This window comes from Eurytemora carolleeae, unplaced genomic scaffold (genome assembly GCF_000591075.1).
Source record: "Eurytemora carolleeae unplaced genomic scaffold, Eaff_2.0 scaffold410, whole genome shotgun sequence".
Taxonomy (NCBI): Eukaryota; Metazoa; Arthropoda; class Copepoda; order Calanoida; family Temoridae; genus Eurytemora; species Eurytemora carolleeae.
The window spans coordinates 108961-253139 of record NW_019396348.1 but is presented as its reverse complement, the minus strand read 5'-3'; the positions used below and the strand labels follow the sequence as shown (position 1 = coordinate 253139).

Below are 144179 nucleotides of genomic sequence, written 5' to 3'. Positions count from 1 at the left end.
ATCCCAGAGTTTTTTTGGGCTTACTTTGTTCTCTAGTCCATTTGTTCTTGTTTAAAAAGTGCATTTTTATTCAATTTTATGATAAAATATGTTTATTCTATTTTATGATAAAATATGTTTATCAAAATTGAATTTTCCTCGTCTTTCTAGGTTCACAGTACATATCTTTCTGAGGTGAAAAAAATGTTATTTGCAATTTTAAAAAAAACATAGAATTGGTATTTAAAGGGATTGCATTCTTAATACAAATGACCCTCCATGTCCGATTTACAACGATACCCTTTAAACCTATATTTAATCATTTTAGTTTCTAGCTTGAAAAGTGTTTAATTCTTAAAATTCCTCCCATTGTTTCTGTAAGATATATGTGCAAGTCACTTTTGTAGAGAAACCTCAATCGACAAAAATAACTTTTAAAGAGTTAAACATGGATATCTAATTTTTTCTAGACCGGACAAAAATTGAAAAGTTATCACTGTGAATCGGGTGTGCCACTTTATAATTGGAGAGCCACTTCAAACTATGACTACAGTCCCTAGCTGTAAGCTCCCTGTATTGTAGTTTAAACTATTCACCGTGAAACCAAAACCTTTAGAACTTTCTGATGAAACCGATGAAATTTGTGGACATTGTTAACCATCAAAGATTATATATCCAAGATAATGCAATCTCATAAAACGGGGGAATTTCTGTCTTTTCAACAATGGAGACAAAAATTAAGGTTTATAGAAGTACATTCATAAAGTGAGTTTAGTACAAACTTAAAGGGAGTGTTCGCAAAAAAATGAAAGGGGGTATAGAGACTTCCGGCGAAAAATTATCTCTTTTGACTAATCAATAACTTCTATTTGTTGCGTTTTAAAGGGAGAACATTTTTTTAAAACGACTTATACTGGAGAACGTAGCGTCCATACAAATTCAGAAAGTTGCAATATACGACTCATATCGTAAAATAATTAATTTAATTTCAAACAAATCATTAAGATATTACAACCTAAGGTAATCGATTATTTTTCGATGCATTCCTATGAAGTTAATTTTTCATAATATTGTTGTTTGTTTTATGTACATTGCACTTAAAACGACTTTTATATCCGCTAGGTGTCTCTGCCACGTGTAATCATTCAAAGCATCGAGAGCTGAGACATCTGGCGGCCAACTATTTCAGCGTTTTAAGTGCATTGTATACTAAGAAATATCAAATATTAACTATTTACGAATGCGTCGAAAAATGATCTATGACTGTATGGGTTGTAATATCTGAATGAATTGTTTGAAATTAAATTGATTTTTTACGATACAAGTCGTATATTGCAACTTTCTGGATTTATATGGACGCTAAGTTCTTCAGTGTAAGTTGTTTTTAACAATTTTCTAATTATAGACGCAACAGATAGAACTTAGAAGTAAAATTAGTAATGATCAAAACCGTTTTTTTTCGCCGTAAGCCTATATACCCCCTTTCATTTTTCGCGAACACTAACCATTATTGTACATTTTGTCTTTATAAAAAAACTATTTATTTCATTTTAATAATTATATGAAGACATGCCTACAACAAATATTGTGGTTTTAATCTAAACTGAAATGAAAAATTAAATAGCTCTAGAACTAATGTTCTCCGGTTTTACCTGAAATGTTTACTGATCTTATTGTTTTATTATTTAATTAAGTTTGCATTTGTGGATTAAAAAATCCAATTAGCCCTTTTTTCTAAAACTTTTGGGGTTGGAGAATCGATGCAGTAAGATCGATAATTAATAATGATCCTAAATTCACAAAGATTAAAGGCCTAAGGTGGAAAATTTTGTATCTTAAAGGGACTGTTTAGGAAAAATTAAAGTGGGTATAGGCTAAAACCTTAGCACTTCAGAAGATGATAGCGACCTATATGAGTTCTATCTGGGGCTGGGTGTTAACGATTGTTCTTTTAGGAGAACCAACTGAACTATCAAGAGCGATTCCATTGTTCAGAAAAAAGAACAAACGCAAAATCAGGAATGCATTCTTATTGTCAAGAACGTGTTATAAGTCGGGAACGCATTTTAAATCAGAAATTTGTTCTAAATTATCTAGAAATTTTTAAAAGTTCTTTTAAATTCGATCACCTGACCCCCCCCCCTCACTCTAAATCTCCCCCTTCCCCCGCCTTCCTCTCCCGTGAGGGAGGGCAGTGTTAGGTTGAAGAAATTGTTTTCTATAATTCATTCATATATCTTTTTATTATTATTGAAATATTAATCTACGAATTGTACACCTCCTTTTCAAGGATTGGGGGATGGAAACGTTCTTGACTAAGAACATCAAGAGCGGATTGGAACGGAAAGAAACGAGAACGGAAGGATTGGAAAAAAAGGAACTAGAACGGAACGAGTCTAGCTGAAGGCCCACGTTCTAGAACAGAACAGAACGATTTTTAAAAAGTCGTAACATGCCCAGCCTTAGTTCTATCTGATGTCCCTGTCTCGACTAATTGATAAAGAAAGCTGTGTCAACGTTATACCAAAAGATATATATATATATAATACCAAACTATTCCAGATTCCCCCGATTTAAAGAGTTAACCCCTTACTTCAAAAGTTTTTGCAGAGAATATTGAGTCCAGCTAAGCGCAATAAAGTACAAACGCCAGCCCTAAAAAAATGTTGCAAACTTTTATGTCTGTTCATTTTTAGTCCTGTGATACTGATTTGGCTGTGATATTTTAAGTTTAATATTTGATTTGAAAATTTATCAGTATCTATCAAATTTACAATATTTTATTTTATAAATCATTACTTTGATCAATTATTTTACGTGGTTCACAGGGGACTAAAGAGGCTTAATCATCTTAGAACGGTACTTTTGGCCTATAAAAAGTGCAGTTAAAAGATTTAATGCATTTTAGTTCAAGATTCATAACCCTTTAATATTATAAAAGGATAAACTTGTAAATACTATTTTACTTATCTCTAAGCTATCTGATCCGAATATTTTAATTTCAACTATAGGTCTATATAGACTAAAATTCAATTAAAACTAAAATATTTTTTTTCGAATTCAGAAAGATGTGTTAAACTTATGTCAAAATATTCCCCGTAAATCCCTATTTTATCAGCTAAAGTATCAATACAGGTTTATATGTATGGCTAAATAGTGCAGGGACTTTCTATCTATTTAATTTTTTATCTTTAAGGTCTGAATAGAGAGAAATTTTAAAATGTTCAATTTTCTTTGAATATAGTTGGTTTAAAATTTAAATAATATATTCATAACAAACATGAAGATTCAAAAAGTGTAGTAATTGTTGCTTGATTCAGAACCTCTTGTTTAATGATGTGAACAACAGTTTATGAAAAATTGTTCAGCTAAGCAGCGTAATAAGTTACAATTTACAAACAACGTATGTAATTTGTGCTTTACGTAATTTACGAACATATATTAATATTTAATTTACGAACAGTGTACACGTATGATCATTTTACGTAATTTACTATCAGTGTACGTAAGAATAGTGTACGAAATTCAAGAACAGTGTATGAAATTCACGAGCGGTCTACGTAATTTACAAACAGTGTACGTAATTTACGAACAATATACATGCTTCACGCAAAGTACAGTATTTTACTAACATAGTAATTATTTGCAAAGGGTGACAAAATGGATTGTAATTTTAAATTACAAATCGTTTTATTAGTGTATTTTAAGTATTCTAAGCTCTGGTTTCTATTTCTAATTTCTTATTCTAATTTTTACTTTGTTATTTAGCAGAAGTCAAAGTTTAAAATATTCAAATGTGTCCGACATCAGGTTGCACAGATTAGTGATTAGAATGTTTGAGTTTTAGGCCAGGGGTTCCATGAAAATCTTCTCTTTCCTTAAAAAGGAGTGACCAGCAATGTGTGGTACAGTTGAACTGAGCATCTAGTATATTGTGGAGAAATTTTTTATGAATCATTAGAGACCTATGAGACGTTTTAACGGTGCATATTTGTTCTGCAAGAGCGCAAATTCAATCTTTAAAATCATCATAGATTGTTCATTTTTAAGGAATGATTTCGAGAATCGGTTAAAAAAAATTATTTAATGACGCCGACGAAAAATGTAATAAAAATTCTACAGTAAACTAAATAGATGTTCAGAAACAGGTTAAGAGAATAAAAATAAGTAATCTTATTCAGTTATTGGTTTCTGTAATGTCTCATTGTTCAAAAACATTTTCTGTAGATTTCCTGGATTTTTTTTTAAAAGAAGTTTGTTTGTCTCCAGGACATGATCGGGTTGTTACGATCAAATCTCGGAATTTTTCTATTGCGAAAGTTTGGTTTTGAGTTTATTTTGATCTACCAGGGGTTGTAATCTGGCAGCACATTCATCCCACTCTAGTATGCCGAGTCCATTAGCATCTGATCCAATCAGGGTTCAGCCATGTGTTTGGTGTCTATTTTGAACCAATAGAAATTGCAATGCGGTAACATTTATCCAATTAGAGATAAATCCTTATATCGGCGCTATAACAGTAAATGGAAATATTTACTTATACTGAAACTATAGTGATCCATCCACGCTTCATTCATCCTGAGAAAAGGGTTGACAAGATTCCAGTTGCCTATGAATAGAAGAGTGCAGAAATTTTTATTGAAAACACGGCATTTGAATAATGTGAAGAAATCTGCGAACAAATTCATAAAAAATACGAAATTTAATATAATGACAAAAGAAAAATCATTGATTTATTGAGAAAATTTCAATTGAGAAATATGTTCCTAAACATCTAATTTGTTTTAACATTTTTTACAATTTTTGTCGTCGTTGTTAAATAATTTTTAAAAATTCGATTTTCAAATATGACCACCCAAATGAATGATTTTGGCCAGTATTTTTATATCATTAAAACATTTTACATGTCTAAAATGAATACTGAACAGTTTTAGACAATACTACTACATTCTCAGTTAAATTTCCATACATTGCCGGTCACTCCCTTTAGAAGACCAATCAAAATCTCTGTTTTAAGAGCCTTTGACAGTTTATATGTTATTCTTTTCGTCCCAAATGTTAAAAACTTTGAAAAAACTAAATAGAAAAAATTATGTATATTCAACTATTTGTATTTTTCCTGTAGCAAAGCTCTTTTAAGAATTGCTAAAACTTGATAGTAATATGTCATTTTTCATTTTTAAAATGGCTGAAGCTCAAAACAGTTTTCTCTTGATGAAGTAAAAATAAAATTGTCTTTTCCATTTTTCCATCTTAATAGAGTTTATTTTACTTGATAAGAAAAAAATCCCTCCTATCATGGGAAATGGGCTTTATATATATATATATATATATATGTTATTGAAATTTTTGTAATCTTATTGAAATAGTATCTCACAGAAATAGTATCTTATGAACGTTATGCTTTAAAGAATTCATATTTTGTTTTAATAAACTATTTAATGAGTGCCAGTAACTATTCACAATTGTTATCCCATCAGTCGAGGAAATATTTTCTTTTTTTATTAATAATATTGTTTTTTAACTGACTGTGAATCTGGCACTGTTAGAATCTTGTTAACAATTCCTTTTCGAACCTAACTGTACAGCTCTTATCCTGTTATATATTCGATATTAGAAAAATAAATTAATTTTTAAGAAACAATTTAATAGTTCATGGTTTCTAAAGCATTGATTGATGTAAAAATGTATAACCTTAATGTTCTTAAGTTTTTTCCTTCAGAATAAATCAAGAAAATGTCAAAATTTTCATTTTTAAACTTTGTTTTTGGAATTTCGTTTTCATGCATAATTGGCTTGTTGTTTGTTAGTTGGCATCCTTTAAAAGTCAAAACAGCTGAACCGATCCGGCCCGAATTTTGTTTGGCAACAAATTCTTTAGGCAACATGACCCCAGAGAGGTTAATGATAGTGAGTACTAAAAGTTAAAATTAAACAAAATGGCGAATTTCATAGGCAGTTAAACAATTTAAAGCTAAAATTGTTTCTAGAAAATGAATGAGCCTCACAAAAATATTATATTTTTTAAAGGTCTTTCACCTAATTAAAAATACTATATTTTTGACAAATAATTTCACAATTAAACTTATCTATCCGCAAAAGATGTCTTATTTCTTATTTTATCGTTTCGTGCATGCTATGTGGTTTTAACCCTATCCGTGCTGGGGTACTTGAAAACCAGGATATGCTGGGGGGGTCAATTTGACCCCCCCCCCTCTAAATCCCATGTTTTATGTCTAAATATGACAAATGATACATCATTAGAAAGCTCTTGTGCTCTACTTTTAGAATCTGCAAAAAATTTGCAAATTTGCAAAAATTAAATTTTTTATCGCAAAATCCAGTTATATAGTAAAAATGTTTGCAAAAAATGAAAAATTATACATTTTTGAAAATTTTTGCAAAATTTTAAATAACCTGATTTTTAATCAAGAAAAACTAAAAATGTGCAAATTTCCTTTGACAGGTTGTTTGCAAAAAATTTGCAATTTTTTTCGCAAAACTTGTGCAATCCGTTTCCTTATGTCATAGGCTTTCCAAAAAGCTAAATTTTATCAAAATCTGACAAGTGAAAGTGGGTCAAAACAAAGATTTAGTTTGTTACAGGCAAAAGCAGTCATTCAGGCAGTTTGCCTGAGGACTCAGGAGTTAGTATTAAAGCCCGGTTTTAGATCTAAAGGGGAGGGCTTTGGGTATGTAAGAAAAGTCAGAAAATTTCAACAGCCTCAGACCAATACTTTTTGAGTTATGTAAAAAAAACTACAGGGGGGGGGGCAAATTGACCCCCCCCCCCCCAGCAGGAATAGGGTTAAAAGAGTTTCAAAGTAGAAAATATCTAAGAAACAATTGGATCACACAATAACTATAAAGGGAATTAAATGAAGTAGAATATACAGGAAATTGCAGTTGTTTATATGGGAGATGTGGACATTTGTGAAAGTACGATACTGGATATATGATAAAAATATGATTGAAGTATAAGAAGAAGGATCAAATTTATATTAATATTTTTTATATTTTTTGTATATTTGATATTTCTTATAATACACTATTTCACTGAAAGATACATGGACAAAAAAATAATTATCTAAGTCTTGCCAAAAATGTCCAAAACTTAAAAATTGATTTACAATTTTTTTGGACACTCTCTGTATATGATAAATATATGTATTATATCTCTGAGCTGCTTGGGGATCAGCTAAGGAGACAAGGCTCTAATTGGAATTTAAGACTTAAATGCTCCATATCTGCATAGTGCATATATGCACTCTGAAACAGGAAAACTAAACAAACTGCATTTTAGACATTGCATCTATCTAAAGTTACAAAAAACACCAAAAATTGTCCAGTTAATTGAAAAAATTATGATCACAATCTTAAGATAAAAATGGAGGAACATTAACAATTGTAAATACCAACAGTTCTTTTTTTTTAAACGAAAATCTTGTTTTGTGTTTTATAGTTTGCAAAAATAAGAGAATTAATAATATTATTATCGCTGGAGGGAAAAGCTTAAAGTTTGGTTTTGAAAAATATTTTCTATATATAATGAACAAAACTTTCCAGTCTGAATTCAGGATTGGAAATTAACTATTTATTGATCTATCATGTCTGATAAATAATGCGTATTCATTATATATATATAATATATACATATATATCTTAAAAGTATGTCTAAAAAATGCTCTTTTAGATACTGTAGCACTCATCCATGGTTCAAATTAAAAAATATTTGGATCTTTTATAAATCCATGCAATATTTACGATTGGTTAATATCAAATAGAGAACAAAAGAATTGTTTGAAATTTGACATTAATGCAGAAACCAGAAATCTATTCGGACCAGAAATCTATTCGAAACATAAATCTATTCGAACCAGAAATATATTCGAAACAGAAATCTATTCGAACCAGAAATCTATTCGAACCAGAAATCTATTCGAACCAGAAATCTATTCGAACCAGAAATCTATTCGAACCAGAAATCTATTCGAACCAGAAATGTTTTAGATTTTTATTCCAGAAAACAAGACGAAAAAAAGCTATGAGGTTACAAAGTCGTACCGGTAGCTATGAGGTTACAAAGTCGTACCGAATTTGACCTTCGAGAAAATGAAGGGCCGCAATCAGATTCGCAGAATGTCCTCCGAGCCTCCAAAACGGGCTCAGAACCTCTTCAGAAAAGTCTCCGAGCCCTGCATGCTGGCCCCGCCTCCGCCGTGGCTTAAACAAACCCACCGTCAATTAAACAAAAACTATCAAATAACTTTTTACTTTACACAAACAAATAATAAATAATAAACAAATAACAATAATATAGAAGTTTACTATAAAATATAATATATAATATATAATATATTAAATATAGAAGTTTACTATCAGGTTTAAGTTTGCGGCAATAACTCAATTTCTTCAGGTTCTTCACAGTAACTATAGTCAGACAGGGGGGGGGGGTTGAGATGAAAATGTCCTGAGCAGGCTGTTATTTACGGAAACCCATGTTTACAGCAACAACAAAAAAATTACAACCAGAGCTGAAAACTTTAGATCAATGTTTGATTTTATATTTTTGGTAATCTTTAGTTTGTATCCTTCGAAAGTTTCTAAAATTCAACTAATCAGACTCTCCTCTTTCAGAACTCAGAAAAAATTGTGTATTAGGCGGAAATCAAAAGTGTCCACAATGGATATTCATATTTGGCGATTGGAATTAAGGGTATCGAAATCTAAAGTTTTCAGCTCAGCAAAAACTAGATCATATTTGTTTTACTCAAGGCCTCTAAGAATAAAAATTAAGTAAGAAAATGTCAAGTTAGAAAATGAATAATAAAGATTATGATGATAAAACCTTAAAATATTGAAATTCAATACTCTACAACCTCAACCTTAGTTTAAAACTTATCTAGAACGAAACTATGGGAAAATAATTCATGAAATAATTTTTGAATTTTAGCAATTTATTTTCTAATGAAGATTACCAGATTATTTTTGTCTGTCTACAGCCGTCGTCTTTTCACTAATATTAAGTTTTGTTTAATTATTTTTGTTTATGTCTTCAATTCTAACACATATTCAATAAAATGGTATTTATAATTGATTGGATTCCTATTTGATTTCCCATGATGATCATTCCTTGTGGAGACAACAGCTTTAAGGGATCACGTATTGATCCTGTAGAGACAACAACTTTACGGGATCAAGTATTGATCCTGTAGAGACAACAACTTTACGGGATCAAGTATTGATCCTGTAGAGACAACAACTTTAAGGGATCACTTATTGATCCTGTAGAGACAACAACTTTAAGGGATCACGTATTGATCCTGTAGAGACAACAACTTTAAGGGATCAAGTATTGATCCTGTAGAGACAAAAACTTTACGGGATCAAGTATTGATCCTGTAGAGACAACAACTTTAAGGGATCAAGTATTGATCCTGTAGAGACAACAACTTTAAGGGATCAAGTATTGATCCTGTAGAGACAACAACTTTAAGGGATCAAGTATTGATCCTGTAGAGACAACAACTTTAAGGGATCACTTATTGATCCTGTAGAGACAACAACTTTAAGGGATCAAGTACTGATCCTGTAGTGACAACAACTTTAAGGGATCAAGTATTGATCCTGTAGTGACAACAACTTTAAGGGATCAAGTACTGATCCTGTAGAGACAACAACTTTAAGGGATCAAGTATTGATCCTGTAGTGACAACAACTTTAAGGGATCAAGTACTGATCCTGTAGTGACAACAACTTTAAGGGATTCTCAAAGAAATTGAGCTTGGCCACAAACTAAAATTTTCTAATCCCTATATCCTGTCAACTTGACAGTGTAAACCTTTGATATTTTTTTAACTTGGATCATTGGATCTAACAGAATTCAAGCATTCATAGTTTGAAATATCAAAGGTCTACTACAAAGTGAAGGAGAAGAGAAAATTTTAGTTTGTGGCAAAGATTCAATTTCTTTAAAAGTGGATAAAATGGATATCGAGATCAGGCGTTCAAGATTAGTAACTTTCAAACAAAAGTTTCGAACTCTGAATATTTTTATGAGAAGAAATCCACCGAAGTATAACTAAAAATGGGAATCCAGAGCTTAAATATTATAGATAACAAGATAAATGCCTGATCTTTTCATTTTGTTAATCTTTAGATTATCTTAGTCTTTAGTTTGTATCCAAGAATTTATCAATCAAAATTAATCATTAATCAATTAATCAAAATTTAACCGATCAGAATTACGAGCGGCCCTTCAGAAAACAGGAAATTCGAAATTTTGCGCGCCATTTAATGAGAGAACTCTCATTGGTCGAATCCAGTAGGGATATTCAAAATATGTGAAAAGAGCAGATCAGGTAGTAATCAAAAGTGTTCACAGTGGATATTTAGATGAAGGAATCGTTTGGCATCAAATTCTAAAGATTTTAGGTCTGAGACCTTGTAAAATAAAGAGAGAAGATTAATTTAAAGATTTCATAATTCTATTTCATCATCGTAAAAACACTCTTTCTTCCTTCCTCTTAGAAATTAATGAAAAGAACAGAAGAAGGGACTGTACAGTGTACGGTGTACAGTTTACAGTGTACAGTGTACAGTGTACACGTAATTTCAGTGGCCCTCCATAAAGAGTGGCCTGTTCAATTCACAACGGTATCCTTTCAATCTTATGAGTGAAAATGAAATATCCTTATTTTTCTCGCTAAAAATTTATCATTTTACGATGTGGCTCTTCTGTAAAAGTGATTTGTGGATTTTCAAAACAGAAAAACTTAAGGAAATGGTCATATTTCGAAACTTGTAAACATAAAGTATCAACGATATCTTCTCCATTGTCACTCGGACAATTTTTAGAAGGATGTCATTGTAAATCGTACACCACTACTCTACTTTTTGGAGGCTCACTTGAAATTATGTCCACAGTCCCTTTAATAATAAAACATTTCTTTCTTGAAGGAAGAGAAAACAATGATTGAGCTAATGATGGTTCTGTAAAAACTATTTATAAACACATGCTTCCAAGATTAAGAAAATCAGCATGGTTTTAAACTTAAACTTTTTACATTAAAGCTTATAGAAAATGCAGATTAAACTATAAGATTATCCTTCGTTGCATAGCAACCCTCCTTGTTGTAAAGATGTGCGGTTCATAGCAGGGAAGCTATTGCCCCCTCGCTGCAAATAGAAATTGAAATTGAATTTCTGGAGTTGTACCATGGTTACCTAGCGAGGGGAGGAAGACCAACCACATCAATCTCTAGTCCGAACCACATTCTCCACATTTTCTAGTCCGAGTCACCTCGAAATCCTCGTCCTTTCAATATTATTTTTTCTAAGTGTCCGATCCTTAAAAATACATACATTTTTTAAAAATATGGCGACGTTAGGGCTTAAAACATGACTAGAATAAAGTTTTTCAAGGATTTTGAGATGTTGGAATCTTCAAATCCACGAGAATGATGTCAAACATTATTTAGGTTAAAAATTGAATTTCTTCTGCCTCCAAAATGGATAACTTTCAAAAATAAAAAAAATTTATACCAAAGAGTTCGCGTGAACATGGTCTTAAATCTGTCCATTTCAACCCATACAAAATAATCATTGATTTCTGATTTATTTACAAATAAGGTAGATTTGTTGTCCCCACTAAGAGATCACTACAGCCTGCCGCATGCTTAAAATTATAGAAAAAATAATGTTCAATTTATATTATTCAAATCATTTGCTACAATTAATTGGTTATAACCCTATGAATTCAAACAGTATTTAATCATATAAAAATTGTAAGTCATATCTCTAACCCAAATTCAGCGGAAATATTACAAAAAGTTGTTTACATCGAGTTTGAGAATGTTTTGCGGCATTTTCCGCGAAAGAAAGGGCTCTTGATACAGACGCTTTTTTGTAGAACATCGTTTATGGAGCATTTTCATTTTTACACAAATCTAAAATTTAATTGGGAAAATTTTATATTTCATGTATGCCCTAACGTCGCCATATTTTTAAAAAATGTATTTATTTTCAAAAAATAATATTGAAAGGACGAGGATTTCGAGGTGGTTCGGACGAGAAAATGAGGAGAATGTGGTTCGGACTAGAGATTGATGTGGTTGGCCTTCCTCCCCTCACCTAGCACATGCAAGTAGACAGAATGTTTAGCGCTGAGGATGCCATTACAATTAAGCACAACAACAAAAAAGCGGCGAGGGGGACGTCTATACAATGAAAGAATCGTGCACTGTCTTATTATGGCAGCAACTCGTAAACATTATTTCAAAAGCAGCGCCATTAATGGACGGGCAAAGAGAGGCAAGAACAAACTCTGATTTTCTTATCCCTATATCTGTGCAATTCAATGTCAGAGACCATAGATATTTCAAACTATGATTTATTTTTGTTCAAATAATAATAGTTTGAAATATCAAAGGTTAACACTTTCAGGTTGCAAAGATATAGCGATTTATAAATCAAAATTTGTTGCTAAAACGCAGTTCCTTTACATAACGCTACGGAAAAGATATTTAAAAGTTGTTCAAAGTCCTTAAAGGACTTCCTAAGGTTAATTGGAACTTTTTTGTCAATCCATTTAGAATGTACTAATTCGTAAATTTTGGGTCCGACGAAGTAAAGTCTTTTGAATATCTATGAAGGTTAACAAATGAGAGCTTCGTCTGCTAAAAAATAGCCGACCAATAAGAAGCAATAAAACTGTTCTCGGCCAATGAGAGATCACAGAAATCCGAGCCTCATCTCCTTTTAACAGATAAATGCCTAAATACGTACATTGCAGCGAGCTATCAAGAATATTCAAGTATGGCAAATTTTGTTAGAACTAAAACTTTTAATGTTAAAGAAATGTAAATTTAGATCTCTTGAAATCCTTCCTTTTTAATACCTACCACACATTTACTATAGTTTCAGGAGAAGTAAATATTTCCATTTGCTGTTTTGCGCCGATTTAATGATTCATCTCTTATTGGATGATGAGATAGATAGATAGATGTTACCGCCATACAATTTCTATTGGTTCAGAATAGGCAACAAACACATGACTGAACCCTGATTGGATCAGGCACTAATGGACCGGCATACAGTTGTGCAATGCTCGAATGATTTTAAAAAATGGAAACATTTATAATATATTTTAAAACTTTCTAAGTAAAAAAAAATCTCTAGGATTACTTAAAAATGTGGGAATTCTTTTTTCCCCAGAAATTCTTTAAAACACAGTTATAGTTATGTATCTGCTGTTTTAAATTCTAAATCATATAAAATGTAAAAATGTGTACGTACGTATCCCGTGTTTAACTTGTATATGTAACAACTCCCCCCTCCAGTTAATAAAAAGGAAAAATTACAAACTGTGTACCTAAATTAATATTGAAATTTTAAAACATTTCTTTTTAGTTTGCAACCAAATAAAGGAATTGAGTTTTTTTCTAGAAAACTCAAATTTTAAACCTCTATATCTTTTCAACCTAATAGCGTAATCCTTTGATACTTAAAACTTAGACTATTTGATCCAAATAGATTGTCAACCTATTTGATCTAACAGAATGCATAGTTTGAAGTATCCAAGGTATACGACATTTGGTTGAGAAGATATAAAAATTAGTAAATAAGATTTTGTTGCAAAAACTCATTTCCCTTGTATCTTTTATACTTTGGCGTAAAACCAAGACTAGGGGAGGTATAAGGTCACAAAGTTTTACCAATAACGTTGCTAGAATTTAAGTTTATGTCTATGTGTACTGGATTGATTTTCTCCTGCAGCCCAGTAAAAGTTTTAAAGCCCTGTAGTTGTAGATGTCAAGAATTTATTTTCTTGATGTTGTAAACTATTTTAATCTTTTTCAACACTTTCCAAACAAATTCTTAAACAGGTAGATGGGAAAAAAATGGAAAAAGTCGGAAATGGTTAAAACAACTAAATTTATAAACCCCCGCTGTTTACCGCTCGCTTTGTCGTAAATTTAAAGAGACTGTAAAGGAAACTGAAAGGGGGTATAGGCTGAAAGCTAATCACTTTAGCTCTTGATCGCGACCCATGAAAGTTTTATCTGATGTTCCTGTCTCGAGAAATTGATATAAAACTGTGTTAAAATTATACAAAAGTTCATATATGCAAAATTTGGAAAATCTTAAACTTAAATCACATGACCAGAACTATCACCAATGGCAGAGCAGTATACTGGTCACATGTATCCGCCAGTATCACGTGACCACTTTACTGCACTGCCATTGGTGGAATTTCTGGTCAAGCAATACGGCATATAAATAATATTATGAATTAAATCTATAAAAAATGGAATTAACAAATATAAAATTAGAATTGGAGTAAACCTAAGTTACAGTTAGCTTTTTCTGGGATATCATCGCTTTCAGATTGATTGCATATTTGCTGAATTTGATCTTTTTAAACCCACTACTATTATACAAAATTGTATATATATTAATGTTCGTATAAATTTGACAAAGTTGTAAATCAATTTCTTGAGATAGGAACATCAGATATAACTTTCATGGGTCGCGATCGAGAGCTAAAGTGATTAGCTTTCAGCCTATACCCCCCTTTCATTTTTCCTTTACAGTCCCTTTAAGGGAAATTAGTTGCAAAACTAACATTTGGCCCATTTCTAACACTGAGTGTTAGAAATTGGCCAAATCTGCAAATTTTTCTTTTTCAAGGATATATATAGTGAATCAAATATGTTATATTGTAAATGAAAGGTTACTTGAACTAATGTCTACAGTCTCTTTCTAGACTCCTAAATATATTAATGATTTTTTTCTTCATTTTTTCCGATATCGAGAAGTAAATAATAGTGGCTGATGACAATTTGTTCAAATATAAGAGAAATCCCTCTTGAGAATATAACACTCAGGAGATTAGAAATAATAAGACTCTTAGATTCATCATGCATTGTCTATAGATATATATACTTTGCTTGTCTTTTTGTTCCTTTGTTTGTTTGTTTGTTACTGATTAACGATTTTTTAAATTTAGAATAAAAAGATTGCATTAGAAAATTAAAATTTAAAAAAAAATATTTATATTTCTTGATATATTTATATTTCAGTTAATAATGTTCTGAGCTTATTTCAAGAACCTGCAAATGTTTTCAAATAATGTTATTTCAAAATTTAACTTTTTGGTTTTCTGTTCAATTGATGGTTATTGCAGTTCTCCAAAAAAAAGATGTTTTAAATTTTTCTTAATAAATAAGTGGGGGTTTATTTCATGTAGCAAATTAAAACAAAAACACATTTAATTTTGAACTTTTACAGATTTTTTTTCCAAATGGGAATCAGTCAGCAAAACATGTATCTAATCATATGATGAAACGGAACGGGTTAATTCATGCTCCATGTTACTCCATACTCCTTGATATCTACTCACCATTTCGGTAGAGAACCACAATTCCTGGTCCATGTTACTCCATGCTCCTTGATTTCTACTCACCCTTTCGGTAGAGAACCCCAAATCCTGCTCCATGTTACTCCATACTCCCTGATTTATACTCACCTTTTCGGTAGAGAACCACAATTCCTGGTCCAAGTTACTCCATACTCCTTGATTTCTACTCACCCTTTCGGTAGAGAACCCAAATCCTGCTCCATGTTACTCCATACTCCTTGATTTATATTCACCTTTTCGGTAGAGAACCACAATTCCTGGTCCAAGTTACTCCATACTCCTTAATTTCTACTCACCCTTTCGGTAGAAAACCACAATTTCTGCTCCATGTTACTCCATACTCCTTGATTTATACTCACCTTTTCGGTAGAGAACCACAATTTCTGGTCCATGTTACTCCATACTCCTTGATTTCTACTCACCTTTTCGGTAGAGAACCACAATTCCTGGTCCAAGTTACTCCATACTCCTTGATTTCTGCTCACCCTTTCGGTAGAGAACCACAATTTATGCTCCATGTTACTCCATACTCCATGATTTATACTCACCTTTTCGGTAGAGAACCACAATTCCTGGTCCATGTTACTCCATACTCCTTGATTTATACTCACCTTTTCGGTAGAGAACCACAATTTCTGCTCCATGTTACTCCATACTCCATGATTTATACTCACCTTTTCGGTAGAGAACCAGAATTCCTGCTCCATGTTACTCCATACTCCTTGATTTCTACTCACCTATTCGGTAGAGAACCCCAATTCCTGCTCCATGTTACTCCATACTCCTTGATTTCTACTCACCTTTTCGGTAGAACCCCAATTCCTTCTCCATGTTACTCCATACTCCTTGATTTCTACTCACCTTTTCTGTAGAGAACGCCAAATCACTCCAGAAACTCCATGCAAAAATTTGTTAATATTTCAACTTCAAATGGTTTCTTGGATAAGACCTTACCGTTATTAATAGTTTACAGCACTCTTATGTTAAGCTCATAAAACGTTGCCATGTCCAGTCTAATTTTGATAAATATTTGCTGCAAGACAAATATTTAGGTTATAATGTATATATATCCCTTTACATTTTATTCGAAATTAAATTTATTGTCTCACGTTTAAATTTATTTCTGTTCCCTGTACAACATTTCTCAGAATAACTGGATAAAAGGGACCGTTAAGAACTTAAAAAGAGAAATTTTTGTGTGAAGTCAAAGGAATTGAGTCTTTGTCAGAAAGTCAAACTTGCTAATCCCTATATCTATGAAACTTGATGTTGTAGACTTTTGATATTTCAAACTAAGATAATTTGATGCAACAGAATTCATAGTTTGAAATATCTAAGGTCTACGACATTGGGTTGCAGAATTATATGAATTAGAAAATCAGCGTTTGTGTCAAAAACTCAATTCCTTTGTTTTATGAAACTATTTCATTATTACTCACTTTATCGTGAATTTCATAATGAACGTGCTATAAAGTAAATATCGAGCTATAATGGTTAATTAGCTGTATATTATAACATGTGAAAGTTTTGATTGGTTCCCGGATTTCTCCAAAATATTTAGGATATTTCCTAAATATTTTTTAAAATGAAATGAAAATAAAATTGAAATCAACTTTATATTTTGACTTCTGCTTTGTTTCAAAGCTTATTTGATCTAGAAACAACCATTGAAATAAGACAAGTACAGAAACGTTTCATAACACTATTTTGGCACGACGTGCTATAAAGCTTTTGGGCTAAAGCTCGGGACAAAATTAAATCTATAAAAGCTTGAACCATCTCGATAAAGATAAAAAATCTGTCCAAATATTTATAACACTGCGAACTAAAATAACAGTTATATAAATAGTTAATTGAGATGGTTTAGATCTGCAAAATAAGTTCAATTAGTTTAAATAAAGGAATTGAGTCTTTACCACAAGCTCAAAAAGATTCCTATATCTGTGTAATCTTGTGGTGTACAGCTTTAACGTTGTAAACTTAGACAATTTAATTTTAGTTTGAAATATCTAAGGTCAACAGCATCGAGTTTCTAAGATATGGTTAGTATTAAAGTTTGTGGCAGAGTCTCCAAATTGAGATATCACACGGTTTTGAATTCAATTTTAAAATGTCTAACTGTTTTGTTTCAAAAAAATAAAAGTGAAATATATTACAAAAATGCTGTTTTAGATTCACCATGATTAAAGATACCCAATGTAGGCAAACCACTACAAAAATAAAATATATTAGAAAATATGAAAAAAAGGCTGTTTTAAATTCACCATGATTAAAGACACCCAATGTAGGCAAACCACTACAAAAAAGTATGAATAATCTCTTATGTTGGGAAAACGGGCTTAATTATATTATTACTTCTGTTGTAACTTGTAATTTGTACTTTACGGACACATTTTTGAAGCGCAAATATTTAACATTTTTAATTCAATTAAGTACTTTTTAGTTTTATTTTCAAAATATTTTTGTTTAGAATAAGAAAACTAAAAATAAATATAATTCTCTTTTTACCCTTGTTTATTGTAAACAATGAATTTTTATATTTAAATAATTAATGCTAAGTTTTACAAAGAAAATCTAATTAAATTCAAGTAAAAACCTTGAATTTAAACTGGAGTTAAAGAGAAGTCATTATTCTTTAAATCTGTCTTTAACTTCACTAATTTAACTTTTAAAGATCAGAGGGGGGGGGGGGTCTAAAGAAAAAAAGAAATTCTGAAAATAAAAATTATCATAAAACTATAGGTTAAACAACTCACACCATTTACCAAAAGTTGCATTCTCTCACGAAAAAATCGATGAAAATTTTGCAAATTATATCTTTTATGCCCTGGGTGGCCTTTTTTTAATCTATGGTGAACATATCCTGAAACCCAAATATTCCCAGCTAAGCTGGGGTAAAATTTTCAATATTTTCTTATGGGTTTAAAAGTAAAATATCACCCCAGCTGAGTACACCTTGAATATTTTCGCATTTTTTGCTATGAAGTTCCCGCATTCTTTTGAATGATCATTTTCCAGCATTAATATTTGGGGTTTTCTTTAATATGTACTTTTTAAAAGTTTAAACTTTATATTAGATGTAATATAATTGACGTGCCATTTTTGTGTATTCATTTATTTTGATAGTGTTAACATTTAAATTCATATTTCTTTATATTTTTTTATATTTTCCAGGGCTACGCTCTGGTTAAAAATCTCATCAAAAAGTCTCGAACCCTCTCGGAAAAGAAAGGTTTTTGGCTCAAATACTTTATACCTCGCCTCCCTTCAACCAGTAGGGTTATAAATAGTTACATAAACCTTACTTATTTATCTAACCTTACTTTAACTGGCAATTTCTGATCATTTCAGAATTTTATTTAACCTCTAATTCAAATTTTTATATAAACTAAACACAACAGAAACTGTATAAACTAGACATTTTCCCTAGATAACAGAAACTATATAAACTAGAGACTTCTTCTAGACAACAGAAACTATATAAACTAAACACTTCTCCTAGACAACAGAAACTATATAAACTAGACACTTCTCCTTGACAACAGAAACTATATAAACTAGACACTTTTCCTAGACAACAGAAACTAAATAAACTAGACACTTCTCCTAGACAACGGAAACTATATAAAATAGAGACTTCTTCTAGACAACATAAACTATATAAACTAGACACTTTTCCTAGACAACAGAAACTTTATAAACTAGAGACTTCTCCTAGACAACAGAAACTATATAAATTAGACACTTCTCCTAGACAACATAAACTATATAAACTAGACACTTTTCTTAGACAACAGAAACTATATAAACTAGACACTTTTCCTAGACAACATAAACTATATAAACTAGACACTTTTCTTAGACAACAGAAACTATATAAACTAGACACTTTTCCTAGACAACAGAAACTGTTAAAACTAGACATTTTTCCTAGACAACAGAAACTATATTGAAAAATCAGTCTTTTGACAGATACTAAAAACTTAAAAAACATTTCTTTAGGGAAGTTTGAAGTTTTTCATAAAAAGAAATTTAAAAAAGATCAGCTCTGGATGCAAAAAAAAACTCTAAAGCTGCAAAGGTTTTTTCTTTATAATTAAAGTAGTAATTGATGAAAACCTGATCTATTTTTACGTTAGAATGTCAAAGATTTAGTTTACAGTGATAAAATTTAAAGTATAAACTCTAATAGCTTTGTTAATATAGCAATATCAAATTAAATTATGCATTCAACAGAATTCAAATACTTTCATCAAAATTAAAATTTCTCATTGTTCGCACTTTCCTAAATTCATATTTGCTGACTTGGCCGGATTTAAACGGATTAAAGTTTGGAACAAAATTTCACTTTTAACAAAGTTTTTAATATATAAATGTACAGTGTGTACTATTCACTATCTTCCTAATTTCCACAAAGCACTGAGTTTGAGCCACACACGTCTTTCGTCTGCTATACCTTGTGTTTTAAAAATTACCGAATTTCTATTTGCCAAAAAATGGCAAAAACTAAACAAAACTGTTACTTTTGAAAGCACAAAAAAGTCAGTCAACATTTGAAAATGGATGTTTTGTGATTTTTGTCATTAAGAATGTTTCTTGTAAAATTGGGTTGATTGAATAATGTCACAAAATAGTTAAAAAATTAAACACGATTTAATAAACATTAAATGATTATTTGTCAGGGTTTATGGGACAAAGTATCATCGAACTGTAATCAGTAATTCTGATCACGTCAAAAAGAATTTTTAATAATTAACCTTATACTCAGAATAATTCTGAGTTTAAAAATAATAAAAAGAAGAATGCTGTTCTGAGTGAAAAATTATTGAAACTTATTTTTTAAGTTAAAATATTCCGATCACTCGAAGTATAGTTCAGTTTAAAGCTTGGTTAACATTTTAAGCGGTTTTCTAAAAAAAAGCTAATTTTTATCAAGCACTAGAACTTTTCCTTTCTAAAATATCTTCTAAATATTTTTAATAAACATAAAGTAAATCATATCAGTATGTTTGATAAGGTGAAAGTAAATCATATCAGTATGTTTGATAAATTGAAAGTAAATCATATCAGTATGTTTGATAAGGTGAAAGTAAATCATATCAGTATGTTTGATAAATTGAAAGTAAATATATCAGTATGTTTGATAAGGTGAAAGTAAATCATATCAGTATGTTTGATAAAGTGAAAGTAAATCATATCAGTATGTTTGATAAAGTGAAAGTAAATCATATCAGTATGTTGAATAAAGTGAAAGTAAATCATATCAGTATGTTAAATAAAGTGAAAGTAAATCATATCAGTATGTTTGATAAAGTGAACGTAAATCATATCAGTATGTTTAATAAAGTGAAAGTAAATCATATCAGTATGTTTGATAAAGTGAAAGTAAATCATATCAGTATGTTGAATAAAGTGAAAGTAAATATATCAGTATCTTTAAAAAAGAGGAAGTAAAAATATCAATACTCTACCTTTTAACCATTAATCCATATTTTACCCTTTAATCCATGCTCTACTCTTTAATCCATACTCTACCCTTTAATTCATGCTCTACTCTTTAATCCATAGTCTACCCTTTAACCATTAATCCATATTCTACCCTTTAATCCATACTCTACCCTTTAATCCATACTCTACCCTTTAATCCATATTCTACCCTTTTATCCATACTCTACTCTTTAATCCATACTCCTTTATTCCATACTCTACTCTTTAATTCATACTCTACTCTTTAATCCATACTCTACCCTTTAATCCATACTCCTTTAATCCATATTTTACTCTTTAATTCATACTCTACTCTTTAATCCATACTCTACCCTTTAATCCATACTCTACCCATTAATCAATATTCTACCCTTTAATCCATATTCTATCCTTTAATCCATACTCTACCCATATTTTACTCTTTAATTCATACTCTACTCTTTAATCCATACTCTACCCTTTAATCCATACTCTACCCATTAATCAATATTCTACCCTTTAATCCATATTCTATCCTTTAATCCATACTCTACCCTTTAATCCATACTCTACCCTTTAGTCCATTTATGCTCTACTCTTTAATCCATATTCTATCCTTTAATCCATATTTTATCCTTTAATCCATACTCTACCCTTCAGTCCATTTATTCTCTAGTCTTTAATCCATATTCTATCCTTTAATCCATATTCTATCCTTTAATCCATATTCTATTTTTTAATCCATACTCTACCCTTTAGTCCATTCATGCTCTACTCTTTAATTCATATACTATCCTTTAATCCATACTAAATCCTTAAATCCATACTCTCCTCTTTGACCCTTGCTCAACACTTTAATCCATACTCCTTTCTCCAGCATCAATCCTTCCCTAGCTCCGCCCTTTAATAGAACCGACTTGATATCTACCAGATAATACCTTGCAGGTCTAGCCTGCTGTATACTCAGGCTACAAACATACTAAGAGTTCAATATCCTCTTGGGCTTGGGTTTTAGATTGTTAGGCTTTATTCTTGGGTTAGATAGTGAGGCTTTATTTTTCTGCTTAGGAGAAATGAACTGTACGGTACTATATACAAGTTGAGAACCCTTGGGTTGGGTTCACACTACCCTTTAATTGATATTTTACCCTTTAATCTATACTCTACCCTTTAAACCATTCATGCCCTACCCTGTAATCGATACTCTACCCTTTAAACCATTCATGCCCTACCCTTTAATCCATGCCCTACCCTTTAATCGATATTCTACCATACTATACCTTGAATTGTAATTAATACTTATAAAACAAAATATATTTCTCTCCAATTCTACACAATTGGACAATTTCCAATCCCAGGAGACATTTATTTTTGTATTTATTGGTATTTTAGAAATAATACTATTTTTGCATTTATCTTTTTATTCATTGGTATTTTAGAATTATTACTATTTTGGCATTTATTTTTTTATTCATTGGTATTTTAGAAATAATACTAGTTTTGCATTTATCTTTTTACTTAATGGTATTTTAGAAATAATACTATTTTGGCATTTATTTTTATTCATTAGTATTTCAGAAATCATTTTGGAAATGTTCTTTATTTTGGGCTTTCTTCACATTTTTTTTGGAAAAAATTGCAAGACTTGCTCTTCTATGTTTATTTTACACGCAGTTGGTTTCCAACGACTATGGATTTACTTGCATGCAGTTGCGAGCCCTGTAAACTGACAGACTCAGTCTTTTTTCCCTTCAACCATAGCTTTCTCTTATTCCTCTTCTTCCAGATATACTCGATATTTTTCTCTGTCATCTGTTATGACTTCTTCTTTTTGTTGTTGTAGCCCTTCAAATACTGAATCATCTTCTTGAGCAGTCTTGAGTCCGAGGGGGATAGCCACGTCAGTGGGTTGTACCAGATGGAGCTGGGAGTCGTGGTAGTCAGCTTTGCTGGGCAGTTAATGCTGCTGTGATCTTTACTGTTATGATTAGAAGGTTGGTGTCTTTTGTTTGCTAATTTTTTAGGATTTTCAATAATTATGTTGTTGAAGGAGATACCATGGTTGTTGGGTTAGTTGTTGTTTGAGCCACTGTTCAAAGTTTTAATGATGTCCCAAAGTTTCTAGGTCCCTTGTTGGCAATTTTCTAGATGGTAAGACCATTTTTTCTTTCAATGTTCATAAAGCTTTTGTTCAATTTCCTTGTCCATTTCAGTGACACGGGGGTTTCCAGGATCAGTTTACCTTAAATCATCGCTTTCATCCACAAGTGCAGCAACATCAGTGGGAATGGCAATGTGGATTTTAGGTATTCTTCCAACAGGAATGTATCTTTTAAGCTGACTTATTAATGATGTGTCATAAAACTTGTTTATCCTTAATTGCATCATTTGATTGATGTGCTGAGCTAAATAAGTCTTCTGTGTGCTGAGTAAGCTTAACCCAGTCGGCTTTATTAAAGTTGTTGTGAAGTTTTTTTCATTTCAGTGGTCAGAGAGATTTTAATTGGTTTAGTTTTAGGGTTAGCAATATGGTCCAGTCCATGTTTGGAATTTCCTTCGATCCGCGAGACCTGAGCATTTGACATTGAGCCAATTATTGCAAGATGAGCATTGGATTAATATGGTTTTTGCAGTGAGGTTTTTGGGACAGAATGTAGGGAGGGCCGACCAGTCGGTCAACAGGGACCCAGACTCAAGTATAGACCTGGCGCCAGACATAAATATGGAGAGAAATTTTGATGCAGTAAGACAGAAACAACACTTGGATCAAAAACGTAGGGAGCCAGGATGTAGACATAGAGAAAAGGTACAGAGAGAAAATGTATGTGGAGAAAATGTACAGAAAGAAAATGTACGGCGAAAACAGAAGTGTCATAAGCAGTATAAGCAAGAGTGCAACACTGTTCAAGTGCCTAAAACCTCCATCATTCCAGAAGGAAAGGGACAAAATGTTCCCAAGCAAAAGTGCCAAACTGAGTATGGAATTTAGTGCCAGACTCGATATGGACAGCAGTGTAACACAAACTATAGCGAAATGTGTACCACCAAAGATGAGAGAGTATAAGACTGGAGACAAGAATAAGAGCTCTAATACCCAAGAACAGGACTGTGGCACAACACAAGAGAACCAGTTGGAGACCGTGATCGGCAACCTGTGTCAGATTCTGTTGAGGAAAAAGTGCTATGATAAATCCAAGAAGGAGTGCAATAGCGTGGAGAAGTCCTTGAAGAAGATCACCCATGAGAAGGAGTTGTGGCATCAGGACTGATCACCAGTGCAAGGTTGAGAATGTCTGGCAATGTAGACAGGTCCTGAACAAGTGTGTAATACTGTCTCTAAAAGAGTGGGCTCCACTGAGAGTGTTAAAGAATGTCAAACTGTCCAAGAGTGCTACACAGAGACGGTTAGAGAATGCATTCTTGTAAACAATCCTGTCTGCAATGGCATCCATTGTGATGAAGTGCCCACTATGCAGTGCAATGATTTACACAAAGGATGAACCTAGACAGCCCTGTAAACAGGTTCTCAAGGAAAAGGTTGGGATAAACCTCGTCAAGTATGCCAGAATATTACCCAAGATGGTGTGCCAAAATGTTCCAAAGGAAAAATATTTGGATGAGCCTAGACAAGAATGCTATGATGTGCCAAGAGAAGAGTGACATGAGGTTCACAGAAGATATACTGGCTATTTCTCCGTACAAGAATGCAACTATTTCTCCGCACAAGAATGCAACCCTGTACCCTGTGATATTCCAGAACAGATTTCTAAACTGATTTCCAGACAGAAATCAAGAAAGGTCTGTCATCAGGTTCCCATCAAGTTACAAAAGAAACCAAGAATGGAACCGGCCAATGAAGATGGAGAGTTGCTGGGAATAAAGAAGTTTGGTGAAAATACGGATAGATAGTCCTACTGTTCACCACTTCGCTTCCTCCCCCCCCCCCCCCCCCCCCCCCCCCCAGTTGTAGCAAATATTTTAGCAATCCCTTTATTTGTAAACCTGAATAGACATATTATGTTGTACATTGTATGTAAATCTAAATGTGCTAAACAGCTACACAAAACTTGTATTGAGATTAACCTAACCTAGCTATGTCTGTGAATAACTATATCAAACCTGTATTGTTCTTAGCTATACAACATCGTAAAACTTGTAATTACTTTGATTAAATTAACTTGTCAGATAGAACACAAAATACATTTAGTCGGAATTAGACTTTGCTTGATTACAGTGTGAGATAATTGTTTCTTTGCAAACAAGAAACATTCTGAATCACTCTTGTGAAGGATAGAACTAGATTGGGAATTCATCCAGATAAAGTCATGTCCGGATTGACATTGATAGTAAAGTATTGTGGAACTGACTAGTTCTTATGCTTCGTCGATCATAGAGACAAGGATTGAGTATTGAAACAGATAAAGTCGTGTCCGGATTGTCATTGAGTTGTACCAGGATTGATACTGGTATAAAAGGATTTATTGGAGTAGGGCATTTACTACATAATATTGGTATGATTACTTTTCAAATAATTTTTCCCGAAAATATCATCTTATTCTTTGAAAAATTCTTTGAAAAAATTCTTTGAAAAAACAATCGTATTTAAGAATCCCCCCCCCCCCCCCTCGCCCATACTCAAATCCCTACCCCCCTAATTGTATCTAGGAAACCACTCCCCTCCATAAGATATATAATATCTGGTGTAAGTGCAGTAGGTGTATATTGTATACTGTAGAAGATAAAAAGATATTAAGATTATTTTCTGTATTTTCTGTGAATCTCAATGTACAATCCTGCAAGGACAAACAAATTTTCACATTTTATAATTTATTGAGATAAGAATATAAAAGGTATTTTAACAAGTACTAGCTGAAGTGCCCAGCGTTGCCCGCGGAACAAAAATCGAATTTTGAAGAAATAAAAATGTACTCATGTGATTCCTAAAAAAGTCCAACCTCTATATTGTTGATTACATGTATATACGATAAATTTTTCATTCATGACCACGCCACAAATTATGAATAAAAATGCTTTACTCATACTGCCTGGTTTCCGCCGGAATTTTTTTCATTTATTGCAGAATAGGGCAGGCAGGAACCAAAGAGTGTCAAATTAAAGAATAAAAGGGGGTAATGGACAACCCCCCCCCCATGTAACTATAAAAGAAATGTATTCTATCTGTTCCATCGATTTCCCCTGAATTTCCCATGGCTGGCTATTGTTCAGTTTCTCAGGCTGGAGAATAGATCAGATATCTTTTATTCAGCATCAACTCCTTTCAGGCGTATGAGAGTAGAGATGGGTGCGTTTATTTCATTTCGTTTGTTTATTGTTCGTGAATTAACCGGCCATTTTTTTAATCGTTAATAAAATTGATAGCGTTTGTTCTAAAAATTATCGTTCATTTTCCATCTATTTCGTTCGTTTTCTTACCGAACGATCGTTTAGTTATATCGTTCCTTCAGTAAACTTGTTTGATCGGTAAAAACATTCGTTAAATAAAAAAGATTCAAAATTGTTCAAACGAACTCAAAAAACTATTATTTTTGTAGAATTGTGTTAAAAAAATTGCTCGTTCAGTAAATGAACGTTAGTTTTTTCAGGTTGAAAAATTTTAAATCGAGTTTTCATTTCTCTGAACGTTCAAAGTAGTCCGTTGTTAGTTTTTTTCCTGAACGACACCTTCGTTCACAAAAAATGTCATTCTTTCTAATATAACAAAAATCTCTGCAGTTTCAGCACACACCTTTTAGCACGGAATATCAAGCTTAGATGTTAGTTCCTAACTTTCTCTCCCATACTTTTTAATATTTCATTCAAAGCACTTTTTGCACATTTTAAGTTCAGGTCTTGAGTTTAAAAATTAATATTGTCAATTTTATTTTTTCGTTAATCAATCGTTCAATATTTAATTTTAATATTATCAAAGTGGCACTCATGACATTAACTTTATATTGTCAGAATAACTATTTATAACACTGTTATTTTGGTTCGCAGTGTTATAAAGTTTTTGGACAGAAATTTTCTCTTTCTCGAGAAGGTTCAAGTCTTTTTAGATTTAATTTTGTCCCGAGCTTTAGCGAGGGACAAATTATAATCTATAAAGGCGTCGTGTCAAAATAATAGTGTTAACGGTAATTTTGATAAACGTTTTTGTACTGTCTTATTTCAATGGTTATGTCTAGATTAAAAAAGCTTTAAAACAAAGCAGAAGTCAAAATATAAAGTTGAATTCAATTTTATTTTCATTTCAATCGAAAAAAATATTTTGGAAATATCCTAATTTTTTTGGAGAAAATCCGAGAACCAATCAAAACTTTATAGCACACGTGCTATAATGTACAGTTAAATTAACATTATAGCACGATGATTACTTTATAGCACGTTCATTATGAAATTCACGACGAAGTAAGTAATAATGATAAATAACACTATAGTTTCATCAAATCTTTAATTATATCTTTTCTGTTGGAATATACATTTATTATTGAAGACGCTAAAAACAGTCCGCTTCTATTAAGCTATTTTGACGTTTTAAGACACCAAACACCAAATTGATCTGAAATGGCTCTATTTTTGTGTCTTCCATTTGTTTGTTTTGTAATTTTTTATATATATCTGTGTTTATCTACATTTTCTTCTAAAAAGAAATGATTTTGCTAAAAGTAGAAGAAAGATAGAATAAGTAATTAGTATAAAATTAACATTATTCCCCAGGGAAAACTGTATTTTCTTTTGTAAATAAAGATTTAATATTTTTAGCTAAATATATACACACGTACTGTACATTGTATTTTTCACATTTACACTTTTAGAATAATGATATTTTGTGTTTCTAGAATCCAGAGTTTAAATTTAATGTTTGCTTACAAGCATTATCTCAGGTTAAAGCAATATAAAAGATTGAATAAGTTTATTAATTTTTTAGTCTTTATAAAGTTTAAAACTTTACTGCTAAACTCAGCGGAATAATTCAAGGTAAATAAAATGATAAAAGTATACATATATTGTGGTTGGATACTTCTTTATCCTTCCTGATCCTTTCTGATCCTTTCTGACTCTTCCTGATCCTTCCTGATCCTTCCTGATCCTTCCTGATCCTTCCTGACCCTTCCTGATCCTTCCTGATCCTTCCTGATTCTTCCTGATCCTTCCTCATTGTGAAAATAAAGCACCGGAGGCTTAGTTGGGGTGTGGCTTGTTAGAGTTGAGGACCTACCCCCCCCATCCCCCCCACAACCACTCCCCGCCCTTTCAAACATTTTCTAGATAGAGATTAACGATCTTCTTTTTTAAACCCTTATTTTTTTTAACTTAACAAAAGACTCCATTAATTAAAAAACAGGATTAAAATCTTGAAAGGTAACTTAATATTACACAGGTTGGAGATGTTCAGATATTAATCCTACCTGAGCTGGAAACTTCAGAATTGTGGATTTCGAGATCAATGCTTGATCTCCTCTTTCTCTGTATGTCAAGTTCAATTTAATCATTAGTTTGTATCCAGGAATGTGTATCAAATTCAAAATGTTAATTGGAGAATTTCAACATCCAATCAGAAGCCGAGAAATAAATGTAACTACTCTCATTGGTTGCAATCCAGCAGATAAATCCAAAAGCATAAAATCAAAAGTGTCGACAGTGGATACAGAGATTTAGAAATCAGAGCTGGAAACTTTAGAATAGGATATCCTTAATCTCTATCGGAAAATTAATCTGGAGATTAATAAGAAGAGAAGAACAAGCAATATTTAATCTCAAAATCAAGAAAAAGATTGGATCAAGCATTAATCCCGATATTCACCGTTCAAAAGTTCCCAGCTCAGGATTAAGGGTATCCAATACAAAAGTTTTCTTCATTAGGTGAATTATCTTAAAGTAGATCAGATGATTAATATTGTTTACAAATCAGATTGAAAATATCAATACTTAATGATTGTTTATTGTGTATCTATAGTAGTATCAAAGAAAAGAATGAAGAAAGAGTTGAGTAGTATATAATATTGTTTCTTCCCTAGATTTATCCTTCCATTAAACATATTACAAATATATGAAGGAGCTTTCACCCAAATTAAAAATTTGTAAGTAAAGGAATTGAGTCTTGGCAACAAACTCTAATTTTCTAATCCCTAAGTCTTTGCACCTTAGGATATTTCAAACTTTGAATTCTGTTGGATCAAATAATCTAAGTTTAAAATATCAAAGCTTTAAATCATCAGGTTCCAAAAGATATAGGAATTACAAAATTGTAGTTTGTGGCAAAGACTCAATTTCTTTCATGTCCGATTCACAATGGTTCCCTTTCTACCTGAAAATACACCAAAAATATCAATGGTGCATGGTATTTGTTTTATCTATATAATTGATGATTATCAATTTCGGGTATTTTAGAAAAGTGACAATTGTGGATTAATGTAACAGAAGAAAATAAACGGAAATTTTAAAAAATCTGAATCTTTTAAATTTTAAAAAACGTCGACAGTCCCTTGAAAAATAGACTAATTTTTACACCATTTGGTTGCAAATAAGGGTTTCGAAATTTTCGCGAAACGATTTTCCCTCTTCGCCTAAACCCTAAATGCAAAGATATAGGGATTTGTAAATTTGAGTTTGTGGAAAAACCCAGTTTTCATATTATAATCTGTCAGTAGATGTATAGCTGAGACCAGATTCAATAGCGAGAAGTAGTTGAACTAAGTAGACGAAGTTGAATCACTTCTGTTTTTACGGTTTTAAACAGTTGATATTTTTTATATTAAATTATAAGGCAAGTACGTGTTCTTCAAAGTTTAAATAACTATTAAAAAATAATTCTACATGATGCTGATTACTTCTTAGGACCGAAAGCTCAAAGCAACTTAGCAAGTGCGTTAAAGCTATAAGTTCTAAAATTTACTAAATTATAACTATTGTAAAACAAAATAGGTATTTATTTTGTATCTTTCTAACGACCTTAAAAGCTTTATTAAAAATTTCCCAGCGCCTGACCTATTGAAGTAAAGAGCCAAAATGTTCAAAAATTAATAGGACGTAAAAGTTGGACACACTTTTAAATTTTCTTTTGCAATGACACTTTCATTTTTCTTATATTTTTGCACAAAACATACAGTATGGGCAAATTGCATTCAGGATCTAGGAATTTTTTTTAAATGAAAAAAAACTTTTAATCCCAATAATTGGACATTTTTGAGTTTCTTAAAAAGATTGAGGAAATATTAAACTGATTGTCAAAAATAAAAGCGCTATCAGTAAAACACTAAANTATCATTAATATTTGTATAATAAGAAGAGTCTGTATGGGTTTTGTTAATATTCTATTTCTAGATAAAATATCTGAATATTTTCAATACATCATCAATACGGAAACCAGCTCTTTCATTACATTCCACAGAAGAGAGAGACAGGGATCTACTTTCTTTACATCTCATAGTTTGTCCACGATATATCTAGTTTCTACAGGGTTTTATAGTTTGCCCCGATATATCTAGTTTTACAGGGTTTCATAGTTTTCCCCCAATAAATATCTAGTTTCTACAGGCGTTCATAGTTTGTCTACGATATATCTATTTTCTACAGGGTTTAATAGTTTGCCCCGATATATCTATAGTTTCTACAGGGTTTAATAGCTTGCCCCGATATATCTAGTTTCTACAGGGTTTCATAGTTTGTCCACGATATATCTAGTTTCTACAGGGTTTCATAGTTTGCCCCGATATATCTAGTTTCTACAGGGTTTCATAGTTTTCCCCGATATATCTAGTTTCTACAGGGTTTAATAGTTTGCCCCGATATATCTAGTTTCTACATGGTTTTATAATTTGTCCACGATCCATCTAGTTTCTACAGGGTTTCATAGTTTGTCCACGATATATCTAGTTTCTACAGGGTTTTATAGCTTGCCCCGATATATCTAGTTTCTACAGGGTTTCATAGTTTGCCACGATATATCTAGTTTCTACAGGGTTTCATAGTTTGCCCCGATATATCTAGTTTCTACAGGGTTTCACAGTTTACCCCAATATATCTAGTTTCTACAGGGTTTCACAGTTTACCCCAATATATCTAGTTTCTACAGGGTTTCATAGTTTACCCCGATATAATTTTCAAAGTAGTTTTTAATATCAAGTAAAAAAGTTATTTAAGAATAGAGGGATACACAGACACATGGATATAGGGAGGGATACATGGATACAAGGAGACAGGGGTATATAATGCAGGGATATTGGCATTAAATTACAGGATCACAGGAATACAGCTAGATGCAGGAATACAGGAATACAGGAATTCAGGAAAACAGGAATATAAGAATACAGGAATACAGGAATACAGAAATACAGAAATACAGGAATACAGGAATACAGAAATATAGGAATACAGAAATACAGGATTTTAAGGAATGCAGGAATACAAAAATACAAAAGTAAAAGAATTCAAGAATACAATAATAGACTAGATACCGGATTTTTACGTTCCATAGTTTACAGACAAGTGTAATCCAGAATTGTTTGTCTTGTTAAAAAGTTAAATGAATTTTAAAGTACACGAAGAACCGAAGTTTTAATATCAAAATCTCTAAGAAAATTTGCTTTAGAAAAGTTGCGGTACCATGCAACGAAATAATGTATATGGGTTTTATGCAAAATCAAAATTTGTTTGTTCTTCTAACAAATTAAGTTCTCTTCTATAAACTTGTTTTTAAAGTTTCTAAACAATAAGAGTTTTAGAAACAAACAATCCAAGAGCATTTTATTATTTAGTTTTTTTAACTCTCTTCGCCTCCTACGAGCAATGGTTCAGAAAAAAAACACCATTTTTTAAATCATTTTACATTGTATGGAAAGTTAAGGAAAATTCAAAGTAAGAAGTAAAAAGTAAGACCTTTTCATTACGATAAAAATATTTCAATTTTACAAAATTCATAATTTCATGTTATATTATATTTTAAAGTGCTATTTTACCATGAATATTAAAATTTTGACTTTAGGAGATAAGAACAATTCAAGGAGAAAGGGATTTAATAAACTATTTTATCTAGTGATCATGTTGTCTAGGAGAAGTCTCTAATTTATATAGTTTCTGTTGTCTAGGAAAAGTGTCTAGTTATTATAGTTTCTGTTGTCTAGGAATGTAGAAAATGCCCTACTCCATAAGGATTTCTCTATCCAGGTACAAATCAGTTTCACTTTACTATCAATGTCATAACCCAGACATTAGCTCGTGAACAATCAATGCCAAACCAATGGGCACGATCTCGTCAGCTATCGATGTCAACACGGACACTAGCTTGTAAACTATCAGTGCCAATGTAATAGTCACGATCTTGTCAGCTATCGATGTCAACACGGAAAAGTGTCTAGTTTTTATAATTTCTTTTGACTAGGTAAAGAGTCTAAATTTTATAGTTTCTTTTGACTACAAAAAATGTTTAGTTTATATAGTTTCTGTTGTCTAAGGAAAGTGAGTTTATATAGTTTCTGTTGTCTAAGGAAAGTGAGTTTATATAGTTTCTGTTATCTAAGGAAAGTGAGTTTGTTTAGTTACTGTTGTCTAAGGAAAGTGAGTTTATATAGTTTCTGTTGTCTAAGGAAAGTGAGTTTATATAGTTTCTGTTGTCTATTTTATTTACAGTGAAATTCTAAATACCCTAGCATTATGTTAATTGATTGAAGACTTCAAAGTCGTCTTTAACCTTAGAAATAGTTTGTGGCATTCAACGTTGGTAACCTGATTTTAACAATATTTTTGTATGAAACAAAAATCTCAGGATAGCCCAAGCACTATGTGCTGCTATCATAATTACCAGAATAGGAATGATTTGGTTCAGAATGTTACACTTTCATGTTTTTTTTCCAAATTGAAATTTAAACACAAATCTTGATTATTATTTATAAAAAAATATTGTTAAAATCAGGTAAACAATAGTAAACGCCGCAAGCGAATTGTAAAGTCAAAGACGACTTTGCAGTCATCAATCAATTAATATTGTTTAGAATATCACTGTAGTTTTCTGTTGTCTGCGACAAATGTCTAGTTCAAGTAGTTTTCTATAAAGTTAGAGTTTATTCCAAGTTTTGTATCCAATACTAAACTTGAGAATAAACATTCAATGATTCTTTCTTTTCTAGAGAAAACCAGAGATGCAGGGGATACAGACAGGGGGATACAGGGGGATACAGGGGATACAGGGCCGGGAAAGATATTTAAAAATATGAATTATGTTAGGTTTAATAATCTAAATTTAAAATATAAAAGGTTTACAATAGATATGTTTTAATATGCTTTGATATTTGTTGTGTACATGTCAGAAAATTACTTTAAACTCTAGTTCTCGAATTGATGTATAAACTATTTTGCATAAGATAAAATCGCACCCTGATCACTAACAGTTCGTATTAAATCTATTTAATTTAAATGTGTTGTTATCATTATTGAAATTAGGTGGAAAAAATAATCAAAACAGCCAAGAGCTATTTTCCATCTAATTGCTTTATACTCGTACTGTTAATATAATCATCAATTTGTAATTGTAAACTCGTTCTGTACACAGATACATGTATTTTAGCAATAAACCTTATCTTATCTTATCTTATCTGTTTGTAAAGATAAAGGGATTACAAAATTTGAGTTTTTGACAGCTTCTTTAGGTTCATCATGAGGTTTGTTTAATTGCTGAGTGTTGATTGATTCATTGTACTATACTGTCATGATCAAAAAGAAGAGGTATAACACTAGAAAATGGAAACAGCTAGTAAACATCCTGAGCAGGGAATTCTTTAATTGTGGATGTCTCGAGATCCGAGATTAAGCATTACTACATGTCAATTTAATATGTATGTAGCATTTTCTGTTGTAATGATTAGTACATCTTTATTATCCATGTTGACCCTGACCGGCCAATCCGGTCATTTTGATTTACCTGTATATAAATAAATTAGTACTACATGAAACGTTGTGTTATACGGACGTATACATAGCCTTGAGTTTTGGCTAGAGATAGAGTCAGTGAGACTATAACTAGACTTTGAGTAGAGAAATCTCGGAACCTAGATTTATTACATATTTTCAATATCCCGTGAAGAGTTTCGTTTGTGGAAAACGAGTTCAGCCAGTCAGGAGCCAGATTTTGCGTTCAACCATGTTGGAAAACAGACAAAATCAAGAGATTAAGCAGGTTCTTCGTATAATTCAAAGTGCCCATAGTGGATATAGAGATCAAGCTAACGGTAATATGGGTATCTAACATTTCACAGCTTTAAACCATAGTAAACTAGATAAGCAGACAAATACTTTGAAATAACTAAATTTTCTGCGACATTTTTAATTTAATCAAATTGAAAAAGTAGCATTTAGTTATAATGTTTTTATGTTTATGAAAGTTTAAACTTTTGTTTGAATAAAAGATTTTTTGTTGGATTTGTTTACTGCAAACTGAAGCTGACATACTTACTTAAAAATTTATCTTAAGAAATTGAGTCTGTGTGACAAACTCAATTTTACTTGTCCCAATATCTTTGCAACTTGATGTTATCAACTTTTGATATTTCAACCTTAAATTTCTATTGGCAAAGAATCAATTCCTTTCCTGTCAAAGTTAAATTAGGAGAATACTGAATACAAGAATCTAAGGCAAGGAAAGTTTATTGCGGTCGTGTATACTCTGCGTACACATATTGAAACCAGTTCTCTTTAGGCGGAATTTGTAAACAAGAATAAATGCATCAGTGTTCGTTTAGTATCCGAGGAGGTTAAAAGCATTAAATTTTGAAAATTTTGATAATTCACACAATTGTTTCCTATGACCAGAATATTTCATCGATTTTTTATGTGAAAGATGGATCCCATTTCAGGCTTCGACATCTGTCTTGTGTTTACATTACCGCCCAGAGACAGTACACTGCAGTACAAAAGATGTGTACACTTCTTAAATAACTTTCCTTGCCTTACAATCCTTGACTGAATATAAGTTAGCTTGTGCTGCAGTAAGTTTAAATATTTCAAGTTTTAAATCTAAAAGATAAGAAATAAAATTAAACTTTATCTTTATTTAACTTTGCTTAATGTACATTTTACAATCATCATATGGTTTAAAACATAGATTAATTAACAATAACAGATAGAACACTAGATGTCGTCTTTTCAAGATTTGAGGTTTTTTCTTTCACAATAACCCCAAGGCAGAAGCCAAAAGAGTTATGTGCATGCTACATTGAATGACAAGACAGAGAGAGAGCATACGCGTAATTCCTTTGGGCTTTTGCCTCAGGTTTATTGTGAATGAAAAACCCTGAAATCTTGAAAAGACGACATTTAGTGTTCTATCTGTATTGGTAAATTAATTAATCTATTAGAGATGGAAAAATAATTCTTAGTTTAACAAAGATCCTCTAATTAAATTCTTGTAAAAACTTTAAACTTAAACAGAAATTTAAACTCTAGAATAATTTTTCTTGAAATCTGTCTTTAACTTCGCTAATTTAACTTGAGAAAGGAAATAATTGGGAGAAATCTCTGTTTACACCACCAAGATTTAAAGTGTTACTTGTACACCTTCTGTTTTACTCACAAAGGAATTGAGTCTTTGCCACAAATTCAGTTTTTGTAAAACCTATATCTTTGCAACCTTATGATGTAAACATTCGATATTTCAAACTCACATTATTTGATCTAATAGCATTCATAGTTTGAAATATTAAAGGTCTACGAAAATCCGAGTTTGTGGCAAAAACTCAATTCCTTTGAAAATAGAAAATTCCTTCGGTTCCATACTTATAACTCACAACATTTGTTTTTCTTTTCAGTATGTTTTCATATCAATGACGACATAGAACTCTTAAAATCTACGATCCTATTTGAAATAAGTTTTAAAGTTATACCAAGACGTTTATATATTTGTGAAAAGAAATATAAATCAAGGTTTTAAACAGGTCATATTACGGAACAAATATGAAAACTAGGATTCTTAATAGATATAATTGATAATATAATTGTTACGTCTGTATCACGTGACCAGAATTTCCACCTATGGCAGTCCATTATCTGGTCACGTGGCGCCGTATGTATAACGTGACCAGAATTTCAACCTATGGCAGTCCATTATCTGGTCACGTGGCGCCGTATGTATAACGTGACAAGAATTTCCACCTATGGCAGTCCATTATCTGGTCACGTGGCGCCGTATGTATCACGTGACCAGAATTCCCCCTTTAATTTTACCTTAACTTTCCCTTTAATTTTACCTTAACTTTCCCTTTAAATTCAGTTTGGACTAGTGTGATGTCCTATTCAGTTTGGACTAGTGTGATGTCCTATTTTTAAAATATTTTTGGTTTATATTTTTCTTCAGCCTATTCTTATGATGAGGAGAAAATTTTTTTTTTAATTCTTTTTCTTTCAAAGAAATATGAAAAATCTACTGAATCATGTTGTTTTGAAGAGAATAATATTCATAGCTTGTTTTAACTTTAATTTAAATTTTCTGGAATAAAAAATGTCATGAATTAAAACATGTCTCAAAACAGAATATTAATTTAACTCACAATAATTTGAGTTTTTTATATAGTTCTGTAGAATAAATAATATCAAATAACTTGCTCGTTAGATCCTCGATTCCTTGTATTTCTTTTTAAAAATTGATAGTTTTCTATTGCAGGAGCTAGCTAAACAAAAGTGGCTGGAGGAAGGAAAAAGAAGAAAATATTAAGAATTAACTAATTTCAAAATTGAAAAATGACATGGGGAATCCGGCAAGAAATTTAAATAAGTTCAAGAGTTTACAAATATGAAAAAATGAACGATTTTTCCTATCCCAAAATTTCTCATATAAAGAAAGTTGTTGAATTCTGGATTTCTTGTTTTCTCTGCATGAAGAATAAAAAGAAACATTAACTTATTGGACTTGCTTTTAAGTGCTCTGAGGCCGAATTTAAAGATCTTAAGCCGCGGCTTAAAATTCAATCCGAGGCTTAAATATGGTTTGTTCCACTTGAAATTGTATTCAATTTTTCAAGATTTAAGCCGGCGCTCAATTGAAACCGGTTTCTGGGGATTTAAATTCATTAAACTCGGACACAGTACATATAAAGGAACGAGAAAAAAGTAAATTTGTATTTTTTAATGAACACTTAAAAATTAATACTATATTTGTGCAAAGTTTAAACTAAACCGAGAGAAATTAAATCCGAAAAAAAACATAAAAATAGAAATGGAAGTAAAATTTAAAAATTAAATGATTATTCAATTCAGCCCCTCCAGCGCCTTCCCCCCCCCCCCTTCAATTCCACCTCTCCCTTTTCCTGTGTTGCCTATCTTGCCCCTGAAAATGTGTAATATCCATCATGTCTGATATTTGGTAGAAAGGATAACATTCTTTCTTCTCCTCTCCCCCTAGGCGAAAATACTCAATCCTCCGGACAGTTCACTATCACTAATTAATCTATCAACGCAAGACAAAAATCTGTTTTGGAGAATAATTTTAGAAGAATAATTTGTATACTAAATGATTTTGACAAGTATTCTTTGTTTGCTATATTTATGTATATACTATATATATCAGTTAAAAAATTAATAATCAAAATAAATGAAGACAGTGGTATTAGGAGAGGGGCGTCTACAGTTTGCAGGTGGTATCTTGGGATTTAAAGCAATAATAGAAAATCCCCTGGAGGAGAAATATACGTTTACTCAGGATTAAATTATATTGAGTTCAGAGAACAATTTTAACTTAATTCGATTATAAAGAAATTCTTTCATATTGTATTCAAAGAAAAGGAAAGAGAGTATAGACTAATATATCCAGTGATGTTATCATAGAGGAACTTTGGTAGTGGGGGGGGGGGTAAGTAAGATTCGTCGCAACTGTTTGTCTTTCTTTCCGCAAAAGATTCATAATCATTGATTTGCGGCAGTGCGCTCACATGTATAGTGCTTCCAGTCCGCACCCGTTTTGTCTTTCTTGTGATCTTTTGCATTTTCTGATTGCTGATGTTAATCTTCTATAAAGATATTTTTTAATGAGGAAAATTACAATCTTTACCAGAAGTAACGCAGTTTTGCACAAATTGCCCTCACTCATAATGCTTCTTTGCCGCACCCGTTTTGTCTTCCTTGTGATCTTTTGCATTTTCTGATTGCTGATGTTAATCTTCTATAAAGATATTTTTTAATGAGGAAAAGTACAATCTTCACCAGAAGTAACGCAGTTTTGCATAACTTGCCCTCACTCATAACGCTTCTTTGCCGCATCCGTTTTGTCTTCCATCCATGTTGTAACGTCATTTGCGGAAAGAGGAAAAATAAATAACATTTTAATTTAAGATTATCTTCAACAAAAAACTTCCAAAAAATGTTAAACTGAACCAAAGTGAGTGTTATAATGAGTGTTTGTTTTGAGACACCCTGTATATACATACATTTACACATATATAAATATATATACGAATATTGAATGCAAGATATCACTAAAGCTTAATTTGATAATCAGACTAACTTCAGGGAAATCAAGTTCTCCACAACTCATAACTTACTAATTTCAATAATTTCTATTGTTTACTGTTGTTAAGTGGATTATCTAGTGTTCACCTACAGTAAGACTGAGAACCAGAAAACTTCGGAATAGGAAGACGACATTAACCCTATAAAGCCTGGGGTGTCTGAAGCTTTGTATAGCCTGGGGCCTTAAAGTAATGCATGTTTATGACCCCTTTTTTTGCAAGGCCAATTCATTGAAGAAAAAAATTAGACCGCTAACCTTCATCGTTTTGATGTAACACTTGTTTCTATTTTTTAGATCTGTAGCTAAAATTACTATTAGACCTAGGTAAATAAAAGAAATAATAAATAACTGCCCCTCCATAGTCGGTGGTAAATAAAAAAAAATAATAAATAAATGCCCCTCCCTAGTCGGTGGTAAATAAAAAATAATAATAAATAAATGTCCCTTCCTAGTTGGTGGTAAATAAAAAAAAATAATAAATAAATTCCCCTTCCTGGTCTGCATTAAATAAAAAAATAATAAATAAATGCCTCTCTCTTGTAAGTGATAAATAAAAGAAAATAATAAATAAATGCCCCTCTCTTGTCGGTGGTAAAAAAAAGAAAATAACAAATAAATGCCCCTCCCTAGTCGGTGGTAAATAAAAGAAAATAATAAACAAATGCCCCTCCGTAGTTTGTGGGAAATAAAAGAAATGATAAATAAATGCCCCTTCCTAGTCGGTGGTAAATAAAAGAAAATAATAAATAAATGCCCTTCCCTTGTCGGTGGTAAATGAAAGAAATAATAAATAAATGTCCCTCCCTAGTCGGTGGTAAATAAAAGAAAATAATAAATAAATGCCCTTCTCTTGTCGGTGGTAAATGAAAGAAATAATAAATAAATGTCCTTCTCTTGTCGGTGGTAAATTAAAGAAGTAATAAATAAATGCCCCTCCCTAGTCGGTGGTAAATGATAGAAAGTAATTAATAAATGCCCCTCCCTTGTCGGTGGTAAATAAAAGAAAATAATAAATAAATGCCCTTCCCTTGTCGGTGGTAAATGAAAGAAAATAATAAATAAATGCCCCTCCCTAGTCGGTGGTAAATGATAGAAAGTAATTAATAAATGTCCCTCCCTAGTCGGTGTTAAATAAAAGAAAATAATAAATAAATGCCCTTCTCTTGTCGGTGGTAAATGAAAGAAATAATAAATAAATGCCCTTCCCTTGTCGGTGATAAATGAAAGAAATAATAAATAAATGCCCCTCCCTAGTCGGTGGTAAATGATAGAAAGTAATTAATAAATGCCCCTCCCTAGTCGGTGGTAAATAAAAGAAAATGCCTGTCATCAATGGAAGGAAATAGTTACACATTATACCAAAGTATTCTAGCATCTTATCTTACAAACACTTTACCTTACTCTTCTACTTTCCCACACTATAAACATTATAATGTACCATGCACATTGGACAGTAATGGAGGGGGGACCTTTAGGATAACAAGAAAAGGACCCATGAAATTAAATTTGGAAACATTTCTGTTCTTTACAATATCTTTCTAATGAGAAAAGTTTTCATGGTTGCAAACACGTTTTTACAAAAGAATTAAAGTTAAATGTTTCTCTTCTCTCATTAACTTTATGAATGCGGCAAGTACAGACAAATAATGTTTACATAAACTAAATCCACTTTTTGAAAATTTTTACAGATTTTGAATTCATATCCCAATCTAATTCTAGGGGTTATTAAAAATGTCTATGTATACCTTGTAAATTGTCAAGGACATTGGACATCATAAACACCTTTCTTTTTGCCAATTTTCTCAAATATTAGAACCGGCAAAAAAAATTTTAATAAGATTCGAGTTACTTCTTTTTTTCATGTTTACATAGTAAGGATTAACTTTATCTTCAGAGGTTTTGTGATTTTTCTATTCTTACATCTATATATACATAATATAGTATTATATATGAAAGAAAAATGAATCAATACAACTACTCATTTGATCTAATATTCGACGAGTCGGTTTTTCTCACAATTTATTATTATTTACAAAGATACAAAAACTATAAGAAAATACTATACGAATCAAATTGCATGAATTGAGAATAGTTCAGAGTGATGGGAGATCTCCAGGGGAACCTATTAACTAGGGAGCTGGTCTTCAACTGCCATTTTTCCCCAAATTTCACTCCACCCTAGCCTAGAGCTTAACCCTCGTTCCCCGGGAGCTGGCCGGCCATCCCCCCAGCACCCGGGCCTCAGGAATAACGGAACAATTGGCGTGGCTTGGTTATCGGCGTGGCTTGGGTTATTTATAGAATTCACATACAAGCACGAATAAATCCGTTAGATCTGTACAAGGGATAGAGGAGGAGGGGGGGAATGGAAGAAGGAGAGAGAAGAAAAACCCTTTTATGATCGCAGGAAATATCAACACATCACTTTCCTGCTACAATAGTTTTGTTTTTCTGGGTGTTTTTTTTTAGCCATAGAGGGGGGTTACATTAATGTGGGGGGGGGGAGGGTGAAAAAAATGTTTATTATTGTGATACAGGTTTTACCTAGTTATTTACAAACGCAGTTAATAAACAGAGGCTACTCATAATGTACAGGGTTTGTTCAGGTTTACAGATATAGGGTTTATGACGATATGTATTACAATAAGAAAAATTCATTGCAATAAACGAGGCAGAAAAACGAGGTTATCTTCCACAATTTGTATCAGAAAAAGGTTTCACGGATATATATATATTCATATATGTATACAATATACATACATATATGATATACGCTCAGTACGTTCAGAGGAATTTACAGTAATTAATTAGATTAAACTGCATTGATCAGCTGATGTGGGGAGTTAAATATATTGTTTTAATATAATCTTCAGTGATCCATGTTCTACTCGTGTATGGAGCTCGATCTGTATAGAAATTAATTCTGAACAGAGCTCAAAGAGTGAAAACTAGTTTACATGTAATATTTAATACTCAATTTTTTTACGTAAAAAATACATAGATGTTGGGATTTACACTCAGTTCCACTACCCTCCCTCTAGGCTCTACTTTATATGGGTATATTTGGCTTGTCTGACTGTATCCGTTTAAAGTCAAAACGGCTGAACCGATCGGGCCCAAACTTATATTGCCCAAGGGTTTAGGATTAAAGTTGAATATAAAAATGCTGCCTGGAATAAATATCGACATTAATTAATTTTGAAAATGCGCCAATTTTAATTTGAAAACAACCAAAAATTGCGACTTTTAAAGCAATAGTTAAACGCTTAAACTGTAAGTATGAAAAGCCTAGTTTTACAATTAAAACAAACTAATTCTAAATCTTTTTGGAGAAGGAATTGGAAAACTTGAAAAATAATTCGATTTGAAGAAATTCGTTACACATGCAGTTAAAGTTTTTAAAATATTCAAATCATGCACCTGTTTTTTTAATCAGTAGAAATATACTTATCGTTTAATTAAATGGATTATCTGGAATTTGATAAATGATCTGAGTTCTTGCCAACAACTGAAATTTGTTAATCCCCATATCTGTGCAACCTTACTGTGTAAATATTAAGGTTTAAAGAGTACTGTTGTGAATCGGGGATTCCTCTCTTTAAATTTAATTCACTTATAATTTAGCTTATAGTCCCTTTAATGAAAATTCACTTATAATTTAGCCTATAGTCTCTTTAATGGAAATTCACTTTAATTTAGCTTACAGTCCCTTTAATGTAAATTCACTTTTAATTTAGCTTAAAGTCCCTTTAATGTAAATTCACTTTAATTTAGCTTACAGTTCCTTTAATGGAAATTCACTTATAATTTAGCTTATAGTCCATTTAATGGAAATTCACTTATAATTTAGCTTACAGTTCCTTTAATGGAAATTCACTTATAATTTAGCTTATAGTCCCTTTAATGGAAATTCACTTATAATTTAGCTTATAGTCCCTTTAATGGAAATTCACTTATAATTTAGCTTACAATCTCTTGAATGTGTGCCAATTTTTAATAATAATTGCACAAAAAAAATGGTTTAATTTAAATTTTGTTCTTAGAATGGTAAAAATATGTTTTAATATTTCAGCCTTATTCTTGTTCTTTGTTAAAATATACCAAGCTCTTTTCAGTCTATATTCAGGCCTAGCTAAACACGCCTTATCTGCGAATATTGGCGTTGTCTATATAAGCTTTGTATTTTGCAATTTTGCAACAGTGTATGACTGGATGTACATGAAGTATGAAGTAACAATAAACCTTGTAAGTAAACTTTGAGTCTCTCTCACTGAGATAGAAAAATATAGATTCGGGAAATATATTAGCAATCCCCAGAAACGATCGAATAAAAAGAATCTAAAAAAGTATAAAGAAATATAGTGCCGTATTTTCGGTACACATGGCGAGCGTGACAGGACATTCACTTATAACCTAACTTACAGTCCCTTTAACAATAAATAAGACTTTAATGATGTCTAAACAATACCCTGTGATCTTGCCACGCTACATTTGTTGCATAAAACGGGCCGCAGGTCAACTCTACACTAGGTAGCCTGACTGGACAGTACGACTTAGACAGTACACTAGGTAGCCTGACTGGACAGTACGACTTAGACAGTACACTAGGTAGCCTGACTGGATAGTACGACTTGGACAGTACCGGCAAGGATCATGCAACTTTTAAACTGGGGTGACTATTCTGTATGAAGTCAAGGGCAGATACCGCAAAATTAATATTGAAACTTTTAACTAAACATGGAAATATGTCATGATTCATGGAGTGGATTTAATCTTGGTAAAGAGCCAGCCCGCTACGAAATTAGTAGAGCAGTACACTATTACTTTTCTATATTTGAGTAATTGATGATCTGAAACTCTTAAAATACAACAATTTGAAGATTAATAGAGTTTGCAAAGAAATAATCAAGTTTACAAGAAAACGCTGAATAAATTTTGTAAAGTCGTCTTTTCAGTCTTATCCTCTGTGGATACTCCTGTACCTCTGTAGATATGTTAACGTAAATACTCAGTTTGTTAACGTTATCCTTCCTGTTCGCTTAAATATACTGTTTAATATTATAAACAGGTGCACAGAAGAGGCCTTTACAGGAAAACTTACTAACTCTGGATATAATAAATTTTTACAATATAATAATGTAAAAAACATATTTTGACTATATAAAAGTTAGAGTTAAAATTAAGAAATTTATAAAACTTTCGTAAAATTTCAGAAAATATTGGAGGTTTGGAGAAAAATGTTAAAGCCATCAGTACGATTTCATCCTTCTAGGTATTGTCCCCTTTTATTATAATATTATTCTCAAAAGGGATTGCGTCTTTGACAAAAACTTTGCAACCCAATGTCGTAGAATTAAGTTATTGTTGAATTTTATTGGATCAAATAATTTAAGTTTGAAATATCGAAGGTGTACACGATCAGGTTGCAAAGATATACGGATTAGAATATTTGAGTTGGCGACACAGCTCAGACTTAATTCCTATATAAATTTTCTTAAAAGTGCAGAAAATGTTGGTGGTTTGTAGTAAGATGTTGAAGCCATCAGTACGATTTCATCCTTCTGTAATAAATACCGTAGCAAATCCCATATTTATAAACGAACACACCTGAATTTGTATTGCGATTAATCTTTCTACGATTGTAAAAAACGATCGTAAAACGATCGTTTTTTGTTTCGTTTTTCTTTTGTTTTAAAAACCGATCGTTTTTGAAAAAAAAAAATTTATTGAAAATTATGTTAACGATCGTTAACGAAATGACGAACTTTATAAAAACGGTCGGTTTTGGAAAAACGATCGTTTTAGAAGAAAAAAAATTACATGCAACTTTATTGAATGTCGTCTTACATGAATTTAAAAAGTTGTGGGGTAGCTAAAACTTCTTGATATTTTCTAAATCACTACTCAATGATGCCCCTCAGGTCGGTTTCCTCTCTTCTTTAACGATCGTTAACGAAACATCGATTTTTTAAAAAATGATCGTTTTGAAAAATGACAATTTTTAAAAAAACGAACTTTTTAAAAAAACGAACTTTTTTAAAAAACGAACGATTTTAAAAGCATGTATTATTTTTTTAAAACAAATATCAAAGTGTGACACGCATTTTTCAAAAATATAGCTTTTAGATCTGTAGCTTTAGTCACAAAAATGTTATAGGCTATTTTAGGATTTTTTTTCACAGACCGGACTTTTTCCGCCTGGCCCTGTGGCTGTACCCTTCCCTGTAAAAAAAAATCCTTTAAATCACTTTTCATTAAAAGTCACAAAATTTCACGGCGATAGTGTCAAAAAAAATTAAGGGGGATGCCAAACGCCCCCCCCCCCCAGCGTGTTTAGTGTCAATGTTTACAATAAGCTGTTCTAAATACATATACGCAGTATTTGTATACATCAGACAAATATTTCTTTATTTCAAATTGATTACCGTCTGCAATGCATGTATGATCATATGGTAGGGCGGGCCGGGTCATTTCCTTCTCCATCATAGTCCATACTCCTTGAGACAGTCAAGCAAAGTGCGTATATGTATATATATGTTTGAAGGTTGGTGGAGATGAACGGGAAGGAGATGAACAAGATGAAGGAAATTAAGGAGGGGAAGGAGGTGAAGGGAATAAGAAAATTAGCTCAAGTTTTTACTTCACAAAATCTGTCCTCTCAGGAGCAATGGTATTATTCTATTAAAAATTAACATGGATTAACATTTGAACCGAATTTTGCATAGTTCAATATATGACCACAATATTCGTTATAAGTTAATCAGAAAGATTAAAAACAAAAGTAATCTACCACTACGAGAAAGCTACAGTTTAAGTATAAAAATCCAAAAGAGAAACTTATATACTTATATATTTTCCACCATATGTCGTAGACCTTTGGTAATTATTTTAAACAATTTTAAATGTCAAAGATGTACATCTTCAGGGTGCAAAGATATGTAGATTTAAAAAATGTGGGGTTTTGGGCGTGACATAAACTAAGCTTCTTTAATGTGAAGAGGTTAGTTTTAATTATAAATTTTAATTCCATGACTTTACGCATTTGTAACGATGACAAAAATTTATAAAATCCAAGAACCTACAATAATTAATATTTATACATTAGGTTTAAATTTAAAAAAGGACTGTAAGCGTAATTTAGCATCATTCTCCATGCAAAGATGAAATACCATATTTAAAGCTTTGGCTGACCAAGACTGAATTAGATATCAATGTTTATCATTTTGAAAACTTATTATTTTTAATTGTAAATTATTTACACAAGTGACTCGAGCATTTCATAAAGGAATTTTCAAACTATAACTTTTAAAGCTAGAAAACCCACAATATCTTCCACATTATTATTCATGATTATTCTGAAATTCCGGCATCCCCGTTTTTGCTTTTTAAACCCCATCTTTATTTTGTTTATTGAATTCTATAAACAAAATCTGAAGTTTTCATTCAGGATAGTTTACGGACTTCTGTGTTTGGATAGAAATGAAATAAATTTCACAAGTAAATACACATTAAAACTATTTTACACATCTTCTAAATGTGCAGTTCATTTTTTAGCCCTCTAGAAACCCGACCCAATCAAGTAGGTTTTTAAACACTTTTGTTCTGGAAAGTACTCAGCTAGGAATAATTTGATAAAATATTATATTTTGATGTAAACAGCCGTTTGATAAATTAGCATACAATGCTTGATAGAATCTACAAAATAAATTGTGAAAATGTAGGAAATATCAAAAATAATACAAAAATTTCATAATTCTTTATAATCGTTAAATTTAACCAGCTTTGAAATGTCTTGTCACATTGTTTGGTATAAGATCATGCTAATTCAATAATGAACACTGAGCTAGGAACGTTCAAAACTCCTACTTTGGGGGTGGATACGTTTTCAGAATTAGTTTTTTTAAACCATTAAATAACGACGACATAAAATGTAAAAAAAGTTCTTCAATTAAATACAGACGTCATAAATAGGAACATGTTGAGAGAATAAAAATGTATCTTTTCATCGAAAATAAGTTCTCTTGTTCAATTATTAGCTTCTATTTTCTCATTATTCTGGTTTCTCATTATTCACAAAGATTTTTGGCAGATTTTCTAGAGTTATTATTGAAAAGAAGACATTTGAAGAATTTGAAGAAATCTGCTAATAAAATCAAAGAAGATAAGAAATTCAATATAATAATAAAAACGAAATAATCGATTTTAGCATAGATTTTTGACAAATTTCTTCATGTTCCTAACCATCCAATTAGATTACTGTATAATTTTTACTTGATTTTTCGTTGTCATTGTTTAATAATTAAAAAAAAAACTAAACTCAGGATTTACAGATTTTTAAAAAGTTTAATATGTCTCAAATGAATCCGAAAGAAGTTTTCCACAACACTGCATACTCAGTTTAACTACCTTACATTGCCTTTAAATGGAGATTTTTTTGTATTTACTGTTAACTATTTTTCATTTAAATATTAATGTACAAAAATAGTTTTACGCCAATTTCGACGGATTTTGAATTAAATATTTAAATGACTAAAAATATTGCGAGAAAAGATTTTCGTTGTAGTTAGTTAGATAGCAAATTGGGAATGGACCAAAATTAGCAACTCTGGGGTTTTATCCAAGGGAGTGTTCGCAAAAAATTAAAGTTTCCGATGCAGGAAACCCCATGACCATAATTTTGCTTAAGCAAAAAGATTCTTAAGGAATATATTAACAAACTCAAAGAAACTCTAATCTAATTAAATTTTCTCATCCCTATTGTTTGCCACCCAATGTCGTTATACCTTGGAGATATTTTAAACTATAAATTCTGTTAGAGTAAAAAATCTTGTTTTAAAATATCAAAAATTAACATCATCATGTTTCAAAGATATAGGGATTAGAAAATTGAATTTGTGGCAGACTCAAATCCTTTTTTTTTTTTTATTTCCCACAACTATCAGTGCATATATTTTCTAAACAAGCATTTTGTAGTTTCTTTTCAATTTTATTTTAATTTAAAATGTTCAGTTTGGAGACTGTACTTCATTACCCGGACTATACAGGAACCATGGAATATGATATAAATGTATTTTCTATTTAGTTTTAACGTTTTAGCATTATCTTTTTAGATAAAAAACTTAAACAAACACAATCTTTGTTTAATAAGGACCGTGTTTATTCAAATTGTAAAGATAAACTTCTGTTCTGTTTGAACTTTTAAAGATTTTTGTTTTACTTTGAGGCTGGTTCAGTAACCATATATCTATATCTATATATCGAGATCAAACAACTGAGAAGAATCACATACAAATACTGAATATATTTGGTTTGGCTTTGGCGGAACTCTTGAGACTTCTAGAGGTGGAAAATATCGACTTCCACAATCGTTTTTTATCTTAAAGAAAATGAACAATGTATTCTGTTTTAAAGTTTATAGTGTCATGTATGACTGGGGTCTAATTTTGGTTTTATTTCTTAAAATAAAGAATCCCCAAACATCATGTTTGTCTAAAATTCAAGGAAACTTTTTCTACTCTCTAAGAATTTCCAAAATCTATAATTTTGCTACGGAGTACTAAAGCGGTGTTTAATCAGGTTGGTTTAAGCACAACCTCAGTACAACATATAATCTAAAAAGACTTGAACATTCGAGATTCTGCCTTAATCTTTAGAGCACGCCATTTTTAACAATGTCTAAATTTAATGAATTTGAGCCGCGTCTTAAAAGGACTGAAAAGAAAAAATGAAAGGGGGTATAGGCTGAAAGCTAATCTCTTTAGCTCTTGATCGCGACCCATGAAAGTCATATCTGATGTTCCTGTCTCAAGAAATTGATATAAAACTGTGTCAAATATATACGAAAATAAATATATATACAATTTTGTATAAAAGTAGTAGGTTTAAACAGATCATATTCAGCAAATAAGCAACCAATCTGAAAACGATGATATCCCAGAGAAAGCTAATTGTAAATTAGGTTTACTTTTATATTTGTTATTTCTATTTTCAATAGATTTCATTCATGATATTATTTTTACGTCCGTATTACTTGACATGAAATTCCACCAATGGCAGTGCAGTAAAGTGGTCACGTGATACAGGCGGAGACACGTGACCAGTATACTGCTCTGCCATTGGTGATAGTTCTGGTCACGTGATTTAAGTTTAAGACTTTCAAAATTTTACATATATGAATTTTCGTATAATTTAACACAGTTTTATATCAGTTTCTCGAGACAGGGACATTAGATAAAACTTTCATGGGTCGCGATCAAGAGCTAAAGTGATTAGCTTTCAGCCTATACCCCCTTTCATTTTTCCTTTACTGTCCCTTTAATCTTTACAGCACGCCATTTTTAAAATAGAATGGCCCACGGAGAAACATGTATGAACAAATTTTTTTGAAAATTTTAGATATATATTTTCTTTAATTAAGATGGCTTACGCCACAAGCTCAGTGTCTGAATTTAATGAATTTGAGCCGGGTCTTAAATCCGCCAAAAAAAACGGTTTCAATTGAGTGCTGGCTTAAATCTTGAAGAAATGAATACAATTTTAAGTGGAACCAACCATATTTGAGCCGCAGTTTAGATTTAAGCCGCAGCTCAAATTCTTTAAATTCGGCCTCAGGTCATATGCAAACTTAAAAGACTTAAACCTTGATTACATTACATCATGCTTTAAATTAAATTATTAAATCCGACAGGGGGGATCTGAAAAACTACTCCAAGCATGAATTCCATGTTTGATGTAGAAGAGCGGAATATTGTTGAACTAAACCTGGATTTCCCGTCAGTATTCTCCAAGGTCGGAGCAGGAGAAGGTTCTCGCAGATTTGGTCGAAGTAAGAGCATCCTTGAAACCAACCAGGGGACGGATGTTACTGATGGAGGTCAATATTTAGATTCAATATTCTTAGGGGGGGTGGTTGACACCCCCCCCCCTTCCTTTATTTTTTTTGTCCTAGCACTCTCCCTTTTTACATTAACACCGGAAAATGTCCCGATTTAAAAACTTCCGTCTGAATAAGTGCTTATCTAAAACACTTGATCTCGATATTTTCTTTGACAGCTTTTGAATTTGAGTGATTTAATCCACAGGTTTTAGATGTAGTTTTAAGTTGCTTAAACAATATATTTAAAAGTATATTATTATGGTTTTAACATAATACATTTTCTATCAGAAAGGCTTGTTAAAGTTTTATTCAGTCATTTTGAAAAATTTGAAGTTTTAAAATAATATTTCATTTAAAAAACATGTAATTTTTTTACAGTGAATTTGGCCATTTTTATGTTAAAACCATTAGTAGCTTGTGGGTTAGAAGGTGTTAAAAAAAAAATTTTAAATCAATTTTAGTGAAAAAGTGCAACAGAGAAATTTTTTTTAATCTTTTCTTAAAAATCAAAATTAAAGGACTAGAAGGTGCCTGATCCCTATTTTTCAAAGGAGGGTGACATCCCACTAGTTTTCTAGGGAGGGGGACGTCCCCCAAATTTTCTAGGGGGAACCCCTCCCTGAAATCATGCATTTCATATAAATTTAAGTAAATAACAAATTTTGTGTACTGTACCATTTACCGTCCTAAGCCTGTATATATAAAATAAACTGTATGTCCACCAACCACAATAGAACTTCTCTAAAAGAATTCCTGATTTGAAAAGGCAGTTTAGCCTCCTTGTGGGGCAATTTATCTCTCTATACTGTGCACGATAAATACTGCAGGAAGTACGCTGCTTAATCTATATCTATAAAAAGTTGTAATCTCTGTTTGTCTGTTTGTTTGTCCGATCATAACTCAGAAACCCCTGCACTGATTGGCCTAAAGTTTTGATTGGGGAACTTGGGAGACCCACGGGAATGTTCTTAGCTTACTTTTGAGATTCTAAGTTAAGTGGGTCGACTTTTATAAGAAAAAATAGCTAAAATCGTAATTTACGACCATGAGGGCGGGTAAATGATATGAGTAACTATTAGTACTCTGGCCTATGCTGGGTTCTCAAACTAGTATTCTTATTAAAGAAAGTAAAAATTCTGTTTTACTGGTTGTAGGGTCATTTGAGAATATTAAATCCTTGATTGATGTTAATACAAATTATTGTTTTATAGGTTTAGATTATCGAATGCTGTTTGTTTCTAATCGACCATTAGAAAACCTGATAAAAGCAGTTCTGAACAATGATTTAGAAATGATTAGGTAAATAAAATACAATGTCATTTTCTTTTAAAAAAAAATATGATTATCACGTGTCTCCGTCTGTATCACGTGTCTCCGTCTGTATCACGTGACCAGTATACTGCACTGCCATGAAACGAGATATAACTTTGTCTATATATATTTATACTTGAAGAGAAAACATGAACTGCAGTCTTCTATATTACAAGAGTTGAATATATTAAAAATGAAAAATTATTAATAATAAAAGAAGCAAACTAAGTTTTTCAGGCTCCTCTAGGATGTCGTCGTTTTCAGGCTCCTCTAGGATGTCGTCGTTTTCAGATTGGTTGCGTATTTGCTGACCTAGGATTTTTATACAAAATTTTATATATAAATTTTTGTTTTACAGTTTTATATAAATTTCTCAACATCAGATAGAACTCTTGTGGGTCTTTATCAACTCCTAAAATGCTTAGGTTTCAGCCTAGACCCCCTTTCCTTTTTTCTTTACAGTCCCTTTAAAGGGGAGTGTTTGCCAAAATTAAAAAGGGGTAAATGTTATGAACCATTATCAAATCATGAATTTAAAAAATAACTTGATATAAACCATGGATGGTCCACTGTACCCAAAATGCAAGAAGGTTTACCCTTGCAGTGCAAGCAGAAAATTCATACCGCATAATCTTAACAGAATATTTGGACAAAATGAGAAATAACCTAAACGTTAGCTGTTAAAGTAAAAAGTTCACTTACTCTTAAAAATGTTCATAATAAAGAAGAAAAGAGTTTTATTTTTGCCGAAACAATGAAAACCCGCTGTTGTATTCTCATAGAAACTTCACACCTTTGAGCTCTACGAACGTTCAGGCCCTCAGACCGAATTTAAAGAATTTGATTCGTGGCTTAAATTTAAAACCCGGCTCAAATATGTTTGGTTCCGCTTAAAATTGTATTTAATGTTTCAATATTTAAGCCGGCGCTTAATTAACACCGGTTTTTGGCAGATTTGAGACGCAGCTCAAATTCATTACATTCGGACTCTGGAACAGAAAGACTGTATTAATCCTTGATTAAATAAACAATTTTTAATATTTTGATTAATGTTACTTCGAGACTTTTTTTCAATTGACTTGGTGATAGATATAACTCTATAAAAATATTAAAATACTTTTCGTATTTTTTGCAGGAAAACCTTAGACGAACATGGAGACCTTTTAACTAAAAATGTTCTTAAGTTTAAGAAGAGAGTTTCTTACAATATGCAGGAAATACAGGTGATACAATTTGTTATGTTAAAATATAAATTACTGACAAAATTTGTTAATTAATTGTGTAAAAACATTTCCCCCTAACTAGCTAATTAAGACTTCAGAAAATAATGTTGGGATATTTGGTATTTTTGGTCAATTTGTTTTGGCCTGGTAATTATACCAGTTTAGCTTTAGCCAGAATACTTTATTTAACTAACTAAACTAAATTTTAAACTTTAAAATATCGAAATAAATAAATATCAAGGTGACGTGGCAGAATTTTCTAGATCCTCTTGCCGCGTTTCTGTATCCGGCTCAGACTCAGATCGTCTTCCGCCACACCAGCTGATCTTTGTTTAAATAAATATTACCCCACAATAATTGTATATATAATAATTGAATATATAATAATAAAATTATAATAATAAGCAAGTTTTTTTATAGACATACAAAATGAATTAATTAAATGTTATACAAACTTTTTTTTATGAACTACAATGAAAAAACGCTATTGCATTCAACGGTAAAATTGCAGTTAGGTATATCGCACACTATGTGAGATATAAATAAAGATACTGTTGATATATCGCAAAGAAAGAAAGTGTGCGATATATCTAACCTTTATTTTCCCGTTGAATGTTATAGATATATCTAATGAAACAATATTCTATATAGGAATGTGCTTTTATTTGGTTCGTTTATGGGTTTTAGGGTTTTTTTTGGGGTCTTTTTTTAGAGTTAAAATTTGGCATAATGTAAGAGAAGCAATGTTTTCTAAATTTTTATTCTAAGCATGTGTATTTCCTTAATTATGTCCAATTTTGACCCTGGCAGAAGATACACGCAACACTAACTCAAAAACAATCTATAAAACAAAGCAAAAACTATCTATAAAACAATGCAAAAACAATCTATAAAACAATGCAAAAACTATCTATAAAACAATGCAAAAACTATTTATAAAACAATGCAAAAACTATTTATAATACAATTTAAAAACTAACGGAATGTAACGATCGTTATTGGATCACTTTTGGATCGTTTTTGGATCGTTTTTGGATCGTTTTTGGATTGGTTGTGGATCGTTTTTCCATTGTTAACTTTTATAAGATAAAGATTTTGCATAGGTACATAAAAGAAAATTTTAACATAATATAGTTTAGAAATCTCATTACTTTTTTTCTGAAAACTATCCAAACAATTAACACCACTAATTTTAGATTTATAATTATTATGTTTTAGGCTGAAAAGAGATGGACAGATATTGAGATATTTGTAGATATTCTTCAGTTTGCTGTACTGCACCGTAAACATAAACCACTTGCAGTACTACTCGACTATGTACAGGGGTAGGTACCGTATAACGTCTTGATTAGTATATAGTAAGCACCAGAAAACTGTGAAATAAGAGGACGACATTAAAGCAATAATTAAGTGTATTTGATGTTGTTACAAAGCAAACAGTTTTACAAAGTGTGATCGATAAATTTCGCTAAAAAAAGTTAGGGGTACAATTGTAGAAGTCTCAGCCCTGTAATTTTTTTAAGTTCACTAATTTATGCCGGATTATTTTTCAGATCAGTTGATGTTAATCAGATCTTAAATGTAATGTTAGGAGCGTTCTTCCGAAAGTAATTGCAGCTTCGTTCGTCACAGCAAGAACATTTTCAGAAGGGTCTCAAACTTTGTTACCAGAGTCTGTTTTAGACCCTTTAAGAACGATAAAAAGAAAAATAGAATAGATTGAGTACTGAATGTATTAAGGACTTTTGAGGATTTTTATGGTTTTGATTTACATTTAAGATCCATTATCAATGTAATCCCTTTTGTCTTATGTCGGAGACCTGGGGACAAATTTAACCCAGATCTTTGTCATTTTTAAATCTTAGTTTACAGCTTTGTTTACAATGTAAAATCAGGCTGTCTGGCAAATATACTTCTTGAACCCATGGTAATATGGTTTGAACAATTTGAAATATTTTCGAACATTAAACTACGAATGAAGTTCATAAAATTATTTTAAAACACGTTCTGGATCATGTAATTCGTCTAATCAAAGCATTTTTTGGTAACCGAGTCTCCAAAGTGTTCCCGTTTCTCTGGTAAATATTCCACATATTCCTTTGCTGTGACAATGAAGTTAATCCAACTTCAGGAGAACACTTCCAACATCACAACAAACATCTGCTTGGCATGAACCAAGCCAAAAATGTATCTGGTACAGATATAGTAAATTTAAAAAAAAAAGATTTTAGAGCGGAGACTTCTAGAAACTTATTGATCACAGCTGTACTAGTGACTTCATAAATTACTTATTCAGTGAAAGGATTTGTTTGCACTGCACAATTAGGGTTTCTAAAATGTTTATTGGACTATTTAAAAAGTCGTCTTCCTGTTCTCACTCTTTATAAAGTGTTTTTTTAATATCATTTCACTGCTGTATAATTGCACAAAAAAACGATTAAAATTTTTTAAAAAATGTTTGAAATAAGAAATATAACAAGATTAATTTTTCTTTATATTGTATTGGTATTGTAGTTTTTTGCATGCATCTAAAACTTGTAAAAATTTTAGGGATATTTGCGAAGTTTTAAATAAACAAATCAGACTAAACTGCGGTCTGAGAAATGTATCTGCCTTTGATTATGAGGTGATAACTCACAAATTTATTTTTATATTTCAGAAAGGAATTTAGACTTTGTCACAAATTATGATTTCTAAATCCCTATATTTTTGCAACACAATGTTGTAGACCTTAGATATTTAAAACTATGCGTTCCGTCAGATCAAATAATCTAAGTTTGAAATTCTAAGGTTTACACCATTAGGTAGTAGAGATACAGGGATTAGAAAATTTGAGTTTGCTCGAAATTAAGCTATACCGCAAAACAAAACAAATTTTTCTAATGGTGAATTTATAATTCTCATTGCTATTGGACGAATCAAAAAAAGCTCTGCGATTTGAAATGTTCAAATTCTGTACAACAAAAAAGATATATTTTGTCAAATTCTATTATTAGGATGTAAAACTTGAAAGACGAAATCTATTCCATCTTGCAACAGAAATATCTTTGGATTGTTTGAAGATACTTCTTCAATTTAAGTTTACTCCGGACTTATTGATCTCAGAAGATGTAGGTAGGACCAATTTTAGTTTAAAGGGACTGAAGAGATAATTTCAAGGTACTCTCCACTCATTGACTGGCATGTCCGATTCACACCCCTCGATCCAAAGTTTTGTCTAATCAAAATTGAATGAGATATCTGTGTTTTTCTCTTTGAAAAATGTATCATTTTCACTAAGAAAATTAGAACAAACGTATTATTTACTAAAAAAACTGGTTATATATTGTACCAGGAAATTAAGCTTTTAGATATGCGGGATTCAATGAAAAATGTTGCATACTATAAAAGAAAGCTTATTTTTTTTTAGAAAACTGAGTATTTGGTTTAATCTATAGATTGGGACCTTGGCGGCCATTTTCTAAATTAAACACTTTAAAAGCTGTAGAAAATACCTTTCTCATTATTGATCAGATAAAGGAGTTAAATGGAGGGTTATTTTAAAATAAAAACGAAATCTTTAATTACAAATGAACCGGGTATAAGGACAAATTAAAAAGCTTTGAATTTTATTTTTTATTATTCTAAAGTCAATCTGATTTTCTTAAATCAGTGGCTGTTTGAAAAAAAAGAATTATTTTAGAGTGCCAGTTAAGATATAAAACTGAAAATAGATCTTTTTAGAAATCATCTGAAATTGGAGTCTTCATATATATGCTTACCACCTTTAAAAGAAACACATTTAATTCAAAACTAAGACTTACAGTGATAAACAATAAACTGTAGAATAGGAAGACGACATTAAAGCATTTGCATTTGATGTTGTTACAAATCAAATAGCTTGACTAGCAAAAAATTAAATCACTTATTAAGTGAAATGGGTCCGATTACACTGCAAACTTCTTGTACCTCGTTTTTATTTGACTATTTAAAGTTATAACTTGAGTCTAAAAGTCAACTTCCTACTCCAAAGTTTTTTGGATATTACTGTATAAATTTTCAAAATTATGAAATGTATTTTAAAGATTTAATCTGATGATGACTTTGAAGTATTATATAGTTATATGAATCAGGGAACAGTCCCTTAACATGCGTTTGGATTGGGAAGAGATGTTGGCTTCACCCCCTGGCTTGATGATGATACCGGAGTCTGGATACCCGCGCTTCTCAGATCCCTCTAAGTCAGTACTATGGAGATCTTCATTAGGTTCACACCTTGAGAGGTTCCCTGTAACGTACTACCCGATGAACCCTGATGCCGCTCCATTCTACCCGAACTGTAACTCCGTCACCCAATCCAGCTCACTCCATCTTCATTCCATCCATCCCCGCACCCTCCTCTCCCCCGCCTACTTTGAGGAGCCGTCTATCTCGATGTCGGAGATACATGAGGAGCCTGCGACCCGAGACTCTGGTGCTCCTGCCGCTACCCTGCATAGTGTTGATCCTCCTCTGCTTGTTGTTCCTGTTGTACGACATATGGATGGAGGAGATCTACAACAGCTCTTCCCTGAGCACGGGGAATATGAATCCCCGTGTCCGGACTTGGACGAGGATGAATCTCCCGTAGTGACGGATGAGACTAGCCTCAGCTCCAAGGATGAATATGAACCGTTCTACCATCCTCTTCAGAGTATGGAGTCTGTATGCGACCTGACGAGGTCCCTGGACCTGGACCGGATCCACCTGAGGAACTCCATAGCCCAGAGGGATGGGCTCCGAGCTGATCTACTCCAGCATGTGAAGAGTATTCTAGATACTCTGGATGATGATCTCTATCTCCTTTACCAAGCTCGGTATCATCTAGATGATCTTATCAAGAGATTTACGGAATCCCGTCCAAGGGATCAGACATCTTCAGCTCTTTAGAATCCAACCTAGTAAAAATAATGTGATTAGTACTGTATTTACTCATGTTCTTAATAATAATAAGGTTCTATAAAACTCTACTTTTGATTATTTAATTATAACTTGTTTACGTCTGAAAGACAAAGTAAGGATTATCTTTGACTGTTCAGATCACAACAACTTTTTCACTTTAGGAGGACGAACAGCATTTCACATTGCTGCTGGGAATTCGGGGATGGGAAGCTTTGAGCTGATTTTTAATGCAATCGGTGATCAAACCAATATCTGCATTAAGAAGGATAATGATGGAAATACACCTCTACACTACGCTGTTAAATTTGGTAAATCTAATTTTATTTTGAAAATTAATATAAAAGAAATTGAGCCTTTGAGGGTTTCCATTTTTCCGGGAAAAAATTTCCATTTTAGAAATGGAATGATCCGGCAATTTGTTGCGTAAACCGGAATTCCGGGATAATTCCGGTATAAATTGAAACCGGAAATTTTCCGGTTTACGTCATGTAAACCGGAAAAGTTTCCGTTTTATGGAATGGAAACCGTAAAATTTCCAGTTTCCATTTCGTAAACCGGAAAAATTTCCGGTTTCCATTCCGTAAACCGTAAAATTTCCAGTTTCCATTTCGTAAACCGGAAAAATTTCCGGTTTCCATTCCGTAAACCGGAAATTTTTACGGTTTACTTAACGTAAACTGGAAAATTTCCATTCCGTAAACCGGAACTTAAAGAATTTTTCTTATTTTAATTAAATTCATATTTACAAAAAAATCGAGGATCATTGCCCCCCCCCCCACTAGCTACTGCCCTGCTAGTGGTAGAGTCCCCCCCCCTTGGTTTATCAGTTACATTTTACACTATAGTAACTTTGAATGTTGATTATTGAGTAAAACTTTTTCTACCGTCCGGCATCCATCCATATATTGCTAGTGTTACTAACTGGTGTTGTATTTACATATGTAAGACTTTAATGTAATTCTGGTACCAAATGTTCCGGAAACCGGAAATTTCCGGAAAAATATTGATTAATGAGTATAACTTTTTCTACCGTCCGGCATCCATCCATATATTGTTAGTGTTACTAACTGGTGTAAGACTTTAATGTAATTCTGGTACCAAATGTTCCGGAAACCGGAAATTTCCGGAACGATTTTCCGGAAAATTTCCGGAACGATATTCCGGAACGATTCCTAATGCCGGAACAACGTTCCGGAAATTTCCGTTTTACGGAAAAAAATCGTTCCGGAAATCGTTCCGGAATTCCGGTTTTCCGAAACCTTTTCCATAATGGAAATGGAAAAAATTTCCGGATCATTTCCGTACGTAAACCGTAACCCGGAATTCCGGTGGAAACCCTACCACCAACCCAGTTTTTCTATATTTTTTTGCGTGAGAATTAAATTTGTTGTGTTTTCAGGCACCTTGGACACAATGCTCTTTATTCTGACCAACATCAGTTCACAATATCCATATATTACAAATATTGAGAACATGAAAGGGAAAACTTCTCTCTTCTACGCCAAAGATCCTAAAAGTGTGTATATATTATTAAATTTTGGCGCCAACCCTATGACAGGTAGAGATGGGCATTGTTTTTGTGAATGAACGAAATCTTTCGTGAATGATAGTGTCGTTCACGAACGGAAAAAAACGAACAATTTAAATCGTTCTTACGAACTGTAAAAACTATCGTTTTTTACTGAACGAGAGATTTTTTCTAACAAACATTTTAACTTTTTTTTAACTGAATGAATGATTTTACTAAACGATCATTCATTGAAAAAACGTACGATATTTTAGAGAATGAACGAAATAAATTTTTTTTGAACGATTGAAAAATAAACGATCGAAATGGGTTGTTTACGAACGATGAACAATTTAAAAAAGGCCGAACGCGCACATCTCTAATGACAGGTAACTGTGAAGGAAGATCTCTACTAGAAGAATTTATTAAAGTAAAACCTGAGAATGCCAAGGCTCTGCTGGCTAGTGAAATAGATACTAACGGTAAAGAACTGAATGATAAAGATTATCTATACGTTTACCAACTTCGGTTGTTTCTGAGAAATCCTCGGGATCCCGAAGACGGGGAGGAAATGGCGGTCATTTCAAAATTTGGAGAATATAATCAGAAAAAGTTATTAAACCTGCCTGGACCGGAGCTATACCTCCATCTAAAATGGAGTATGATAAAGCAATGGTATTTTCTAAACGCAATCCTATATTTTGTTTTCCTTATATCGTTGACATTACTGGTGTACTGGACTTCATACTACAAAAACCATCCCAGATCCCAGAGTGAACCAACCAACCAGACTAGCTGTAGTCTGGATAATCTTAAATGGTATTCTATAGATTTTGAAAAAAGATATTTGAACAGGATCTGGATTCTACTTCACGTATTTACACTCATGTCTACTAGTGTGGTACTGGTCCGGGAAATGATGCAGCTGTGGAGTAAGAAATCTAGATATTTCCGGTCAAAAGAAAACCTCCTGGAATGTTCTATCCTCCTGTCCTCACTACTATATCTATTATGCATTGCATTGACAGGAAAAGTAGTGTGTGAATCTGAACAGGCAGCTGGGGCAATTGCCTTGTTTTTGGCTTGGTTTGAAATGTCACTTATGATTGGAAGATTACCAAGTGTTGGAATATATATTTACATGTCTGTTAATGTTATCAAACAGCTTCTAAAGTTCTTCTCCGTCTACTTTACTATACTCATGGCATTTGCATGTTCTTTTAGCATCATTCTGCCCAAGTCACCGACCTTTGAGAACCTGATAACATCTTTTTTAAAAGTGATTGTAATGATGATTGGAGAGTATGATTTCGAAGATAACTTTAAGATGGATAAGGTGAATAATCAAGGGCATGAAAATGCAAGTAAACCTGAAGTCTTGCGAAACATAATAACCCAAGTTCTATTCATATCTCTTGTATCAATGGTGTCTATTACAATTGCCAATTTGATTATTGGTTTGACTGTGCAAAATATTGCAGATTTGCAACGTAATGCAGGAACTTATAAACTTTGCAAAACATTGGACCAGATTAAAGAAACTGAAGATATTTTTATCAAAAACAGTATTTTCAAATGGTTCAATCAGAGAATGGCATTTTCTAAACATGTTAACAAGCACATGCGTCTTTTATCATATTTTAAACACTTGCTTCGAGGCAATCAGATAAATACAGACAATGTCCAAATATGCATTAACCCACAAGAATGTACAATTGAAGAAAATGCATTCTCAAGCAACACCTTCAAGACATATCTTTATGATTCTTCAAAGCTGAGAATAGAAAAATATCTAAATGCAGATGTCCCAGAATGGGTGATAACCAACACCAAAAAAGGTATTTTAGGAATTATTGAAGCTGCAGATATTATTGCTAGAAAAGCAATTGACTATAAACTAAATACTAAGAGGGTTGGCATCGAAAATACTTGACTACATGCAGTGATAACCAGAAAACTCGGTAATAAAAAGTAGACTTTAAACTCAAGTTATGACTTGAAATAGTCAAATGAACATGAGACAAAACAATTTTGTAATGTAAACAGACCCAGTTTACTCAATGGGTGATTAACTTTTTAGCAATGCTTTGAAACAACATCTAATGCGGTTTAGTATTGATTTAATGTCGTCTTCCTATTCTACAGTTTTCTGGTTATTACTGTATATTGTTTTAGTTCCATGATTTTATTTTTTGTCAGCAAATATGTTTCTAGCAACTACGTTTATAGCAATAATATCTTCCCGAAAGGAATTGAGTATTTGTCACAAACTCAAATTACATGATTTCTATATTTTCGCAACCTGTTGGTGTAAACTTAGATTACTTGATCTAACAAAATTCATAGTTTAAAATAATTAAGGTCTACCACATATATAGATTAGAATATATTAGATTTTGTGGCAAAAACTAATTTCCTCTGTATTTTAAAAACTATTCTTACATGCTTTGGGATGAAATCATGTAATTTTCATCAATACTCTTTCACTTCAAAATTCTTCTTTTTTTCGATATTTTTCAATATTTTACAATATTTTTTTTTGAATATATTTCAATATTTCTCAATATTTCTCAATATTTCTCAATATTTTTCAATATTTCTCAATATTTTTCAATATTTCTCAATAGTTTTCAATATTGCCTAATATTTTTCAATATTGCTCAATATTTTTCAATATCTTTTAATATTTTACAATATTTTTCAATTATTTTCAATTCGTTTCAATATTTTTCCATATTTTTAATATTCCAGCATTGGAGGAAAAGCAGAAGATTCTAGAAGAGCTTGATATATTGTACAGAAACTTTACTAACTCTACTAGTGTTGCATACAACTTCAGCTATACACAGGAAACACAAAGGTAAAATATTTATAAGAATACAGTGAGACACATAAAACTGTGGAAAAGGAAGACGTCATTTTAGTCATTTTTTTCGTGTACACTGCACAATTGCTGAGTTTCGTAAATTATTTAAAATTATAGTTTGAATCTAACAGTTCTAAATAGTTTGGCCAGTACCTTGATAGCTAAATGTGGATACTGCACACTTTCGTTTTCATGGAACTAATAAAATCATAATTGAATATGAAGACGACATTTTAGAAAATTAAGGTTGTTATGTTGTCATAAATTAAATATTTGTACTCGTACTTTGATATTCAAATAATTCTGTGTATACTTTGAAGTAATCCTCCATGGAAAGATGGTAATGCCCGATTTACAACGGTACCCTTGAAATCATTACCTGAGCTGAAAACTTTAGAATGGTGGATATCAGGATTAATGCTTAATCCACTCTTTTTCTTAATCTCCAGATTAAATATTGCTTGTTCTCCTTTCATTTTTAATCTCCAGATTAATTTTCCGATCAGGATTAAGGATATCCCATTCTAAAGTTTTCAGCTCTGGTCAATTATAAATTAGATATCCATGTTTTGTTTCTTTTACCTGTTTATTTTCATTTGCGGTTTTTCTGCATAAGTGACTTGCGCATTTCTTGCCTGTTGGAAGCAATGGAGAAATTCACATAAAAAATAACACTTTTTGAGTTGGTATCTTTCACACTTTTGATCAGAAGAGGTTTCAAGGGGACCATTGCCATCTTTGCATGGAGGATCGCATGAAATTTTGCTTACAGTCCCTTTAAGTATTAAAATTATTAGATTATCTAATGCTCCGGTCCCCTATGAGTGCCTAATGAGCGGGGATACTATTGGTTGTGGTGAGAAGGAAGAACTGCTCCTGGAGCTGGATAGATTAGATCAAGCGTCAAACCAACTCCGGAGAAGACTCTCCTCCCTAGTCCTGAATACTGAATCAAATGCATAGTAAAATAATAATTGTAAAATTTCTAGTGATATTAATGCAAATATTTTGTTTCATTCATTTATCAACAAAATACATAATAGTTGACCTTTATTGTTTGTTTATATAATAGTTGACCTTTATTGTTTGTTTATATAATAGTTGACCTTTATTGTTTGTTTATATGATATTTGACCTTTATTGTTTGTTTATGTAATAGTTGACCTTTATTGTTTGTTTATATAATAGTTGACCTTTATTGTTTGTTTATATAATAATTGACCTTTATTGTTTGTTTATGTAATAGTTGACCTTTATTGTTTGTTTGAATAATAGTTGACCTTTATTGTTTGTTTATATAATAATTGACCTTTATTGTTTGTTTATATAATAGTTGACCTTTATTGTTTGTTTTTTGTAATTTTTTTACATTACTCTTTTGGAATTTTATTTTTAAAATACTTTCTTGGGGATAACTGTCAACTGAACATAATATTGAGATCAGTGCTTTATCAGAGTGCCCGCAGTGACTATCAACATCAAGTGTTCGGGATTATGGGTTTCCAGCTCTTAGCACATTTTTTGTTAGGCAAAGTCTAGAAATTCAGCGGCTCAAATCAATAACCAGTAGACACTAGACAAACTGTAAAAATGATGGATGGGCGTTTGTCTAATATCTGCAAATGACAGCAATTTAGCTCTGAAATTCTGCAGCTAAGATTTAGTCATCGACGTAAAGATCTCTGTTGCAAAACCTAGAAATTCTTGAACTAACCTCAGATTCAAGACAGAAGTGTCGATCTCATGGTGTCTCTTAAAGCATGATGAGAGTTGTATAATAATATTTAAAGTTTTAAATTCAATGATATGTTTCCCCTGAGTAGGTGATGCCAAACGAGCCATAGTCTAGACACAATTTTCTTTCTTTTTTTACATTGAAAAAATAACTTAATATTTTAAACAATTAATTCTGTGAGATATAAAGGTTTGAGACAAAAGGTTCCAAAGGTATAGGAATAAAAAATGAGCGTTTAGATGCTTTCATACATTTTGATTGCATTTTTGATATAGAAGTAGAAAATCTTTAAAAGTATAAATGTGTAAAATGGAGTCTAGTACGTCATGTGGGTTATGTCAATATCTGTATAATAAAACAAGACATGTTGTCTAAAGCCGGCCAAACGCCAGGACCGATTGGGCTGAAATTTTTTTTGGACACTCATGTTTATAGGCTTAAAAAAATTTGAATTTTTTTTTCTAAATATTTTTTTTATAAAATATTTTTTTCCACGGGCAACGCCGGGCCCTTCAGCTAGTATTTTATAAAGCTGTGACTTTCGCGAAAAATTCAACCCATTAAACATATTTATTTTGCCTTTTTTCCTAAATACTATTTTGTCGGCATGTATATTTTAAATACAAAAGTATAGAATAAACAAATCTGTAAACTTAATGATTGTCGATTTATAGACCAAAACACGTTTGATTTCAAATATAAGAAACCAAATGCTGCTCACTCTGTTAATCTATTAAACTTTGAAAATTTGTTCCAGCATAGTTTTCATTTTCATAGATTAAAATATCAAATCTCTACGATTAAAAAATATAAGGATTAGAAAATAAGAGTTTGAGAAAAGTGTTCAGAGTCCAAAGGAATTGAGTCTTTGTAACAAACTCTGATTTTCTAATACCTATATTTTTTCCACTTTATGGTGTAAACCTTTGATATTTCAAACTTGGATTTTTTCATCTAACAGAATTCATAGTTTGAAATATCTGAGGTCTACGGCATTTGATTACAAAGATATAGAGATTAGAAAATCATAGTTTGTGACAAAGACTCAATTCCTTTAATGAATTTGAACCGCGTCTCAAATCCTCCGAAACCCAGTTTCAATTGAGCGCCGGCTTAAATCTTGGAACATTGAATATAATTTTAAGGGAAACCAACCATATTTGAGCCGCGGCTCAAATTCTTTAAATTCGGCGTCTGTTCCTTTACTTTCAGAGCATTGAAAAATTAGCAATATAGATATATGTTTAAATTTTATTTCCTTTCGTAATATTGTAAAAATTTGACAACGGAAATTTTCAAAAATATTTATTTATCTCAATGCTTGAATCTGAACCCCCAGTCCATATCAGATTAAAGAGCTTTATATAAAATACAAACTAGAATTAGATACAGGGTATCCTTCGAAACATAACAGATGATGCATGGGTTTGAATGTGTTCTTCCATAAACTGTATTAGATATTAAAGTCTTTTTGCAGTTTCTTTCGTTCACAAAACCTTTTACTTAAATACATTTTACTTAAAAATCAATTTCACTGTGATTAACTGCCATATAGATATATTCTTTTATTCTCTTAAATATTAAACAACTTAACAAGTTATGGAAGAAGACATTTTAAACTATTCACCAAAATTGTCATGTTTCGTGGAACACCTTGTATATATATAAAATAACTATTTTTGAGACAGAACATTGAGATCTTTCTACTTTAACAGTTTCAAGTCGTCTTTACATTCTTATTCTTTGTGGGTAACCCTGTAAAAAACAGTCAGTGGAATTTGTATGGGTATGATTTTTGCCATACACTACAACCGGCGCCGGCCAATTATGGTAAAATAAAAAATGCAACCGCCCCCCCCCTTCCTTCCTCTCCTTTGCTATGTAAGAGGTAACCAGCTGGTTTGGTAACATTTCTTCTACCTTGAATTCAATTTTTTCATGGCTTATTAGGCAAAGAAAAAAGTTAACGGTTCCTGAGAATAATAAATATTAAGTAAACAGATGTTTTAAATTCTGTAAAGTTATCTGTGAAGTTTCAAGGATTTGGCGTCTTTCCTGGGGAACGATCGCGCTCTCACGGGAAGGAACGGAAAAGAACGGAACCGAATGAATGATTTAAAAAAGTAAAATCAGGCCCAGTTCAAGGATTGGGTGTCTTTCCCGGGGAATGATCAGTTCTTTCACGGGAACAAACGGGAAAGAACGGAACCAAATAAATGATTAAAGAAAGTACTGTTAGATCTTGCTCAAGGACTGGGCATCTTTCCCGGGTAACGATCGTTCTTTCACGGGAACGAATCGAAAAGAACGGAACGGAACGAATGATTTTAAAGAAGTAGGAAAAAAATTAAACAATTAAACATAAGGCAAAGATGACTTTGTCACATTTTTGTAAGGTTTTGAGATATGATTGTGTTTCTAAGAAATATAATTTATTTGTCTGATTTAATTTACAGCTTTTAAATCAGAATTAATGTGACAGAAGGAAGTGAAAGAGAAATTTTTAAAATAATAAAAATTTGACTAGTTATGCAGATTTGTTTTTATTTTTGCTGAAACACACTTTTAAACCCTGAAAATTTTATTTAGTTAAAAAGTAATCCTTCTTGTAAAGAATATATATAATTTTACCAAATTTTAAATTCAAAATTTAAGTTTTAAAGACTCCTAGCGCACCTATCCTAATAATTTTTATCAGGTTTGTTTTAAAAAGTTTGTGTAAACTTGACAAAGGCCACGAAAGATAAGCTTATAGCAATAAAATGATTTAACACAATCACTGGCAACCGTATACATTTAAATTTCTGAGCCGGGTCAACCTTTCCGGTCCCAGTTTGTACTGTACCTAGCTCGATGGACAGGACTAGCCGTTGCAACAAGGTTGACGAGGTCAGACTTTATGCTTCATATAGGTTGAATTTACTTTTACCAAAGGGGATAGAGTGCGTGCGATTTTAATTTGATTAAAACTCTCTTACAGCTTAGAAAAGTTTAAAGCTAGAGATTACTGTATTGGCCAAAGCTAGGCATAATCAGTGAATAGTAATGACTCTGTGAGATAACAGAAATTGTTAAGATTTGAAAATGAGCAGTATTAATAAATATTGTGAAATGGAAGGATTAGTGGAAAAAACTGGTTTAGGTGGCTTAGTTCAAGTCATTTCACTGAAATCTCTTAATTCACTAGAAAGGTATTGATTCCAATAAATAATTTACAACGACTTCAAGACGGCAAGATTTTTTCTGAATTTTTTTTTGAAAAACGTGCTTTTGTAAAATTTTATTATTGTTTTTGTTTTTATAATATTTTTTTTTATAAATAGTGAAAACGAAATTCTACGCTACCCAGACGGAAGAGGTAAATAGAAAATAATAAAAATATTTGAATTAAGAAATAAAAAAGTTGTTTTTATTCTTGTATTCCAGAAGAAAATTACACAATCCAAATATCTAATGAAAAACATGATCCTCTTATGGACCAAAATTTAATTTTTGAGAACACTCCCTTAAATTGAAAGGCCCCTTGAAATTACATCTACATGTGACACTTGTTTTTATCCAGTTCTTGACTGATTTTGCTAAAATGTAAACTTTAGATCTGTAACTTTATGAGGTATTTAAATTTTTTAGAACACCGACCTTTCGACCATCCTGGTCCCTGTTTATGCATTAAAAATCTGTGAAAGGTTAATTTGAGTTTTAAAAAAGTTAATTCAACAATTCCAATAAAATGTCTTATTCCTATGGTAGAGGATCGAAAGATAATAGAGATGAACCTGGATTTCCCCCATGTATTTAGTACAGTAGGGGAAACATCTAGAAGGTTCGGTAGAAGAGAGGGAATTATGGATTGTGAAGCTGATGGGGGAAAGAAAGGTAACCTCTCAAGATTCAAGAAACCTTCACTTTCGAACACATTTTTTACTGAAAGAACTGTTTGCTAGTATTAAAAGGGGGGTATATTTTAAGTCTAAAATTATCCGTAAAACTAGCTTGAGAACCCAGCGTTGCCCTGCAGTGTACTCACAGTTACTCCCGCTGTTTACCCGCATTTGGTCGATTTTACCAGGAAACTAAACTTTCACTTTAAAAGTCGACCCACTCAACTAAGAATGTCAATGCTAAGGAACATTCCCGTGGTTCTTTCGAGTTCCCCAATCAAAATTTGAGGCCAGTTGGTCAAGGGGGTTCCTGAGTTATGATCAGACAGACAAAAAAATGTATTATAATAAATATTGAGTAAAATCACAGCAATTCTACAGCGTAGACTAAGTTAATTTTACAGTTATTTGCTTTATGGCATCATCAAACATATCTAAAATTGTCTAAATTTCGTTTTCCACAGTTGATTGGATCTCACTGTAATTCAACAATTAATCTGTTTTTATCAGTTTGCTCTGGAATTCATTTTCTAATACTAAACTCTATGAGTCATTTTCTTTAACATATGAAGGCAGGATTATAATATTACTTTATATCCCTAGTTGAAGGCAGAATTATAATATTACTTTATATCCCTAGATGAAGGCAGGAGTATAATATTACTTTATATCCCTAGATGAAGGCAGAATTATAATATTACTTTATATCCCTAGATGAAGACAGTAGTATAATATTGCTTTATATCTCTAGATGAAGACAGGATTATAATATTACTTTATATCCCTAGATGAAGACAGGAGTATAATATTGCTTTATATCTCTAGATGAAGACAGGAGAATAATATTACTTATATACTTAGATGAAGGCAGGAGTATAGTATTGCTTTATATCCCTAGATGAAGGCAGGAGTATAATATTACTTTATATCTCTAGATGAAGACAGGAGTATAATAATACTTTATATCCCTAGATGAAGACAGAAGTATAATATTACTTATATACTTAGATGAAGGCAGGAGTATAGTATTGCTTTATATCCCTAGATGAAGGCAGGAGTATAATATTACTTTATATCTCTAGATGAAGACAGGAGTATAATAATACTTTATATCCCTAGATGAAGACAGAAGTATAATATTGCTTTATATCTCTAGATTAAGACAGGAGTATAATATTACTTAATATCCCTAGATGAAGGCAGGAGTATAATATTACTTTATATCTTTAGATGAAGACAGGAGTATAATATTACTTTATATCCCTGGATGAAGACAGGAGTATAATATTGCTTTATATCTCTAGATGAAGACAAGAGTATAATATTACTTTATATCCTTAGATGAAGGCAGGAGTATAATATTACTTTATATCTCTAGATGAAGACAGGAGTATAATGTTACTTTATATCCCTTGATGAAGGCAGTATTATAATATTAGTTTATATCTCTAGATGAAGGCAGGAGTATAATATTGCTTTATATCTCTAGATGAAGACAGGAGTATAATATTACTTTTTATCCCTGGATAAAGGCAGGAGTATAATATTACTTAATATCCCTGGATGAAGGCAGGAGTATAATATTACTTTATATCCCTAGATGAAGGCAGGAGTATAATATTGCTTTATATCCCTGGATGAAGGCAGGAGTATAATATTACTTTATATCCCATGGATGAAGGCAGGAGTATAATATTGCTTTATGTCCCTGGATGAAGGCAGGAGTATAATATTACTTTATATCTCTAGATGAAGGTAGAAATATACTAATGAATGGGAGTGGGCCTATAGAGAACCTGATCAAGGCTGTGCTCAACGATGATTCTCAAATGATCAGGAAAATGCATTTTTAAATGAAAGTAATTTACCACAAACTCAAAATTTACAATCCCTATATTTTTGCAACCTGACATTTCATATTTTAAACTTTAATTATTATTATTTAACATAATTCATAGTTTGAAAAAGGAGACGACATTTAATTGCAAATTATAGGGATTATAAAATCAGAGTTTGTGACAAAGACTCAATTCCTTTCGCCCTATGCGTAATATAGCTTTCAATTAAAGCATGGCATAATCAAAACATCCAGAGGGGGTGCTAGATTAAATTTGGAACAAAAAAATCCAGATTTCGGAACCAAAAGATGCGTCGCCGGCAAAAAGTTTTTTTGACTTTCCTGTTTTTCCAATGCAAGAAAAGATCAACTTGACCAAAAATCAAGAAATGTGTAATAGCTTTGTCTTTATTTAAGCTTTGCAGTTTGCACCTACAAAACATATTTCTATGCAGACTAAAAAACTGTTGTAGACCTTTAATAATTCAAACTAAACATTATGTTAGATAAAGAAGTCTTAAGTTTAAAATATCAAAGCTTCCCACCGTCAGGTTGTAAAGATATAAGGATTGAGTTTGAGGCAAGAACTCAATTCGTTATGAATGCATCTGGTATAGAAAAACACTGCATGTAAAACAGGATTTGTTATCCAAGTTTCTTCTCAAGTTTAAGAAAAAAGCATGCCTGAGTAGCCTGGATTCCAAGGTAAATACTTTTACACACATTTATTACAACTTTTCAAAGTTTGAAATTATTTTTTAACTTATTCATTTAGTCACATTAGGATTAAAGGGTTGGCCAACGTAATTTGAAGTGAACATAGAGTAATAAAACGAAGAGGTAAAGCTTAGCTCAGATTTACACAACCGACCTCCCTATTAATTAATTAATAGAGTGGTCGGTTGTATACATCACGATATGTTTACGTATCTAACGCTGTACACTTGTATATAGAGCGATCGTATTTCTAAGGGGTTTTATGTAGATATTTGAATATTAGTATTGATAATTAGACAGACACTTAATATGGATTGTAAACACAGGATTGTTTACTGCAGTACATTCAAGTTCAGTTGTTTGTTTATTTTAATACAAGTATGACTAAACATTCCATCGTGAAAATGTGCAAAAACAATTTTTATTGTAAAACTGTGGGTTTTTTCGAAATACCAAAAAATTGTGCATGGCAAGACCTTGTAAGGTTGGGAGGTTGTACATGGATCTCATAAGTATCACATCGATATTATTGGTCATGTGGCCGCTGCGACCAACCCCCTTAGCCTGTCCTAGCCATAGCGCTCGGCCCCCTAACCTGTTCTAGCCGCAGCGCTCGGCCCAGACAATTTAGGGGGCCTAACCTAACCCTAAATATACACTAATTTTGTTGAACATTGTTAAAATTGAAAAAATGTCCTGGCCGCAGCATTCGGCCCAGAAATTGTCTTAACCTAACTTAACCCTAAAATAATAAAAAATAAATAATAATAATTTTGCTGAAAAATAATGTTCAGAAATTCGTTTCATTGCGAATATTGCAGCTTTGTAGGCAGAAGAATGAAAAAAAAACATTCGTCAAAAATCTCATAGGTTGGTTTTATTTAAAATAAAAAATAAAATTATATCTTTGAATCTTTCTTTAATTACTGTGTGTTTATGACAATACCACAATACCCACAAAGGACAAGACAATATTTAAGACAGAAACTAAATTCAACCATTAGATTGTTGTTTAGAGAATAGGTATAGGGTTTAAATGCATGTTCATAAACAAATTTTTTAAGGCAGCTCAGTAAAATTAAATTAGATCAATAACTTTTCTAGTGCTAGGGAAGGTCGAAAAAAATGCAAAAAAAGGTCGAAAAAATGTAAAAAATATTCTTTTGTTTAAAACAAATATCAAAGTGTGACACATGTTTCTACACCCATTTTTCAAGGGCTTTTTAAAAATATAGTTTTCAGATCTGTAGCTTTAGTCATAAAAAGGTTATGGGCTATTTAAGATTTGCACCCTACCATATAAATAAAAAAATTTAAAAAACAAATCCTATTAAATTCTATTTATGAAAAGTAAAAAAATTAGTCAAAAAACTAGAGGGGGGAAGCCGAATGCCCCCCCCCCCCGCCTTTTTAGGGTTAAGAGCTCCAGGTCGTCATCGTTGTTTCATCTTTTGTGGGTAACCCTGCATACAATGTCATCTTTATGATAAAGAGTTGAAGAGAAGAAACAATGAAAATTGTTTGAAATAAGTATGTTTTAAGTTAAATTCGTGCCCTAGAAACTTAATATTTTTTACTGAACTTTTTGCTAATAAATTGAAAACCTACAAATTTGAAAATTGTCAAATGTTTGCAGTCAACATCATCGAATTCTCTTTAAATAAAGAAAGAAAATCTAAAAACTGGTTAATTCCATCAAAACCCTCTTAGAAATATGATCAGTGATCGTGATCTTCGATCACACTCTATACAAGTGTACAGTGTTAGATACGTAAACATATCGTGATGTACACAACTGACCATTCTATTAATTAATTAATAGGGAGGTCTGTGGTGTACATCTGAGCTAAGCTTTACCTCTTCGTTTTATTACTCTATGGAAGTGAACCTTAAGCTTGACATGCATGGTTTACAATAATACTTACCCTTTATCCTTTAATCCTGTATCCCTGATGCGGTTTATGCAGGGGGTGACAATGTGTGCTTGACTAGATATAGATTGAGTTTTTCAGGTCAACAAAATTTTTCGCTGCGCCGCGCCCCTTACTTATTTTCGCAGGTGTATTTACGAGGGGGCTATTAGGGCTAAGCCCCCCCCTGGACCAGTGAAATCTATTGATTTCAGGGGGTTTTCATGCCCCAAACCGCTACAATTCAGAACTATTGAGTACCTATAGGTCACCATATTGACGTATTCAATAAACCTTTGAATGGAGCCGGAGCCCAAAACTTAAGTCAGGGTATCGTTATAAAAACCAGTTTTGAAACCCGAGTTTCACGAATGGGGATATGTGTTTTGTAGATATCAATATTTTTGTTATGAAATATTATATTATTTAGTGTCTTCATACTCTCCTTTTTTCGAATCTCTTAAATTAAAATTTACTTAAATGTTAAGACCCCGAAATGGAAACTCGGGAGTTTCATTCAACGATACTCTTTTAAATTTCGGGCTCGGGGATACACTGCACTATTTTTGTTTATTAAAATTTAGTTCAGTTCAAAACTTCTAACTTTACACAATAAAAATACCTTGTTTTAACTAGAACAAACATTTGATTTGTGGTCTAAATAAACATACCCCGCGTCGGCGCTTACACTACATGATTAAACTGTACTGCGTGACCTCTTGCATAGAATCAGCGGAGATGCAGTGGAGAGTTCAATTCCTTGCATACACAATATAAATCTTCAATCTATGTACTGTTTTATATAGGGGATAACATATTGTATATTTAGATCGACAAGAGATTTGTGGAGTATGAAATATTTGTTGATATTCTGCAGTTCTCGGTTCTTATGAAGAAACCTCAGGCTCTGGGTGAAATGCTTCATTTTGTGAAAGGGTAAATAGATTTTAGTCTTCATATTTTTACTGCATTTTTTTGTACATGTTGTATGAAAAGCATTTATCTTTAGAGATGAAATGTTGCAGAGAAAAATAAGGTTGAACTGTGATGTAGAAAATGTTGTTCTGTCAGACTTTGACTATGAGGTATACTGTTTACATAAATTTTACTTATTTAAAAAGGGACATTATTAAAAAAATATTGAATTTACATTCTTTATATGTGAATACCAGTTTGTTAAGGTCTCCACATTCATAATTTGCTGTTTTAGGATGTTCAATTGGAAAAACAGAATATATTTCATCTTGCTGCAGTTGTTAGTTCAGAGTGTTTAAAGATTCTTCTGAAGAAATGCACTAATTCAGACATTTTGATGTCAAGAGATGTTAGAGAAAGAACACCATTCCATATTGCAGCTGGAAACTCAAGCAAAGCTTGTTTCGAGATGCTTTTTAATGCAGTAGAGGAGAAGGATGACATTTTTCTACAGGACTGTAACGAATATTCACCTCTTCATCTTGCAACAAAGTTTGGTAATTGAGTTGAATTTTCAAATAAATGGCAGAAAAGAAGAAGTCAGTCAGAATCTCAATATATCTTTTTTCAGGTGTCCTTGAAACACTGTTTTTTATTCTCACCAATATATCCAATTGTCAACAGCTGCAAATTATCAACACGCAGAACAAAAAAGGAAAAACGCCATTGTTTTATGCCAAGGATTCTAAAAGCATTTACTTGTTGCTCTCATATGGTGCAGATCCCACCATAGGCAGGTGTGAAGGAAGATCATTGTTGGAGGAATACATTCGTGTGAAACCTGAAAATGCCAGAGCTCTACTAAACTATGATGTTGACACAAATGGCAAAGAAATTAGTGATTCAAAATTTCTTTTTACTTATGATCTTCGACTGTTTCTTGCCAAGGCATTGGGTAAAGATGAGCATAAGGGAGAAATGGAAATTATTTCAAAATTTGGCGAATACCGCCAAAAGAATATGCTAAATTTGCCAAGTCCTGAACTGTTTCTCCAGTTGAAATGGCAGATGATAAAGAAATTTTACTTTCTCAATTGGATCCTATATGTCACATACCTATTATCCCTGACAGCTACTGTTAGTTGGACGTCATATGACAAAAACCATCAAACCAAGGACAATAGTAGCTTTCCAGATCAGAACAGCACTACTTGTAATATTACAACGCTGAGTTGGTATTCAGACTCTATCAACAATGGATGGAAGATTCTTCATGTTTTTACATTTGTGTTCACTTGTATAATTCTTTTTAGAGAAGGAATGCAGCTCTTGTCTAGAAAGTTCAAGTATCTTAAATCAAAAGAAAATATTCTTGAGTTATTTTCGTTGATTTTTGCTTTCACCTACCTAATATTGATCTCGTTGACAGGAAAGTTAATTTGTGAATGGGAGCAAGCAGCAGGATCAATTGCACTCTTTCTTGCTTGGCTTGAAATGTCACTTATGATTGGAAGATTACCGAGTGTTGGAATATATATTTACATGTCAGTTAATGTTATCAAACAGCTGTTAAAGTTTTTTTCTGTGTACTTCACCATACTGATGGCATTTGCCTGTGCTTTTAATGTGATATTGCCTAAGTCACCAACCTTTGAAAACCTGCTAACATCATTCCTCAAAGTAATTGTAATGATGATTGGAGAGTACGATTTTGAGAGTAACTTCACTATGGATAACATTAATCAGCAAGGAAATAGACCTATGGATGCTGCCTACATTAGGCATGACTACATTAGGAATGTTATTACCCAGTTATTATTTATATCTTTAGTCTCTGTTGTTTCAATAACTATTGCCAATTTGATTATTGGTTTGACTGTACAGAATATTGCGGAACTACAACGGAATGCTGGAACATATAAGCTCAGTAAAACCATAGACCAGATAAAGGAGACTGAAGAGGTTTTCATAAAAAACCGCAGATTCATGTGGCTCTTTCAATTCATACCAGCAATCAATAAGCATATGGATCTTATTCCATACTTGAACAGTTTGGTCAAACATACCCGAGCAACCAGCAAAAATAAATCATTTTTCATTTGTGTCAAACCAAAGGATCAAAGTCCTGGATCAGGAACAGCAGTGTCTAGCATGTATTTCAAGGTTTACATGTATGATACTGAAAAAAGCAAACCTGACAAGTGGTTACAGACTTCAATTCCAGAATGGGTTCTTGCTAATTCAAAAAAAGGTAAAACTAAATAAATCTTTTTATTGTTCTATTTCTTAATGTAAATCTCTCTGACACCATGATCTATGATGGTAAAACATTACAAATGAATTTATCAGTTGGACTGAAAAAAAAGTATTTAGATTTAAACAATTTGAAAAACTATTGATTTAGCATTGGAGGAGAAGTGGAGAGTTCTGCGTGAACTTGATACAGCATATGAATGCTTTGCAAAGACTTCTAGTATGACTTACAATTTTAGTTATGCTGCAGAAAATCAGAGGTAGGATTAAGTAAAAACATGTCTAACTTTAACCTTGGCTGATAACTGAGCTGAGATTTAAAAGCTGAAACCTGAGTACAATCAGCATCTATTTATCTATATTAGAATTTGTTTATGCCCAAGAAAAGCTCAAACCAGGACTCATGATTGATCTAGACTTGAATTTAGGAAAAACCAATTGAGTTGGTTTTTTAACTCTTAGAGACTTGAGTTTTTGAAATTTACGCCTTTAAATCTAGACATTGTCAAAGCTGATTGTCTGATTATGCAGAGAAAGTTTTCTTAGAAGTCCTCATTGGTTGAAAGAGAACCATCAGAAGCCAACCCGACTCTGGTTTTTTGTAAGCTTGAGTGTTTGTAAAGGCAGGGTTTTACTTGGGTTTCAGCTTTTTAAATCTCAGCTCTGGATTCTGTAATAATTTTGCATGTCTGATAACCAATTTCTATTAAGAACAACATCTGTTTCTTCTCTCCCTCGAGAGTTATCAATGCTCAATGAAGTTCCAGTCCAATATGATACTGATGCCATAGCAGAAGAAATAGAAAAACTGGAGAACAGAGCAGCAGAACTTAGAGGACTTCTGCTTTATAAATTCTAGAAAAGCAATAGAATAGATTTGTAAATTCTTTGGACATTTTCTGTTTGATGCCCACCTCTCCCTCCTCAAATGCTTTGCACTCTCATTTTGAAACTATCACCTTGAAATTTATAAACTTTTAAGGAATTCTATTTTATGCAAAGAGTAGGGTACAAAGTGGTGACAGTGTAAAAAAAAAAATCTAAAATAGCCCATTACTTTTTGTGGTAAAAGCTACAGATCTAAAACTATATTTTTGAAAAGAGCTTTTGAAAAATTGATGCAGAAACATGTATTACATCTTGATATTTGTCAAAGACAAAAACAAGATATTTTTTGCATTTTTCCGATCTTTTTTTCAAACCTCTCCAGCATCCAAACTATTAAAGTTGGCGGTCTAATTTTGTTTTTAAACCTTGTTTTGTTTCAATGGGGTAGTAATTTTCCTTTTCTACAATCTTCCATGATGTTTCACTGCCTATGTAAATGTGATATTATTAGAAACCTAAATATAAGTTAACATTTAAAATATATTTAGAAACCTTCTTATATTTTCTATGTTGAGGCTACAGCTATTTATAAAGAATAGTCATTGAGAAAACAATATTTATTTTATATAAAAATTGGTCAAAAAATAAATGACAAGAACAAAATATTAAAAACCTTATTTTCTTTGTAAGTAAGTAAGTATGTTGATAAGAGAACTGGAAGTAAGTAGATCTGAGAAGTGGAGTGCTAACGAAGACTTTTTTATTGAGAGTCTCCCATATTGTAAATAAATAATGGTCTACGATAAAAAGACACTATAATTATGATGATGATTTTTGCAGAGTCTTACAATGATATATCTTTCTTTGTCATGACTAAACTTTAAATTTTCCATTAACTAAATTAAGATTCCAACTTTCGGAATATTCTTATAATGTTATATTGTCATTATCTAAAGGAACTGTAGATGTAATTTCAAGTGGCTTCCCATTAGAACGGCATGTTTGAATTACAATGATACATTGAGAAAAGATGTTTGAAAGAAATTTTATAGAAACTTCATAATGCATTACACATTGATATTTTTCTAAATGAACTATTGCAACACAGTTAAAGCTAGATATCTTTTATGACCATTAAACACTTCATTTTCTTTTGAGGAAATCAGCAGAAGTTTAGGAAGTCAACTATTCTTTTATGTTTAAGTTTTTTTAAATTTTGACTGTTACTGTTGCTGTTACTGTTGCTGCTACTAGAATGCATGAATTATGGCTGTTCCAGTGCACACTGGAACACATAGTTCAGACTGGCCCAGCTGAGGGCACACACCTGTACTCAAAACTTGATTGGATAAGTACAAACAAAAAAGGGCTTTCTAAAACTGGTTTAGAGATGGTTCAAGGTTGGCATATTTGTTGACAAAGCATGCTTAAAAGCTGAGTTGAATATTTGAAATTGTCTTGTCTTTAGTTAAGATATTGAAAGAAAATTAATGAAATTAGGCCAGCAACTGTTTTAACAGTACATCCAATCAGATTTCTAGGTTACTTCTAGCATTTAACTAGGATTTGGTCTATCAAGAGAGGAACAGAAAACAGGTGGATTATCAGCTATTCAGAGGATACAACAGTCAGGGAATAAATTCACTGATCTATTTCAAAATTTTGTAAAAATTAGATTAAAAAATAAATGTAAAAAAATTAGGACCAATCTACAAATTACTGCAGATAATGGTGATTCATGATTCAAGATTTTTAAATCAAATAGATATAAAGGAAAGCTCCATAAATGACAGTAAAACTGAGATGATATCTTCGAATCTATTAATGTCATTGTGCATTTAGTTGGAAAGGTAGATAACTGATTTGACTGTACAATTTGGTGCATATGGTCTGAAGCACATATAGAAGAAAAAACATATGTTCTCTCTCTTTATGGTGAAATAACATCAATTGGTCAAATAACAGAGATTGGATTTGGGAAATAATTATTACTAAATTAATTATCTTTTTTTCTGAGTCTTAAGAAACACAAATGGCAAGATTGGTTCAAAATTGATTGAATGACTTTTAAGACTTTAGATTACATGATTGTTAAACAGGCGACGCTCCCGGTTGAGAGGAATAATGGCTTTCAGATGGAACAGTCTGAGATGGATAAAGGGTTCCAGTTAGAGCTCCAGTCTGATAAGAACCAAGGGAATAAGATGGAACTCCAGTCTGAGAGGAATCAAGGGAATCAGATGAAACTTCTGTTTGAGATGGATAAAGGCTTTCATACGAGGGTGGATTTTCCTCGACCAAATCTTTCTCTAGGGTAGTGTATCCCGGAGGTGGTTCATATATAGGTGTATTAATCTCATCAGGGTTACTGATAGTGAGGTTTGGTAAATATCCTGGTATGGGTTGAACAGCCAACCTATTCTCAGGGTTGAGCTCTGTACTGGGAAAGGTATCTGGAGTGTTGGGTGGAATGTAATGCAGACCACGACGATTTTCTAAATGATCACAGCTGAGTGTGGAGAGGGGTTCTCTAGGGAACAATCTTCTATCCCTTCTAAATAAAAAAAAATTAGGGATTGTGTTGACGTAATTTTAAATGACCCCCCATTTTAAGAATGTCATATCGGATTCATTACAGTACCCTATATATTCCTTTTTCTGATCAACATTGACGGAGCATTCTTTATTTTTCTGCTGAAAATTCAATGCTTGAATAAAATAATTTCTTTTTATCACGTCACGATTGTAATCAACTAAATTTGATACAACGTTTCCTGGGGTACTGACTTTCCAGCTAGAAGAATATGGATAGCTCTGTCAATCTTAGTAAGACAAAGATTGAGAATTAGACATGGCACACTTTTATGAAGTACACTTGAAATTAAGTAAACAGTCCCTTTAAAGTCTATTTTTGAAAAAAATATTAACGGTTGAGAACAAAAACGAACTTTTGTTTGTGTTTTTAAAAAACAGCAACTTTCGTTCTTTTTTTCTGCTAAAATTGCACGCAACTTGCCAAAAAAATTATTCCATGCATTTTTTTATTTCTTAATGTCGNTGCCGTAAATCCAATTTGATAATACGTTAACGAATATAAATTTTTAGACTACAACACTGTAAACACCCTTTCATGGTTTTACCATTAACGATTTTACAAACCGTTAACAAAAATTTATTTTCGCCTGGCGCCATTTCTGAACAAATAATGCCGTTACTTAAGCAAAAAACCGTGAATAAATTTGAGATCGTTAACTAACAATAACTTTATTTAAAAACCGAAAATATCTTTTTTTACGTTTGAAACTAACTATTAACGAAACGTCTAGAAAAGTTGACACGTGCCCACCACTACCTCTAATTACAGCTAAACGTTTAACCAGACCTGTCCACTGGCCCTAGTTCTGATTCTGCAGTTGAGTTGTAAGCTGGTAGTCTCCCAGGATTATCAATAAGAAGATTCATACTAAAATAAGAAGTTGAAACAAATATATATTTTAAATAATTTTAATGTAAAAATATATTTACCCCTGGTCCTTGATGGCAAGAATAAGAGATTTGATACACCTAGAATTAAAAAAAAATAAAATTAAAACATTAAAAATTACATTTGAACTCGATGGAAAAAATTGTACAAGGAATAAACTGTACAATAAGCAGTTATATAATAAACAAACTGTACAAGAACAAATTGTACAAGAACAAACTGTACAATGAACAAACTTTTCAATTAACAAGCTGTACAAGGAACAAACTCTACAATGAACAAACTCTACAATGAACAAACTGTACAATTAAAAAACTGTACAATTAGCAAACTATACAATGAACAAAATGTGCAATAAACATGCTTTACAATGAACTGGATGTACAATGAACAAATTGTACAATTAACAATCTGTACAATGATTAAACTGTACAATTAACAAACTGTACAATTAACAAACTGTACAATTAACAAACTGTACAATTAACAAACTGTACAATGATTAAACTGTACAATTAACAAACTGTACAATGTACAAACTGTACAATGAACAAACTGTACAATGAACAAACTGTACAATGAACAAACTGTACAATGAAAAAACTGTACAATGAAAAAACTGTACAATGAACAAACTGTACAATGAACAAACTGTACAATGAACAAACAAACTGTACAATGAACAAACTGTACAATGAACAAACTGTACAATGAACAAACTGTACAATGAACAAACTCTACAATGAGCAAACTGTACAATGAATAAGCTGTGCACATGAAGAGGCTCTATGATGAACTGGCTGTTCAGTGAACAAAGTGTACAATTAAAATGGAAAAACAATTATAAACTTTACAAGGAAAAGGCTCTACGATTAACAAACTGTACAATTAGTGGACTTTACAATTTACAAACTCTACAATGAATGGACTAAACAACAAACATACTGCACAATTAATTGACTTATCAATAAAAAACTCCACAAAGAATGAACTAAACGATTAACAAACTGTACAATGAATGGACTAAACAATAAACAAACTGTACAATGAATGGACTTAACAATAAACAAACTGTACAATGAATGGACTAAACGATTAACAAACTGTACAATGAATGGACTAAACGATTAATAAACTGTACAATGAATGGACTAAACAATAAACAAACTGTACAATGAATGGACTTAACAATTAACAAACTGTACAATGAATGGACTAAACGATTAACAAACTGTACAATGAATGGACTTAACAATGAACAAACTGTACAATGAATGGACTTAACAGTTAACAAACTGTACAAAGAATGGACTAAACAATAAACAAACTGTACAATTAATGGACTTAACAATTAACAAACTGTACAATAAATGGACTAGACGATTAACAAACTGTGCAATGAATGGACTTAACAATGAACAAACTGTACAATGAATGGACTTAACAATTAACAAACTGTACAATGAATGAACTAAGCAAAAAACAATGAACAGTCTCTAAAATAAACAAATTAAACAATGAACAAACTATAAAATATTTTCTGCGTCATCATCATTTTGTAAAACATTGTTTAAAAATTAATAGTAGAGTATAAGTATAGGTGACCCCTGCGTTTATAGAGTGGAATTTTCGATTCACAACGACACCCTTAAAGTTTTGTCTAATAAAGAATGCAAAAGATATCAATATTTTTCGGATTAGAATTGTTTCATTTTCATTTGTGGTTTCTCTAACAAGTAACTTGCGGGGTTATCATCTGCAAAAACAATGGAGGCAATTGTGAGAACTAGACACTATTTAAACTAGAAAAACAACAGCATCCACATAAAGGTTTCAAGGGTACCCATCTGAATCGGTTATATCTCTCTGTAAACAAGAACAGTCCCTTTAGATGAATATTTACCTGCAACAAGCCAGAACTAAACAGAAGACAACAATATTTTTCAGGCAATTATAATTTAACAAAAAAAAACTTTAGATTTTTTGTACATTATAATATAGTTGGTCCTCACATTTGTTCTATATTTCTTTTTCAAAGCAACCCAATGGAAATTGAGAAAACACTAAAATAATCATAGTTCTTTTATTTCAATATCTTTATAAATACAAATCAGTTACAAGTTGCAAAAATTATAATATTTTTAAATTAAAACAAAGATCAAAAACGACTTTCATTCTCAGTTTCCAGATTCTCGCTGTAGTCGTAGTATTAGTTTTTAGTTTTAGTTTTAGTTTTTTAAAATACTGCAAACAAAGATTAACGATTAAAAAGTTACATAACCTTATTGCTGTATTTTGTAAATAATTAAGGTACAGGGTGTCCCACGAAACATGACCGATGTTGAATAGTTTTGAATGTGTTATTTCAAATACTGTCTTTGATGTTAAAGACTTTTTGCAATTACTTCGTAAAAAAATCTTTTACTCAAATATTTTACGTCTAAACCAATTTCACTATATTTTTTTTATTTTTCTCTATTCTGTCAAACAACTTACAGTGAATCCCAGATATATTAATACATAGATCGTCATAAGTTTTTTGATAATTCTAAAGAAAATTTTTTATTTTTGAATCAAGGTAAATTAATAGCCCTGAAATATGAATGCAATTGATATATTAATATTAAACTTATTTTTCCGCGGCATTTGATCTTAAATATGTAATAAGACATTGTAAAAAACTCTTGCTATGTATTCTTATATCTGGGATTCACTGTAACATGTTATAGAAGACGACATCTAAAATTATTCACCATCTGTCAAGTTTCATTTATTAAATAATTTTCTTGTTTTAATTTGTTTCTCTCTTTACAAAATTACATACCCAAATATTTAGCGATATAAGCTAATAACATTTTATTGTAGTTTTGAGTAAACATCATGATGGGGGATGTGAGTAAACATTATGATGGAGGATGTGAGTAAACATTATGATGGGGGATGTGAGTAAACATTATGATGGGGGATGTGAGTAAAAAAAATAATAATAACATTAATTTTGCTATTTGATTTCTGTTAAAAGGATACAACAAATGTCAGAATAAACTTGAACAAATAAAAATAAAAGTCACCTGCTCCTCTCATCTCTATTCTACCATATTGTCTCTAGGTCTTGTTAAATAGTATTATTATTATTACTGTTATTATCCAGTGTCAAGGTTGTAAGATAATGGTATAAAGTGTACTAGTGGCAGCTGAACAGCTGATAGAATATATCCAACCTTTCTCAAGAGAAAGCTTCTCAGGTTTAAGCTCAATTACTCAAAATTATAATAAACACATGTTTTTGCATTGAATTTAAGAATATTTTCGTTCTTTTATTCGGTGATCTCTTGTTCTTAAATCCTCGTAGAAAAACATGAGATAAAGGAATAAAATTCTTTCCCAACAAGACGACATTTCTTACAGTTACACCAGAATTAAGAAATATTGTAAAAATATGAATTTTAAATGAATAAGCTACTTATTAAATAATTGAAATTTCAATATCATTCGTTTTTTTCGCAACTAATTCAAGACTGCAGAAATACATTTTCTGGACGGGGAAAATTCCGGGACTAAGGAATTTGTTTGTTTTTTTGGAATTTTTCTTTCTGGATTTTGTCTTTCTGGAGTTTGTCTCTCTGGAGTTTGTCTCTGGAGTTTGTCTCTCAGGAGTATGTCTCTCTGGAGTTTGTCTCTATGGAGTTTGTATATGTCTCTGGAGTTTTTTTTCTTTGGAGTTTGTCTCTATATGGTGTTTGTATATGTCTCCGGAGTTTGTCTCTCCAGAGTTTATCCCTCCAGAGTTTGTCTCTCTGGAGATTGTCTCTCCAGAGTTTGTCTCTCTGGAGTTTGTCTCTCCAGAGTTTGTCTCTCCAGAGTTTGTCTCTCCAGAGTTTGTCTCTCCAGAGTTTGTCTCTCTGGAGTTTGTCTCTCTGGAGTTAGTCTCTCCGGAGTTTGTCTCTCCGGAGTTGGTCTCTCTGGAGTTGGTCTCTATGGAGTTGGTCTTTCTGTAGTTAGTGTCTCCTGAGTTTGTCTCTCTGGAGCTGGTCTTTCTGGAGTTTGTCTCTATGGAGTTTGTCTCTCTGGAGTTTGTCTCTCTGGAGTTTGTCTCTTAGGAGTTTGTTTCTCTGTAGTTTGTCTCTTTGGAGTTTGTCTCTCTGGAGTTTGTCTCTCTGAAGTTGGTCTTTCTGTAGTTAGTGTCTCCTGAGTTTGTCTCTCTGGAGTTGGTCTTTCTTGAGTTTGTCTCTCTGGAGTTTGTCTCTCTGGAGTTTGTTTTTCGGAGTTTGTCTCTCTGGAGTTTGTTTTTCGGAGTTTGTCTTTCTGTAGTTTGTCTCTCTGTAGTTTGTCTCTCTGGAGTTAGTCTTTTCGAATCGATTTTGTCCTGTTTCAGTTATACCACTCTAGTAAGTCGAGCCCATTAGCGCCTGATCCAATCAGGGTTCAGCCATGTGTTTGGTGTCTAATCTGAACCAATAGAAATTGCATGGCGGTAACATCTATCTTTCTATCTAGCTCATCATCCAATTAGAGATAAATCCTTATATAAGCGCTAACACTACATGGAAATATTTAATCAATTTTAAAAAATTCAATAAATTTTGATCGAGTGAGCACAAACATTAAATTTACATATTAAAAAACATAATTTTCTTTGAGTTTATTAACTAATCAGTATAAGATGCTCACCCAAGACAATTAAAAAGATTTGATGGCGAGTAATTAGTTTTTTATAGATTTCTGCTTTACCTTTAAACTATGTTTATTGTTTTAAGATCAGATAGTTCGTCTGTTCAGACTTCATAAAAACATTTGACAAAATGAAAAAAAGTTTAACTAAAACTCTGTCGAGTTTTAGTCTTTACTTGGTGTACATAGTTCCTAAAGCCGGATTTTACTTGGGTTTAAGCTTTTTAAATCTCAGCTTTGATATAGTTCATAAAAAACTATCTATCTAATAATTAGATTTAAATTAGCGAGGAACTCCTATCCCACTCTCGTATTTTGATGATTGATTTGAATTTTATGATTAAAATTTTCTTATTTAAAAAAAAAATCATGCTATTATTTTATTTAACTTGTTCCATTTACGTTTTACTTATTTTGTAAAACAGATTCATTATTTAATATAAATACCACAAAAATAGATTAAGATGATGTTTTTATATTTAAATTTGATATTGCGATAAACTTGATAAAATTTAACTGCATGAATATAATTCCAGATATCGTGCAAAAAGAAGTAAACAGTTTTTTCTCAAGAAAGGGGGGGGGGGAGAAATGAAAAAATATTTTGATTTTTTAACATTCGAAAAAATGTTGATTTTACAGTTTGCAGCTAGACTATATATTTTCAATTTGGAGCCCAATAAGATGCTCTCAATTGTAAATTTGGATGATTTGCGTAACCTAGTACAACCCAACCCTTGGAAATCTCATAAATACATTTCAATTGTTGGAAAGCATCAAAAATGTTCCTTTTTGAAAATATTAAAGCATCAAAACTGTCTCTAATACAGGTGCAATATACGTAAATTCCCGTTTTTCCATCATTAAATGATTCTTTTCTTTTGGAATTCATATAATATAATAATAAGAATAACNGGGGAATAACTGATGGCCACATATTCAAAGTCACAATTACATCAATGTCATACTTTTGGAACCAAATTATGTCTGAGACACTATCTAAATCACAATTCTAAATCACAAGTATGGCTAGCCTCATTTTCAGTCACAATATTTAACTCCAAAGAAAAATTCTTACTTTTGAGACATGCTTATGCCTAAGACACTTTCTAAGTCACAAGAATGTAAAACACTCTCTAAGTCACAAATATGCATTAGATATATTCGAAAACACTTTCCAAGTAAAAAATATGTCTTAAATCCATTGTAAGACTCAATTCCAACTCAAAACTATGTCTAAGTCGTGTTTTTTAGGCTTCATTGTGTTGAAGACCCATTCTAAGTCACAATTCTAAGTCTTAATAAGGTCTAAAACACCATTTCAGTCACACTTATGCCTAATTCACAGTTGTCTGGCTTAATTATATTCAAGTCACAGTTCTAAGTCACAATAATGTCAATGTCTTACTTTTCAGACCAATTTGTGTCTAAGACATTTTCTAAGTCAAAAATTCTGACTCCCAGCTTCGTCTAAGACACTTTCTGAGTCACAAAAACACCTTCTCAGTCCCAGTCATGTCTAAGTCACATTTTTTGAGCTCAATTATGTATGAGACACATTGTTTGTCACAGTTCTATGTAGCAATTACTTTCTATTTTCTCAAAAAGACTGAGTAAGGCATCAAAGATTTTCTTTTTGCTTTTGATGCTTTCAAATGCTGTTTTTTATGCTTTTAAATTACACTTTTGATGCTTTACTACACATTTAAAGTGTTGAAATTGAAAGACTTGATACTATATTGGGGCACCCAAGGATCTCAAAGTGGGAAAAATTGGAATACTGTAATACTATAAAAATAAATTTGTACAATTTTCTAATCATATCTTTTGTAAAAAACTTTTTAAAAATAAAAAAATGGTAAAAAATACATAACAAGGCAAATAAACTATTGAAATATTGACGGAGTAAAATTATTTGGTAAGCCCGATGCCAAGGCATTGGGCAGTGTGTGAGCCCCCCCCCCCTGAACCCCTATTAATAGATTTAAATACATAAATCAGCTTCATAACGGACTTTGTAATATAAAGTGACCAGCTTCGTTTAAACAAGGGGAGAATGCTCGATTCACAATATAACCATTAAAACCTTTAACTTTTCTATGTATAAAAAAAAATAAATATCTATCTCAGTAAACCTTAAAGGAATTGAGTTTTTGCCACAAACTCAAATTTTCTAATCCTTATATATTGGCAACCTAATGGTGGAAACCCTTGATATTTCAAACTTAGGCTATTTGATCTAACAGAATTCATAGTTTGAAATATCTAACGTCTACGAAATTGGATTGCAAAGATATAGGTATTAGAAAATCAGAGTTTGTGACAAAGAATCAATTCCTTTGTCAACTATTTTCTTATTTGAATCTGCTGACCGCTACGCCGGTCCGAGCAGTTAAAGCATCTTTTCAAAATAAAAGTTAGTTCGATGCAAACCTTGTCTTATTACGGACAGGAAGAGAGTATAGAGTTAGTTCTACACTTTTAGTACTTAAAGTTTATCCGGAGAGACTGGCTAGTTTGGTACATATATAATGTGGAAAAGAAAGTTGTTTTTCCGGAGAGACTGGCTAGTTTGGTACATATATAATGTGGAAAAGAAAGTTGTTTTTCTAGTTTAAACAGTGTTTAATTCTGAAAATTCCTAAGTGGTTTTCCTGTAGTAAAATGCGCCACTCACTTTTGTCGAGAAACCACCTTTAAAACTAATCTGTTTTGAAAATTATAAACAAGGATATCCAATCATCAGACAACACTTTTAAGTGTACTGTTGTGAATCGGACATGCAGCTCTATTTTGATGGATGATCAAATGAAACAACGTTTACAGACTCTTGAACATGTCAAAAGATGAATTAATTGCTAGAGGATTTCATTGCTGGAAGAAATAATTGCTGGAGGAATTAATTGCTGGAGGAATTAATTGCTGGAGGAGTTAATTTCTGTATGAATTAATTGCTGAAGGAGTTAATTTCTGAATGAATTAATTTCTGGATGAATTAATTACTGGAGGAATTAATTGCTGGAGGAATTAATTGCTGGATGAATTAATGGCAGGATTAATTTCTGGATGAATTAATTGCTGGATGAATTAATTGCTGGATGAATTAATTTCTGGATGAATTAATTTCTGGATGAATTAATTACTGGAGGAATTAATTGCTGGAGGAGTTAATTTCTGTATGACTTAATTGCTGGATGAATTAATTGATGCAGGAATTAATTGCTGAATAAATTAATTTCTGGAAGAATTAATTGATGGATGAATTAATTGCTGGAGGAATCAATTGCTGGAGGAGTTAATTTCTGGATGAATTAATTGATGGATGGATTAATTGCTGGATGAATTAATTTCTGGAAGAATTAGTTGATGGATGAATTAATTTCTGGATGAATTAATTGCTGAATGAATTAATTGCTGGATGAATTAATTGCTGGATGAATTAATTGCTGAATGAATTAATTGCTGGATGAATTAATTGCTGGATGAATTCATTTCTGGATGAATTAATTGCTGGATGAATTTATTTCTGGATGAATTAATTGCTGGATTGCTGGATAAATTAATTGCTGGATGAATTTATTTCTGGATGAATTAATTGCTGGAGGAGTTAATTTCTGGATGAATAAATTAAGCTGGATGAATTAATTGCTGGATGAATTAATTCATGGATGAATTAATTGATGGAGAAATGAATTGTTGGACGAATTTAATCTTGTTCAGTTTCTGACGCAATAGCAATCTACTGTAATAATAATTCCATTAAAACTCGAATAAAGATAGAGCACAAGAGCTTTCTAATGATGTATCATTTGTCATATTTGGACATAAAACATGGGATTTAGAGGGGGGGGTCAAATTGACCCCCCCCAGCATATCCTGGTTTTCAAGTACCCCAGCAGGGATAGGGTTAAATGAATTGAGTCTTTGTCACAAACTCTGATTTTCTCTTCCCTATATCTTTGCAACCCAATGTCGCAGATCTTTGACATTTCAAACTATGACTTCTATTAGATCAAATAATAAAAGCTTGATATATTAACGGTTTACGGCATTGGGTTCGAAAGAAAGAGGGATTAGAAAATCAGAGTTTGTGGCAACGACTCAATTCCTTTAGATCAATTTGTTATCAAAGGTCACAGCTCTTCCTGGATAATGAGCAAACTATTAAATATGAGACTTTAATGATGAAGAACTTTAAAAAAACAACCTGAAGATCTGATTTGTATTTCTTACAATAATATAGTTTTTTTCAAGGAATGATTTCACACAAAAAAATTTACAGCTCCAACAAACCTTGAGTGTAAGAGCTGAATGAATTCCGTACAGTCGTCTATAAAGTCTCATCTGGCCCAATTTGTGGGTAACCCTGTACATTTTTACAAAATATTTCATTTTTAAAGCTGCACGCACCTCTGCCCCTTTTGTAAAAGTAAATTCAACATATATGAAGCATAAAGTCTGACCGTGTCAACCTTGTTGCACCGGCTTGTCCTTTTGATTTTCTGCTTAATTAAGACAATGTCCGTACGGTACAGCAAAAACTGGGACCGGAAAGGTTGACCCAGCTCGGAAATTCAAATGTTCTACGGCTGCCCGTGGCTGAAAACCTTTGACTGAACTAAATAAATTAAACATATATTGTCTTTTTTGTTAAACCTTAGGTCTAATTAAATAATATGTGGTGGGGTTTGAAAAATATTTATTGGTAAAAACTTATTACGGAATATATGAGAGCGTTATGGCTGTAGAGTTAGTTGTAGGGGGATTTAGGGAGCTTCTCAACTGCTGGTATTGATGAATCTTCAGAACACGGAGCTGTCTGGAGCAGAACTGTAGAAGGCTGCTTCTGTAGGGAGCTGCTTAAAGCTGGTGTAGATGAACCATTAGAGCTGTCTGGAGCTGAACTGTAGAAGGCTGCTTCTGTAGCTGCTTGAAGCTGGTGTAGATGAATCTTTAGAGCTGTCTGGAGCTAAACTGCTGAAGGCTGCTGCTGTAGGAGAGCAGCTAGAAGCTCATTAAAAAAAAGAATCCGAGATTTGGATATCTGATTTTAGAGTATCAATAAAATGCCCTTTTTGTTGGTACAGAGTTGATTTGTGAACTCTGGAGCTGAGCAAGGGACGGCTTAGACTAATCATTTCCTCTTTCCAAGATTTCAACGTTAGATTTAAGGCGTAGTCTTAACCTTGAGCCAATACGTAAAAATACGCACAGTGTTTACAGGATGTTCACAAAAAATACAAACATATAAATACATTTTAAATATTCATAAAAGCACAAATATCAATTCTTAAAGAATCTGTTACATTTGTTTGTGATTTTTACAAAAAAGGAGTTTTAGTTTATGTAAACACCCAACAGAGTTTCCATGTACAGAGATAATTGATTTCAATTCATGATCTAACATTCTTTGATAAAAATTCGCACTTTGAACTCCGTTACATCTTATAATAAGATAAGATGAGATATAGTTTATTGCTAAAAATACACATACAAGTTATAATGTTACAGGGAAAAAATCTGCAACTATTTTTATATTGTTTACTATATTTATGTAATTATAGCAATTATACACCTGGAACTCTTAATGGTAAAAACAAATGGAAAATAGGTTAATCCAATAAAGAGTTTAATTCATTTATCTTAAATGTACCGAGATAATAGGAAGGAAAATGAGGATCAATTCAAAGGACTTGAAAACAATTAAATTAGTTAAATAATAAAGAATATTGTTTAGAAGTTTGAAAAAATTCACATGTTTTTATCAAAAAAAGACTGGTCATAGAATATTCACAAAAATTAACAAATGAAAATTTGGTGTTGATGAAGCTTCAAACCTCCCAATCACAGAGTAAACAAACAGGTGTTAGTTCCATCCCACATTATTATTTGAAAACATATTTAATATCGGTCCGGGTTGAACCTCTTCAGTTCTTGAGATTTGTTTGTGTTATAAAGATTCCACACAAAGATGACAAGATATGCTGTGCTGTTCAGTATGCGTAATCTGGCGGAAAGCCCCATTTTGCCTCATATAGTCTGTATTCGTACTGTACTGCTTGCCCTGATTCTCCGACATAGGGCTAAGCGACCTAGGGTCAAATGCCATAGGGTCAAATGACATAGGGTCAAACGAAATAGGGTGAAACGACCTAGGGTCAAACGAAAAATGATCAAAAACGTAACAAAGGGTAAAACGACATTAGGGTCAAAAAGTGCGACAAACGGGCAAGATTTCATTTAGACTATTTTTGGTTAATTTAAACTATTTCTATGTTCATTATAACTACTAGCCACAGCGCTCAGCCCCACAGCCTGTTCTAGCTCCAGCACTCGGCCCAGAAATTGTCTTAACTTAACCTAACCCTTAAATAATACATATTTTTATGTTATGTTTTATATTAATTTAAACTACTAGCCCCAGCGCTAGGCCCTTTAACCTGTCCAATAAAGATAAAAAAATTTCGTGTGCTGTACTTTTAAAAGTAACTAAGGAATTGAGTCTTTGCCACAAACTTTCTTTTTATTATCCCTTTATCTTTGTAACCCAATATTGCAGACCTTAGAAATTTTATGCTATAAATTATGTTACAACAAATAATCTAAGTTTAAAATAATTTGCCTCCCAAGAGCTTCTAGGGGGAGCACTACTACCCTTGCCCCCCCCCTCTTGTAACGCCCTCGTATTAGGATTAGAAAATTTGAGTTAACTCCTAATTTAAATCCTTTTCCTAATCTTCATATTAATTATACTCCTACTCCTAAACCTATCCTTCTCAACACAATCCTACACCTAATCCTACTCCTATCCTACTATCCTTATAACCTTTTCTAAATTTCAACCTTTAAATGCTTATTTTTAATAAGCAAATTTTATCCTAATAACCTGTTCTAAATTTCAACCTTTAAATGCTTACTTATAATAAGCAAATTTTATCCTTATAACCTTTTCTAAATTTCAACCTTTAAATGTTTATTTTTAATAAACAATTGCCAATATCTGACAATTTTCGTTCAATGCAAATTAATAATTAACTATCCTTATAACCTTCCCTAAATTTCAACCTTTAAATCTTGATTTGCAAATATTTTTTTTCGCAAACTTATGCCAATTTTCGTCAGTACTATAACTATCATATTACTACCCCTTCCTCATCCTATTCCTACTGCCTAACAGTTCAAACTATCTCAATAGTGAATTGTATTCTCCAAGCTTGTGGAAAACGGTAAGGATTATCCACACGCAAAATAATTTCTTGCAAAATAAAAATGTCAATTACGCCTTTCCATCTCGGAAAAGTATAGTATAGATTTATATATTTATACACTCCACTTACCCTTGATGTAATATAATATAAAGTCCGACACATGTCCGACATCACTTGAAAACTCAACTTAGAGATTCTACAACAGATAGGAAATTTCTATCTTTTTGTCTTTTATTTAACCTGGAAGGACAATAATATATAATGCATTTAATTTTGTTGCATCCATTCATTAAGTTGAAAAATACTCCTGGAAATATAAACAGTCATAGCTTTTCCTTCAAATTATAAAATAATTTTACAATGTAAATTTTACAGTTTTGATCCTTCAGATCCTTCTNTTTGATCCTTTAGATCTTTCTTCTAATGCAATTAAATTCGTTGCACCTATTCCTGTAGTTGAAAAAATTCAAATTTAAAATAATTTCACAATGCAAATTTTACAGTTTTGATCCTTTAGATCTTTCTTCTTTAAAAAATAAAACCTGTACTGGTATTTTTAACCCTCAATCTTTTTGTAATGCAGTTAGACGTGAAACCATCAAGACCCGAACGATGGAGAAATTTCGGGACAAGGATCGCTTGATCATCGATAAAGGTTCTACATCACTGTGGATCTCAGATCTGCAAGCTACGACACAGATAACTACGGTAAAGAAAGATTAATCTGATGTTTAAAGTTTTCACTAAGGACGGAATACGTCACTCAACAGTCAACTGTAAAAATCTATTTATGAGAATTTTAAATTGATCTCGATATCCTGTGTGAGCATAATTTAGTTATGAGAATGGACGACTCTTCCCGTTATATAATGTAGGTACAGCATAAATATGATAATACTGGATTGATATCGATATTCAATGTGGGTACAGCTTAAAGATTGATCCCGATATCTAACGTAGGCATAGTTAAATTCTAAAAACTTCTTACGTAGGCACAATTTAAATATGATAATATATGATCGACCTCGTTATCCGATGTGGGTACAGGTTAAATGCTCGAAAATAATTTCGATCTTGATATGTAATGTGGGTATAATTAAAAATCTGGAAATTTCGATGCCTCTCTTAATCCTTTTAGTTGTAAATCACTCCCGACAGTATAAACCTACGTGCATAATTCTTACGTAGTGGGAAATGATTTTTTAAAAAATAAACTGTACAAAGAACCTTTCTTTCTCCTTTGAAAATATTTCCACGTCCTCCATCTTTAATCTCCTCTCTCTTTAACCTGTACATGCATATTTAGAACCGCAATATTTTGTATATAGTTAAACGAGAAACCACCTTGACCTGAACGCCTGATGATCTGGGAGATCCCAGAGGATCTGGGAAACCTTAAAGCTGTAATCCTCGGCGAAGAATAACGGTAAAAAATTATAATTCCAAAGGTCCCTGTGAATACTGGATCCACTTCATTACTAATAAGCCCTAAACCATCTTTTATACAGAGAGCAGGTGTGTGCACAAGGACCGTTTTTGGACTGTAAAGGTTGAAACATTTGAACTGAAACTAACGTAAAAGTACTAAATAAAATTCTAAGCTCTTAAATTAAGAAAACTAACCCCAAGGTTAAATCCATAATGTTAATGGTAAAAAAAATATGTTAATTTTCATAAATCTAAAATGGTACGCTTGAAATTCGTTGACTAGGATAAAAATTTTTTTTCATGTATACTACTGTAACCCTGCCCCTATACAGAATTTGAAATAAATTGTTGCGATTAGTAAACCAAGAGGAAATGAGCCAAAAAACTGAATTTTCTTTCTCATCCGGATTTCTTCCCAAAAATAAACTGAGATAAATTCACTTTTGTAATCCTAAAACCTACTGACTTTACCAAACAAAAAATCTTTTTCAAGGTTCTCTTTTTATACTTAGACAAACTGGAATCCGGTTCAACAATCCTGTAAACTATAAATGATACGTAAATAAATATCTAGATTTCAAAAAAAAAAAGATTTAAAGAAACCAGTTTTTTTTTGGAGAAACCAAGTAAAGTTCTCAAAAAGTTTGGTTCAAAATGTTTTAAAAATTTTTTATGATAAACCTGTATTTTTCTACATCACCCTGCAGTGTATGATTAATTAGTTTATTTCTGACTGTTTTTACACTATATATTTATCCACCATACATACACACACATACCTATCTACTTAAACCCTTTTATTAACAGAGGGGGAGACGAGGTATAAAAACATAAACAAAAAGATTTATTCAATTTGAGCCTGCAATCTTTAGCATAATATACATCTATAAATCATATACATTCAGCCTATTCAGGACTTAGAGCATACAGGTGTATACAGATATAGATAGATAAATAGATAGATGAATAGATAGAAAGATATATAGATATATAGATAGATAGATATATAGATAGATAGAAAGATATATGGACAGATTGATAGATATATAGATGGATAGATAGATAGATAGATAGATAGATAGATAGATAGATAGATAGATAGATAGATAGATAGATAGATAGATAGATATGATTTTCACAAAGCCATTGACGGAGAAGGGGAGGGGAGGGGAGGGGAGAGGAGGGGAGAGTTCCATTATCTCCATATTTATCCCAAAATAGATTCAAAATTCTAAAAGGTCCAGATTGCAAAGATACAATTTATCAATTCTGAAAAGAGATTCAGATGATTTTCATCATTCGCAATATATTCATATTAACAGTGTGTGGTTGGGTATAGGGGGATGGGGTTGTGGTATTGAAAAAGGCAAAAGAAAACACAAAAAATATCTAAATCTCTCAATTATTTTTTTCAGATTTATTTGATTGGCATACAGTATATCCGCCCTGACACTATCAGAGGAATAATCTGAATTTAGTTATTTTATAAATTTCATTCTCATATCTTTATTATATACAAGCTCAAGTGCCCGGCGTCGCCCGTGGAATTTAAAAAAAAATCGTTTTTTAGCCTTTTTAACCCGCAAGGAACTATAATAATGGGTTTCTTTAAAACAAAATTTAACCATTTTGATTGAGCCGTTTCGCAAGCTATAGCTATCATATATAGATATGAGCGTAGAGCTTTATTATATAGAAGACTAGCTAAAAAGGGCCAGGTGGAATTGAGCTTTATTATATAGAAGACCAGCTAAAAAGGGCTGGGTGGAATTATTTAAAACTCGAACTTTGGAGAAAAAAAAATATATTTTTAGCCTATGTTACCACCAGGGTTCCCTTAAAAAATCAGCCAATTTGGTTCAGCCGTTTGGCCAGTTATAGCTATTAACATATATATACGAAAATAAAACTACATATGTATAAAAGCGAAGAGCCTTATTTAAATAGATAACACAAACATATAGATATCTTTTTACATCATTATTTGTCATGTAATTTTTATATCAAGAAACCCCAAATAAATAAATGCATCTAATTGTTGAGTTCAAAGGGGGGGGGGAGGCTGGTTATGTGTGGTGAGAACTAGTGCAGTCAACTTTCCAGATAAAACAAGAGGGTATATATTTCCCAAACAACGGTCCCGGCCGGTCAACTTGAGTTCTCGAATAGTTGATATTTCATAGGCTTTCCTCTTATCCTCGTTCTGACCCATTTCACGGGCAGCCGAAGTACAGTTGAATTTCTGAGCCGGGTCAACCTTTTCTGTCCCAGTTTGTACTGTACCTAGCTCTATGGACATGACTAGCCGGTGCAACAAGGTTGACGCGGTCAGACTTTATGCTTTAAATTTGTTGAATTTACTTTTACTAAAGGGGCAGAGGTGCGTGAATTAGACGATAATATTATGAATCTATATATTTCAATCCTGAAAATACATCCTATATCAAATAATTGTGTTGGGTACGAGTTTAATGTTTGTGATAGTTAGTTTTATTATTTTGAAAATTATCTTACTAGTGCTGGATAAATTCGAGAGCAGGTTATTGAACAGTGCTAAAACAGCGTTTTGATCTTCTGAAATAAAATGACAATTGAATGCAAAGATTTATAAATCACGAGTTTTAAGGGGTTTTAACTAAATTTGAAGCGAGAGCACTACACGTGAAGTTGTTTACATATCTGTCGGAGGTATGAAATGTTTGGTTTGGCCACCAGAGAAAATTTGGTCAAAGACAACCTTGCAACGGAGTAAGATCATTGTTTTTGGTTAACACTAATATTTATTACTAAGAACACTTTCTTAAAAGCGTTTCTTTACTATGCAAATGAATTCAGTTTAAATACATTCTTGTTAATTATCAGCATTGCTTATTTCAGATACATTAAATAAATTCATATGTAAAGCAGAAGTTGAATACCAGGTTGGGTGTATGTTTGTATGTGTGTATATAGTGTGCATGTAGAGATGTATGTAAAGCTAAGAACGGGTTGCCCTGATTTGAATTTGATGAGTAAAATTATAGACTAAAGAATGATAATAGGGCAGATTGAAGGAGAAACATTTGTTCCTGTCCCCACATACATTTATTACAGTGCTTCACTATCTAACTATCTGTCCTCATATACATTTATTACAGTGCTTCACTATCTAACTATCTGTCCTCATATGCATTTATTACAGTGCTTCACTATCTAACCATCTGTCCTGATATGCATTTTTATATTGCATAACTATCTAACTATCTATCCACATATACATTTATTATAGTGCCTAACTATCTAACTATCTGTCCCCATATACATTTATTACAGTGCCTAACTATCTAACTATCTGTCCTCATATACATTTATTAAAGTGCCTAACTATCTAACTATCTGTCCTCATATACATTTAATACACTTTCTAACAATCTAAATATCTGTCTTCATAAATATTCATTACAGTTACTAATTATCTAACTATCTAACTATATATCTTTATGTACATTTGTTATAGTGTCTAACTATATAACTATCTATCCTCATATAAATTTATTACAGTGCCTAACTTTTTAACTATCTGTCCTCATATACATTTATTACAGTTTCTAACTATCTAACTATTAATCCTCATATTCATTTATTACAGTGCCTAACTATTTAACTATCTGTCCTCAGTATTCATTTATTACAGTGCCTAATTATCTAACTATCTAGCCTCAAATGCATTTCATACACTTTCTAACAATCTAAATATCTTCATAAATATTTATTACGGTTACTAATTATCTAATTATCTAACTATCTTCCTCATATACATTTAATACAGTTTCCAACTATCTTACTATTGATCCTCATATTCATTTAATACACTTTCTAACAATCTAACTATCTATCTTTATATATAATTATTGTAGTGGCTAACTATCTAACTATCTGTCCCCATATATATTTATTGCAGTGTCTAACTATCAAACTATCTGCTCTTGTATACATGTATTAGTTTTGTACCTATCTAACTAGCTATCCACGTATAATATCATTGCAATTTCTATCTAGCTAAATATCTCTCCCCACCTACATTTAATACACTTTCTAACTATCTAACTTTATCTATCCTCATTTATAGGGTTTCACGAAATTTCAATATTTTTTGTACAATTTGTGTAATTTTTGCTTAAATATTTTTTTGCGAACTATTGTGCATCTTTTCCTCAAAAAGCAATAAGTCATGCCTCTGAGCCTTGTTGGGATTAGAGTTATTTTTAAACCCTCTCCCCCTGAAAAAAGGGATTAAGTTGTATTAATTATTCTAATAATAAATATTTAATTCTGAGAAATAAGAAATTTAAGAAAATCTGTCAATTTCCCTTTCTTTCAGATCGAATATAATTTACCATTTAAAGTTAAAATCTAAACTAGAGTGCAGCCCTCTTATATTTTTATTTTTATTTTTTTGAGATTATAGAAAGGAAAAAAATTTAATTTGGGTTGAAGTTTGTCAATTTCACAAAAACGGCTAAACTAACCCTTGTGCCACCCATTAACATAAAAAAATGTTATATATAAAATAAGCTGAAAGGCCCGTCGTTGCCTGTGGAAAAAAGTGAAAAAAAGAAAAAATTTCGAATTTTTATAGCCTATAACATCCTCTAGATAACCATTAGTGCCTACAAAAAAATTCCTGTTTTTCTTTTAATTACTAGCTGAAGGGTCCGGAGTTGCCCGTGGAAAAAAAAATTGAAAAACAAATTTTTGAAAAAAAGGTTGATTTTCTTTAGCCTATAACACCCCCCGGCCACACCCGAGTGTCCACAACAAATTTCAGCCAAATTGGTCTAGCCGTTTGGCCGGCTATAAACAACATATATATATATACGAATGTCTTGTTTGATTAAAAAGACTAGCTGAAGTGCCCGGCATTGCCCGTCGAAAGAAAAATAAAAATGTTTTGAAGAAAAAAAAATTTCGAATTTCTTTTAGCCTATAACATCCCCCGGCCACCCCTGAGTGTCCACAAAATTTTTTTGGCCGGCTATAGACAACATATATATATATATATATATATATATATATACACGAATGTCTTGTTTTTTTATATAGATGTCTGTGCACCTTATAAACTACCACTCTAGTCAAAAAAAATGTATGACCTCATTATGAATACAATTTATATAAATATGTATATTTTACATAATGTTGTATATGTATACAGTTTATATAAATATGTATATTTCATATAATGTTGTATATGTATACAATTTATATAAATATGTATATTTTTTATAACGTTGTATATGTATACAATTTATACATGCGCCCGGGGATTACATGTTCTTGTTGAATGATAACTTCCCATTAATCTTCAGCTTACTTAAATAATAAAACTAACAAATTGGACCACCTACATTCACCCGCCTTTATATACATACCGCCTACCTACATTCAGCCGCCTTTATATACATACCGCATACCTACATTTACCCGCCTTTTTATACATACCGTCTACCTAAATTCACCTACCATAATATACATACCGCTCTCCTACATTCACCCGCCTTTATATATATACCGCCTACCTTTATTCACCTAACTTAATATACATACTGCCTACCTACATTCACACGCCTTTATATAAATACCACCTACTAACATTCACCCGCCTTTATATACATACCATCAACCTAAATTAACCCGTCTACCTACATTCACCTACCTTTATATACATAACGTCTACCTACATTCACCCGCCTTTATATACATACCCGCTACCTAAATTCACCCGCCTTTATATACATACCGCCTACCTAAATTCACCCGCCTTTATATACATACCGCCTACCTAAATTCACCCGCCTTTATATACATACCGCCTACCTACATTCACCCGCCTTTATATACATACCGCCTACCTAAATTCACCCGCCTTTATATACATACCGCCTACCTAAATTCACCCGCCTTTATAAACATACCGCCTACCTACATTCACCCGCGCGCCTTTATATACATACTTTTTTCTTAAACACATTCCCTCTAACTCTTTACATATTCTAAATAACTCTACATATTTAACGCAAATATTATCTAAAAATATGGTGAATATCTAAAATAGCGGAATATTCCAAAAAGCTCTCATTACTGTCGCATTTTTAGGCAAAAATCAAACTTTTTCTATCCCAGCAAAAACAGGTTGGTCTGTGGAGTATTGAAACATGTTATAAATGTGTGCAGAACCCGCAAAAAATCAGCCTTGACTAATGCGAAATTGTTGCAAAACCTTTAAAGAGAAATGAATATCTGTGTTCGGTAAGGGGGGGGGGGGGTTATTTGACAACATGTTTAAAATATAATCCTAAAAACGTTTAAAAAGTATATCATTTATTATTCATATATAAAATCTATATTTGTATGGAAAACGGTGCAGGATCTGTATAGGGAGGGTTCCATTATCTCCATATTTATCCCAAATCCACAAAAAATTTCAGCTCAATCGGTCCAGCCGTTTGGCCGGCTATAGGCAACATATGTATACGAATGTCTTGTTTTATAAAGATTTTTATAGAGATTTAATAAATTTTCCAAAACCTGGTGGTTATATTTTAGAAAAAAAGGGAACGACAATTTTTCACTTTTCCTTTCTTAAGAGAAAATTGTGTTACTTTAAAATTGATTTAGTTAAAATTGCTGGAAGTCTTACGAAACACAAAATATATACTGATAGTATATAACATAGGTATAATTAAAACCATATCCATTATGATTTATGAAGTATGCAGCTAGGTAGATGTTTATAAATACTATCTTTATGTCTGACTCAGCAAGCATGTTTGACTTTTTCAACTTCTTTGCTTTTTNATAGGATGTAAAACGGATTAAAATATTTTATCTATATTCCTTCTTTCTGGTTCTTTAATTTTTCATTAAAGATAATCTGAAAAATTGTGTGTGTTTTACTAAAAAATGTTTTAAAAAATAAATCTCAAAAAATTGTACAGAGCTGGGAACTCGAGTATTTTGGATATCGAGATCAATTGTTGATCTAGATCCGACCTTTGCTAATCTGCAGATTAATTTAATCTTTATTTAATACCCCCCGCACTGGAATTATATACCCTGAGCTGATAACTGAAATGAAAAGATTAAGCATTAATCCTAAAATGAAAAGTGTCCACTGTAAATATCGAGATCAAGCGATTATAATTATGTGCATCCTAATGTGGAGAATTGTTATATCGATGTCCAATGTGGGAAATTTTAAATCTAAGATAAATGCTTGTCCCCTCAATTAAAGTTATTCCTGTAGGGGGTATGATCGACCTCCACGGGACATCGAAATGGAATTAAATTAATCCGAAGCTCTGAAAAACATGGAGATCAATGCTTGATCCTAAGATTCACAACTCAAAACTTCTGACTTCAGATAATAAATACTATTTTTCCCAATCCGGTGCTATTAAAAATATTCGAGAATTTACTTGTTTGTATACTGTACATAATGTGAATATATATATATATATATATATATATATATATATATATATCCGTATATTATCTATCTATCTATCTCTAGTTGAGTTATGTTTTGATTGATTATGCGATTGATCGATTTTATATTGAAAACATTGGATGAATAATCTACTACAGGACTAAGACTAGGAGTATTCAAAACAAGTTTATTGCTCTTTTTTGTTTTTGCGTGTCGGGTCCTATTGTTCCAAACTGCGGTACGAGGATTTACTGATTATACTGATATCGTATTTCTTTAAACATTTACTCGTACCAGCCCGTCTAGTAAACCCAATATTATTTAATGAAACAAAATAGCATCATTTATTATATTTAGCATCACGATATAAAAGATTCATTCTTTTGAGCATGTTACCAAGAAATTGTCAAAACTCAACAAGGGGGTATACAGGGGGGAAGGATGATAGGGTGTGCATAAGTGAAAAGTATGAACCCCCCCGCCCCCCAATGACACACCGGCCCTGGTGGCATAATTAAAATTATTCTCGTCCTTTTAGAAATCTTTACAAAAATTTGTCAGAATTTTAATCTTCATCTTCATTTTTCAAATTTTGTAAATTTACCAAAACTTGCAGATATATCAGCTGGTAAAAGAACGAATTGTTACTAGAGACTTAACAGTTGATTTTCTCCTTTTCAAAACTTATATTTTGTGATTATCTCTTTGTATCTCTATGTTTTGTATACTCCTGGATCTCTATGAATAGGCCATGAATATCCCAGCATTATAAATCTACAGAATTGAATTAGAATTGACCGCTGGAATAATAACTCCTTGCATCTATCAATCTATCTTAAAAACATTTATCTATTTATCGTTATCTCTAAACATCTATAAATCTTTCTTTAAATCTCATTAAATAGGCACTCGTTTTTAACTCAAACATTTCACTTTGTCAGTCACCGCCAAGCAAAGAGAATAGAATATATATTAGAGTGGAATTTACTAGAAAAAATGTAAAACGGCCATTTTGTTGTACTGTTTCCAGACTGCAGTGTACTTTACATATTTTTGCTATATAACCTTTTGGGCCCTGGAACATCATTTTATAGAAATCTTGAATTAATATTAAAAGAAAACCAGATCATGAAATAAGCTGGTTTCATAATTTACCAATGATCATTTCACATAGACTCTATGCCTTTCACTTTACAAACGATGATTTTCCGTTATAACTATAAATCATAGATGTTTTTTTTTATTCACCTAATTCATTTTATAAAGTTTATTTAACAGCTTTAAAAAATTAGAAATTGAAATGGATAGTCTAGGGAACATACTGAATAATGTACTCTACTGCATATACTTTGTGAACATTTACATGATTTGTACACTTTGAACTCCCTTTCAGGCTGAAAGGGACTGACAATATTCATACCGAGGGATTGTCTACATTCCACTCTAACATATTCTATTCTCTTTACCGCCAAGCCGGTCATCTAAGATTTAAATTAGATTCTGTGACTCCCATGTCATATTCACAACGGTATCCAATTTTATCTCATGAAGTCAGAATTATATATCAATGTCTACAACTTTAAAAATGTTTATTTTCAAATATGACTTCTAAACAATAGTGACTGTGCATTATTACTGCAAGAATCCATTTAGGATTTATCAGAATTGTACAATTTCAAACCTAGAAAACCACAATATATAATTCAAATATTGAAACAGATACATGCTTCAAGGGTACCGTTGTGAATCGGGCATTGCCAACTTTGCGTTGAAAGGGTTTCCAGTAAACGAATACGCATTTTTTTTAACGAACGGACGGCGAAAATTTTTTTTCGGAAAAAATGCGAAATTTTCGCGAAACGATTTTCCCATTTCCATGTCTCTTGCATTCAGACTTTAATTTTGTAAATTTATGGTGTAAAATATTTCAAGATAGAGAACAAACCAAATGATTAATAATTTTGCAAATGCATTCATGCTAACAAGACGAACAGACCAAGTTTTAATGGATAATTTCGTTTCATTTACTAAAAAAAACTTGCTTGTCTTCATTTAAATTATAAATTCAAAAAGACAAATAATCAAATAGAATCAATCAAATTGTAAAAATGAAGTAAAGATAATCGACGAAATTTTTTTATGACTACGAAAACCAAAAACGCAGAAAAATATCCACAGAACCAAATTTAATTTATCGCAAGAAGTAGCTAAACTATTTATGCTAAATTGAACCACTGTCGATTGAAGTTTAACAAAGTTCTACTCACTTTTTGCAGATGAGGAGCTTCTTGCTGTTTATTAAATTTGGTCTAGGGTAAAAATAATAGTTCTTTATATAAGCCGAAAATATTGAAAATTATGATTTTTACTTCTTAAATCTGGGACCTATCTCAGTGTCTTATTATATAAAAATTTGGATAATCTTTTTTTAAAACGAATTATGAAGATACATACTTCCTCTCAAGGCTTGCCAGCTTCACAACAGTATCTTCTATTAAACCTTGCTCTGGTTAGTAATGTGGATGGTTTTTACAATTTCCTCTATTGTTTGATAAAATAGCAAAAATGAAGGAAAGGAACTGAGTTTTTGGCACAAACTCAAATTTTCTTGTCCCTATATCTTGGCAACCCAATGTCGTAGACCTTAGATATTTCAAACTATTAATTCTGTTAGGTCAAATAATCTAAGTTTGAAATATCAAAGGTTTACACCCACTGGTTGCAGAGATATAGAAATTAGAAAATTTGAGGTTGTGGCAAAAACTCAATTCCTTTTGGAAAAATCTCACTTCTTCTTGATTAGAAAAATTCTGAGATATATGTTTGTAAAGATACAAAGTCCTGTTGGTTTGTTTCAACCGCAAACCAAAAAAATCATTTTAACTTAACAAAAGGTTTGAAAGGTGCCGTTGTGAATTGGTCCTTCTAATAGAGGGTCAGTTAAAATTATGCTCTAAGTCTCTTAGCTTTAATCCGATAAAGCTTTAAACAGTCTAGTTGGTAAAATATCACAAAGAAAAGTTGTTATAATTTAAATTATGAATGAATAACTTTTTCTCGATTCTTTATCTTGAATTCATATCATTCATCTGAATGATGAAACTAGAGTTAGGAACCTGTAAAAAAAACTTTGTCAAACTTTTAGAAAAGTTTAAAGCGATTTTTAGAAAATATTAAAAATTTTCAGTCACCTTTTACTAAACCAATAAATTTTTTTTTGAATGCGTCCCTTAATTCTCTGTTGAATATATTCATTACAATATTCAAACATGATTACAATATAACTAAACAAAAAAAGATTAAAATTACAACTGTACAAAACATGGTTACAATACAACTAAACAAAAAAGATTAAAATTACAACTATACAAAACATGGTTACAATACAACTAAACAAAAAAGATTAAAATTACAACTATACAAAACAAGATCATAATACAACTAAAGAAAACAAGATTACAATACAACTAAAGAAAACAAAATTACAATGCAACTAAAGAAAACAAGATTACAAAGCAACTAAACAAAACATGATTAAATAAAACTAAAGAAAACAAGATTACAATGCAACTAAAGAAAACAAGATTTCAATGCAACTAAAGAAAACAAGATTACAATGCAACTAAACAAAACATGATTACAATAAAACTAAAGAAAACAAGATTACAATGCAACTAAAGAAAACAAGATTACAATACAACTAAAGAAAACAAGATTAAAAAAACAACGAAACAAAACAAGATTGCAATACAACTAAACAAAACAAGATTACATTACAAGTAAACAAAACACGATTACAATACAACTAAACAAAATAAGATTACAATACAACTAAACAAAATAAGATTATCATACAACCAAACAAAATAAGATTACAATACAACTAAACAAAACAAGATTACAATACAACTAAACAAAACAAGATTACAATATGATATATAGCTTAGTAGAAGACATATAGATTAGTAGAATATATAGATTAGACGAATATATAAATATAGATTACTAGAATATATAGATCGAAAGAATATTATATTTTGTAAGGTTTTTACAATAGATGTATTCTGAACCACGCCTTTATCTAACCTAGGATCTGAATATATCAAACTAGTGCATTAAATTCATACAGTTTAATAGGTGGCGACCTAAGCTAGGCATTTCTGTTTGGATATCTAGCTAAGCCCAAGGTTGTAATGCAAGGAAAGTTAATTGCTGTCGCATATACTCTGCGTACTTATTGAAACCATTTCTCTCTGGGCGGAATTTGTAAACAAGAATAGATGCATTAGTGTTCGTTTAGTATCCGAGGAGGTTAAAAGCATTACATTTTGATAATTTTGATAATTCACATAATAGGTTCCTATAACCACAATATTTTACTGATTTTTTTATTTAAAAGATGGATCCCATGTTTACTTCGACATCCTTTTTGTGTTTAGATTACCGCCCAGAGACAGTACACTGCAATACAAAAAATGCGTACACTTCAGAAATAACTTTCCTTGCATTACATCCATGGCTAAGCCTTGGAATTTATCAGCTAAACTCGATATTAAACATGCAGCCAAGTCTTAATTATTACAGGTTTTTAGTTATTTATAATCTACTAGAAATTCAAGGCGCTTCGCGCCCTTCTTTCTAGCCTTAGAGGGCGCTTCGCGCCCATCTTCTAAATTAATTGTAAACATGTTCTCTTTGTGTACATCGTAAAACTAAACAAAAATAATTCGCGGATTTTTACAAAAAATTTCGCGGATTAAAATTTTAAAAAATTTAATGACGATCGAATTTTGATAGAGACAAATATTTGAAATTTTGATGATTCATAAACCTTCCCTGGGCTCCCTAGATGTCCCACACAAAATTTGGGCCCGCTTGGTTCAGCCGTTTTGACGTTTATTGGATACAAACAAACAAACAGACAAACAAACAGACAGACAAACAAGCCAAATTTATATATAGATTAGTTTGGGAACCCAGCTTTGCTTAAGAACCAAACTTTCTCTTTTAAAGTCAACCCACTCAATTTAGATTTTATAAATTAAGCTAAGAACATTCCTGTTGGTCTACCGAGTTCCCTAATCAAAATTCAAGACAAATTGGTTCACGAGTTATGATCGGACATACAAAAATAGATGAATTACGTAGGTAGGGTATTTTATTATAAATGGAGTGTTGACGTAATTTTACTTACCTTATCCTCTAACCTCTCGTATCTAAAAACTTTGTCTCAAGTCTCTGAAGCAGAAATGCGCAAGTCAGTTTATAGAGAAACCACAATTAAAAATGCTTAAGTTTTAGTTAGACAAAGAAGTATTTCTGGTTTCCCATTGATTAGATAAAAGGTTAAAAGGTGCTGTCGTGAATGGGCGTGCATTTTTATAAGTTGAAAAACACTTAATATTACGTTTTAATTTATTTAGCAGAGCGTATATTTTACAATCAAGGCAACCCTTTTTTTTGTTTAAAATAATAATAAAGATTTTTTCAATAAATTTCTACTTTGAATTTAGTCTGCCGGTGGATATGAAGTGTTAACCTTGTAAGGCTGCACTGGTAAATCTTTATGTTTAGTATATGTATTAAGTATTTCAGTTTAGAACTAGGATTTAACATGAAATCCTTATCCAATTACACATCTTAGCAGAGCACAAGAGAACTTTAAAAACCTAGATATAATTCTCATTTTTATTAAATATTCTTTTCAAATAGTTATCAGTTTAATATTCAACTTATTAAGAATGACATTGCTATTTCATTACTAAGCATCAAATCAAATGGAAATATTAATCATACTTTTTCAACAAATTTCATGAATTTTCCTGTCCGTTATTTAGTTAATGTTTTTATGTTTAAAATTTTTGTTTCTCCATTTATATTTTATGTGCATACTCTTTTTTAAAAAGAAAACCTTTGTTTTGTCATAAAACCGAATATATTTAAAATGTACCAACATCTTGTTAGAATTTGACATAATGTTAAAAATATCTCACAACATTTTTAACCAAACTGCGTTGAAAAAGGAGCTGAGTTTTCACAAACTCTTATCTTCTTTTTATATCTTTGCAACCCTATTATTAAGTAAACCTTAGATATTTAAAACTATAAATTCTTTTAGATCAAAGAGTCAGAAATATCAAAGATTGACACCGTCAGGTTTCAAAGAATTGCAAAATATTAGATTGAAACGAGCACTTAGTTCTATTTTTTAGAAATATTTAAGGACATGTTTAATGATTTCTTTTAAGAAAGTCGATTAATTAGCATTGGTTAGCTTATTTGATTATGCAGCTGAATTGATTGATTGGTTGTGTATGCCTGGGAACTGCCTGAAATCGGCTTGAATTGACCTGGCTGTGGGGCCTGATTTATTGTAATAATTTCCAGGTCGGTTTCATTCTTAATGGAGAACTAGACAAGTCTGCTAAGTAGAGGAACATAAGAAGCTGAAACAAATCTGATTAGTAGGTGTACAATAGTGCTTGTAGGTGTACAATAGTGCTTGGCAAGGACAAGTTTCTCTAGTATGGTGTATAGATTTCATCATCATATTCATGCTGTATGTAAGTTTTTTCTAATATTAAAGATTTTAAATTGCTGACACTTAATATGATGTCTACAATATATATTTATGACGATTATAAATGTGTTAAGGCTAAAATGTACAAAAATGTGAACAATATATTGTTGCAACCTGATGGTGAAAACCTTGAATATTTCAAACTTTGATTGTTTGATACAGCAGAATTCATATTTTAAAATATCGGACATTTTACAACCGAAATGTACACCTGTCCAAGAAACTTGCATGTTTTGTGAACACAAATGTACACACCTACATCAGAAGCTTGAACCAAAATGCACACCTACCTCAGAAGCTTGAACCAAAATTTACACCTACCTCAGGAGCTTGAACCCAAATGTACACCTACTTCAGAAGCTTGAACCAAAATGTACACCTACCTCAGAAGCTTGAACCAAAATGTACACCTACCTCAGAAGCTTGAACCAAAATGTACACCTACCTCAGAAGCTTGAACCAAAATTTACACCTACCTCAGAAGCTTGAACCAAAATGTACACCTACTTCAGAAGCTTGAACCAAAATGAACACCTACTTCAGAAGCTTGAACCAAAATGTACACCTACCTCAGAAGCTTGAACCAAAATGTACACCTACCTTAGAAGCTTGAACCAAATTGTACACCTTACTCATAAAATTGAACCAAAATGTACACCCGCCTTAGAAGCTTGAACGAAAATGTACCTCTACCTATAGTATTTGTGTAGTAGTAGAGCGGTACCCCCTAATTATAACCCTCACTTGGAATAATGATTTGGATAACAAATGATATCTATTCACAGTGGCATAAACACATCTAATATCTCAGCTACAAAATACAGATTAAATATCTAGTTCTACCAGTAGGGGGCCTCAACGGGGGCAAAGGGGGATTTAAGATGACAAAAGGCCAAAGGGGACACTAGGCTACAGGGGATACTAGGCCACAAGGGACACTAGGCCAAAGGAGAGTCCACACGGGGGGGTGCTAGGGCAAAGGGTGATTATAAAAAACCTAAGACAAAGAGACAAAAATAGGGGCACGATTGCAAAGGGGTCACCAGACGAAATGGGGATACATGGGTCACTAGCCCAAAAGGGGATCCATTGGGACACATTACTAAAAGGACCTTAATGAGAACAGTAAAAAGGGGGCTCCATGTCGGTACTAGCCAAATGGGGATAATTAAGGACACTTTAGGACAAAGGGGCAAGGCCAAGCAGGCAAAATATCCACGCTAAATGAGGTTTGATGATAACAATAGGCCAAAAAGGTCTTATCGGGACTACAAGGGCAAAGCTAGGGAGATCCATGGGGGGAGAAGCCAAAGATAGATCCAAATGAGGACGCCATAGGGACTCTTGGAACAACAAAAATATGTACAAGTTCAAAAATACTTACACTTATGTCACAATTTAAGCCGTTGAGTGAAAGAAATTGAACAAAAAGGATTCTTTGTGAGAAAGTTCTGATTTTATAAACTTTCTTTTTTTTCAACTATTTCACGGTTTTATTTGCGTGAATGTTCAATATCTAAGTTTGTCTCTATACCCCGGATAGGATCGATTAATTTCAAGTTTCTAAATGGTGCTCAGAGGTCACTGATTAACTTCACCTTTTATACTTTCATATTACAATGTAAAATGTAAAACATTCATCAAAAATAGCTTATGATGTGACGTAAGACATTTAAAGGTGACAATTTAAAAAAAAATGATAATTACAAATAGAGTTTGAAAGTGTATTTAAAATTTAAATAATTTTTGGGTAAAAAAGTGTGAGTCAAGTGTAAGTCAAAGAAAAGACCACCTTATTCAAGAAATATTAATAATATTTAAGTTCATGCGTTCTAAGAAACATATATTTTGAATATGTGTGCATTTTTAATACTTTGATTTATGGCTCAAATTCAAACTGATAATTAGAAACAATTTTTTAAATTAAGTTTTTTTTTGGTATTCAATCGATTATTTAATTCTTTTATTCAGATTTTAAAACAAAGTTTTCCTCAAATACCTCAATATTTTGATGATTTTTGGTGTAGTGCGGGCCATATAGAAGGCTCTAAATTTGACATAAAATAATTTTTATCTTGTAACTGTTAAGTTAAAACGCATTCTTAATGGCATTTCTTTGAGCAAAAAACTGTATTTTTTCTGAAAAAAAGCTTAACAATAAGATGTGTTATACCAGCTCAAAAAAATCTTTATGTATCTAGATGAAAAATGAAGCAGTGTCCTATTTTCAATTTCGATTTTAAAGTCCTTTTTTAAAGGACTATTCATAATAGGTTGTATAAAATTTTTACTTTTACTCCAAAATCTTGGGAGCAATTCCAAACCTTGGGAGCAATTCCAAAACCTTTGGAGCAATTCCAAAACCTTGGGAGCAATTCCAAAACCTTGGGAGCAACTCCAAAACCCTGGGAGCAATTCCAAAACCCTGAGAGCAGCCACCCCTCCCTCGTTGCATAATGGCTTGATTTCTGCAATAAATTTTTCTCATTTTGACATAATTTAGGGAAATTATTCATTTTTTTACCAAACACCGAAGACCTCTGCAGGCCCCAGCAGGTTAAGAAAGGGTGTCAAAAAAAATAAAGACGTTTGTAAAAACTATTAAACGTTAGGATAATTGGACAGTTTCCACTTTTTAACCCTAAATTATAATTCAAAATTTTATATGTTTTTTTAAACTGTTTACAATTTTTTTGGGTCACCCTGTAATTTCCTGGCATTGTGTGAACACCACAAAGGTGGCGCGTCGCAGTATCCTGGGATAGGTTTAAGTGTTTACAATTTACATGTTTTCAAGTAGTTTACAAATTAGAAATATTATTTAATCATTTAGATTTGTTCTCAGGGTACAATGCTCAATTAGTGTTGTATTTATCCTGAGCTGGGAACTCTTGTATTGTGGATATTGAGATCAATGCTTGATCCACTCTTTTTCTTAATCTCCAAATTAAATATTGCTTGTTCTCCTCATGAATTTAATCTCCAGATTAATTAACAGATCGAGATTAAGGATATCACATTCTAAAGTTTTCAGCTCCGAGCTGGGAACTCTTGTATTGTGGATATTGAGATCAATGCTTGTTCTTGATCTTTTAATAATCTGCAGATTAACATTTAATCTATATTCAATGTTTTGCTTTATAATCGTAACCTTAAGGAAAAACTGAGATTAAGAGATTATAAGTATTAATCCTTAAATTAAAGTACCCACAGTGGATATTGAGATCAAATGGTCGGATTATGAATATCCAACACAAATGTTTCCAGAGCTGAAAACTTTAGAATGGGGTATCCTTAATCCCGATCGGTTAATTGATCTGGAGATTAATAACAAGAGGAGAACAAGCATTATTTAATCTCGAGATTAAGAAAAAGAGTGGATCAAGCATTAATCCTGATATCCATAGCTCAGCTCTATGAAGATCCGGATTCACTTTGTGGATTTCTGCAGAAAATACTGTCAGGATTCTCCAATCGAAAATATTAATTTTGATATTTTTTAGTAAAAATATTTGTTTACAGTATTTTTTGGCCTTTTAGGGAGAGCCTTGAAATCTAAATTTCAAGAATTTAAAGCCTCTAAATATGTAATTTTTTGCATTATATAGAATAGATACTTACAGTCGGTCAACCCATAAATTAAGCTTAATTGATGCCGGTTTAATAGACATTAATGTAAATACACATAGCAAAAGGAATTTTAGATAGTAAATAATACAAAAGTGTTGAATAAGAAAAATTTCAGGCGACTTATGTAATCTTGATTTTTGGGAAAAACCAAAGAAAAACAAATTTAACTTTTTTAAGGAAAAAAAACAACGAGAAAAAATCTATACTAAACAGAATTTATATGTATGTATATTTTTTTGGAAAAAATATCGCCAAATATATTTTTTTATGTGAAACGTTCTGTAACATACGTAAATTACACATTGAATATATTCTTGAATTTTCAGCCATATTCTTGTAAATATTCTAATATTCTTGTAAATATTCTAATATTCTTGTAAATATTCTAATGCTACTTGTCAGAATATATTTGCCCTTTAACTATATAATATTCCTCTCTTTAACTATATAATATTCCTCTCTTTAACTATATAATATTCCTCTCTTTAACTATATAATATTCCTCTCTGCTGATCAAGGAGGCTGTATTATGTAAATTATGATTAGGTAGCGTATAATGTTTAATATACATATTTAAGGGAAACAATGATAGGGCTCAACCGAAACATGTTTAGATTAAGTTTCTCCAGAAACCGAATATAAAGAATTTCAACCGCATCGCTAATCCGCCAAAAACCGGTTCCAATTGAGCGCCGACTTAAATCTCGAAACACTGAATGCAATTTCAAGTGGAACAAACCATGTTTGAACCGCGTCTCATATTTAATTTTGAGCCGTGCCTCAAATTCTTTAAATGGCATTGTTTTTTTTCGGCAGAAATATTTTGAAACAGTTCAATATTATTTTTACAAATCGATTCCAGCCTAGCTGTTTGTTATTGAGAGTGAATCTATTAGTTAACTGGCTGTATTATACTTGATATCACGAAACATGACTTAAGTTCATCTACACGATTAATATAATCAAATAATAATAGGTTTAATATTCATCAATTCAAACAGATTTATGTTTAGTCACTTACTATTCACAATTCAAGGTAATTTCAACAATTTTTTTTTTCGTCATCTTTATTATTACTTTTTGGAATTTTTTTTTTTTATCTTTTTGAAAACTATGTAAAGAAATTTAATAATTTTACCTGATAATCCCGAAGAAGAAATTTAGTAATTTTACCTGATAATCCCGAAGAAGAAAGTTCGAACCAATTTGATGAGACGAAGTCAAATCTATACATGTACATCTATACATTAGTTTAATTATGATCTACTTATTTTAAAGTTTAAATTTTCAGTTTAAAACTTAATTAGCTATAGTGAGAACCAAAACTCTCAGGAATAGGAAGACGACTTTAAGACTTAAGCTATGATTTAAGTAGTCCATGATGAACATAGGACACTGACATTGTGCAGTGTCATTGAATTAAGGATTTAACAAGTTATTAGTAAAAATATTTGCTTTGTAAAAAGATCAAATACACTTGATTATAACTATCATCATATAACAAAGTTTTCTGGTTCTTACTGTATAAACTTTATTACGTAAACGTAAAACTCAATTTCCTGTGCAAAAAAATTATCCATAATAATTATTTATTTAAATGCTTTGCAGGGAATTGTTTGAAGAATATTACTTTACCAAAGGTTCCTAAAACCAATTTTGCCTACTAAACATCCGAAGCACAACGAGGGATGTTTTTTAAGCAAAATTAGCCGTGGTTAAGTAAAACAGTTAATTTCCTTAAAAGTGGTTGTACACCATTTTATTGTCTTTTGAGGTGAAAATGCGCGAGAATTTTTTTTCTCGCATTTTTATGGATCGGGTGGTTATTTTACATAACTGTCCTGGACGTTAGTAACTTAACCCCCCCCCCTCTCTCTCTCTGTTGGGAGAATGATAGGTTAGTAATATTATATCGAACAACCTTAGAGAAATGATAATAATGTTCCCCCTTGAATATAAAATTATATTTAATTACTGTTTGTAAATTCTGATTAGTTTTGATTATTAGATAATTAAAGCGGGTGTAATGAGTAATCAGCGTAATCATCCTCATTGAACATTTAATATTCACGCTCAATCTTTGCGTAAACATGGTCTATTACGCTTATGCGTATAATTAAAATACCACCTACTGGTCTTAATTTCAAATAGTAATCTGATTTGTGTCCGCTGGTTTGTGTGTCAAATTATCTTCTTACATTTTTTAATCAATTAATTTATTAAATTTTAATAATTATGAGAATACAACTGATAATAATACTACTACTACTGCTACTACTACTACTACTACTACTACTACTACTACTACTACTACTACTACTACTACTACTACTACTACTACTACTACTACTACTACTACTACTACTACTACTACTACTACTACTACTACTACTACTACTACTACTACTACTACTACTACTACTACTACTACTACTACTACTACTACTACTACTACTACTACTACTACTACTACTACTACTACTACTACTACTACTACTACTACTACTACTACTACTACTACTACTACTACTACTACTACTACTACTACTACTACTACTACTACTACTACTACTACTACTACTACTACTACTACTACTACTACTACTACTACTACTACTACNGAGTACGTTTTGGAAATATGTATTCTTAAAAATATGTAAAGAAATATTTTGATTTAACTATACAAAATCGTGCAAGGTTTTATTATGAGGGGGGGAGGAGAAGGGTGAATTGCATCGGCCATTCATTTTCAAGGTCCATAGAAATGAGATAAAAGTATTTAGAAGGGTTTGAAGGGGTTTAGAAGGACATCTTTTATTGGTTGCAAATCTTCTAAGACTGGGGGTAGAGACAGTAGAGAGCAGAGTCAAATAAAACATTCCATCACGGGCTAATATTTATTTATTGGGGACAGTACTGCAAGCGTTAATGCGCGCATTTCGGGATATGTTGCCACAAAGAAAAATACTAAGAAACAGTTAAATATAGATAGTCAAATAAATAGCAGATAAAAATAGCAGATATCCTAGTTAAATGAAACTGGATTTGTAAATCAGTGATTTAAAGCAGTATCATGTTCAAACAAAAAAAGTCAAACTTAGAAATTAAAAGTTTATTTTTGTGAAATGTGTAGACAAGGCCCCTTTTAATTAAAAATAGAATTTTTCCAGGAAGAATGAAAAAGTGAATGTTTAATGTTTGAGTTTAAAACTGAAGTTAATTATCTTTCAAATTCCAGCAAAATTTGAATTTTTAAAAGAATTTTCAAACCACTTGAGCTGTCACCAAAAATAAGACAAGTCATGCAATGTTAAAAATAATGACAAAAAGAAAAGCTTAAAAATTTGTTTGACCCCCCAGTTCCACTCCACCTCCCACCTCCCCCCATTTACCTCCCCCCACCCACGACCAACTTGGGAAGGGGGGGGGGGGTAGCCTGTATATGGGATAGGCACAACAAAATTGACAGAATCAGTTAAAAATGTCCGGTCTAAAATACGCATAGAACCAGAATTCTATGAAAAAATAAGACTTCAGAGACGATTTTCAAAAGTGCATGGTAGGGGTAGGAGGGGGCCAATCCCCCCCCCCACTCCCTCTCACTCGTAGAGGCGGTTGTGGATTTGGGGATTTGGGGAGGGGGGGAAGATTAAGGGTTTTCCGAGATATTCAGCAAGAAATAATATTTCAGGACAAAATATTATAAACTAGAATATTCCTTTAACATGTTATTAACAGCAGGCAATAGGAGAATAGTTTTCATGTTCAAAGGGATAGATTTTTTTTATATTTGTTGTAATCTCCTTCGATCGTTTAAAGTAATGGTTCAGCCGTCATTTAATTTAAACGTGTCACACTTATTTACGACAGTTTTAAATTTACAAAACCAAATGATTCCCATAAAATCGTTGAATTTTGACAAATTAAGTTTGGCAAATGTTTGAGAATTAACGTTGTCCTGTGGTCTGTATGATTAAATGTATTTCCCACCTCTCTTGTCTACCGAAAGAAACCAAAGAAAATGCGCGAAGAAATTATTTAAGAAATTCCGCCATATTCCCCTTTNAGATGTTACACAGAAGCTTTCTCCCTTTTTATATTCGCAAAAATAGTTTCGTATCTTGCAATTTTGGATTAAACTGCGAGTAATTGATATCTAATTCTTAAATATTTTGGACATTTTCTGCTACATAATATATGAGTATATTATATGGTCGATTTAAAATTTTGTAGCATGTAAGGTTGGTGGGTGCTTAATTATCGAATCAGGTTTTAAAATATTTGTTTTTACAAAAGGAAAAAGTTGGAGATGCCGGGGATCGAACCCGGGGCCTCATACATGCAAAGCATGCGCTCTACCACTGAGCTACATCCCCCCTCCTACATACGGTAAAGTGAGCCAACATAATTAAAACTATGTCTAAAATGTTATTGAAACGTGTTTTTCGTGTCAATAGGCACAGTCATATTACAAGTAAGCATGTGCATTGACCAATCAATAACAGAAAACTATTCAAAATGTGAAATTAATTTTACGTCAAAATGGTCTTAAAGCTATTATAATTGTAAATAATGTTCTGAAAGATTATTTTCATTACACTACATATATTTCATCTTATAATTATATTTATTTTTATATTATGTCAAGGAAAAATTATTTGAAATTGAAATGATGTTTCTTTATTCACATTTATTTATTTATTTAAATTTATTTAAAAATGTTTTTAATTGTTTAGCAATAGGAAATATTGATTATGCATGTGTGACTAATTAAATAAAAATAACATACTTTAAATCTTATTTTAATAGTTTAAACAAAATTCTTTTAAATATTGTGTGAAAATTGAAATTTTTATATTCTACACCGCGTTTTATAAATGTTTCATATCCATTACGATTACTGGATAATAAATCTAAACAGCTATCATGGTTTTAATACTATTAAACCTAAACTGTCACACATGATCACATCGAGTAGTTCAATATTTTCAGGGATTTTATGAAACACAGTTCGATCAAAAATACGTTACCTTTTTAACTGTAGTAAACTTTGAGCATATTAGGCATCAGAGTACGTTTTGGAAATATGTATTCTTAAAAATATGTAAAGAAATATTTTGATTTAACTATACAAAATCGTGCAAGGTTTTATTATGAAATCCACGAAACTTGGAACCAGCCAAAACATCCAAAATTTTAGTTCAAATGCGTTCTTATAAGTTGTAAATTGTTTAATGAATGTTCAAATCGTAAAAATATCCCTTTTCATTGTTTTTGGAGTTTTCGAGACACCGTGGACAGTCTAACTGTTGTTAAATGAAGCAAAAAATCAACTAAATTGAGAAAAATGAAGAAAAAAAAATAGAAAATAAGGAGGGCGGATTGCAAATTAAATGTTCCATGGATAATTATCAAATTGATGAAAAATTGAAATAAAAATAAAAACAATTTCTTTTAAAATACAACTATCAATTTGTTCCACATGATTAAACTAAGTCGTGAAAATCATTTAGTATTATCATGATACAATTTAGATTCAAAATGCTGTTTTATTTAGTCTCTTTATTAACTAATAATCAGAAGTACACGCCAAGTGTACATACATCTTTAACACAAAACAAAAAATGGAAAAGTATTATAATAACCCATAGTTTTCTTTCGAAAACTTTGTAAAATGGCGGAAAGTTTTCTTGTTTCTGAATAAAAAATGAAAGATGACCCCGACGTGATTTGAACACGCAGCCTTCTGATCTGGAGTCAGACGCGCTACCGTTGCGCCACGGAGTCACATGTAAATAAGGTTGCATTTTTATCTTATTGAAAAATATTTCTTGATAAATTTGAATGTTTAATTTTTTATTCTGCTTTGATTTTTAATTTTTATCTTGTTAATACACAATATTAAGAATATCTCAATTAGCTATTTTAATTTGAATTTAAATTGTTTTTTTTTGTACACTGAACAAATTTTTAGTGCGTTTTAAGAAAAAAAAAAGTTAAAAATTAAATTTTCATGAAACTCACTTTTCAAAACCTTCAATAACGTTTTATAAAGATAATGAAAAAGGTCGTCTTTCCATGTCCTAAAAATGAAACAGGTTGAACAAGATTATATTGACATCGAGAAACTTGAGTCTGAAACTATAAAAGCGCATCCGTTCTACCATGGTTTTATCCGCTTTAGCCAATCTTTAGACCTAGGATTAAAAATCCCAGCTGCGCTAAATGCCACAAACCATTATAAAGATTTTACCCATGGTTGACAAATTCTGTCGTCTACATTCATTTCACCATGGTTAGAATTGGAAAATGGAAGTCTTTTGTCTATCTTAGAATGATTGTTCCCTGCAAGTTTAAATTATTGAATTGCCATGGCAAATTGCTATGTTTAATGTTTATGTTTAACTTTAATATTAAAACAATTCAACCTTCAGCATGTCTAATTTTTGTCGTTGAGTTTCAAGTCGCCACGTGACATGAACAACTTTAAAAATCATAAAAGTGAATACAACTTACTCGAAATAATTTATATACTAAAGTAGCTAAATTAAATTAAATTTTTTCAAAACATTCCTATTCTATTTTTTTCTTATATATCTTTTAATCTATACACTTATACCACAAAGAAAACATCATAGATAAGAATATGTATCTATTTATATTTAATACACTCTTTAGAAAATTTATATTTAGTGCAAAATTCTGCTTAAAAGTTTCACAAACAATCTTTATTTGACTAGTTAAATCAGCTTGTTGGATAATAATGCCCTTTGTTCCAAATCACAGGGGTTAGAGAAGAGAAGGAATTGAAGGTGCTTCTCACATATCTAGTAAGCATAATACCTAAAACAAAAAAAATGTATTTTCCCAAATATCAAATGCAAAAATGAATACAACTTTTCAAAATTCTGTAGGATTGATAGAGTATATGAAATAAAAAATTTGTGATTACAAAATGTGTAAAAATATTTTCTTATTTCAATAGCTTTCTTTTATACGTTTGGCAGGACATTTGTTTTATCCTATAAAGGCTGGCGGGGGTCTGAATATATGTATGGCCTGGGGGGGGGGAGCGTTTGGCGCCCCACTCCCCTAGAAAAAGGTTTTGAGAATAGGTATAATGTTTCAAGGCCAGCTCAAAGAAAAAATAATAGACCTATAACTTTAATAGGTATGGTGCTAGGGAGGGTTGAAAAATGCCTAAAAAAGGTAAAAAAAAAAATATTTTTTGTTTTAAAAAAATATCAAAGTGTGACACATATTTCTACATACATTTTCAAGGGCTTTTCAAAAATATAGTTTTTAGATCTGTAGCTTTAGTCAAAAAAAGTTATAGGCCGGACTTTTTTTTCTGCCCTGCACCCCACCCTTTAAATAAAAAATGTTTTTTTAACAAAAAACCTTTAAATTATTATTCATTAAAAGTCACAAAATTTCACAGTAATAGTGTCAAAAATGAGAGTCCTAGGACAAAAAAAAACTACTGGGGGGGGGGGCCCCAAAAGACCCCCCCCCCCGCCTGTTTAGGGTTAAAACATTAAATATCTTTGATTTTAAAATGGCTCACTAAAAAATTTTAAAATGATTTATTTTCAATAAAATTTGAAATTACTAAACAATTTATCATGCCATTTCAAAGTAAAAAAAAGAAAAAGATTCTGTTTGCTAATTCAAAAGATTGCGACATTGTTGGAGTGTCTCCACCTACCTCAGAGGCAGGGGATTATAGTAAGGACTATAGAGACCACCATATCCATAGTATCTAGGTGGACCATATACAGAACGCTTTCCACGACCACCAGAGGGAGTGAGAGCAACTTCGAGGTTTTCAGGTGTAGCATCCTAGATATTAGCAAATTGGTATTAATCATGGTTTCAGAATTGTATATAACCTAACTAGTTCCAACAACGGATTATCCAAGACAATATCAAGTGTTTATGAAACATCGTTGGAAAGCTACACAGTACACGTCCATGTAAAGAAAATAATTGGAATTTTAGGAAAGAGGGGTCTATCCCATGCCCCCCCCCCCCCCCCCCAACATCTATGTTAAGCCAAAATAGCCCCATCAGGATAAAGCTTGAAAGCTGCGACCTAAACAGCACCTGATTATTGGACACAGTCTTTGTGTTCTTCATCTAAATCTAAAACAACTTCGGGTGAAAAGATACGTTTATCTTTGCGCAAGAAGTACATGTGAAAATTCCTCTCAGCAACGCTAGGCTAATATTATAATTTTACACAGCATTACAAATGGTCCTGTCCCAGCCCTGTTACCTGCAAAGCAACAGCCAACAGCTCGGGACGGCTCTGGGTCAATGCAACTGCTAAAATTCTAGCATCAGCTTTCTAAAAAGATTTTTTTGTCATTAAATAAAAATAAACTAATTTAAACAAGCGAAGTATGTTTGTGTTTCAAATTATCTCGTTTATAGAATTGTGTTCAAATTTAAATTAAAAAAAAACATTTTTTAAACGTTATTGTTTGTTTATATGAATATCATGATTTGTTGTTACCAGCAACGCAGTGGCGAGAAGTTCGCCGTTAGCCTCTTCAAGAGCAGTCTTCAGAAGGTTGGCGTCAGAAAGGGTAAGAGCAGTTTTCAAGGTCTCAGGGCGGGACTAAATTGATGATTATCTTGAAACAAATGAATAAAAAGGACTTTAGATTGCTAAAAGTACTATCCATGTATGCTTCTATGCCATGTACCCTCCTTAGTGGGGGCATGTTTGTCTTATGCATACCTTGTATATAAGTTCAAGTCATGTATGCAGGAAATACTTTGATTGCACAAAAACAACATGATTAAAAATAAGAACTTGTTTCTGTCACACAAATGCAACATTTGTATAGCACTCATATTCCAATACTACATACAACCATAATATATAATTAGAAAGGAATTATACACGCACATCTGACCCTTTAGTAAAAGTAAATTCAACCTAAAGTCTGACCGCGTCAACCTTGTTGCACCGGCTAGTCCTATTGAGTGTCTGCTTTATTTACCCAATGTCCGGGTAATACAGTAAAACTGGGACTGGAAAGGTTGACCCGGCTCGGAAATTCAAATGTACTTCAGCTGCCCGTGTATATATATGCTGATTTAAGTAATACTTATATATAATAATTATATATAAAAAATAACTGAGTTGTTCCATAAACTCAAAATTTCTAATCCCAATATATAATCCCTTTGATTTTTCAAACATAGACAACAGACAACAGACGTAACAGTTTGTAATATCTCAGGTCTTCAACATTTGGTTGCAAATATATAGGGTTTGGAAAATACAAATTTGTGGCAAAGGCTTAATTTCTGAATTTACCCGTGTAAGAGCAACTTTCAGGTTTTCAGGTCGAACACCTCTGGTAAGAGCAACTTTAAGAAGAGCCTCTGTTGCTTCAGTGAGTGCTATTTCAAGAAGATCGGGGTCAGCATCGGTTAGAGCAACTCTGAAAAATATCCATGTAAAGAAACTTTTGTGAATTATGAAGTAAATAACAATTGCAATGAACTGTCTGATGTTCCAACTAGAGTCCAAGAGTGGAAAAGTAATCATTTTATGTATATATTGTCTGATAGCAATTGCAATTGGGTGTCACAAAAAAACTTTTCTTTTTCCAAATTAGCCGAATATGAATAAGAAGAAATGGGAAATGGAGATCTAAAAAAACCAATTTTCAAATTATTTCCAGCTGCTATCATCTAGGTATTTACAGAATTTTGTTAAAATAAAAAATAAATAAATAAATATGTTAAAAAACATGAATGGAATGGTGGTGTAGGTATTTCTGGAGGTGATGATACACTTCATTCAAAAAACAAACAAAAAACATGGTGCAAGACTTTAGCTGAATTAGCCCAAGCAGTTAGTATAAAAGACCTAATAAGTAAAGACGATTGCTTTTTGTCAATCAAATCCTATCATTGCATGTTGCAAACGGTATATTATGAAATTTAGGCAGTAACCATCAACTACTATAGGACTGAACCAACTTATAATATTTTAAAGATTTCAAATGAATATTCTAAAACCACCAAGTTTTTTAAAAGAGCTTTATTTTTGAAGATGTACTTCAGTACATTTTTCTATAAATTGTGGCATCAGAGAATAATAGTTTAGCGCACTAAAGTACTATGCACACATTGAATTCTTTGTACTGAAACAGGAATGATAAAATGCATATTTATAGAGCAAGTTAGAGTTTATGGGATTCAAATTGGTCCAACAAATTTTCACAAAGACCAATCAATAATATTGAAAAAGAGAGTAAACAAGATCTGTGCAAAAATTATGAGATGTTTTGTTAAATTCAGGAGATCATGATCATATCTAGATAGCTAACCTCAGAAGAACAAGATCAAGTAAGAAATCTATACAATGCCTACTCTCAGGAAAACAAGATCAATGTAGATCAAGATCACTACTAATCTAAGAAGATCAAGGTCAATATAGATCAAGAGGACTAACCTAAGAAGATCAGGATCAATATAGATCAAGAGGACTAACCTAAGAAGATCAGGATCAGCAGCAGATACAGCAGCACTCAGCAGCTCAGGTTTAGATTTAGAAACTGCTACAATTCTAGTCTCAACCTTGGAATAAATATTATAATATGTTTTAATTTTCAAATTTAGAAACTATCAAAATATGTTTTATTGATGATTTAAAACCTATTAACATATGTTTCATTGTTTGATTTAGAAACTGCAACTATCCTAGTTTCTATAACTTTGCAACATGATGGTGTACACATTTGATTTAAAATATTTATAGCTGACGTTTTCAATCATAACTTCTTTAATCCTGAAACTACATAACTCCTTTAAAGGTCGCAAAGTTGTACCATGGTGATTATAGATTTTACCTTCTCCCTGTGTCTAGTTTGCTGTGAAATAAAATTAATTTCAAAAATTTAAAAACTTCAAATGTATTTTTACCTCATTAGACGTAAGAGGAGCAGCAGATGCTGAAACAATGAGCAGTACAGTACACACTGAGACCTGTGTAGGGTATATATTAATACTTTCACAGCAGTACCATACACACTGAGATCTGTGTACAGTATATATTAATACTTCCAAATGCAGTACAGTATAAACTGAGACCTTCGTAAGTTCGTACAGTAAATGATAATACTTGTACATCAGTACAGTACACACTGAGACCTGTGTACAGTATATATTAATACTTGCACAGTAGTACTATACACACTGAGACCTGTGTACAGTATATATTAACCCTATCTCTGCTGGGGTACTTGAAAACCCCCCCTCTAAATCCCATGTTTAATGTCCAAATATGACAAATGATACATTATTGGAAAGCTCTTGTGCTCTACTTTTAGAATCTGCAAAAAATTGCAAATTTGCAAAAATTGAATTTTTTATCGCAAAATTTGTCCATAAAATGAAAAATTATACATTTTTGAAAAGCCCTTGACCATGCCATTTCAAATATGCAAAAATTTTTGCAAAAGTTTAAATAACCTAATTTTTAATCAAGAAAAACTAAAAATGTGCAAATTTCCTTTGACAGGTTGTTTGCAAAAATTTGCAATTTTTTTCGCAAAACTTGAGCAATTCGTTTCCTTATGTCAAAGGCTTTCCAAAAAGCTAAATTTTATCAAAATCTGACAAGTGGAAGTGGGTCAAAAAAAGATTTAGTTTGTCACAGGAAAAAAACAGTCATTCAGGCAGTGTGACTGAGGCAGTTAGTATTAAAGCCCGGCTTTGGGTATGTAGGAAAAGTCAGAAAATTTCAACAGCCTCAGAACAATACTTTTTGAGTTATGTAAAAAAAAACTACAGCAGGAATAGGGTTAATACTTGCACAGTAGTACCGTACAAACTAAGACCTGTGTACAGTATATATTAATACTTGTACAGCAGTAAAGTACACACTGAGACCTGTGTACAGTATATGATAATACTTGTACATCAGTACAGTACACACTGAGACCTGTGTATGTACAGTATATATTAACACTTTTACAGCAGTACAGTACACACTGAGACCTGTGTACAGTATATATTAACACTTTTACAGCAGTATAGTACACACTGAGACATGTGTACAGTATATATTAACACTTTTACAGCAGTATAGTTCACATCGAGACCTGTGTACAGTATATATTAACACTTTTACAGCAGTATAGTACACAATGAGACCTGTGTACAGTATATATTAACACTTTTACAGCAGTATAGTACACACTAAGACCTGTATACAGTATATATTAACACTTTTACAGCAGTACAGTACACACTGAGACCTTTGTACAGTATATATTAACACTTTTACAGCAGTATAGTTCACATCGAGACCTGTGTACAGTATATATTAACACTTTTACAGCAGTACAGTACACACTGAGACCTGTGTACAGTATATATTAACACTTTTACAGCAGTATAGTACACACTAAGACCAGTATACAGTATATATTAACACTTTTACAGCAGTACAGTACACACTGAGACCTTTGTACAGTATATATTAACACTTTTACAGCAGTATAGTACACACTGAGACCTGTGTACAGTATATATTAACACTTTTACAGCAGTACAGTACACACTGAGAGTCTGAGACCTGTGAACAGTATAGATTAATACTTGCACAGTAGTACCGTACAAACTTAAACCTGAGTACAGTATATATTAATACTTGTACTGCAGTACCGTACACACTGAAACCTGTGTACAGTATATATTAATACTTGCACAGCAGTACAGTACACACTGAGACCTTTTTTCAGTATATGCTAATACTTGAAAGCAGTACAGTACACACTGAGACCTGTGTACAGTATATATTAGTACTTGTACAGAAGTACATAACACACTGAGACCTGTGTACAATATATTAGTACTTATACAGGAGTACAGTACACACTGAGACCTGTGTACAGTATATATTATATTTTTAATGTACTTTCAGTGATCTCTTTTATTTATTTGCGGCGTCTAAAGATATGACTCCAAGACTGCAATGCATACGTGACTTTTGGAATAGTTAGTATATAAAGCAGTTGACCTATACCATGCACATTCGCCCAATACCATTATCTAAAATCATTTTGTCCCTAAAAAGGTTTGGGGGGATAAAGTCTGGGGTGGTAGCATCCTGTAAAAGCGCATTGTTTTATTAGTTGCACATTTTATTAGTTCAATTCATTTTGTAAACTTTATGACACTAAACCTTTGTTAAAAGTGATAACCATGCTTTGGATGTTTAAAAATTGCATTTTGAAAATTTCTTTAAAATGTAGTATATTAATTTTATTCAGCATGAGCTGTATCTTTGCTTTTTCTTAAGCATCCAACAACGACGTTGCGACATTTCTTTGCATATAAAAAAATAGTTTAATGGTCCAGTAAATTATTCATCAGATTGAACAGAATATGGTTTTATTTTTAAGAACAATGTAAACATTTAAACATTAAAAAAAATGTTAGTCCTCTATAGGGTGTGTTGGTTTAAAGTTTTATAAAATAAGAAATCCCAAAATGTTCATAAAATATTTTTCAGATGTATTAAAAAAATAACTTTTTCCTAAAAGACAAGAAGTTTAACGGCGATATTTTGAAAAAATAAATTTGAAAATGTTAACAAAAAGGAATTTCAAAACAACTGACATTTGTAGTAATGATGTGCACTGCTTTTTAAAATTTTCTTCTTGTAAATTCAAAATTATTCAACAATCAATATTTTTATGTACGTTTTAAATTACAGTTCTGTAAAGTTGGATCTTAATAAACCTGTTTTAAGTACAATATAGTGCACAAACTAATAATCAGGTGTATGAAGTGATAATCAGTGTGCAGAAACTGATAATAAGTGTTCACAAACTGATAATCAGTGTTCACAAACTGATAATCAGTGTGCAGAAACTGATAATCAGTTTGTAACAACTTTTGCCAAACCAACAAAGGAAACTTTTTAGATTATCAGCGGATACATAATTTGGTTTTGGACATCAGAATAAAATTTTAACAGGTTTAGAAAATAAAATATAATTGTATTCATTGAAAGAAAATTTTTATTTCTGACGTCTTTTTTGATTTCGCATTGCAGAAAAACGTTCTTTTAATGATCTGACCGAAAAAAATCGCAGAATAATGAATTCTAAATTCGAAACCGGTTTTTTTTTCTTTTCTTTGTATACTTCTGTTTATATAAAGATTCTGCCTCAGTTAAATGAACATGACAACAGTCGACAACTGCATATCAGATATAAACCAGAAATATCATCATAGCAATATATAGGCGTGGTCAGGAAGAGAGCTTTTGGGCGTGGCAAACACAAGAAGATAAGCAACAACAACAACAACAACAACAACATTAACAACTAGAAGGCAGAAGAACAAACACAAACAAATACAATAAGAAGATAAGATAAGATGAAAATGAAGAACAACAACAACAACAACGTATCAACAACAACATTAACAAAAAGAAAGCAGAAGAACAAACACAAAGAAAAGCAAAAACCATAAGAAGGTAAGGCAAGATCAAAAAGAAGAACAACAAAAACAACAACGTAACAACAACAACATTAACAACAAGAAGGCAAAACAAACACAATAAGTAGATAATATAAGAAGAAAATGAACTATTACAACAACATTAACAAAAAGAAGGCATAAGAACAAACTCAAACAAAAACAAATGCAAAAACAATAAGAAGATAAGATAAGAAAATGAAGAACAACAACAACGTAACAACAACAACAATAACAAACACAAGTCACAAGAACAAAAAAAAAACATTTTAAGATAAAGAAGAATAAGAAGAAGAAGGAGAAAAAGAATAAGAAGAAGAAGAAGAAGAAGAAGAACAACAACAAAAACAACAACAACAAGGACAAGAAAAGAACAAGAAGAAGAAATAGAAGAAGAAGTGGTATAGTGAAATTCGTATGTGACGACATGGTTGAACACAGTTGAAAATTATTCCATAAAATCCTAAATAAGATAAGAATGCTGGTCATACCCAGACCTGTAAACCGTCGAGGAAATGATGGTTTATCTCGCGGATTCCTTAATGTTCAAATGGAAATTTTCAAATTTTACGATCCTTTTAAAAATTTTTTTGAAATTAATTTCCTGGAAACTTTTATTTGTGTTCGAAGAATATGTTGTGTTGAAACTGTTTGTGATGAATTATCTGGCGAGATTGAAGAGTGTGAAAATATTGAATGCTTCTAATCAACCGTTCACAGGCATTAATGTTTAATGGCAATAGCAATACTTGGCAGAACAGAATTTTTTATCAAGTGGTTCTAAATATGTTTCACTATAATTGTTTTCTTTAACCCCCCCCCCTTATTTTCTTTCCTTTAATTTTATTTAGAATTTTTTCACCATCAGTTTTTTCCCTAATTCTTTTTTCTTAGTCTTATTTAATTTTCTTCTTTATTTTCTTATCTTCCCCCTCCCCTTTCAAAAGTAGCGGATTTTCCTATTTTAGATTATGTAGACTGTAATAATCGACAAATTTATTAAATATAATTAGTATCAATCTTTTCCAATAAGTTCCAAAGTTGCAGATTTTCCTGGTTTTGGTGATGAATTCGAAAATTTTTTAGAGTGAGTTGCTTTTAAATTTGAACGGACAAAAACCTTTACTGGGTTCATGTTCTCGGACCGCAAAGTTTGGCCCAATCAGTTCAGCCGTTTTGACATGTGTTGGATTGAATAAATATACATAAAGAAAGTAGTGATTTTTTTTTATATATTTGGTAAAACTAAACAGGCAATTATAGTTTCTTTTGATTTTTCTGTTTGTTTTTCTGCCTTTTGTCATAAAATTACACCATGACAAAGTACACAAACAAATGTTTTAAAAATAAAGATTTGATAGAAAATTGCAATTAAGGCTGAGGGCCATATTGCTATTAAATGCCAATTTTATAAAGGATAAATCATAAAATATTGCTTTGAACATTTAAAAGTTTTAAATTCGGTGACGTTGATGGACCAAACCTCTGTAGAGTAAAAAAGTAAATGTTAGTCCCACATTTTATTGAAAATATATTTAGGTCTAGGTTGAACCTCGTCAGTTCTAAGGATATAGTAACCATCAAAATCAATATTAAAAAAAGGTAAAAAACCACACGAAACTAAACAAACAACATTTTTTTTCAAAAGCTTGAGCCGTCAAATGGACAAAAGGGAAATGAACTCAGATCATGATATTGAAAAAGGATAATATAAAAATATTCCTTTTTTAAAATATGTTTTTATAGTTTTAAAGACAATGATTCTTCCTTCAGATTGCTTCTGTCATGAAGATTAAAAAGAAACTGTTTATATGTATAGTGTATAAAGTGGTGGCGGGGTGCGATCTAATTAACACACTTACACTTTTACGTAAATCGGGGGGGGGTGTTTATAGTGGAGTATTCAAACCTTTTAACGAAATCGACATAAAAAATACTCTTTTTTTAAATACTGAATTACAGTTTAATTAAGTAAAAACTATTTTTTTCTGTTCATTCCTCTTAGTTCAGTCTGTAAAGGTCTGTTGTGGTTTTTCCATTTTCAATGTATAGTTTTGTGTATTTTACGATATTCAATAATAATCGTGATAAGAAAGGAAACAAGTTAATTTTCAATAAATTGTGGTTAAATATATCTAAAAAGAGACAATAATATTTAATTATGTCTCAATATTTTTTATCAAGAGAATGAAAAAAAATATTTTCAACAAGTGTAAATCAAGTTATCCTTTCCAATGTAATAATTTATCTATTTATCTTTATATTTTATATATTTATCTTTAACACGTATTTATATGTGCTTCTACATAATTGTAAGAAATATGATCTTACTGTATTCATCTATTATACTACATATATCGAATTATCTATCTATATATCTATTCATTTTTCTATTTATGCTTTTTTTAGATATATTTCTATCTATCTATCATATCCGTCCATCTTTTTTCTCAGAAATTTTTTTTTCTGAGTCTTCTTTGAAATAATAAGATTAAAGAACTTAAAGTGGCATGTTCATTGTTTATGGCCGATTCAACTTAAAGCCTTTAGACCTGTATCTATGTTTTAATAAAAAGATATTATTTTTTCTATTTTAAAAAGTGTTCTTTTGCTTTTCTTTATTTTTATATCCTTGTTTCTAAGCAAAAAATCACAAATATATAATATTGCTTTATAGCTAGAAATACAAGAATGTTTTGCACAAAAGACGACTGTTTATAGGGTACCATTGTGAATCAAGCAAGTTTTTTTTTATGAAAATGTACTTAAAAGACACGAGTCACGTGAAACTACGTAACGGTTCCTTTAAAAAAAAAACAGTTTTTTGAAAATTTAATGAATGAACTCATTTACCTTAAACAAAATCTAATCAATCACTCACATTTTTTAAGCTTATTGTTTTAGAAACCAATCGACCAAATACTAGGATTAATCCATGATGTTTAGTTAATTGTTTGTACAAAAATTTTAATTATTTTTTCTTTTCCTTTTATTTATTGTCTTCATTCGCCAGTGTGTTATTAATTTTCTTTAGAAACATTTATCGTGACTAATTTGTTTTACAGAATTTACACTGCGGTGTGTTCAAAAACAGAAGTAAACACAAAAAAGTATCAATTTCTTTTTTGATATTATTAAAAAAATATTGCTATGCAAAAATAATTTAAAATAAAAAGGCTGAGATATTTTTATGACTTTAGAATTGTTGGTATTTTTTGGGACTTCCCGTGAATGTTCAATTGTAATAAATTGGTCATGGTTGCGTTTCTCAAAACCTAAATATTTCTCACAAAAGAGAAATTTTGATTTTTTAATATCAGGAATTCAATTTTTGTCCCTTGAATGTATTTGCGTAACCCTGCTATTAATCATTTGGAAAAGAACAAAAGACTTTTCAAAAGTTGATTGTTGCGGAATTTCAAACATCGAATTTTGAGCTTGTTTTTCATATTTAGGCAGGGTGGGAGCTTCATTAAATGAGGTATTTAATAAGTAACAGTTAAGGTATTTGAATGTCATAGACCTTATATCTTCCAAACTATGATTTCTGTGTGATCAAGTAATCAAGTACTTTAAATATTAAATATCTATTAGGTCGACAAAATATAGGGATTAAAAAATTAGAATTTGTGGTAAAGACTTAATTTCTTTCTAACTGTTAAAAATTCTTTTTCTTTCCTTTTTTCCATTGAGGCCCCCCCCCTTCTTTCACACCCTCCCCCCTCCCATAAAATAATGACGGTTTTTGGGAGTGAAATAACTTAAACCTAAATCAAAAAAGAAAAAACAATAACAAGTGAAGTATAGAGTTCTATTCTTCAAAGCATGTTGTGTTTAATTATCGTTAATTAGTTTCAGATAATTGATTACTCGTTTACAACGTTAAACTCATCTTTAATTTGTAAGCTACCTACATTTCCCCCTCCCACCCCCCTTAACAGATTTATTTTACCCCCTTCCCTTTCCTACCTTTTGATAAGATTGTCTTTCCATTCTTCCATATTTCTAAACTAATTACGTTCGTTCATTATTCTCATTCATATTTTTCTGGTTTACACATTTGCTTATTTCATTCTAACTTTCTTTAATTCTACTTTCGTTTTTATTTCGTCCTACTTTAGATCGTTAATCATTTATTCTTTGCTTTTTATTTAGTTTTTCTTTCGGCTTCATTTTGTTTTCTTTCTTTATTCTTCTCCAGGGGGCACATAGCTACACTTTCTTTATAGCTTGTTTACTAAAAACTTAAAGCCTTAAATTAGATTATTTTTAATAAATGGATTTTTTTTTAAAAGGGTATGATTTATTTGTTCCAAAAAACCCCACTAACCTTCATCATCCCCCCTTTTATTCATCCTACAAAGTACAATTCACATTCATTCATTTAATTTTCAATTCTGAAAGCTATCTATCTGTCTATCTATCTATCTATCTATCTATCTATCTATCTATCTATATATCTATCTATCTATCTATCTATTGTTGGATGGGGATAATAGTAATAATACAATGTTTGGATTATAAAAATATTTTTTTTTTCAAGATTTTATTATTATAATTTCCCAATTCAAACTCTAAGAGTTTCAGCCAACTTTCTTCTTCCTTCCTCTTTTTTTCGGGTCAAATTTTTGAACTTTGACGGTTTATACACCTTTGCTCCTCTAGGGTCAAGTCAGTAGCCAGGTTCATACACCTTTGCTCCTCTAGGGTCAAGTCAGTAGCCAGGTTCATACACCTTTGCTCCTCTAGGGTCAAGTCAGTAGCCACACATTTTTTTGACGATATATATAGAGTGCATTGAATTCTGTTATTATTTTTAAAAATATTATTATTTTTAAAAAACGTCCATTATTTTCATGATTTGAATCAAAAGATCTTTTTTTATATATTGAAAGATAAAAATAAATTTTTGTTGAACAACTGTTTTAATGCAGCTTATCAATCAACCTGTAGAATATTATTTAGTTTAAGATTTTCCAGATAAATAATTTGCTTCAACTGAGATTATTTTGGGCACCCTGAGAGCATTTTTTTTATTGAATGAATGAGTGAATGATTCCAATTGAGAAGAATGACTTTTTAGAATTTAAGTTTTCGAAATTTTGTCAAATTAAAATTGTCACACTTCAGGTAAAAGTGCAGTTAGAGTCATCTATTCATTTATTCATTCATCTCTCTGAACTGTCCTTCATCTAGTTTTAGAAACTATTAGAAACTAGAAGTTACGCCAATCTAAGGAAATATGCGCGCGTAAGATTTAAATAAAATATGTTTTTATATCATAACTTCTATTTAGAAGAACATTTGAAATTAAAAAATGTAACTGAATAAACTGACCGATTTATATTTAAATTTAGTTGTCTGGGTGTCTGTTTGTTTGTATCCGATAAACGTCAAAACGACTAAACCGATGGGGACAAAATTTTGTTTGGGACATCACGTGACCCTAGGGAAAGTTTTTTATTGTTGTAAAATTTGAAAATGCGCAAAAAAAATATTATGAAATACGCAAACTTTTTAAAAAATTTTATACTTACAAAGAGAAGATGCTCGGAGTTAAAGCCGCCCATAGATAAAGCAACAATTAAAAGTTAAAATAGAAGATGGGCATTGGGCGCGAAGCGCCCTAAATGCATAGTTTCTTATGCGTAAAATCAGAAATAGAGGAGCAGGGAGGTAACCAAGTCGAACCCTGTAATGTCAATCGAATTTCAAAAATTGTTCAAAACTCAGCGAAAACGACCTTCTCCTACGCATTTCTTAGACTTTTTTGATATAATTCTTTGCTTTCTGTCATTCCTGATCTTTATTTTTGTGATTTCTTGTTTTGAGATGTTTTTGATAATAGATAGAAAGATAATTTTGTATCCGGATTTTTTTCCGATTTTAAATAGATAATTTATATTTTTATTTATTGAAAATGTCTGGTATCCAGATTTTTATTCATTCTTATCTTAGATTTAACAGAATTGTCTAAATATTCTAATATTTATTTTTATTTATTATTATATATAATTTTATTTTTATTAGCTTTGTAAACAAAAAAGACGATTTTGAGAAACTCGATCGGAAAAAGTTAAAATTATTAAAAATTATCTTTCCAATGATTCAATTATACTTTCAATACTTTTAATTATAAATTAATTTACTTTATTAAAAATACCTAATATGTATTTCAGTCATGCAGACTGCAGAGACAAAATTTCAAAATAGACCTTACTTTCCAGAGACTTTCCGTTTAAAAAGTGATACGTCTCATTCACAACAATTAAAGTCTTTAATCTATTATTTAAAAAGGATTAGAAAGTCTATCTTTTTATTTTAGAAAATTAATCATTTTTAAAGATGGCTTCTTTTAGTTTCAGAAATAACGGAGACAATTGTTAGAATAAAACATTTTTAAAGCTAAAAAAGCAACGATATCTTCAACAGTATTATTCGAGAAAGGGTCAAATTGTAAATGGGACATTACCCCTATGGTCACTTTACAGTCTTTAAATAAAGTTTTAAAGCCATAGTTATAAAACGACGAAAAGTTGAGTTTATTAACATGAATGTATTTGTATCAGATAATAAATTAATATATTAATAATCTATCTAGTTGCCCTATGTAGTACATGGTTACCTACAGCGGATAAGAATGTAAAGACGACCGTTAACTCGTAAAATGTGACGATCCTAAGGTTTAATTGAGGTTTTGGCCTTAGATATATTAATCTAATTGTTTATACAAAGAAATAAACAAGTTTACAGTTGCAGGGAATAGTGAATAAGGAAACAGACCATATATATTTCGTACAATCGTCTCTGAAGTCTCATCCTTTGTGGGTCCCCCTGTATATATCTACCTGCTACCAAGCAGAAAAGTCACGTTGAACCAACATTTAACAATTTTACTTCTATTCAAACCCAGCCATGCTAGAACTATGAAACCAGGGAGGTATTCAGGGTTTACGCAATATTTTAAACAACTTTTATTATTCTACAATGCTAAAAGATTATTCAACCAGAGACAAAACAGCCATTTAACCTAGTATTCACGTTCAGTACAAAACGTTTAATGACAATTTGAAAATTAATGATATATAAACATCATGCATGATATTTGTTTTTAAAAATATGAAATTTACAAAACAATTTGTTAGAAATATATTGTTCGTTTATATTTATCCCTGGTGGTAGGTATAGGTAGTGGACATAAGATTAATTGAACAAAAAATATTAAAAGAATAAAATGACGTTGAATAGGCTGGACAGGGGTAATTTTTTCTACATCGAGAAAAAAAAGAAAAAAAATCCCCCATTTTTATTAAAATTAAATTGCGGATTTTTATAAAATTTAAATTTTATGTACAATATATGTTATTATTTATCCCTGTATCAACCTGTAGACGACAGAAGACATTTTTCATGTACGAATATTATTCAAACCGTGGCAAAAAATGGGAGAGGGGAGTTTCAGTGTTTAAGCGTGCATTGCCATCCTCTGTAATTTTACACACACTTTTTCCACTTCTAATTATTTTCTGTCATTTCATCGTTTATCAAGTAAATTCAGAGAAAAAGTAAATTTGCAAAAACTTGAATTTTCTAATAACATTAAATTCGAATTGAAAGTTTTGCTTAGTTTATAATTAAGAGTTCGAAGTTGCTTCATTAAGGCAATTAACGTTAATGAATTTCTTTCATTTCAAACTCCCAAGTCATTATTTTTGCTAATTTCAACAATTTTGATCATTAAGTTTCACACTTTTGCAACGAACAAGCATTGAATCAAATTAGTTGTAAACGCTTTATATTTTTATCTTTAATTAGTGAAACCAGAGAGAGAGAAAATTGTAAATGACTTTATGATTTTTTATTTATTGCAACTTTAAATCCCAGAACTTCATATTGTGAATGTGATTCTAACATTTTGTAAGCGTAAGATATAAGACGACCTTATGTTTACGGTAATGGTTGAATGGAAGACGACCCCTTAAGAGTACTCTAAAGCACCTATAGTACTGTACTCTCAACTCCCAAGGGGATCGTTTGTGCTAAAAAGAAAAACAAGAAGAATTGAGTTTTAAGAGAAAAAGTTCGTCTAAAATCTATTTATATGAAATCTGTCATTTAAAACAAATCTTTATAAAACCAGATCAAATTTTTTATTAGTGTTACCAGGACGAATTTTGATAAACAATTCTTATAATATTGATCAATTATAAATCAGTATAATGGTCTAATGGTCGTTACTTACAGGGCCAGCTATTCTCTCACAATTTACAGAAATTATTATTTTTCATAAAAATTAAATACTTGTTTCTTCAAATTATCTTTTTTAATATAATTGTGAGCTAACCCTGTAAACTAGTCGGTACATTATGAGTGATAAATATATATTATTCCGAGGTAAATATAAGATTTGGTAGATTCACAAAGATAAAGTGTCAGATAGATAGATAGATCTGTAGACAGATAGACAGATAGGTAGACAATAGACAGATAGACAGATAGAAAAATAGACAGAAGATGTTAGATAGACAGATGAATAGATGATAGACAGACAGGTAGACTATAGACAGATAGACAGATACAAAGATAGATAGATGATGATAAATAGACAGAAAGATAGAAGAAAGATATGTAACAAATGTAGCCTGGAAAAATCACATCCTTCCCTTGCATATTTGAACCTCTCTCTAATGGATCCCCTCTACCTCTTTATCTCCAAATTCAAAGAACCTTCCACCATCTTCCATCTCATTCTAACCTCCCCCTGTCCACATACCTTCCTAGTATGAAGTATATATACATGGTTAGATGGCAGTCAATGGCACTGCTCTCTGCTGATATTCTAAATATACAAGTCATCGTTGCTTAAATCAAGCATAAACTATGAAACTGTGTAACCTACATATACCCAGTCAGTCAACCAAAATAACATAAAAAATCAGGATTTTAAATCTATTGCCAGCCAGCACTCCTGTATGCCGAGTCCATTAGCGCCTGATTCAAATATCTATTTTCTACAACAGAAAAGCAGGGAATGATGTAATAATTTCTCACAAAAAGTTGACTTAATTTTTAGATTGTATTCTTTAAGATTTTAAAATGTTATAATAAGACTGTTGCATTTCAACTGATAAAGCTATATAGCTAGATAGATAAATAAATAGAAGGATAGATTTATAAATAGATAAATAGATAGATAGATAGATAGATAGATAGATAGATAGCAGGATAGATTTATAGATATATAAATGGATAGATTGAGAGATAGATAGATAGATATATAGATATATCTGACAGCTGAGTAGATATCCTGAATAAAGTTTTATTGGTTCGAATTTAGTTTAAAATAAAGTGATAAATCTTAAAGCGCAACTTTAACCCTTTTTCCACCAAATTTTAGCAATAAATTCCTTTTTTAAGTTGACCTTGAAACATCTTAGAATGTAATTGCTCTAGCTACAGGGTGTAAAACACAGTAGATCCTTTGATATACAGGGGTACTTACAAAGAATAGGACTTAAATAAAAACCTAACATTCTTTTAATATGACAAAGTGAAGATTTGATTTTCTGTCTGTTAATGTCAAATATATTTCTTGTTAACAATACAAGAAATACCCTTGGAAGAAGAATGGAGGATTCCATTTTTAAATGAACTAATTTCTGCAAAAAACAATAAGATTGTTATCAATGGAGTTGACCAAGCTGAGATTGACGATACTATTAATTTTATATGCACGACCTAATTACAGTATGATTTTGTTTCTTGTATTTGTATTCATTTTTGATATATACTCTTATAGTTATATTTTTCTTCTGTTTAATTGTACCAATTATTTAAATTGTGTACGTTTACGAAATAAATAAATAAAATACAATTAGTTTGTTCTCTGTGAAGAAGTTATTGCAGATGTTGTTTAAATACTTAGATAAAATATTAACATGAAACCAGAGAAAATAAAACTGTCAATTAGCTCATTAATTTCATTAATTTATAAATTTATTAATCATTATTTTATATTTTCATTAACTTCTTAGTTTATCAAAATATTGCACACAGCCATCATATATCTATATATACTTTTAATGTATGTCTGTCTGTTTGTCTGACAATAAACGTCAAGACAGCTGAACCGATCGGGTAAAAATAGTGTGTGGGGCCTCACATGACCTCAAAGAAGGTTTTTGGAACGTGGACAGCTAAATTTAATTACAGGCCTAAAACCAAGTTGGGAATAATCGTCCTGGATGCAGATAGTCCACTCTTTTCAAAAATTTAAACAAAAATCGAAAAAAAAATATATTATTCATCATCTCTTTTAAATTTAATAGATATTTATGAATTTTTTCTTTAGAATGTTTTACATTTTGATAATAAATTGATACGATTTATTCTGCTTTCTTTGATTGAATATCAGGCATCTGACTTATACTTGGTTGTAAATAATAGATAATTTTTTTTATCAAAGTTCGTCTCAAATTTTTATTTGGTAATGGTAACTCGGAAATATTCTTATAGTTGGGTTTCAACATTCAGAGTTGAGTTGGTTGACTTTTAAAGAGAAAGCTGAGTTTCCTGGCAAAGCTGAATTTCCAGCCAAGTTTTAAATAAAGTTACATGGATGTGTCTTAAATAAAGTCAGTATGAAAAAAATGGTTTAAAGTCCCTCTTCAAAGAAAAAATGTAAATTTTCAACCTTCTGTTTTTGAACATTTTTAGTCCAATAAATCGGTTTCTTTGGCCTTTAATTTAAACTGGGTTAATTGTTCAGAATTAGCAGGATCTGAGAACAGCAGCGTAACTAGCCTGTTAATCTGATGTAAATTGGACCACATATGTTGAACTGTTTAGTCTGGTATTAAAAGGAATATGACAGGTTTACTTGGAATAGGATATTGTTACACTAACACATATCATACGTAGGGGTTACACCATTCTTAACAAATAGTATTGGTAGGGGTGCAGCATTCTTGACAAATATTATTGGTAGCAGTGTAACACTCTTTACAGGTATTAAAGGTAGGAATGCAGCATTCTTGACAAATGTTATATTTAGTAGTGCAGAAATCTTGACAAGTATTTTAAGTATGAGCCTGCAGCATTCTTGACAAATATTATATTTAGGAGTGCAGCATTCTTGAAAAATATTATTGGAAGGAGTGCAGCATTCTTGACAAATATCATTGGAAGGTGTGCAGCATTCTTGAAAACATCCTGTAGGTATGCACATAAAAATAAACCAAAGCACATCCTCTATGCTTCGGAAAATGTCCAGTCATATTTTGATACAGTGAGAACCAGAAAACTGTGGAATACAAATTTGACATCAAAACAAGAATTAAGTGTATTTGACATTGTTTCAAAGCAAATACAAGTTACTTATTAATTACTTTTTAAGAAAAATTAATATGTTTAGGCTGCACAGTTTCTGTGTTAGGCATTGGAATATTATTAAGAGCAATAACTTAAGAGCCTAAAAGTTGAATTACTATTCCATACCTTTATGCTTATTATTGTACCTCATTTTAAAAAATAGCCTAAAATATGGGTAAAAATAGGTTCTAAAGTTAAAACTACGAGAACTTGTACGTCTACGTATTAGAACTGTAAGAATGATAATTTTACTTTGTCACTCCCTGCTCTGAATGCTAAACCATCTGGCTTAAAAATGAAATATTCTCACTACCCCCCCCCCACCCCTCTTGAAAATTGTCATTTTTATTAATCTTTCATCAATACAGAATATATGTTTCTTTATTCCTGCACCATGTGTTTATTAAACGATATTGGAGAGTCAGTGAACTTTAAAAAAACAATTTTTCTTGTTGCTTCCATTACCTGTTCCTCCCCTCCCCCCCCCTCCCCTCCTCCTATACTATCAGCCTAACTTCTATGGGAATTTCTATTAAGTAAGCCAAAAATTAAAAAATTATTTTGATTTTGAAGTCTGAGAAATGGTTACTTCAGGAATTGATTCTTTGACACAAACTCAAAATTTACTCCCTATATCTTAGTAATCTGATGGTGTTGACCTTTGATATTTCAAACTAAGAATAATTAATCTGACAGAATTCAAAGTTTGAATGTCTAAGGTTGACAACTCTGGGTTGAAAAGATAAAAGAATTAGAAAATCCAAGTTTGTGGCAAGGCCTCATTTACTTCAGTAATTCTTGTGTAACCGAAAGCTTTACAAATTATGAAAAATTTGTTCGAAATTTTAAACAGAATGTTAGGGATATCCCAAAAGTTTTGAAAAACTTGCCATTCCGCTCGTATTTTCTATCAACATTTGATATTGTTTTTGTAAGATTAAAATAATGAAAAAAGGGTTTTTTAGTTTCTTATAACCAGGTCAAAATCTTACATCACACTTAACTTTTTCACAAACAGAGTTGTCACCAGATGGACAGACTTCAAGGACTCCAGAACTTTAAACATTTTCAAATCCAAACTTGACAAAATGTTCAAATAACTGGACCCCTATACTTGTGTATTTGAAAAGTGTGCATGGATTGATAGCTAAACGCAGACGAGAACCAGGCAGACCAGAACACTATTCTGGAGGACATGGACTGATATTCCTACCATACTCCTACCTGGAGTCCTTGGAATTCCATCACAAGTAAACAAGTAAGTAAGTATATACTATATAAATAAAATAAATTTCGAATTTGAAAAAGTAAATGTGTTATTTAAACAATGATAATGTGCATTTTTATTTTAAATTGGTGTATAAATATGAAATGCATTTTTTATTAGATTTAGTGCTTTATTGCACATTAATATATCTATATTTTTAAATAAAATAAACGGAAGGATACAATTCTGCAATAAAGAAAAGAGAGCATTTAAAAATATATATGTTACCGCCATACTATTTCTAATGGTTCAGAATAGACAACAAACACATGACTGAACCTTGATTGGATCAGGCGCTAATGGACCCGGCATACAGGCGTGTAAAATGAATGTAAAAAAACCCGAAAATAAAAGTAAGCTGTTATGTCTGTATAATATTTAATTTTTACCGTTATTATGTTATTGTAATTATGTCTGTTTGATATTTAATCTATACCCTTATTTTGCTATTTTAGTCTTGTCTGTATAATATTTAATCTATACCCTTATTATGCTACTAAGGTGTCGGCACATATTGTATGTATTAGTATTATCATGCATATATTATACAAAAGGGCTGTCCCAAAAAAAAAAACTTTGTAAAATTCGTTTAAAAAAAATTAAATTCCGATACTACACTAAATAACGATGTATGTTTTTTTAAAAAGAGGAACTGAGTCGTTTTTTTCTACATTTTCTTAAACCGGGTCTTTCAGGATCACTTTGGTTTACTGAATTCCAATTTTTAAAAGATTTGGATTTTTTTGGTAAACACATTGAAGGTAATATTATGTATATATTACATAAACTGCTAAGTAAGTAATCAATATGTACGATATGCTCAAGAGTTTGACACAGTTAGGAGTTAACAACATTTATGAAAATTTACTTTTTCATCAGTTTCTAGCTTTAGTTTCAATTGGAAATACCAATCAGTAATTACCATGAGGCCCAAGTTTATTTTTATTTTATTTATTCTAACTGTTGAATTTAAGCATTTGAGTCTTTGCCATATATGTCTTTGATTTGTTTTTGCCTATGTCTTTGATTCTTTAAGTCTTTATATCATTTGTTTCCTGTTAGACTGGCTCAACCTTTGAGATCTGTTTAGTCCTAATATTTATGCCTATTATTAGTCTCAAAGTCTTTATGTCTTTTAACAATAAGTCTGTGAAGTCTGTGTATTTATGTCTGTTAGTCTGTCTAACTGTTTAAATATTTGACCTAGACACCAGAGAGTAATTATTCATCCGGTAATTAAGTATTCTTCTTTAGGGGTTGGAATCCGCCAACTTTGATTGACAGCCATGTAAGTAGGGATGTTGGGGGTGTAATTTTAGTTTTCTGTAGATTGAAACATCAAAATAAAATAGTTGTTGTTGCTAAACAAACTGATTTTTTACTAATCTATTAATTAAACTTTAAAATCTACCGAATTGTTCGCCCCATGTTTTAAATGGATTATCCATAAATTAACACACCCTAACTCAAGGGCAAAGAAAGTAAAGATTAAATTTCAAAACTTAAATGCATGGGTTTAGTTAAACAATGAAAAAATATGATTGATCGTAGAGGGTGTACTGTACGTCATAATAGTTTTCAAAAAGTGGTTTATACCTTTCTCGTGTCTTTAAAATTGACGATGATATTAGATACTAAGACAATTTAAAAGAAATCTAAAAAAACGATCCCAAAGATATGCATTTCAAATATTCCATTAATAACCACAACAATAGTAAAAAAGAGGCTTTGCGTGCCTGATTAAGAGTAGAAACTAGAAACTGGAAATAATTCTTAAAACTACACGAAAATTTTGTACTTTGTCTGAACAATCTTCGATCGAAATATTTTCCTGGAACAAATTTTGACATTTAAGATGTATTGAAAATTCACGAATTTAAACAAAAAATCCGCGATTTTTGTTTTGTTAAATGAAATATGCTGTGTGGTGGAGAAGAATTGCGGCTTAAAATCTACAGCTAAAGCCTTGAAAATGGATTTACTTAAACCCTATCCTTAAAAAAAGCATGTAATTACGTAGTCAAAAAGACCAAACGCAGCCTGTACAAAATTAAAAAAAAATATTCTTGCTCGAGGTGTGATGGTCGAAATTGAAAAAATATTAACAATCTAGACTTTTGAAAATCCACAATAAAAACAGATATGCGATCTTTTGGTTTTGTTTACTAAAAAAATGGCGGCCTAAAAATCAATCATTTGTTGAGCCTGGTTAAGAGTAGAAATTGCATTAAACTACTAGCTCTTAACGGAAATTTAGTATTTTGCCTGAACAGTCTTGGGAAACAATTTTAAATATTGATTATCTTTAGTTGGCGGTATACTAATATGAAACCTCTTGAAATTCTCTATTTTCTATTCGCAAAAAGATCTGCAGTTAGTGGTTGAAAAGACGCGCATTTTTGGAGTTTTTGCCAGCGCTAGAGGGGGCTGTTATTATGGAATATTAGTAAGAAGGACTAGAGATTTAAAACGGGTAAGATGGAAGCCCCCCCCCCCCCCCCTCCTCAAAACAACACCAATCAAACAGAGGTAAAATAAAATATAGAAATATTGCGTCTTAAAATATATCTAAATAAAATTCACGTAGTTCACCATTCAATATACAATATTGAATTTCTGTGCGAGTGAAATGTGAGCTCTATCAATATCCAAGAAACATGAAATGAAATAAAATTTGAAAAATAGAATAATATAATTCACCAGTTGTTTTACAGTTTAAAGTCCTTCTAATTCAAGTATTTGGTTAGGCATATAGATTGATGGAGAAATCTAAAAAGATAGATAAAAAGGTAGAAAACTACATAGATAGATAGTCATATAAACGATCTAAGAAGGAAATTTCTAATGGTTTCCGACCTTTTATATAACAAATGATTCAAGAATGTCATGGAATATCATCTAGCATAGATAGCTAGCTAGATAGATAGATAGATAGATAGATAGATATAGGTGTAAGATAGATAGATAGATAGATAGATATGGGTGTTAGATAGATAGATAGGAAGGGATAAAGGAAACAAGGTATGACAAATATATTCACCTCTTGAACTTTGCGTGAACAGGGATACAAGATCCTACAAGAAAATCAACCAAAAAAAATTAGAAAATAACGAAAATGCGCATTTTTTTTCTCCATTTTCAAAAATTGTTAAAAATGAGTAGATTTACGTGAAGATTTATATCTAACGCCTATTAAAGATGTGTAGAAAAAGGACGGCATGCTGTGCATGCAGCAATTTATGGTATTTGCCGTGCAATTTAGTTTACTGTTATAGGTTAGTGGTTTCAATTAAACACGATTACATCAACGATGTAAGCTTTGTCGTACTAAACTGGTAATTAGCAATCGCGATTCTGATTTTCAATATTTTAAATGTATTACTCACATCTCCAGATTTCATAAAACAAAAACCTACACTCTCGTGTCCCCTGTTTTTTACTAAGAGTATGTTTTAGGGCTATGCGTCTTAAACATTCACATTAAGATTAATCAAGAAAGAATTCTAATTAAAGAAATACATTTTTCAGTACATTATAAGGATCGAACGTTTCTAAACCTTTCCAGCTCTCTGACTTTAAACAAAAGATTCGGTCGAATTAAAAGATTTAAGAAAAATGGAAACAAGCTTTTGATTAAACCGGCATAGTGAGATAGACAAATCTTAATAATACGCAGTAGATTTTTTAATTTTTGTTTTGTTTAAAGGGACAATACCCTTAAACTATATTTGATCGAGTATGTGCAAAATATAGTCGTGTTTCCAGACTTAAAAGTGCATAATTTGGATAATTCTTATAAAGCTTTCCTGTAGAAAAACAATCAGATTTCAAAGTAATACAAATGGATAAATAATTCAAACAAATGATCAGAGATAGCTTTAAAGGGTACCGTTGTAAATCGGACATTGCCATCAATGCATGAAGGTTCACTTAAGCTTACAAACCCTTTAAGGCGACAAATGTTAAAAAATGTTACTTTTTTGACGGAGTATTTGTGAGATTCATCATGGTGTGTAAACTGAAGACTAAATGAATTTAAACATAGAATGCTTGTCACAGCATAACAATGCCCTTTTATTCTAATTCACACTCTCTACCCCACTTATCATCATTTCTCACAGACTCACACGCTTTTAACCCTATTCCCGCTGGGGGGGGGTCAATTTGACCCCCCCCTGTAGTTTTTTTTACATAACTCTAAAAGTATTGGTCTGAGGCTGTTGAAATTTTCTGACTTTTCTTACATACCCAAAGCCCTCCCTTTAGGCCTAAAACCGGGCTTTAATACTAACTGCATGAGTCCTCAGGCACACTGCCTGAATGACTGCTTTTGCCTGTAGCAAACTAAATCTTTGTTTTGACCCACTTTCACTTGTCAGATTTTGATAAAATTTAGCTTTTTGGAAAGCCTATGACATAAGGAAACGGATTGCACAAGTTTTGCGAAAAAAAAATTGCAAATTTTTTGCAAAAATTCTGTCAAAGGAAATTTGCACATTTTTAGTTTTTCTTGATTAAAAATCAGGTTATTTAAAATTTTGCAAAAATTTTTGCATATTTGAAATGGCATGGTCAAGGGCTTTTCAAAAATGTATAATTTGTCATTTTTTGGACAAATTTTTTTTTGCAAACATTTTTACTATAAAACTGGATTTTGCGATAAAAAATTCAATTTTCGCAAATTTGCAAATTTTTTTGCAGATTCTAAAAGTAGAGCACAAGAGCTTTCTAATGATGTATCATTTGTCTTATTTGGACATAAAACATGGGATTTAGAGGGGGGGGTCAAATTGACCCCCCCCCAGCGTATCCTGGTTTTCAAGTACCCCAGCGGAGATAGGGTTAACTAACATTAACAAACTGTTCACATTTCTTACATTTCTAGATTTGTTTCCCTACATTTCGCTTTCTGTTTTCCAACGTTTCTTTATCTATTTCCATACATTTTAAAATTAATTCCTCTACAATGTTCTATATGTTTTTCTACATTACTCTTTCTATTTCCCTACATTTATCTAACTTTTTTTCGTACATTTTTTATCGTTTTTCCTACATTTCTAAATCTATTTACATTTCTGTATATTTTCATTTCTTTATCTGTTTTTCTACATTTCTTCCTTACATATATTTAACTATTTCACTACATTTCTTTGTCTGTTTTCCTACATTTCTTAAACCATATCCTACATTTGTATACCTTTTTCCCTGCATATCTCTGACTGTTTCCCTACATTTCTCATTTAGTTTTTTTTACATGTCTTTCTGTTTATTTGAATTTCTTTATCCTTTATTACTATTTCTGTTTTCCTTGCGTTTCTCTCACTGTATGAATACATTTTTCTAATCATTTTCCTACATTCGTATATATTTTTCCCTACATTTCTCTGACTGTTTTCTTACATTCCTCTATCTCTTTCACTACATTCTTATACCTGTTTCCCTACATTCCTTTATCTGTTTCCCTACATTCCTCTTTTTCTTTCCTTACATTTCTCTATCTGTTTCCCTACATTCCTCTATCAGTTTCCCTACATTCCTCTATCTGTTTCCCTAAATTCCTCCATCTGTTTCCCTACATTCCTCTATCTGTTTCCCTACATTTCTTTTTCTGTTTTCCTACATTCCTCCAGAGGCGCAACTAGGACTTTTGCTAGGGGGGGGGGGAAATATATTATTTTGTTAGGGTTTAAGGGGGGGTTAAGGGGGGGTTTAGCCCCCTGTTTTCGAAAATTTTTCAAAAACAAAAGTGCTTTTTTAAGGGTTTGTAGTCGAAAAAAAGGAAATTTTAAGTTGTTGCATGCAGATTTGGCTGTGTTCAATTCAAATCGATTTTTGTTCTTGTGTTTTTACAAAATTTATACTTCCAACAGCTGTAAAATGCATGATATGAGTCAATTCATTGAAAATGTGTGCGACTCGCAAAAGAGTATTTTTTAAGTACCTGGTTTAATTACAGATTAAATTGCAAAAAATAATCATTTATAGTTTCTGGAAAAAAAATAATAAAAATACATAGGTAAATAATAATTTCAATCATCTACATTGAAAAAGGACAGATAATGTTACCTTTTCTCTTGAAGTTATTGAATTAATGATTGATCTAACCAACATTCATAATCTAAATTCATTTTCGATTTTACAGAACTTCTGTCAAAGAAGATAAATCTTGTTAGTTATCAAATTGATAATCAGTTAGAAATTTGCCAGGTTCAGAATTTTCTCTAGATTTGGAACTGAGTTTTTGCCACAAACTCAAATATTCTAATCCCTAAATCTTTACACCGAGTGGTGTAAACATTTGATATTTCAAACTTGGAATATTTTACCATAAGAATTCAAAGTTTGATATCTACGAGTACTCTATAAACTCAACACAAATAAAATACAGTTCAGAACTTTTTTTTACATTAAATGTTTACAATAGCCTTTAGCCTTGAGAATTGAGAAAGATAAAAATATTCTTTTTAAAACTAAAATATAATAAAATTTATACAATAATTCTATTGGTTTTCTTATTCCTGTGATACTGATTTTCGCCATTCTTTCTTTCTTTTCATTCTGCAGGGGGGGCGCGCCCCCCCCCCTTCTCAGGTGCTAGGGGAGGGCGCGCGCCCGGCCGCCCCCCCCCCTAGTTGCGCCTCTGCATTCCTCTCTGTTTCCCTAAATTTCTCTGTCTTTTTGCCTACATTTCTTCTTTGTTTACATAAATTACTCTGACTATTTCCAAACATTCCTCTATCTGTTTCCCTACATTCCTCTGTCTGTTTCCCTACATTCCTCTGTCTGTTTCCCTATATATCTATATTATTTATCTGTTTTCCTAAATTGCTCCTTCTGTTTTTAAATTTTGTTGAAATTCCTTAAATGCTGAGTATACTTTTGTGTACCTGTTCATATTTTGCAAGCTTCCCCTCCCCTCCCCCACTTCGTGTACATATAGAAATACAATCCCCTCACACACACTGTCAGTGTGTATTGTCTCCCATGTTTGTGTGAGATTAGAGATCTTGTTGTGTGATTGTGTGAATGTTATGGTTTTATCGAAATTAGGGCCAATAAACACTCAACATAAACACTTTCAGGGAGACTCCAAACAGGGGATTTAATTCAGCAAATTACATGAGGAATATTTTTCAAAAATACATTTTTAAAATCTGAATTGAAAAATATTTTTTTTTGTTCTAAAAGTTTATGTTTAGAAATTGTTTATCCCTGTTTTGCTTTAAGCTGGGTGACTTTTCATTTGTGTGTTGGGCGAGATAATCTTTTAAATCTTTAAAATTTGGGCAAAATCATAATAATGGCAGTCAAATAGGACCCTCCTCCCAAAATGGCTCGAAAATATTTCAATTTGGGCAAAATTTTACAAAAATTTATCAAAAGAAACTTCTAAATTATTGATTACAAAGCATAGGCAAAA

General features: G+C 31.6%; 4 protein-coding genes, 1 long non-coding RNA gene and 2 other non-coding genes across 9 annotated transcripts; 3 read left to right on the top strand and 4 right to left on the bottom strand.

Annotated features, from left to right (window-relative positions):
• Nucleotides 1-29578: 29578 nt before the first annotated feature.
• LOC111701458 (uncharacterized) lies at nt 29579-62113 on the top strand. 3 transcript variants are annotated; one of them, XM_023472747.1, is made up of 16 exons: nt 29579-29586; nt 31351-31355; nt 43569-43629; nt 44902-45027; nt 47367-47401; nt 49093-49230; nt 50445-50532; nt 51680-51767; nt 52986-53092; nt 54318-54393; nt 54764-54881; nt 56849-56995; nt 58087-58245; nt 58584-60032; nt 60946-61054; nt 61858-62113. In XM_023472747.1, the coding sequence occupies exons 3-16, from the start codon at nt 43595-43597 to the stop codon at nt 62021-62023; spliced, it is 2841 nt and encodes a 946-aa protein (XP_023328515.1). In that variant the 5' UTR covers nt 29579-29586; nt 31351-31355; nt 43569-43594; the 3' UTR covers nt 62024-62113. The 3 variants fall into 3 exon arrangements, with proteins under 3 accessions (XP_023328515.1, XP_023328516.1, XP_023328517.1); XM_023472748.1 differs by lacking the exon at nt 31351-31355 and adding an exon at nt 31458-31462 and having other exon boundaries at nt 29580-29586; XM_023472749.1 differs by lacking the exons at nt 29579-29586; nt 31351-31355; nt 43569-43629 and adding an exon at nt 43900-43920 and having other exon boundaries at nt 44900-45027.
• Nucleotides 62114-65774: 3661 nt separating this feature from the next.
• LOC111701456 (transient receptor potential channel pyrexia) lies at nt 65775-75910 on the top strand. The gene is made up of 11 exons (XM_023472745.1): nt 65775-65986; nt 66119-66153; nt 66546-66671; nt 68426-68513; nt 69131-69218; nt 71970-72076; nt 72150-72225; nt 72351-72612; nt 72687-74306; nt 74460-74568; nt 75020-75910. The coding sequence occupies exons 1-11, from the start codon at nt 65880-65882 to the stop codon at nt 75165-75167; spliced, it is 2766 nt and encodes a 921-aa protein (XP_023328513.1). The 5' UTR covers nt 65775-65879; the 3' UTR covers nt 75168-75910.
• Nucleotides 75911-77104: 1194 nt separating this feature from the next.
• On the bottom strand, nt 77105-80615 carry LOC111701457 (uncharacterized). Its single transcript, XM_023472746.1, has 4 exons — nt 80524-80615; nt 78662-78700; nt 78519-78599; nt 77105-77690 (listed from the first exon to the last, which is right to left on the bottom strand). Exons 3-4 carry the CDS (start codon nt 78596-78598, stop codon nt 77228-77230), a joined length of 543 nt encoding a protein of 180 aa, XP_023328514.1. The 5' UTR covers nt 78599; nt 78662-78700; nt 80524-80615; the 3' UTR covers nt 77105-77227.
• A 9809-nt stretch (nt 80616-90424) lies between these two features.
• LOC111701455 (uncharacterized) lies at nt 90425-92440 on the top strand. The gene is made up of 3 exons (XR_002765194.1): nt 90425-90517; nt 91083-91207; nt 91828-92440. It is a non-coding gene; the product is annotated as an uncharacterized LOC111701455 (long non-coding RNA).
• Nucleotides 92441-113909: 21469 nt separating this feature from the next.
• On the bottom strand, nt 113910-113981 carry Trnaa-ugc (transfer RNA alanine (anticodon UGC)). Its single transcript has one exon. It is a non-coding gene; the product is annotated as a tRNA-Ala (tRNA).
• Nucleotides 113982-115320: 1339 nt separating this feature from the next.
• On the bottom strand, nt 115321-115392 carry Trnaw-cca (transfer RNA tryptophan (anticodon CCA)). Its single transcript has one exon. It is a non-coding gene; the product is annotated as a tRNA-Trp (tRNA).
• Nucleotides 115393-116273: 881 nt separating this feature from the next.
• Nucleotides 116274-120774, bottom strand: LOC111701461 (uncharacterized). Its single transcript, XM_023472752.1, has 7 exons — nt 120553-120774; nt 120122-120207; nt 118937-119063; nt 118124-118228; nt 117884-117955; nt 117314-117447; nt 116274-116448 (listed from the first exon to the last, which is right to left on the bottom strand). Exons 1-7 carry the CDS (start codon nt 120757-120759, stop codon nt 116433-116435), a joined length of 747 nt encoding a protein of 248 aa, XP_023328520.1. The 5' UTR covers nt 120760-120774; the 3' UTR covers nt 116274-116432.
• Between the last annotated feature and the right edge of the window lie 23405 nt (nt 120775-144179).

Coding starts and splice junctions, on each gene's coding strand:
- LOC111701456 (XM_023472745.1), top strand. CDS start 65,880: ATGAGCAGTATTAATAAATATTGTGAAATGGAAGGATTAGTGGAAAAA. Junction 74,307..74,459: donor TCTTGCTAATTCAAAAAAAG/GTAAAACTAAAT, acceptor CTATTGATTTAG/CATTGGAGGAGAAGTGGAGA. Junction 74,569..75,019: donor TATGCTGCAGAAAATCAGAG/GTAGGATTAAGT, acceptor ATTTCTATTAAG/AACAACATCTGTTTCTTCTC.
- LOC111701458 (XM_023472747.1), top strand. CDS start 43,595: ATGTTAAAGCCATCAGTACGATTTCATCCTTCTAG. Junction 43,630..44,901: donor GTACGATTTCATCCTTCTAG/GTATTGTCCCCT, acceptor ATATGTTTGAAG/GTTGGTGGAGATGAACGGGA. Junction 60,033..60,945: donor GATAACCAACACCAAAAAAG/GTATTTTAGGAA, acceptor TTAATATTCCAG/CATTGGAGGAAAAGCAGAAG.
- LOC111701461 (XM_023472752.1), bottom strand. CDS start 120,759: ATGTACAAGTATTATCATTTACTGTACGAACTTACGAAGGTCTCAGTT. Junction 118,229..118,936: donor TGAAAGTTGCTCTTACACGG/GTAAATTCAGAA, acceptor TCATCAATTTAG/TCCCGCCCTGAGACCTTGAA. Junction 117,448..117,883: donor TGTTGGCTGTTGCTTTGCAG/GTAACAGGGCTG, acceptor GCTAATATCTAG/GATGCTACACCTGAAAACCT.
- LOC111701457 (XM_023472746.1), bottom strand. CDS start 78,598: ATGAATCTTCTTATTGATAATCCTGGGAGACTACCAGCTTACAACTCA. Junction 77,691..78,518: donor GAACTAGGGCCAGTGGACAG/GTCTGGTTAAAC, acceptor TTTTTTATTTAG/AAGGGATAGAAGATTGTTCC.